This window comes from Zeugodacus cucurbitae, chromosome 4, assembly GCF_028554725.1.
Source record: "Zeugodacus cucurbitae isolate PBARC_wt_2022May chromosome 4, idZeuCucr1.2, whole genome shotgun sequence".
Taxonomy (NCBI): domain Eukaryota; kingdom Metazoa; phylum Arthropoda; class Insecta; order Diptera; family Tephritidae; genus Zeugodacus; species Zeugodacus cucurbitae.
This window is the reverse complement of record NC_071669.1, coordinates 70446811-70576412: the sequence shown is the minus strand read 5'-3', so window position 1 is coordinate 70576412 and position 129602 is coordinate 70446811. Positions and strand designations below refer to the sequence as shown.

The following is a 129602-nucleotide window of genomic DNA, read 5'->3' as shown; positions in this document are numbered from 1 at the left end:
AAAAAGTTGCCCAAAATTGGACTTTCCGAATGGACCACCTAAGACGCAGCCGCGGTCAACATTTAAATGAAATTATCTTCAAAAAGTAAATGTCATGAACCAATCTAACGTTTCAAATAAAGAACCGATGAGATTTTGCAAATTTTATGCGTTTTTTTTTTTTTAAAAGTTATCAAGCTCTTAAAAAATCACCCTTTATTTCATAAAGACCACTCTTGTAAATTAGCTCCTTCTTATCTCGAAATCGAGTTGTCGACTTATGGGGAAAATGGTACTGTATTAGTTTGATAAGCTGCTCAGCGACAACTTTGATTTACAGATTTAGAGCGCTTTATTGGCAGCGCTTTGCAGGGGATTACACATACATAGGAAATAAACGTTATAAATTCTTGTTTACGGGTATATAAATTGCTATCGGTAACTAAGCCCATACGCACTTAAAGGCAAATAACTTGAACTTTATATACTAAAGAGCATATTAAGAATAAGCAGAAGCATGAAAATGTTTCAAACATTTCAACATGTTTAAAGCATTTTCCAATTTAAATAAGGACCTTGCATCGATTTCGAAGCAATTTAATTGAATGCATTCGTCTACGAAAATCCGTAAATTGCAATTTCTGCCGACGCTCACAGCAGCACTTAAGCGCTATGAAAGAATTAGCAGTTTTGCTTTCCTGCCTCAGTATTTGTAGCATTGACCTCTCTATCGCTCTGCATGCCCTTTGCGTTTGGAAGTAGAAGAATGGTTGTGCACGATTGACCACACAGCTGTGGTGAGTACTCGTTCGACTTATTTACACTTTTTGAACGAGCATCACTTTATAGCCGGCTATGTGAGAATATTTTCGTGTTTATGTGTATAGATAACATCCCTGTAGGAAAAATGAGCACTGATTAAAGTTGTCACTTTTTCTTATGATTTCTGAATGAAAGCTAGAGTCAATGTGATTAAAATTTGTTTTTATGAAATGTTTTCATTGTTTTCATCATCATTCTGTTATAGCTGAAAAATAATCCTCTAGTAGATTATGTTTAAAGATTCATGTTTTGCAAGTTGCTGGTATTACGAATAGGTCCTACTGGTATGCAAATAAATGGATGTCAGCTTTCTTTAGAGTATGAAATCCAGCGTGTCTGCATGCGAGCAAAGAAAAACACAAGTGTGTAGAAATATGTTTGATATGCAAAATGCTGGTATTTTCAGGCAACTATTTTGCCAATACTTAACTTCATACATCTACATACAGGGATTTCAATGCATTCGACATCGTTTTAGGTAAAGTTATCGAGCGGTCGTAATGGGTCTGCCACAAAGTATGCTCTGCGAACGATAAATATGTAGCGTTTGCATGTATGTACTTTACTGAAATTCATTTGTCTATTGCTAGCTAAATTTGGCAGAGCAACTGGTCCACTGTCTCTTGCACACACCGAAATGGAATTGCGTTTCAAAGCTTCGTAAGATACACTAAATTCGAAAAATTATTGGAAAAACAGTTCATTTCTTCTATTTTCTATTTGCCATATCAATTGCAATACAGTTGCGTTTCAATGCGGTTTCTGAGATGAATTACGGTAATGTAGCAAGCTCAAGCAGTTTACATTTGCACTTGATTTAATTTCGATTGAAACGTTGCCAACCAATTAGCTGTTATATGTACATACGTTTTAAGATAATAGAAAATTCCATAAACAGAGTGGAAACAGATCCAATTAAAGTTTGGTAGCCTTTAAAATTTCCAAGACTATTAAGGTATCAAAAATGGTTTAGTGTTGTAATTACAATAAAATGAAATACCAAATTTCGCTTTGCGCAAGTTTGTTGAAAATATTGCATATATCACACTTTAATGACTGTATTTTTCAAGAATTAATGCAGTCGAGAAGTTTCTAAATGCAGTATTTCTACAGCTAGGCATTTTTCTTATAAGTTTCCCACAAATGTTTTATAACAAGAACAGAAAATTCATGTGAATTCTGTTTATGGCTATGTAGCAGAAACAGAATTTAGTGGGTTTTCTGTTTCTGTTTTATTTTGGTTTATTTCTGTTAAATAACAAGTGCTGAGATTTAAACATTATTGTATATATATTTTTTCTAGCGGAATTTTTGTATTGAAAATAAAGTACTCGAAGCATTAACTGCAGTTTTCTGTAGCGAAAAATTTTTCTATTATATATACATAAAACAGAAAGTGATTGCATATTGTGAAGCTTTATAGCTACGTAAACGGAGTAATTTTGAAGTAGTTAGAAAATAACAAAATATTTTAAATATTACTATTTTTGACTACAAACTTCACACCTCAACTCTTTTTATTAACTTCAGTTTGCACGTAATTTGTTACTGAGTGATAAATAGACATGGCGTATACGCAACATTTTAAAGCATGTGTATTTAATTCTCATGTGTAATGCTTTGTTACATAAACTTTAAAAAGCCGACTCTATGCCACTGTAACGTCCTTGCATTTCATACAATAATTAATACGGTTTTAATATAAGAACGTTAGGGTAAACTGTATGGAAATAAAAATGAAACATATTATATCATATTGTTTTACAAATTATTTAATAAATTGCTTCAAATTAATTATTGCAGTTAAATGTCTCTTCCAATTTCTCTTTTTAACTACAGAGACTTCACTCTCAAATCGCCCCACCCTAATGTGCTTTGTGCATGCTTAATTAGGTTACATCAATCCATTCGTTGTACGCGTCGTCTGTGACAACGATCATTACCGAACTGTCATTTAATCGCGGTTTAATTAAACCGCTATGAACGATTTTATTTTTATCGCCTCATGGAATCGCTTTTAGCAGGACTCATAGGTCCACGTGCGTCCAATAACAATGTTGTAAATCATGCGTGAAGCCATAAACGCACAACTCCATGATTTATCCATGTGCGCCAGTGTACATGTGAGTGTATGTGTATATAAATGGAAAGGTCATAAGCTCGCAGTGTATTGGTTAATTATTATTTTAATGCGTTTGGTAATGATTATAATGTTGTCCGTATTTAAGTGTTACATTTTTTTTTTTTTTTTTCAATATTTCCTTATTTATTGAATCTGCTTGTTTTTAAGCCTAACAACAAGTTATAAAATCTTAAATCTATTTAAAAGCTAGACAAGCTCAACCAAGTGATTGAGCTGTATTGGTGAAACGTTGCTCTTTAGTACGCAGGCATATCCCTTCTTTTTAGGCGTGTTTGATCGCAGGAATGTACTAAAGCATTAGCCAGTGGGTTTGGGTGATCTCGGAGTTTAGATATATATTTCAATCTGCTGTCCTCTACTTCTTTCTTTACCATAGGGATACCAAGATCTTTATGGATATTTTCATTGCGCATGTACCATGGTGAGCACGTGATTGATCTAAGCATTTTCGATTGGAACCTTTGTATTATATCAATATTAGTTGCACAGGTCGTACCCCACAGTTGAATGCCATACATCCAAATCGGCTTTATAACCGCATTGTATAAAAGCACTTTGTTGTCTAAGCTAAGTTTAGAGTTTTTATTTAAAAGCCAATTTAAATTTGCAGCTCTTATCTTCATGCACGTTATTTTACTAGATATATGTTTTCTCCACGTAAGCCTTCTATCTAGGTGAATACCAAGATAGGTAACTTCATTCGCTTGGGGCACCAAAATATTGATCATTTTTACTGCCGGACACATTTTTGGTCTTAGAGAAAATGTAACGTGCTTGCACTTTTGTTCATTCACATTTATACGCCAGTTTGCTAGCCATTCTTCGACAGAACTTAAGTGGTTCGCCAATATTCTTGATGCTATAATGGGGCATTTGTTACGACTCACTAAAGCTGTGTCATCCGCAAAAGTTGATGTCAAAACATTATTAGCAGTTGGAAGATCAGCTGTATATATGATGAATAGAGTTGGGCCTAAAACACTGCCCTGTGGTACTCCAGCCCTTATTGAACGTTCATTAGATATAAAATCACCTACTTTTACAGCAAATTTTCTATTTTTTAAATAGGACTCCAAGGTTTTATGCAATTGGAAAGGTAAAATTTTTTTAATCTTATACAAAAGTCCTTCATGCCACACTTTATCAAACGCCTGAGCCACATCTAGAAATATAGCAGATCAGTACTCTCTATGTTCGAATGCCTTCCTAATTTCGTTAGTTATTCTATTTACTTGCTCTACAGTGCCATGTTGTGCACGAAAACCGAATTGGTGCGTTGGTATTACCCTATTTTCATGAAGGAAAGGAGACATCTTTGATAGTAACACTTTTTCAAATATTTTAGAAAGACAGGGTAGAAGACTGATTGGTCTGTATGAAGACGGCTGTGTCAGGTCTTTTCCCGGTTTATCTATCATGATTATCTGCGACTTTTTCCATGAAATAGGATAGTATCCGAAACTAAAAATTGCATTAAAGAGCAAGGAGAGCACTGTTGAAGCAATATTTGGTAACTCAATTAGCATTTTTGGAGTAATATTATCGTGGCCTGACGATTTTTTTGGATTAAGCTCTTTTATGATACTAACAATTTCAGTAGTTGAAGTCTTAATAGACCCAAGTGATTCGTTTGTGGTATTGTGGATGATTGGCAACTTAAAATTGTTCTTTGGGCAATTTGATTGAAATACCTTTTCTAGGTGATTTGCAAAACAACAACAAAATTATTTAATAAATTGCTTCAAATTAATTATTGCAGTTAAATGTCTCTTCCAATTTCTCTTTTTAACTACAGAGACTTCACTCTCAAATCGCCCCACCCTAATGTGCTTTGTGCATGCTTAATTAGGTTACATCAATCCATTCGTTGTACGCGTCGTCTGTGACAACGATCATTACCGAACTGTCATTTAATCGCGGTTTAATTAAACCGCTATGAACGATTTTATTTTTATCGCCTCATGGAATCGCTTTTAGCAGGACTCATAGGTCTACGTGCGTCCAATAACAATGTTGTAAATCATGCGTGAAGCCATAAACGCACAACTCCATGATTTATCCATGTGCGCCAGTGTACATGTGAGTGTATGTGTATATAAATGGAAAGGTCATAAGCTCGCAGTGTATTGGTTAATTATTATTTTAATGCGTTTGGTAATGATTATAATGTTGTCCGTATTTAAGTGTTACATATCACTGTCAATCAGTGAAGTTTAACTGTTAAAATGAAATGCTGCATTCATTGAATGTGTGCCATGTTGCATGGAATTATTTAAGATAATTTTGTATTAATAAAAAAAACTATATCCTCCCGAAATTAAATTATGTAATAGGAGCTTTGTTTGTTTTCTAATGTCATATACAGTATATGGTATCATTTATGCCTTTAAAATTTCATCAGATATCTAACTCCAAATTCGTAAGACTGGAAGTGGCATTCCAGTTTGTAGTTTAATTGAACAGACGTATGCTTGATTACGATAGATTTTGGGGTTAATTATTTCTTACTTAATATAATGGCATACGAAAAATGTGTTCGTTTAGTGAGTGGCGAATCGAACAAATAACTGGTATAAACCAAAGAGTCTGGCGTAATAAATGAGACACAAAATAGCATGAATTTGTACCAATTAATGATCGATTTACTCGATAACTCTGTAGCCGCTTTCGTATTTCAATTTTCTGACAGGAGCGCAGGCCTTCAGTATAACGAGCAAAGAGATGGCCGAAGATAGGAATACCTATGGAAAGAAGAAATAGGAACGAAAATAGAAAAAAGTCTCATGCAGTAATAGAAATAGAGAGAGAATTCAGAGCTCGTTTCATGAATAGCATTATAGCACTCAGTAGTCTGGCGCTATTTTAAAATTCGAATACCTTCAAGAAGGATTCGATGGCAATGACTACTAATATCGAGAGCTGCAACAGCAATGCCGCAACTACGCAAAGCCAACTGCTGCCATTACAGAACAAATGTGGCATCATTGACTGCCACTGTGTGTATAGATGTATCACTGTAATTGAATTCACGTACATAACCGAGAGCCAAAACACAAAAGTAACGGCAACCAGTGCCGTCGATTGCGTAAAGCAAATAATGAAGCCACATTGCAATGTCAACTGGCGTGTAAAAGCCACTCGCAATTCCGGTAATTTCAGTACGCAACGATTGGCGAAACGCGTTGACGTGGCGACGCTCGTAAAAACCGTTAGACAACGGCAATAAACAGTGTTTGCGTGCCATCAAATTATTTGCTCACGCTTACTGCTGTTTGTGCCCACTGTGCCAAATGTTTGTTGGACGCTTTAGCAGAGCACGCGGCGCCTGGCGACGCAGCGTGGACACTGAGGGTGTCAAATGAGCAAATGTCATGGCAGAGCGGATTTCCTGCGAAAAAGCGTATGAATGCCAGAATGAAAATTGAAATCAGCGCGAACGCATGAGGTGGATGGTGGTGGAGCGTATCAGTGGCAGCTGTTTAGTTGACATTAATGATGGACATAAATATGCCTTGGTCAGGTAAATTGCACTTAACGGTTGTTTATGTTATTTATGTTGATTTCCTTTTTTGTATGCGGCCAATAAATTTAATGGCATGCAAATTGTTGTTTACAAAACATAAAAATTACCAATAATTGTAATCGAATTAGCCATAATGTAAATGTTGAATGTGAAATTGTGATGGTACGACTGTTTACTTGATACTTTGGGTGGTCACGATATTTGAGTTGCGACAAGGAGTGCAGAAGAAGAACTGTCAAAGGGACCGTTATGAATATAGCCTTAGAGCATTACTCTACAGGAATTCATGATGCGTGGGTATTTATAGCCTCAGCTGTAAAATCTCAAGGTTCTAATTGACGATGCACAGATATAGCAGACCATCGCAAATCAATGGCACTATTCAAGGATTAATCAGAAATCTCTGAATGTTTACTACCACAGGCAAGTCATCAAGTGGACTGTACGTTCAACAGTCGGCCTGCATTTTCTACTCTATCTTCATAATAGTGTTCATGCGACTCTTCGCTTAGATGTTCGCAGAAATGTTTCACCTCCAATGTGAGAGGCTGAAAATTCGCCAAATGATTCTTTATGGTCTTATCGCCAAAACGCTATGAGGCGGAAGTGCCAGCCACACGGGCGACGTGCTTTTACAGCCGCAATTTCATGCTTGCATGTCTATACAGGGTGCCATCAGTGCGCAGTTGTTGAATTCAGTGTCCGTTCATTGGCACATAAATTTACGTTTGCAGCGAATACAGCTCACCAACGCATACATATATGTACATATACATATACGAGTATATGTCGCCATAAAAACCGCATGTTCTGTCGCACTTTCGTCGGTTTCCGTTTGCTGTTGCATGTCCGCCACGCTGTTTGCCGGCTTCCGTCAATGTAGGGCTTTATGCGCGCCGCACATTCGCACTCGCACTGTCGCTGATGGCTGATTTAATGTCTGCAACATTAATGTCTGTGCGTGTGATTTAAGCGCAAATAAAGTTGTGTGTGTGTCTGTGTGCGCAGACGCTTAAAATCGAAATGGCAGATAAATACCAACCAGCGTGTATCTCTGACAGCAGCAAATAAATGCCGCTACAAATTATATGGCACCCTTGATATTTAGTGGCCCTATAATTGTGGCACTTGTCAAGCGGAAAATGACCCCAAAAAACCTGGTTATTATTATTTATATAATACTCTTCATTTTTATGATATTTCAACACTCGTTATGCGGCCATCATTCATTCATTCATCGCTGAAGCACCCAATATTGGACGTTTCACTTGGTATACACCTTTCTAATGTTGCAGGCCATGAATATTCTTAATGACTAATTTTTATTAGAGTGCCGAAATTTGTGCACATTTTTTTATATGTATATTTCTGATTTGCTTTTAATTTAACTGTTTGCTTTATTTTCTTGCCTTCAGAAGGATATGGTCAGATTGGAGCTTAAGGTTAAGCAGAGTTCTTGGTTATATAAAAATATTTTTTTTTGGTACTTCGTTTTGTTTTTGGTTCTAATTTTAAACATTTTATATTGGGTATGGCTCTCGACATAAGTATGTTCAAAAAATAACGGGAATTTTCAAATCTCAAAAATTTCAGCTGTATTCATTGCATACCTCATCTGTAGCAGCCGCTAAGGTTATACGTGTTTTATGAGCTTGTCGATTTTCATTTCTTAAAAGTTCACACTTCGTTGACTGTTCGTGAATCATCGTTGTGAACAATTTTTACTTAAAATTCGATTTGATTCGATAGTCACATTTATGCACCCGAGATTAGAGATCGTGTGAGTAGGTAACCACTAGCATAACTTCGGTGACTGTACTACCATCGGCCAAATAAAATACACGACGATAAAAAGACCGACGTGTTTATCTTCGGATTTATGGGCGAGAAATGCTGCTAATAGTTTTGACGATAATTTGAAGGTTATGTGTTAATATTTTTACTAACAAATAATGTTTGACTAATACCAAATGTATAACTAGACGCAATTAAACAGTTTTATTTTATCAAAGTTGATTTTTAATCACACAAGATAAGAGGTACAATTTGGTCTCAATATTGCCATGACATTAAGCATTTACAGTTATCGAAATGTTTGAAGAAAACAAAAACAAACTTCATTGAGAAACTACTTATGATTATTATTTACTCTACTTGTACTTCCCTTACAAAGTAAATTTCAAGTACAACAATTTATCAGCTAATTTACTACAATGGTGCCAATCAGCACAATTATCGCACTGGCCATCTGTACTAACGCTGCGGTATCAGGCTGCACGTGCTTTCAGGGCTAGCATACTATTTTTGCGAGTGCGAGTTGTGTTCCTGATAGTGCGCAATCAAGCGTTGCGCCTCGCGCCAACCGCTCTCCACCGCGCCATGAGCCGTCGAGTAGAAATGTGGATGCGTCGCCTCGCCGGCGAATTGCAACAATGGCTTGCCGTCTCGTTCATCGAGGATTGGCGTTGCCATATCCGAACTGCTCGTCCGCAACTCGTCAGTATATACGGAACGGAAGGAGTAACTACCACGGAAATTAGGATTAGTGTACCAGCGTGTGCGCAAAAATCTCACCGGGGTGGGCACTTCGAATGTGAGAAATTTGTTGAAAAGCCACAGCAAAGCGTCGAGCACCTCAGCTTCGGCTAGAGTTTCCATGTGTCGTGCATGTGGACCCAGTATCCAACCTTGTAGTAAGCGGGGCTGATTGGAAACGGTTTGAAAGTTAAAAACACTCTCCAGCCAATAGTTCCCACTGTTGCGTAACTCCGCCAAATCCTCTTCCTGCCAAAGAAATGAGAAACCGGCCCAATTAAGCGGTGCGAATGGTTGCTTGAATTCGAGGAAAAATTTATCAACGGTACCCAGACTGAGGCCGTCAATAGCGCGACACTTGGCCAGCGGCAGCGTTGGAGTGAATAATTTCTGATGTATATCTTTGAGTACACCTAGCGAAACGGTGCAGATGACGTGATCCGCTAGAATGAGTTCACCATTCCAAAGGCGTAAGCGTATATCACCTTTCGATGACTGCCAGTCAATATGTTCGACGCGCGCATTGTACTTTATGTGTTCGTTAAGTAGTCCCAAGTCGGAAGGGTCGTCTTGATTCGCCTTCATTAGTAAACGCAAAAAACTGCCGAAACCTTTACCTTTCCAATATAGATGTAGATCGCCTTCACAATCCAGATACTCATGTTGACCCTTACCGGATACCTCGAACAGGTTATCGGCACCGTCCATTGAACTGAGCTTCTTTTTGCCATTCTCAAAGAACTCACGCGCTAGTACTCTATCGATATCTGGCAGCGCCTCCAGTTTGCGCCAAAATGCATCGGTGATGTAGGCGCCCAATGAACCCTCATAATCTTTCAAGCCATCCTGATGTGTTGGTTCTAAGTTTAAGATAATTGACCTAAGCTTCTCGACAACTGCATCGTCAACCACTTCCTTATTGGAGCGTATGCACTTAAAACCACCTTCGATTTCTTCTGAAGGGCGCAGCATATCTAAACCGCGCGTCAGCTCGTAGATTGCATTACCCTGCTCGCCGTGACACCACTGTGCGCCCAAGTCGATGACATTGTCTGCAAAGGGTATGGTGTGTATGCGTCCACCAAAACGATTTTCCGCCTCAAGTAACAAGACATTTTCGAAGCCAGACTCCAAGAGACGTGTTGCTGCGGCTACACCAGCTGCGCCAGCACCGATAATCACAACACGTTTTGATTTCATATCGTTCACCTTGGCTTGCTCAACGATTGTTAACGCTTTTGTAGCTGCTGGCCGATTTTCTTGCGTTGATCGCACGTTGTAGGTATCGAGCTACACCGACGTTTTATCAATTCAGCAACTGCTGAGCAACTAACTTTGGGTGGCGCTGTTTAAACATTGAAATAGTCACCTTAACGGTTGTTCTGCTAATTTTGTTTTGATAATGAATACGGAACCGCCAATTTAACACTTGATACTCATAGTCTGAGAAATTGTGAGAGCATTATAAATATTTAGGCTGCCGTAAGAGCATTCAGCAGACCTTGAGCGCGTATAAATACAAATATTATTGATAAGCAATAATTGACATTACTCAGATTAAATTTGTATTAATATTTGAGTGCTGGAGACTTTTAAATGAATTGAAAATAATTTAAAATATATATAAGTACTAAATGCTAACTTTAAAAAAGTATTTAAGTTAAACATTAAACTAAACTAACATAATTTTTTTTTATTTGAAACTGTTGTGGCAACCCTATCTAAAACTCTAAAGTTAATTTTTAATAATATCTGATTTTAATAAAAAATTAGCAACCCTAGTTCCAGTGTTATACAAAAATTTAACGATATATTTACCGTTACTGTTACTTACTTGATTAATTATTATTTTTTATAGTTTTTTATAAATCGATTTTTAATTTAACAAAAAGAATATTGGAGAAAAATGGTAACCCTATTTAAATATTAATTATTTAACGTGTTTTTAATACAGTAAGACTTGATTAAGCTCGTGGAACGTGACAAAATGTGTTTTGGAGCTCCAGCTAAACCAAGCGCCTCTTGAGAAGTCATTATAGGGTAATACTCTGGTATAGCACGTACTTATTGTGTATAGCGGTATATTTTGATTAGCCCATTTGCTTGCAAAGTATTCTATATAGCTTTATAATAAGCGAGCATTAAACATTTTAAAACAAAGAAAGCACATTTTCATATTTCTGAGTTGTTCGAGGTTATGTCAACTTGAGTTATTCAACTTTAAGCCAGAACTTAAATTTTGATTAAAGAAACAGTAAAAGCAGGAAACAAAAATATTTGAAATTTTTCTTACATGTTTGAGGTTATATTAACCCCAACCAACTCACCCCACATACCACTAGTTGATTAAAAGTCATTTGACAATTTGCTGATTTTCTTGCCAAACAATGACATATAACCCTGCCAAAGCAGTGCAAGCGAACGAATGACTGATCGAATATTAATATCAACGAGCGCGTACGCAGTGATGGATCATTGCAAGAATCGTAGAACAATGGGCGAGAGCAGACGTTCGAGCAACTACTTCCATAATCACTTAGTGCATTGGCTGTCATTCATGTCACAATCATTCACTCAATAAACCCACTTTCCGGCTGTCACTCAGCGCGACATATATCCTTTCAGTCAGATATACCGTTACTATTCGGTCAGTGGTCAAACGAGGGTCAAATAAGAATACATATCTACAAATACTCGAATTTTTACTGAATCAACAATTCCAAGGATTTTATTTACCCACTCAATGCCAAGAGTCAGCATGTGAAGGCATGAAAACACACACACACACACATCAACACACTCAAATATGAATGTCATAAGTGAGTAGTGAAATGATTTACCGACAAAAATGATTAGATACCGGCAGATAGCCAGACAGAGCTGAGTTGACACAAAGGATGTAGAACGTTAAGGCTGTCCGAGTGAGTAATCACAAGGCAAAGACACAGAAGATGGCAAATGATTGACAAGCGTAGCAACGACAGAATGTTTGTTGATGGCCCGACAGAATACTTGAGGAGGGCAGTTGGACGTGGCAAGAACAAAGCCATGCGGTTGTTTGTTAATAATTCATGAGTTTTGACAAGAAATTATCACAGACATTGGCCGAAGCAGGCGGTCAACGCACTGTGGGTATTCAAGTGTATACTTAAACGGAGCAAAATAAATACGAACAAGAGTGCAGGAAAAGCACGAAATATGAGAAGGATGTTAGCAGAGAAAAGAAAATAAATAATAGTAACTGTTATTATTCAAAAGCATGTAATTGAAGGGAAAATGAATGGTAGCAAATTCAATTTGGATGAGGAGATTGGTGGATTATATTCTTTTTTGTGGAATATTATTATGTTTTGAGGAGTATGTCGAAATAAATACAGAAATACTTATAAAGAAAATATTTGGCTTTGCTAATAGTAATGTGATCCTTTCAGATTTTGTATATTTTTGTTGAAAATGAATTCGGAAGTTAAGATATACGTTTTGACAAATTAGAGATTATATTTTTATATCGATCAATTATATTGCTAAATAATAAGAATATTTAAGAAATCCACCATTCCGAGCTGCAGAAGAATTGTCACTCAGTTGTTCTAGTAAAATTTTTGAAAAAAGCTATTTGTAATTACTTCTGAATGCCCAGAGTCCTGAAGAACGGTTTTTATAGATGAGGAGCGATTGTTTCTACTGAAAAACAAATTGAGTTAGATTCTTCTTTTAAACACCTCATTCAAGGGTTGGGATTGCCAGCAAAGAAGTTGAATATTTTTTACAGTTCTCTCTATGTATTATAAGTTTAGATTACTAACCGAGTGACTGAGCGTACAGAGAATACTTGAAGCTCTCATATCGCTTTACCGCCGCTTTCTTAATGAAAATAATAGTATACTGATACGCTGAAACCAGGGTTGCTTTTCATTTGATTTCATAGAGGTGAATTAAGTTTGCTCTGAAAGAAATATACATATATATTTCAGGAAATCAAAACTTTATTGTTGGGGTGGATAGTCTTTACATTGGTAATAGTACTGGTTAATAAAATTTATATTTTCTTAGAAAGTACTAACATCAGCTACATTCAGAGAAATTATTACTTACTATAGAACTCTCGCCTTGTTCGTTACTTACAGGACGTACATTTGCCGGAAGGAAATCCAGATGTGAGTCCAGCATATGCATTTTTAAAGAAACATGACATTAAAGGTTAATTTATTAAGTCTTTGTAATTTTCCGATTAATGGTTTCCTAGATTCACGTTAATGTTCACAAAAAATTTCCAGGCGAGTATTCCTGATCATTTAGTGATTTTTCAACGATCTTATCTTTTATTAGTTGACGTATTTGAGGACCTAAATTTTAATTATATCATAAAAATTACAATTACCAAAAGGACAGTTCTTGGCCGGCTAAAATTCGGGTCCATTCCGGTACCGCAGAAACTGCTGTCATGAGAATTTTATATACATTGTATTTAAAGGAATATAGTATTTGCCGTGAGATTCTGGAAATAAGGTTACGTGTTTATTTATGATAATAAATACTTACCTTGTCCCATAACGGTTTAATGAAAAATATATTTACATTTTTTGTTTGTTTAAAATATATAGTTTCGCCTTTTATTGAATTGCAGAATATTTGTTTTTAACATATCGAAATTATAGAACAAGTGAATAATGGTGAAAAAGTCAATTGCATATGTGTGCTACACAAATATGCTTCATCAAATCAAAGTTGTTGAGCGAACTAAGGCGTTGCGCTAAAATAAAAATTGAGTTTTGAAATGGAAAAACTCATGATTAATGCTTATATGTATGCATTTGATAATTGTTTTGCGGATGCCAAGCATCCTATTAGTACACACAGATACACAGATATAGAATATGTATATGTAGATATGTAGTAGTTTAGATTTCATTCGGTATAAGTAACGCCGCCACACATAAACACATACAGATGTATGAATACTCGTATATCGTCGTTTTTTTTTTTGTTTTTTTTTTTTGAAAATCAACATTTTTTTTGTTTCTTTCTTATTTGCTTTCTCAGCGAGCTTAGACCTCACGCAGCTGCTCCACAAGTTGACCTATTGCATGCATGTAAGTAAGTATACATATACATTGCCAGTACATATACAATATATAAATACATATAATGCTTACACATACATACAAATATATAATTAACGTTTATACATTTCATACATATTGAATAGCAATTGCTTTGTTGCTCTTGTAATGCATATACAATTTTCGTTTAGACAATTTAGATCATTTTACGCTCAAATTGCAGGCCAACAGCTCACGGCTGTTTGTAAGAGAAAATTCAAATTGTTTTTGGTTTTTGTTTTAGCTTTTACTAATTGATGTGTGTTTACCGATTTTAATTAAATATTATTTTTTTTCAATCTTTTCTCTTACGACTACACTTTTTTTTACAGTTAGCTTAAAGGTATCTATGCTCTTTCAACTACATAATTTTGCTTTGTTTTAATTTTCATTAATTTTGGCGTTATTTTAAATTTGCTGCTTTTAGATTCATTTTGTTTAATTTACTCTTATGTAATTAGTATAATGTTGTTAGTGTTTCAATTGTTTATGTATAGGCTTGCTCGCAAAAATATTTACTTTCTTCTTTTAGTTGTTTTTGTGCAGTTGATTATGTTCTTTATTTATTTATTTATTTTTTTGTTTAATTATTTTAGTTCTTTTTTGCACTTAAACTTAATTCTACTTATTTCTTCTTAAAATTTATTTTCTATTTTTTGTTTTCAATTAATTTGTATACACTTTCGCTTAATTTAAGTATGTTATTATATAAATTTTCGAGTTATCACGTACACTTATGTGTAACAAAATACAATTATTTGCGTATTGGTAGTCAATCAGTTTGTTTTTATGCGCATCCATTTGATATTGACTTTCATTTTTATTATCTGAATGTTTTATTTCAAAAATACCGTTCTTCGTTCATGAAAATAATTATGAAAACAAATTGGAATGTTAGACGATTACTCTCAGCAACATGTTGCGAGAGCACAACTAGTTATACAATAAGGTTTTGATATAAGTATTATGCCTCACATATATAACCTGGAATATTTTTAAATCCGCCGAGTACTCCACTTAATAACTAAACTTAATGATACTGATGGTTTGACGAATATTTTAAAATGCATATAGTTAAATGAAAGCAACCCTGTCTATAGAGACATATTATTTCATGGATCATTTATTATTAGTGTTGATATGGAAAAATATAATTCAGCCGACCATATGGATGATTTAGATAACAGCGACTTCGTCAAGTAGCACGATTTTTGAATCATCAAACTGAGTTTTGAATAATCAAACTGCATACTTACCATATAGATATGTAGGCATCTGCCTTTGTTTCAGGATATGTTTCATAGATGAACTAAAATACAATTATTTACAACTTTATGAAATACTCAATACATAGAGACAAGTATTAACTGATAAATATTTGTTAATTAAATTTATTTAATCCATCCCTTAATAGACACTCAGTATTCACTCAGTTCTTTGCACAATTTTATTTGATATAGTTCTCATTCGTAGCATACATTTTTCGAAGCAAACATAGCATTACGTTTTTACACAATTCTTAACGGCATCATTCATTGTGTTCTCTGACATAATTGTAATATAAAGTGTGGCACTCGCGAACCAGACCCCGCACCAAACACCCGCCGGCTTAGCTCAGAACAAAGGTGACATAAGTGAAGTGAAGTTGAAGCCAATCCTATACAGTCATTACCAATGTCAAATATTGAAGCTGTCGAGAATGTGTGTTTAGATTCTAAAAGAAAACCTCTTAATTTCTATTGTCTGAGAGTAATATTGAGCTATCAAATTTTATATTGGTACTCGTTTCGGAATTCGAGGTTCGTGGAATTTTACTAAAAGACTGTTGCGGTAGAATTTTGGTTCATGAGCTCTTTCGTTAATGGTCTATCAATGTTCTGTAGAACTTTTATCTTTATAGAAATTGTTATTTGGAATTTATAGAAGTATTGTGTACAAGTCCTTCAGATACTTCTAAAGTGACTTGGAAATATGGAAATGAAGACCTCATTATTATTCTTTTTATTGGATGGTTTGAAGGATGAGGTTAGATAAGGTTATTGTCTGTCGACGCATCTAGGCCTTTATGAGGTCCATTGTGAAAATGTGCATGAACATTAAGTAAAAAGTTCTCAAAATTTAAGTAAAAGTAGATCAGTGGATAGCTGCATCTGGGAGCTTCTTGGTTTCTGTGTAACGGAAACTCGATTTTGATTACCAAATTTTATTTAAGTGCTCTGCTACATCATTTGGTATAATAATTGAGTTTGAAGATGGGCTTCACTGGATTGTTTGATTCTCAGACCTAAACAATACCAAATAAAGCAATTCATCGAAAGCCGCAAGCCTTACAGAATCAAATCTTTACAGTAACATTGAACATGTTGCTACCAAACAGCGTCCAGTACCACCACTAAAGGACTAACTTCATAAACCATTAAAAATTTAAAGCAGAAAATTTGGTGACAACAAACAGATGTAAACTTACACCTGAACACAAGGCTTGTTTACCGCCTCCTCTTTTGGTATTTTCATCAATTTATTTGTTTTGGTGTTCGGCTGTCTGTCCGTTGTAGCGACAACTTTTACACGATAGCTTGTTTGTTTTCAGTTTTTTTCGCCACTTTCCTTTGCGAAGTTGTTTGTTATTATGGTTGTTGTTATTGTTGTTTTTCCAACGCTACACCAAACAAAAATTGCCGGATATTTTTTGTGCGGCGCTGGAAATTAAAAATTTATTTGCTTTGTGATATGCAAAAATTGCAACTGTTATTTGCCGGTCCCCTTTTGACTGTTCCATCCGCCGGTGCGTCACCGTAGCACAGTCTGTCTGTCTGTCGGTATTCACTTCAAGTTACGCTTCATACTGCCAATGCACTAACTACTAACACTGAGTTGATGTATCGCACGGTTGTTCGGCTGGTGCGTGTTGGTGTTGTTGGTGTTGTTGGTGCTGTTGTTGTCATTGCCCCTTCGTCCTTTACGCGCTTCTCGTCGATTTTCATTCCTGTCACTCACACATACACACACTCTCACATATTTCATTGCTTATCTGTTGTTGTTTCATTCATTTGCCTTTGTTCTCTCCAATTTTTTGCGTCGCTCGCGTAATTTTGTTGCTTTTCCACCGGTTTATCAGTTTGTCGCGCTGCAATTTATTTATGAAGTGCCCACTTGTGTGCCCATTGCAAACACACCGCCAGCCACGTCTCTCCCCGCCGCTATTGTCCCGCCGTGGCTGCGTCGCTTTGCTCCCTGGTTGGTCTTGGTCTTTTTCCTCTTGCCTCGTCCCTTGCGTGGCGGCCAACGTTGACGATGCATTTGTGGTGTGCGTCTGCGTTGTTATGTGCTGCGTTGGCGTAGCGCGTGCAACACCGGTTGTAGTTGCTGCTGTTGTTCGCTCAGCTGTTCAAGCCGAAGCTGATGTTGCAGCTGTGGCCGTGGGTGCGTCTGCTGTGCTTGGCGCTCTTCCTGCTGCTGGTGGTGTAGATGGTGATGATGGTGTTGATGGTGATGGTGATGATGTTGCCGCTGATGCGGTTGGTGGTGATGATGTGTGTAATGTGTTGGCCAATGCGCGTCCGGTTCTGTTGGCCTGGCAGCCAGCCGCTGCTCCTGCTGATAATGCAAATTTTTCTCAAACTTCCACTGCAGCAGTTGTTGATCTTCTTGCTGTTGCTCCTGCTCCTCCTCAAGTGTGTTTTGTTGCTCTGCTCCGCGCTCATTTGGCTTTTCGATGTCCTCACGCTGTGTAACGGCACTATTATCGTCGCCTTCATTGGCGTCCCAGTTGTAAATACCAAAACCAGCAACTGCTTTACTTTTATTCGCTCCAGCAGCACTTGTTACAAGCCTGATATTGTTATTGTTGTTGTTGTTATTAAGTTCACTGTTCGCACGCTTGCTGTCAATTGTGTCCGTATTGCCACCATCCTCAGCCTCGTGTTCGCGGTAGTTGCTATGTCTATTGTAGTTGTTGTTAATGTCATCATTGCTGTTGTTGTTGTTGCTGTTCGGCTGACTCCTCTGGTCGCTTTTTTCCACTGGATTGTTGCGGTGTGGCGGCAACATGGCCGGATATGGTATAATGTCTGGTTGCAGTTCACTCGACGACAATAAATGCTCTTGCTGTGCTGATTCTTCCTCTTCCTGCTGCTGCTGTTGCTGTTGTTGTTGTTGTACATAGCGATTATCACTGTCATTGTCCGCAGCAATGTTTTGCTCATCGTTGCTGTTTGCCATGTTGCCCATGTTATTGCCACTGTCAGTGCCACCACTTATGCCCGCATTGTTATTCTTGTTGTTTGTGTTTTTGTTGTTGCTATTGTTATTGTTGTTGTTGTACGCATAACCATTGTTATTGCGTGCCGTTTCACTGATAATATTTGTCGCCACATTTTTATTATTTTTGCGGTCACTAAGAGTGCCACTTGTGCGCCAGCTATTAACGGTATTTCTGCTATTGTTGATGCCGTTGTTGCTATTGTTGTAGTTGTTGTTGCTGGCTTGTTGTGTGCTTTTGTGGCTATTGCTGGTGCTATTGTCACTTGTGCCATTATGCATTGTTGTCGTGTATTTTTGCAGGTTGTTGCAATTTTCCTATTTCCAACCGATTTGTGGCAACAATGCGGCGTTACAGTGTAGAAGAAAAGAACAGAGAGAGAATAGGCAGTTAAAATTGTGTTTGCCATTGTGTTAAATTTTCTATCGTATAATCGAAAAAAAGGAAAATAACATTTTTATAGCTTCAATCGTCTAAATCGGCAAAATAATTTTCATCAACAAATATCCACATATCTAAATAAAATATATATGTATCTATATGTATTGCTATATATTTATATTTAAGTACGTATTTGAGTTTGTATTAATGTGTACGTGTTCAATTTAGCTTGTGTTGTCATTTATATTAATCATAAAAATTGATTGGCTATAAAATTTGAGTCTCCGCGCAATAGATAGCAGTTCCAAGAAGCTAATATAATCTTCTTACTTTGCTGAAAGCATTCGATTTGTTCGTGTGTGCTAAATTGGTAAAGGATTTGAAATTTTATTGCTTTTGAAAACAGTGCGGTGCTAACAAGATTTGTAAATAATGTTGATGATCGCAAGTTTTGATTGTTAATCTCATTTTGTATGGTTATATGCCGCTGATACTGAGAAGTGTCTGTATTAAGCTGAAAAGGCCATGAAAATATATATTTTTATATTTTAATATAAAAACTGGTGTATTATTTAAAATTATATGTATGTTCGAGGTCTTGCAAAAATCTCAAATAACTGAGAGAAATTGACAGGGAAATTAAAATAATCGCGAAACGATTCAAAATAACGGTTCAATTATTGACATCGGTTGCTCATTGGTCTGTGAATGAACTATGTAGTTTTAAGATTGTCCGAGCAATAATTTTGAAAATATTATTTACAAAATATTCGAGATCTCTAAATATAATAAGTGGAAACGTTGGATCTAGTGAGGGTCTCGTCGAAACTTAAGAGGCACACCTAGTGTAATGGCCTAAAAAAAGGTGATTTTTGGAATTTTTATTAAAAAAATACTTTATCAATTATTTCAAAATTTTAAGAATATATTCATACATGTTTCAAAAATATACAGTGAAATTTTTGAAGAAAAAAATTAAATATTTTTTAAGTTATAGTCGATATCCAACGGCGCGAAAAAAGGCCTTTCGGCCTTCTCCGTGGATGAAATCTAAAAATATAAAATTCTCCTTAAACTAGATAATATTGTCTGTACAATGACCTACGATAAAAAATCATAAAATAATAGTCGAATTTTACCCAAAATTTTGGTCGTTTTTGGCCTGCCAAAATTCGATTTTTTGATCAGATCTCAGATTTGAAATTTTAATATTTAATTTTTAAAGGTGTAATCTACCGAAATATGAAAAAAAATATTAAATAATAAATGAAATTTCACACTAGGTGTGCCCCTTAATGAATTCTGTTCATATATGTAAGTAGTCTCATTACGCAATATGTACTTTTTCGTGTCTTTGGTTAATGCCTATGATTATGTTTCGACCAGTATAGAAATATTTCACGAATGCAAGGTGGCTTTATGTGAGCTAGAAAAAAATATAAAATTTGTTACCAAAAATGTACACATGGTTCATCAGACTATTTATTATTAACACCTCTGCAATGCTTATAATTTCCGATTAAATTTCCTTCAACCTTAGCAAACAGTTATGGCCAGCATCCGTAAATAGTCCTACATAACATGAAAATAATATTATTACAAACAGACACATTCAGTTGTGGTAATAGTTTAATGTCCACTATGAAAGGTTTTGTCATATCTTAACAGGAGAATATGCCAGGAATATTTAGTTTAGATTTCCTGAGCGTTCCATACTTTGAAACGATAAACTTGCAGATATACCTTTCTTACTGGTGACTTTTAAATTAAATTATTCACCAAAGGTGTTCTGACATAATATTTATATACCATAGACCCAAAACATTTGACATTATCAATCAATCAATACGAGGAAAATTATGGAAATGATCTTAATAATCTCTATAGTAATAAATTTACCAGCAGCTTGGTAAAGTTAACCAAATCTTTAAATTAAATTTTAATAGTATAAAAGACATTTTCATTAAGACTATTTCTACGTAAACATGTTGCTAATGATGCGCATATTAAATCGATTATATCACCAAGGCTAAATTGAACTTGCGTGTATTTGCAAAACAAACATCAACTGAATTAGAATTGAGAGCTCAATCTGTTGTCATACGTAATAGTAATCGGAAATGATCCCCAAAATTAATATTAATTACTTCCGTGCTATCTGCATATTGATGGCATTCCAACTAATATACATCATATGCATGTTTGTGAGTGTTTTTGGTGTGCATAAATTCAATCAAAATGCAGATTCACACATTTGCATACACACTTGTTTACGCCGTTGTGAGTAGTGTACTCACATACAACTCTCCACACTTTGTAATCTTGTTAATTTAGTTATCTTTGGTGTGATTAGCAGGCGAATTATGCAGCTCATAAATCTGTGGGATTTTGCAAATTAGCAACATTTTGTAATTTGCAACAGATAAACCAATGAATGGCAGCAAATTTACAATTTCCTCTTACACACTTGGCTTGTGCATGCCACTCACATAAGTAACTGTATTAAATTTGAATTTGTGGTGTGGTACTTGTGTTTGCAAGTGGCATGAGAGTGGTGATATTGCCATAAACTCATATGCAATTACAAATGGATTTTCAATTTAATCTTACTGAGTTTATCTCTTCATTGTTTGAAATTAGCATAAGATATTTCAACTGAACTTAGAATTAGTTGTGAATTGGTATAGAAAAAGCTTCGGAAGAAATACTGATCTGCCTGAGTGAGCAATATACTTAACTCTTTCCTAATCATTTCCCAAGTGGTTGGGATATTCATCATCAAACCGGGCTTCAACTAGTTCGCAACTAGTTAACAACTTTTTGACCTTCAGTTCTAATTTTTTTATGGGAAATCATAAATAGTAAAGTATTAGTCCAAAAATGTTTTGCCACTAGTTCCAAACTAGTCTGATGATAATTCCAAACTATTGTGGAACTAGTAATGCAACCAGTTGTAATATTTTTTTAAAGATTTTAGCACTTCTATACATTGATCTAGTTCAATAAATTGAATATCGTTTAATAAAATGAAAGTACAATTCATAAAATTCTTAGTTCATGAGACTCAAGCTTCGCACAATTTCTTACTTGGTTAAACATCTGAGTATTTATTTATTAAATACGTTGGGTTTTGCAATTGATTTCACTTTAATATGAACATCTCAACACAATGATGTGGTTAATTTTGAGCTGCAACCAAATGTAAATAACTGGTTCATAGCAATTATTTGCAATTGTCTTACTGAGTTTGCACATTTGAAGAGATTTTAAGCTGAAAATTGTGTTTGAAATAAATTCCTGTAGTATTGCAATGACACATACAACGGAATTTTGAATTGAAATTGATTACCAATTTGATGTTGCCTGCTTTTAGGCGTTTATCAAATAACATGAACTAAAATAGAAATCTTTCATTTAATAATAGAAGTTTATTCTTTGCATAAATGTAATATTTCGATAATAAATCAATGTATTGTTAATAGTAGAAATGTCGCTTAGATTATGTACGTATTTTCGGATTGGTCGAGTGAAGTTGCTTCAGTTAGCATTCCGTTAGAACATCGACAGAACATTCAACAGATTTTTGAGAAGCTCAAAGCGCTTCATCGATATATTTATAAGGGTCTATTAATTCACACTAATGTGTTTTATCTATACAAGTAGGATTTTTACCTCAGGTTATACTTTCCAATGCCAGCGAGTATTGCTATAATTGCTCACCGAAGCAAATATATCATTTGCTTCACTTTATGTAAGAAATGTATGTTTGTCAGCACTTTTCAATTTACTGATGACTTTTCTTTCTGCTTCTACAAATATTTGTTCATGCATTTACAAACAGATATTCAACAAATTTTCTTAACTTTTTGCTGCTTCTGCATTGCTATTGCTTCCAGAGTATAAATGTACTGAATGATTGTATGTATATTTGTAATAACATCCTTGAGTGTGGCCTCATATCCTCTTTTATTCAAGCATTGTAACGGAAATTGTTTTCACTTGTCATTTTAATCGCATTTACTTGACCTTCCTCTTATGTCGTCCTCCTGTTCTCCTTCAAAATACCTTCATTCATATGCGTCCATTCAAACGAACTTTCAACATTTCCATACAATACAACCTTGAATTGCTCGAAACAATGCGAAATTGTATTGCTTTTGCCGATTTGTATTTGAATTGATGAGAATTTCATTTTATTTGCTTTTGCCTTTCTAATAAGTATGGCATGGAAAACGATTTTTTACCGTTTTTTTGTTTGTTCTTGTTTTTCATGCATTTTTTTGGTTTCCTTCTTTATCTCATTTTAATTTTATTGCTGCTGCTAAGATTGAATTTTCGTCAATGCAACAATCCTTTGTACTCGCACACGGTCTTAACGGTACTGCCTAACTCTCGTCTGTACGCAGGAAGACCCTTAAGGAGCAGGAAGCAAAAATGTGTTCAGCGGCTTGAGAAAGTGATTTTTATGAGTTTCGTATAAACCACTGTTGCCACCTGTCATATGCCACCGCTGACTTGTTTAAAGCATACATAATATATTTGAACGTGGACTCATTGACATATAAGCCTATTAATTTGCAATTTCTAGTGGGTATGTGGGGTCATTTTATTTATGTTCGCAATTTTGTATTCAAGTTTTATTGATCTTGTAGCAATTTGTTTTATGTGTCTTCTCTGTGTTCTTTTTGCCGTTTTTGTATTCATGTATTTATTAAAACTTAGCAGTAAGGTCCTAACGGTATTTTTTTGTTGTTGTTTTTGCTCGATTTAATGGCCTAAGACACGCATTTTTTTTGCACCTGCTTTCATAATTTTGCTAAAAAAAAACAGCAATTTTTTTATGTTTTTTTTCAGAATTTTATTGTGCAATAAATAAGGCTTTAGTAGTATCCTTGTATTGTATTTTTAGCGGACATTTGGTGTAATGTTATTTTTTAATGATGAAAATGAATATTAATGTGAAATTTGACCAACTTAATTGCTTTGAGATTACGCACATGCCATGATAATAACATATTTTTAGGCGCTTGCACTATTTTTCATGGGTGTTATGGAAGTGCTGCCTTTATACCTGAGTCAGATAGAGGAGCCTTTTTCATGTGTTTTTCGACCAAGATTGGGTTAGCTGTGTTGTCTGAAGGCTACTGATAACATTTTGAATACATCATGTACTAATGAAATAACGGTGGAAACTCCTAGGGAGCGAAAAACTCATGAATGAACTCCTTCTCATAAAAATTTTTCAACTATACGAAGGGACTTAAACCATACTCAAAAAAGCGAACTATACAAACTACACTGAACTGTAGGCTTTCCAGAGGCTTTGGTTTCGAGGTAACGTACACCAAAGTACTTTTTAAATAATTTTTGCTCGTAGGCCTATATGAATTACCAAAAAAAAATATTCTATTTCTAGCCGAAAGCTTCTAACCAACTTCAATTAAATATCATATTTTCTACTCACATATTTGCCGCACTCGCACTTCAGAATCCATTCAACAGCTATGAATTTATTCTCGATTTGTATTTGATGTGATTGCAGGAATTCCTGATCGATTGGCTCCAGCGACACAGTGTCCCATAGCTGCAGTGGCGCCTGTGCTTCCGGCTGTTGCTGTTGTTGTTCGGCAACGCTGATGGGGTCGTCGGCGTTCAATGGACACAGCAGTTCGACCTGTGAAAGCAAATAAAGTAAAAGTGAAAATGTCTCCCTTTTTTCTCTTGTTTTAGTTTTTATTAAAAGTTTGTTGGCAATTTTTTTTTTCAAACGAAAGTTTTTCACTTTGTGCGCCACTAATGGGTAAAGGCAAATGCAAATACATTACGTAATGGATTGATTGCTAAAGTTTTACAGCCAATGGAAGTTGTTTTCTGTATTTTTAGTTGAAATCATAGACTGAATTGAAGGAAATTATTTTTACAACTATTTAATTTCAAAAGTTTCGTTAGACAGTTTGTTGGCGCTTTTTGTAAAATTCCCATCTCAAGCTATTAAATAAATCTTCGTAAAAATAAATTACTTTGAAGTACGTATATGTAACTGTGCTCATATGAGTGCCAGAGTGCAATTTCATTGAGCACTTAAGTTTACTATTAGTTGGTTGAGAACCCCTGTTCCATTATAAATATAATTAAGTATATTAACTTTTAGTTGCTCTTTCATACCTGTATGGTTGTTGAGACCGATGGTCGACAACACTTGCCCGAATGCTGATGACATAGTCCGCAAAGCTTCGGCCGATAGAGCTTTCTGGAAATGCAAGCGCCCAAACGTATGCGTGCCGGTCCAAGGCGTTGTAAGCTGCGGCACTCATGGCCTTTCTGTGAATAAAAGTTTATAAGTTAATTAATTAGTATTCTTAAAAATGAAATACTTTAAAAGCTTAATAAGCTAAAGGCCATAAAGCATTGAGATAAGCTTTCATAGATTTGGAAATTATCAAGTTTTTAATATCAATTAAGTGAAAGTGTTTTCATCGAATTCTTGGAGGAATTTTTCTTAATACCTTTTCTAGGACTTAAATTTCAAGAAAATGAAATCTGTGGAGTATATTCAAAGCCACTTAGTTTTTTTCTGTACTAAAGGTAATTTAAAGCTATTGTTAAAGCATAAAGTAATGAATTTGTCAACTAAAACAATGAAAATTTCTGAAAGCTAAAAAGAAAAAACGAAAGAAACCAGGAAATGCAAGACGACAACAGACAAGATGCGTCAGCTTAAACCACTTTGCTTTTCGCAGAAGGATAAACTTAATTCCAACAGTGTGGAAATATAAAACTTTCATCAAAGCTTTAAGCACACAGATACACATATATTTGTGTTCAAACGCCTTAGTAAATATATATCTATGAGGTTCTAAGTGTGTTGGTAATAAAGTGGAAAGATTTTGAGATTTTTAAGCTGTTGGTGAGATGTAAGTAGAACAATGACAAGCTGGTGTGCACAGCGCTATGCTCTGCCGGGGATTGTGGCGGAAGCGGATGTGCTCGTAAATATGGGAGTACACACATACATATGTAAATATGTGTGTCGGTGCTATTTGTCTCTTTTTGGTTAAGTTGAAGAAATTCAATTGTCTGCTTTGGCTCGTTAGTTTGCGGTTTCCTTTGTTACACTCATTATTGTTGTTGTTGTTTGTTTGGATTAGCAACTTTGGTTAAAAAAATAAAGAAAATAAAGCATGGGGGAGAATTGAATGTGCAGTAAAAGTTTAAAACACTGCTGGCTAGCAAAATAAAGTTTAGTTAAAAGCAACAACAAAAAAATTTAAAAAAATATATATATTTTTTTAATTTTATGGTTAAAAAAAATCCTTCATTCAACATTTTTTTTAATGTAATAAATGACGCACATTTACGTACAACACTATTTAAAAGCAATCTAATCAACGAGAGACTTCCAGTTCATTGTTTCTTAACTTACGCGTATTCGATGCTCCTCATGCGCCGCCAGCAATGTGGCATGGTAATTTGTTATAACCTTAATATCCTTAGGCTCACTTACAACTAAATTGTTTGCCACATTATGGCTAATTAGTTGTTTTTGTTTTTGTTGCTGTTGCCGTTGATGCTCTGCATGCGCAGGCTTTTGTGGCTGCTGTTGTTGTTGCTGCTGTGCCTCCTGTGGCGTTAGTAAATAGTTTTTGTTGTTGTTGCTATTGTTATTGTCGTGATCACATTTGCGATTTTCACACAATCGCAAGCTGCTCAATTGTCGGCAGCCAGCGTTCGTGCTTGTGAAGCGCGTCGAAATGCCAAGGCCACAGGGCTGTGAGCACGGCGTCCACGGGCTGGTCGAGGCGTTGTGGCAGGTGGCGTAGACTGCAATGAAATATGCAAACACCATGAGAAAAGAAACAACAAAATGAGTCTTTAAGTACAATGTAATTAAATTTAATTTAGTCATTAAGCGGCCGCGTTGGAAGACCGTCATTGTTTACCTAGCTTTGACTAGCTTTTTGCCACATAGAAGTTGTTGAATACTAGATCTATGCGTAGGGTTGAACTCGTCGCTTTTAAAGTGAGATTTTAATACAACTGCGCAGAAGTTGAGTTGAGGCACTCACTGTAGAACTAGCATTAAACTGATTTTGTTAGAATGAATATTGGACAATTATTTATTCCAATATCGAATAGATATATAATACAATTTTATAGAATATCGACTTAGTCTTTAGATGATAATGAAGACAATTTTCTGATTAAAAAGTAACATCCTTGAAAAGTTCCCGGTTAACTACTGATGAGATCGAATCTCTTTAGCAGTACTACTCTTTCAAAACTAACCAAGGTTACAAAATACTCTTTGGGCTGAAAAAAGAACACTTCTCTATGCTCTTAAAAGCTTTCAACTTTAGTATAGTCATTTTAGAATTTATGCATTTCAATTTTCCATTGCCGTTCGAGCAGTAGAGCATGAAGTATCCAAAATCCTTGATATTTATCATACTCTATAGCTTTGTGTTCAATAACCGAGCGCAGCCTAAATTCCTTATCAAAATAAATCTTCAGCCTAACCATTACAGAGCTACAGAGCCCACTGGTCAAATTTAGGTCGCTTTTAGAAAGCATAAAAATAAAGCAACCTATGAAGCAATGAAAAATATATTATTGACCATGCACTTCGCATTCATATTTCACTCTTATGCCTTTAATAATTTCTATTTTCTTGCGTTTCCTTACTGTCGCTATCACAAGGCAATGTTTCATTGCTTTATCTTTGCATGAGTAATTACGTCTACTTTATCATTGCCTCGGCCGTTCGAGACACCCGCTCACCCCCACACATGCGCTCCGTCCACGTGAGCCGCTTTGTCTTGCCGAAAATTGCTTGCATGTGCCTCGTGCTCATAAATATTTCTTGTTAATTCGCCTTAAAAATCATTAAGTTTCACAGCCGCAGGCATTGCCACAGCTTCTTCTTCGGCCTGTTGGTCAACATGCCGCCCAGTCGACTGTGGTCGGCCAGTAGCTTGCCTTGGGCTGTCTGCCGCGTCTCTGGCGCTCACAATGGGTAATGCCTTGGCGTTTACTTAGCCAATAGTCATGGACAAATGCATATTACCAGTCTGTAGACAAGCTTGAGTACATTCTTATGGTTGTCCCTCTGGTTTCTTTTATTTGTACAAGTGCTGTTGCCTGTGCCGAAAAGCCGGAGCACGACGCAAAGGCACGTGCTTCTTGGGATGTAATCAGCACTTATGCAAGTAAATATGATTTATACTGAGAGAAATTGTTTTATATGTATTACGAAAATTGATTACTGCGGATTGAGAGAAGGGGTTCTATAATAATTGGTGTGATATTATAATGTCTTTCATGATAGTAATGATATCCTCCTACTTTTATGAGTGAAATGCATTTGGATTCCTAAGGATAACTCAAGAAGGTCTTATCCGATGTCTATGATCTACAATTTCTTGAACTCATTTCGGGTCCGAATAGCGATTAAACGCCGGGTGAATTATGATTTATAATAATAAACTATGTATTTTATAAATAAAACTCAAGTAAATTTTTTTACAGTGTCTGTCCATCCATAACCACTGCCATCACACAACGCATGTAGCACTTACCATCAGCTGTGGGATTCTCACACAGCCACATTTTACAGCAATGCCCCGGCACCTCCACCAGACGCGGCGATCTGCAGGAAATCGTGTCCTCCGGCGCTGGCAATTGCTCCTTCGGACAGAGCGATGAGCAGGCATGCCGTCCATTCTGCAATAGTGGAAAATAACAACGGAAGCTCTTAAGGTCTACAGACGAATGAAAGCAATTGTAGGATGTAAAAACAAAGAGAAATAATAATAATAAGGAAACACAATAATTATCTCACGCAGGCAGTAATGAGAAAATAGTGAAATGCTGAAAAAGCAAAATGGAAAATGGAAAAAAGTGCAAAAAATCAAGGTTACAAGTGCGAGTGCGAGTGCGAGTGCGAGTAATGCATGTAACAAGGGAAAGGCAAACAAATAAATTCTCTTTGCGCTGAAACAAAGAAATTTCGCAATGGCCGCGCACACAAAGAGTGTGTATGTGTTTGTGTGTGTCATATTTTTTGTGTAATGCAGAAAAATGGCGAATAAGAACGTGTATAATGTGTAAGTAGAGAAATTTACAAAAAAAAATAAATAAATTCTGCATTGCCTACGGGGGGTTAAAGACTCCATGGAATTAAGGGGAAAGCGCGTTGGCCGCCACAGACGCAAATTAACAGACAATGCAAATAATGTGAGTGAAAATAAATAATGAAATGCGTAAAAGCGGGTAAACATGCGGTGACTACAATGTGGTGTGAGCGTGGTTTTGTATTTATTGCGTAAGAAATTATTTCATAAATAATTTAAGCAAGGGACACTAATGATTATTTAAGATACACTATTCAATCCAATAAGTATATAGTAGTTGTGAAAATTATAATATTTTTTATCCAAAGTAGTTAGTAAAGGTTATGTTGAAAATCACTTAAACTACGTTAACTGACCTCTTTTGGGTCAAAACCCATACCTCAGGAGCTGCCTGACCGATTTCCATGAAATTCGATAAATAACAAAACAATATGGAATTCCATCTGATTCGTTAAACTTACATTATCTAAATAAAAAACCTACAATTGAATGATGGAACAATTCATTTAAAAATTGCCGAAATCGGATTACAATTTTTCAGGGCCCCAGATATCGAACATGAAGATCTCAGTGCCAATTAATAATTTTTTACCGGAAATACCGGTGAATCTCTCAGATATTTTAAAGAAATTCAGAGGCAATTTTTATTTTAGTAGTGGACCACTGCGCGAAATCGAACCCGTGCTCACATATACTTAATATTAGGGGTTTCAAATATCCGTTGGGCTATATGCCGCATATATCGGTTAATATGTGAACAATTTTAGTAAAACTAAGTGAGTTGGATATAATGTAGCCTGGTCGAGAAATCGCAGGGAGTCTCAGGAAGTTCGTATCGCTTCGTACTGGGTTCTAAACTTAAATCTACCTAGCGAAAAGATTATGTATAAATATTGAAGTATTACCCCGTGGAATTTATTTTATAAAAATCATTGTCCCTTCATGTTTTTCAACGTTTTGGGTAGACCAATAAAGTACAGATCCACGACCAGACTTCAAGTGATGCTTATTAATTTTCACAGAAAAACAGTATTGCGTACATACTATTATCAGAAATGATAAACGAAATTGGCTCATTAAAAGATTTAGATTAAATACCACTTTGCATGCTAATATTAATAAATAACAGTTATTAATTTGATGCCAAAATTTATTTATTTATAACATGCCACAAAACTATTTGCATCCACCGGCTTGTAATCAGCTTAACAATAGTCAAGGGTTTTAATAGCTTTTCAGCATACCTTAATTAAACATTTCCAATTATTCTGGACATCTCCGATTTTAATTACATTTTTCTAATATTACTGCCTTAAGTTTGGCCCATACATAAGAGCACAAGTGATGAATGGCATTGGTCAGCCTGAAGTGGCTAATCGAAATTTGCGACCAGTTGGCAGAATATAATTCCGAGTTAATTGAAAATGTGTGTTCACCGTCGGCAGCAAGAGCCTCTGGCCACATAATGGTCACTGGGTATCGGCCCCAGCCATGCCGAGAGTGCTGACAGTGAACTGCAAATGCTAAATGACAGGCCGTCTAATGTGTGGCAATGCCAAGAAATAAAATCATCAGTGCAACTACATAGCCACACAGGCGAATGGGGCTTCAAATATTTATTCAAATAAGCGGCTACACAATTGTGCTTCTTATTTGTTAAATGCAGTTATTTCGTTACAACGTCGCACGTGTTGCAATATCACTTGACAATATAGAAACGTGTTGCCTGCTCAAATTGCCACTCAAAGGCATATGCACACACAAGCAACAAGGACATACAGTACAGTACAGTATACCGTTAGGTTGGTATTTTTTCATTACCCTGATAGAATTTAACCATTTCTCAATTGAATACATTTTTATTTGCCATGTACCGTTGTACAGCTGTAATACCTGCTTGCGGATTTTTTTGTATACACTCAACCGGTGTCTCGAACACCTCATCTCATCATGCCAGGTAAATCCTATTGCCACATAAATTCAATTTACTCTAATACGCTTTGGCATTTGTTGCATTGACGATGTGGCGCATAAACAACACAACATACAAGTTCACATAAATATATAGACTTCTCTATACACTACGATGTACTTAGGACAAATGTATGGCGAATGAGTTGTATTTTTCATTGCAGAGCATTCCTTCCAGGACATGCTTACAATGGTAGCAAATATTTTCAAAATTTTTTTTTGTAATGTTTAGTGCCTCGTTAGAACTCTAATCATAAGCAGGGAGAGAACTCTTAGAGAATATAAGAACATATTAACTTAAAATTTGTATAAAGTCAGAGAGTATATCTTTAGGCTGTAATGGATGACCTAGAGAGCGGGTGTTCTATAGGCAGTTAATATAAAAGGTAGTGTCAGAGACACATCCGAAAACTCAAAAAATGGGAAAAAAGGAATGTGAAAGCGATAAAGTCCAAAGTTTCGAAATATAAATAAAACTGGTGTTCTGATTTTAAGAGGCAGTTAACATCAAAAAAAGCACATTCCTATTAGGTTTACAACTTTGCCGTTTTTTTGTAAAAACGGTTACAAATGACAATGAGTATAAAAACGGTTACAAATGACAATGAGCCTCAGCCGCACTTTTCTTGGAATTAAAAAAGAGAAGCAAAATTTCCCGCAAATGTCGAGAATTCGGCTCAAAAAGTGACATTTTCAGTTGAGAATAAGTTTGGGATGCAAACAGATCTCTACAAATATTTTGTTGGGTTAATGTTGACACAAATGTTCAAGATCGATATAAAACGATTTAATCGATTTAATCGACCAGTGCTTGATCATAGATACATCTATTGGATATAAAAATAATTCATTCTCTAAGAATACGTGAATTTTTCCTATAGGATCACTACAACAAACTTATACAAAATAAAAACGACATATCTATTTATAGACGAAAATTATAGAGAAAAAATCAGTGAAAGAATAATCAAAAAAGCAAAATAGAAAAAAGTACATATGTATATGGAAAGAAGTGTGCAAAATAGTGCGATTGAAATAATAAAAGTGCCAACAATAATATTGAATGAAGGGGAGAGAGCAAAGCGACTTTGGTGGGTGCGAGAGTATGACACAAATTGACAAATATATAAATATGCACAAATCCCTGTCTAAGCATGTGTAGGTGCGGCCAAAGCTGGCACGTTCAGCAACACTTTGCTGCACACAACAACAACAACTCTCACACTACAGAGCGCTTAACCTGCTTACCCTCTCACCACACTCACTCACTACGCTTATTTTTTCTTGTTTTTTGTCAACTTACCTCACAGACACATTGTGTTTTACAATCCAATTTAAATGTCTGTCCATGCGCATATGTTTTATTGCCAACTGTACAGTTAGCTGCACCAGTGTTGCAACATGCATACACAGGATAGCCACAAGTCGGGTCGCCGGTTGATTGTTGCCAGCACAAAAATGGTGTTGATATGTTGATGACGTTGATGCGATTGCGTTGCGGACGGCACAGTTCGGTTCCATGCCGAGTTGTTGAGTAGAAAAATGCAAAAAAGAGGGGAAGAAGAGGAGATAAAATTGAGGAAATTTATAACACCAAATGAAGATATATGCAATTGAAAATATTGTTTTTGTTTTTGTTGGGTGTGTACTCTGCTCGATTTACAACTTTACTATGTTTGCCAGTGTTGCCAGTGTGTTTGTTAACATAAGCCAGCTGAGGAATCGGCAAAACAACATAAATAGCTGTTGGACACCAATGTTACTGTTTTGTTGTATTGTTGTTGCATTGTTGCTAAACTCAAATGAAATGAAATGAATTGAAATTGTATTGCTGTTGTTGTTGCATTGTTTCTTTATTTATCCATTTATATGTATGTAAGTGAGTAAGTTGGCTGTGCATGGCTTGGAGCCGCACAAGTGGTGCTGCATTATTTATCACATTGACTTGCCAAGGGAGTCGTATCCGGAGTTTGTATTAGTTTTAGAGCTCAAATGATTTTTGTTGTAGAAAGAAAAAAACGGAGTTGTAGCGGGAATTAGTTGTATTTAGGTTGGTAGATATGTGTGTTTGTAAATAAATATTTCGCTATTTATTTGTTGTATTCGGTACACAAGAGATTGCGGTAGTACAAAAGCTTTGTTTTGCAACATTTTTTATTTGCAGTTTAACTATATTATTTAATTTATTTAATTTAAAATATAAAGCTATTAGAAATGTGGATTTCTTTTCTAATTTAAACTTTGCAATTAATTTTTATTTTATAGCGTGGCAATCTTATCTAAAGAATTTTATAATAAACAAATTATACTGCGAACTCGTTGTCAATATTCAATATTTCATGATTTCAGATTTTATACTTAAGCCCTAATAGAGTAAACTCGCTTTAAAAGTCATGTTGATATATGACAATCTTGGTTCAAAGCGTTCGGTTTTGATGAGAGTGGGGCATATCTATTGCTCTGTATATTAAAAATGTTTAAATTATTTTATATTCCTATTTTTTCATGTAAAAAGTGTACAATAAATTATATATTTTTTTCAATTAAAATTTTCTTAATATGTGGCAACTCTATTATAATTTTGTAATTTGTTGTTAACAAGTAAAAGTGTTCCAAATATATTATTAGGTCTACAACTTTGCTTCCGCCGTTTTTCTATATAAGTCTCTAGGGTCAAGCACTGGTCGATTAAATCGTTTTATATCGATCCTGGACATTTGTGTCATTATTAACCCAACAAAATTTTGTAGAGATCTGTTTGCATCCCAAACTTTTTCTCAACTGAAAATGTCACTTTTTGAGCCGAATTCTCGACATTTGCGGGAATGTCTCTAGGGTCAAGCACTGGTCGATTAAATCGTTTTATATCGATCTTGGACATTTGTGTCAACATTAACCCAACAAAATTTTGTAGAGATCTGTTTGCATCCCAAACTTATTCTCAACTGAAAATGCCACTTTTTGAGCCGAATTCTTGACATTTGCGGGAAATTTTGCTTTTCTTTTGCTCATCGAATGCTTTCGGATACGTACGGTGAGGCTGTCCTAAGTTAAAAAAACCTCATATTTACAAAAAAAACGGCGGAAGCAAAGTTGTAGATCTATATAAATGAGTATTTCCGACGAGTATTTTTGAAACTTAAAATTGTTTAGGTGGCAACTCTATTAAAATATTTCATTTAAATATTTATGTAGATTTTTGTTTCGTTGGGAATGTGAGTATCACAAACTTATTCACACTTAATTACATTTTTTTGGTAAGGTGGCAACTCTATTATATATTTGTATTTTTTATAAAATAGTTATTAAGCACACAGACCGTTGAATGAAACCACTCTAGTACTTTGCAGTCTTCTAAATCCTCTCTGCTCGTTATTTAGCCTAACTGCTGTTTGAAAGCCGTTATTGCTTGCTGCAACCCTTTTCTGTAAACATTCATCTTATTTATTTATTTACTCGCAGCTAAATCTATTTAGACTCATAGGATTAAATGCGAATGCAACAGCAAGCAAATTGTATTTAACGATAATCTGTTTGAAAGTTTTTGCGCTTTTCCAACAAAAGCGCTTAACTGCGCTTCGATGGATGCACACACACACACATGTGCGCCTTTAAGTTAGACGCCTGCTTACTTTGCGCTGCATTCACCCTTTCTGGCTTTTGTGCAAATGTTGCAGTTTTTCAACTTTCTGCTTTTAGCTAAAGTTAAATGCGCGTTTAATTAAGCACAAGTGTAAGTTGCACTAAATACTTTTTAAGCACCTGTGTGCACTTGATGTACAGTTTTGTGTGACGCTGTCAACTTTTTTTTTAATAGACGGGAAAAGTTTGACTTTTTTTTAATTACAAATTGAGTAGATTTACATTTGCTACGCCCAGAGCTTGTGAGCCTTAAATGCTGTACTTTTGTTTATATTCGAAGGCGGTCCTCTTTGAGATACATAAAAAGTGAGTAACTTCTTGAATAGCATGATGGAAAAGGTGAATGATGAAAAATGTTCAACGCCTGTCATTTTAAAGATTGATGTATTTTGAAAAAGATAAACACTAATTGTTTATGAAAATGTATAATTAATAAAAGCTGCATTCCAAAAATTAAAAAAATCAATTTTTTTCGATCGTAACATTAGTCACCAGTCTCGTCTGCGCCATGCTAAAAACTCTACATTTGTCATGGTCATGCATATGTATTTGCACGTAGAATCAATAATTTGCCATTTTATCGTTATGTTTGGCGAAATTGAATAGCTGAAAATCTCATTACACTAATGCCCATAAATTTGGTTTGCCATTTCAGCAGTCGACAGGGCGTATGCGTAACTAATGTGCAGCATGAAATATTTGTCTGCGGGCATGTGTGTCTGTGTGTAAGCACTCACATTGCGCAATCTGCAATATGCTCGCATGCGCTTGTCATTGCCGGTCAAAGCGACATTTGCCGACACCTTCGCCTGCACACCATCATTCCGCACGCTTCGTATATTTGCACGGAGATATTTATGCGAGTGAGTGTGTGTGTATGTGTGTGTGAACGTGTGCAATGGCATGGCTTAATGCTTACTTCAACAAATGTGCAATTTTCCAAATGCATGCCAAAGGTCTTTTCTAACCAATTACTTTCACCTTTCTTATTTTTGTCGGTTTTGTTTTATTTTGTGCTTTCTTTCAGCCATTTTGCCGTGCTTTCACAGACACACGCGGCATACATATTCACATTCGACTCTGTGTGTATATGCTTGGCAATATGTCAAGGTAAGATATTAAAGGGTGATTTTTTAAGAGCTTGATAACTTTTTTTAAAAAAAAAACGCAGATTATTAGATTGGTTCATGACATTTACTTTTTGAAGATAATTTCATTTAAATGTTGACCGCGGCTGCGTCTTAGGTGGTCCATTCGGAAAGTCCAATTTTGGGCAACTTTTTCGAGCATTTCGGCCGGAATAGCCCGAATTTCTTCGGAAATGTTGTCTTCCAAAGCTGGAATAGTTGCTGGCTTATTTCTGTAGACTTTAGACTTGACGTAGCCCCACAAAAAATAGTCTAAAGGCGTTAAATCGCATGATCTTGGTGGCCAACTTACGGGTCCATTTCTTGAGATGAATTGTTCTCCGAAGTTTTCCCTCAAAATGGCCATAGAATCGCGAGCTGTGTGGCATGTAGCGCCATCTTGTTGAAACCACATGTCAACCAAGTTCAGTTCTTCCATTTTTGGCAACAAAAAGTTTGTTAGCATCGAACGATAGCGATCGCCATTCACCGTAACGTTGCGTCCAACAGCATCTTTGAAAAAATACGGTCCAATGATTCCACCAGCGTACAAACCACACCAAACAGTGCATTTTTCGGGATGCATGGGCAGTTCTTGAACGGCTTCTGGTTGCTCTTCACCCCAAATGCGGCAATTTTGCTTATTTACGTAGCCATTCAACCAGAAATGAGCCTCATCGCTGAACAAAATTTGTCGATAAACACATTTCGAACCGAACACTGATTTTGGTAATAAAATTCAATGATTTGCAAGCGTTGCTCGTTAGTAAGTCTATTCATGATGAAATGTCAAAGCATACTGAGCAACTTTCTCTTTGACACCATGTCTGAAATCCCACGTGATCTGTCAAATACTAATGCATGAAAATCCTAACCTCAAAAAAATCACCCGTTATTACTTAAAAGAAATCTATATGCATTTGCTTTTAAGTAAAAATAGTTTTGCTATTTCAGATTGTACTTAGTGCTTAGGAGCTTTTACTTGAGCGTGAGTGGAATGTGATGAATGCCATTTGAAGAGGATCTATATTAAATACTAGAGGTTGGCAGAACAGCTTTCAGTAGAAAAAAACTGTAGAGAAATTCCAAAATTTTGACCTTAATATCAAAAATCGGAATATTCAAGAATATTGTATTTTTAAAGAAAATTAATAAATATAATTTAAAAAAAAAATTATAGACAAAAACGCAAAATGTTTCCAAATCGTTCCTGATGAAAGCGCAGTAATAAATAAAAATAAATATTTATTTTAAAATGTAAAAAATATATATATATATATTTATTCTAAAGATTCAAATCTCCACTTTACTCCCACTATTATTACTAAATATAACCCTCACTGCGTGCATCAACTATTTGTTTTTATATGCCCAAAGTGCAAACACTATAGTTTTAAGTATTAAGCAGAAAACCCTTTTAACTTTACACCAAGCGAAGCCATTATCCTTTTTAGCTTGTTTCTCATCTTTTTGCTGCGACTCACACATCAGCCTGCAGACACGCCATGCATTACCCTCTTACCCACAACTCTCTCTCACACGCAAGCAGACGAACATATATGTGCTTCTCACGAGTTACTCATACTCTTGGCTTCGCTCAGCCATTACTTTATTGGCATTTCATATTTTTTTCTCAACAATTTTCCTCTTTCTTCATACCACTTATGCCGTGCATGCAGTTACACATATTGTAGGTTTTTGAGTTGATTTTTTTGTGTTTTTGCCTTCGCTTTTTGTCTAAGCTCCGGCTGACTACTTGTTCTGGCTAGTTGACTTACTGCCTGCTTGGCTGGCTGCCACTTACACTATTACACAAATAGACTTCCGTTGACATTGACATGTCATGCCCATCATGAGTGGTGAGTACATTGAGGTAACTTGTGAACGAAAAAGAAAAACAAAAAAAAAAAAACTTATAAAAAAGAAAGAATATAGTCAGCCACTCGTGCCTCGCATGGTTGGGTCATGATATGCTGCCACATATATCCGGTGTAAAAAGCAGGCTTTTAAAGGTATTTTAGTTGTGTGTGTGTGTGTGTTTGTATGTGAGTATAAATATATACAGAGTGTCTTTAAAGCGTCTGTATATTAGTAAATGCCTCCGTACTTATATTATAAATATTTTGTTTAAAGTCTTGGCAGTACTTATTGGCACTCAAAAACACTTTGAAATATGCAATGCTTTCAAAAATAAACACCGTTAGGTTTTTATGTATATTGGGCATGAGTGCTTTTAAGTCACCTAATGGCTGAACACTCTTAGTGGCTTATATATTTAATTGTAGATACACTGCGTATGTGTAACATTGAAAAAAAAAATTATTGGTTTTACTCATTTTGGTACGAGTGAGGTTTAAAAAACTAATTTGTTAAAAAAAAAATTCAAATTGCTTAGAAATTTTAAATTGAGTTTTCGCAAAGAAAAAAATTGCAAAATAATAATGTATTGACTCAAATCAGAGCTACAATAATAGTTCTAACTCCTACACTTTAGTTTTCTTTCCAAATTTCAACTTTACAAATTTATTAAAATTATACATTCCCCTAAAGTAAAGATATATTTCTAAAATATAGCACAAATTTACTCAAGATATTCCCACCAACTTTAACTACTGCCTTCCTGTTGGAGCACGAAAGTTTTACGCCTCAAAGGTATTCATGCATGGCTTCTTAGAAAGTCACACACACATATATATGTATATGATCATGTCTATGTGCCTGCATGTGTGCTTAGCTCATGTGCTCGCATGCTTGCATTCGTTGCATTGCTCCTTCGGCGCTGCTCCATTGTACCAATGCGCCGCAGTTTCAATTGTTCTTTTGAACTTTTCCATTACAACGCTTCGTAGCTGCTTCTACGGTCACGTGCGCTTGGACACTAAAGAGTGCACTTTACAATTTGACTTTTAACTTAGACAATTTATGAAAGTTGTTATTAATATTATTTAGAATTTTGTGGTTTACGGTACTCATATGAAGATGAAGATGACATTTGTGGGTGACCAAAAGTTATTCGTTCACATATTTTATTTTATGTTAAGAGTTGTCGAAGTACGTGTGGAAAGAAGAAGCGCAGAAGAAAATGTAAATACCTTCTATATTGGGGAAACTTTAAATATTGGTAGCAGACTTCTTTAGTGGTGAGTGGTATTTATTTGTGACTAATGAAGAGCTAAGCTTTTCTAGTTCTTCTTTTAATTTATACTTTTTATCTAGTATTGTAAAGGTCCACACTTTTTCCAATATATGAACAAAAAATTGTAATTTCAAAAACTATAAAAAATGTTGCCTACATTTAGGGTCGGTGTAAATCTGACATAAATCATAGTATTTGAGAAATTGATTAGATCTAATGATGTTTTGGCGCAATGCGTACAGTATCTTGGAAGGCGTATAGACAGAAGTTTTCGTCGTGACTATATCCTTGACTATATTTTTCAGAAAATATGGTTAAATGCTGATCTTTTTGGCATTCTGGACTAAAATTCCCAATAGTTAATTCATTAACTTCACATATATTATATTCTTCTCGTTAATTTATACAACATTGCTCATTCTATTCGAAAAGAGTCCATGTTGACGCTTGGTTCAAACTATTTGCCTTGCATTTGTGCGGATCGAAAATCACTGCAGTTGTTTTGTACACATTTGTAAGCTATTACAGCAAATTAAAATCCCTAAAACATTTGCTCTTCCATATAAATAAGCGTATTTGTATGAAATTTGTTACCATCACAAACATACAATGCTGCCACTTCGAATTCACTTCTTGCTTACCCTCCAAGTACGGTAGAGTAAACATTTGACCCTTTCAGTTTTGTTGTTGCAATAAAATATTCAGCAAATAAATTATGTATTTTCATTACTCTTCACTCTGCTACATCAGCTAAAAGTAGCACGAACTCAGCAACAACTTGCAGAGACCTGCCTGCGTGTCGTGTCTAGGATGCACGTAGTATTTCACTTCGTAGTTTATGCGTGAGTGCTGGAGATGTGGATGGTACAAGAATTATGTTCTGTTTTGCTTAGCTAATTCGCACATTTCCATTGCGACTTTTCCTTTTAATTTATGCATTTTGCATTGGCTTATCTCAACTGCTGCTGGCAGAGTGCTATCAAACCGAACTTAGTGGACCCAAATCAAAATTTTGTTGAAATGTAAATATTTATAACTGTTTTCACTATTCAAGTCAAATTTTAAATCACTTCACTGCTATCAGCTTGCGTAAATATTGCTAAAGTCGTAAGGAGGGAAACTCGAGGAAGAGATTAGGTTTGTATATATAGTATATGCATAAGGGTCTTTTATGTTTACATATTGTATATTTGTACATATGTTTTGTTATGTAAGCACAAAATAATTTTAATATTTTTCAACCGCATTGGGTAATACTGCAGTGCTTTGCATTTTCCACACTCAATTCGATTACTTGACCTTTACAATTTCTTGCATAAGAGCACAGACGGACACACGGACTAACAAATATTATCCAATAGCTTCGCCATATATTTCTCGACTGTCAAGAGCTTTATTAATATTATTATTTTCTTTATATGCAAAACGTCAAGTTGCTGTCTGCTCCTTCAACTCTCTCTTTCTCCACTTCTTCCAGTTGTTGAACCCTGGCGCACTAGAGCTCTTGAAATCAATTTATTTATGAAAATTTCATTGGAAGATAATATTATTCTTTCACTTTTGCTATTTTCAAAGCATACACTTGACTCTTCTTGATCTGTCTCTCTCTCTTACTGCGCTGCTTAACGACATCAGTTCTTATTGCCTGCGGACAACTCGTGGTCAGTAGATGACTGATTAATCTGTCTGCCTGTCTTTCTATACATTCATGTGTTTGTATATGTTGTTCGTGCAAAGCGATTACAATCATAATCCTGGTCTCAAATGTCAACACACTCGCGAAGTCAAGTTGATTACATATTTGATTGGCATTGATTTCATGGATATTGAATAAGATTTGAATGATGCACAGTGTATTAAACGAAAATGCTTGATGATACATAGATGGATTACTGGTGATTTTTGAAGTGATTTGTGCTGTATTTATGTATTTCCTTTTGCTTAACTAATTGAGTTGGACGGCAGCATGATTTATTACTCGTCTTCTATATAGTATATTCAATTACATTAGGGTGGCCTCAAAATTTGAGATTTCATAAGATTTAACGTCGGATCGAAATCACATTTACATTTTATGTCCAAATAAAGTTGGCTTAGTTTATAATTTTGATAGTGCTTGTAATTCTCTCAAAATGGTATCAAACTTTATTTCTGTTATTTTTGGTTCGTGATGTTTCCAATTTTGGGAGATAGACTAGAGTTGTTCACCAAAATGCCATAGATCCATCTGAGTTCATATTTGAACTAAAAATCATCTTGAAAGGTAACATTGAAGTTGGGAGAATTTAATCATATGAAATAAAGCATGCGGTTGATAAATTCATCCAATAGATGGTGCTAAATTTTATATATGTCTCTTGACCCTGGATGTAAAGTCTACTGACTGAACACTGACAATTATAATGGCAAGTGTTTCCACTAAATGGAGAAAAATACTATCATTGGGAACCTGAGTAACTTTCAACTCTTATCGTCAAACGATTGTCAAAATGTGTTCGACTGGATTCCATTTGGATCGAAATAGGTTGTCAAAAATTGTATTAAGAAATGAATTTGATATGTTTGACAACGATTGTCTTTCAATTTGATGCAGTGAAACTGAGACATAATAGACCTATTGGGATTTCGATGGTTCCGTCTTTTATAAATAAATCACTTAATATTAATTTGTTATGAGGATTAATTCTTAGTGAGATACTAGTAAGAGGTTAATAAGAGCTAGAGTAGATCTTTGTGTTAGGAATTTTTTTCATCTTATTAATTTCTTAAACCAGCATGACAAAAGTTGATGCATATTTGCATCACCAAACCGAATATAGGAGTAATCAAGTAGAGTAGCAAAGTGAAGGAAGTTGTAAGAAGAAAATGAACAATCACAAAAGTCATACGCAAAATTTCTTAAAAAGAAAAAAGAAATGAAAAGATGCTGACAAGCTTAGGCAAGAGCAAAGCTAGATGTGAAGAAGAAATGAAGAAAAAATATTTTAGTATGTGCTTATGTAAGACTCTGCATATGCAAATAACGGTAATGCTGTCTAGTCATGCGTTTAACAAGTCGGAAGTTAACAAGATAAATATTCACGGCAGTGAAGTAGCGCAGGAAAAATAAATTTTATTTTACAATTTTGAAAATCTTCATTCAAAAAGTATTCTTTTTACTAAAGTGAAATATTTTAAACTTTTTTTCATTGAATCTACCTTCATAAAACAGTTTTCAAATTTTTACAAACCAAAAAATGTATCTTCCCTTTACTCTTATATTGCGAAAGTGCTGCTTTTCCAATGCCGAGACATTCCCGCAGGGCTACTGCGAGTTTGTGGCACATTCCACGCCAAAACAAATATTCGAAATTATAACTGACATTAAAGTAGCAATATGCCTGATTTCTGCGGCAATAAAAGAAGTTTGTTGCAACCGCGGATGCAACTTATATGATCGTTATTATTATATAAATTCGCTGACGAACGAGAAGCCGTAACAATTTTTATTTGTTATAATAAAACGTGATTTATGCGAATTTTTCTTACTCATAAATGTCATAAATATTTATACGAGCATTGTTGGCGTGTATAATAAACTGCAGCTAGCCCGTCAACTATTATTATTTACATCACTGAATTCCTCATATTCGATTTTTGGAGCTTTGAAAAGTTATAGTCTGATTTCGACAATTTTTTCACAAGAGATTCCACAGATCATACACAGTATTTGTGTAAAGTTTTATTCTGCTATCTTCATTGGTTCCTTATGTCTTATTGGTTATATGTATAAAGTGAAGGAAAAATTAATTATTATAAAGTGAAGGAAAAATTAATAATTAATTAAATCGTGGTTGTGAACCGATTTCCACACGTGTCATCAGGATGTCATGCAAATATTATATACCGAATCATCATTGAAATCGGTCGAGTAATTCCAGAGATATGGTGTTTGACCCATAAGAGGGCGATTCTTCTGTAAAATTTTTCGTTTCTGACGTTCTTCGTTAGTGAGTTAACCCACTTTTAGTAATTTTCAACCTAACCTTTGTATGGGAGGTGGGCGTGGTTATTATCCAATTTCAACTATTTTCATGGTGGGTGGTGGGGTACGTAAGAGAACCGACTGCAGGAAGTTTGGTAACTTTATTTATGGATTAGTTATGTTAGTTAGTTAGTTAACCCTATATCTAACTCGTTTAGCTTTATGACTTACAAGCAACCGTTATGTGAACGAAACTATAATACTCTCTTAGCAACTTTTGTTGCGAGTGTATAAAAAACGGGACTATTCGCTTACCTAAAAAGACACATATGGAAAAAGCCAATAATTAATAGTATTTCGGTATAGTTAGAATTGAATTAATTTTAGCTTGGGCCCCACTAGGCGTATGAGTAACATTTGAACTAGTCATATGGATAGCTTTGTCAATTTACCACGTGTGTTATATTAAAAAAAAAGTAACCTTTTAACAGTAAACTAAGCAAATGTAAAATGCAACTAAGCTCATAACTACTCATTACACAGCTAGGCACACATACACAAATTTTAGGAAATGTGTCTGAAATTCAGCACAAAAATATTCGTTTTCATTATTTCCTAACTCACATACCTCCGTTTGTTTATTTGTATGTTTTGGCGCGTACTAAGTTTACGTAACTAAAATTGGGAAACTTTTTCCCCAAACATCAAATGCAACTAAGCAAGTTGAATTGCATTTACTTTGCCTTAAAATATTTGAATTTATTTATATGATATTCGAGCGACTGAGGCGAGCAACGACGCTCCCCTTCCTGCTAGCTGTTGCTCAGCGCGCGGGTACGCTCTCAATTCAGGTCAAGGCTCATGACTAAATATCTAACTGAAAGCACTACTGATTGTTGTTTATATATATAACAAGGCAATGCTGTCGATGGCTCACCGTTATATTTAGTTTCAATGTTTTGCATCACCTTCCCAAAAACGTAAAAAAAATGAAAAAATTCTGCCGAAAACTTTCCATGTGCAACAAGGCGAAATATTCGACTGCGGAATATGAATATGCCGAAGAGTGAAGTGAATTACATTGGCATTGAAAGGCATTACTCGGGCTGTCGAAATTCCAATGCGCTGGTGTTGAGTTGTTTTTAGTAAATCAATAATATGTCTGTTGGAATGGCGGAAGTGAGAAATATTGCGAAGGCTAGAGCTGAGTAGAGCTTATCAAAAAATCATGAATATTATTGATATTTTAGAAAGGTGGATATTAGCAGCCAAATATATTGATTAAGTGACTAAGAGTATTTCTTACGATTTAAAAAAATATTTATATTTTTTTCTTATATTTAAAGAGTAATTGATGTAATGTGAACTAATTTAACTTTGAATGATGAAGTTAAATTATTAAACCTTACCCCATCTTTTTTTAAATACTGTGTTGTTATTGGGATCATTAAATATGCAAATATAACTAAAAGGTTTACAATACATATATATTGTGTTTGTAACTTACCAGGATTGTGTTGCCTCAAAAGCTGCGTTGAAAATGCCCAAAAGCCGTATGAAAGCAGCGTAGAAAAAATAAAAAAAGAAAGCTAAATTAGTACATTTATTTTTATAAAAACTGACTCTGCATTTTATTAGGTCATAATAAACATTGCTCACACACACACATTCATTACTCAGTTCAGCGCTCCCTTCATATATATATTTTTTTAATAAACTCACTTTTTTTCAAAACAAATTCCATGCGGAATTCGCTTGCTAACTCACCTTTGTTGCCTTAAATTCCAAACTTAAATTCGCCTCAACATGCGCTGTTGTGAGACCGTTAAACAACACACCCAACAGCGGCAGCAATATCAGCATTTTCCTAAAAAATTAAGCAGAAAAAAAGGAAATTCCAGTGAAAAAATTGTAGCCATTATAAGTATATACATACATACATGTAAATATTTGTGTGTGTTTGCGCATAAAATAAAATGCAGCAATAAAAAAACAACAATATATATGTATATATATATATATAATATGCAGTTGTCAGCTGGCGTGTGTGTGTGTGGCAGGCAAGCAGGTAAATCATTTAGTTGCCGTTCGCCTCTCATTGTGTCAGTGTTGGGCAAAAAGGGTCAAGCCCAAGCTTTGTGTGACGCTCGTAAAATGTAATTTTTTGTGCTAATGTCATGTTGGTCGGTTGCTCGGGTGTGAAAAAGTAAAACACATTTTTTTCAATGACTTTTTCTGCTGCACTCCATTTTATTTATGCTGTGCATGAAGTAAATTTGTGTATTAAATTAAGGCAATTTCAGTCTCTGCCCTGAAGTGTATATGTGTGTGTGACATTTTCAGGCTGTTGTTGGAAAAAATACTTCATTGTGTTGCCCATCTATGTGTGTGTGTAATATTAGTTATGAGAGCGCAGAGTGTTTATTATCAGTAGATATTTAAAGGAGCCCGTCTATAACTTTTTTTGTTTTTGGGGTAAATTTGGGTCAGTTTCGCGGACTTAATCTTTCCAGAAACCCAAAAATATTTAGGGAGTATGCTCATGAGAGCAGGCATCTTTCATAACGTCTATAATATCAACTACTTCCAGCATTTAATGTCGATTTCTTCAAAGAGGAGTAAATAATTAATAGTATTATTACCAATTAAGAGAAAAATGGTTGGACAGAGAAACTATCTAAGTTCCTGTCCATTTTTCTAATCCGGAATAAGAAATCAAGAGCTTTCAAATATTATGATTTGTAAACCATAATAGAATTGGAAAATATTGAGGCCTTATATGGTTCAGTAAGAATAATATATTCAACAGTTCTTGGAAACATTTTCATTGTGAAAGAATGCTAGTTTCAGAGTCAGTCTTTGTTAGACATTTTGTAGTTATATTACTGTGAGTCTAAAAAAGAGTCTTCTGTTTAGAGTGGCGGTAACATGGGAGAGCTGTTTTTATACCCTGAACAGGGTATATTAAGTTTGTCACGAAGTTTGTAACACCCAGAAGGAAGCGTCGGAGGCCCTATAAAGTATATATATAAATAATCAGTATGTTGAACTGAGTCGATTTAGCCATGTCCGTCAGTCTGTATATATATGAATAACTGACGGACTAGTTTTTAAGATATCGTTTTGAAATTTTGCAGATGTTATTTTCTCTTCAAGAAGCTGCTCATTTGTCTGAACTGCCGATATCGGACCACTATATCATATCGCTGCCATACAAACTGAACGATCGAAATCAAGGGCTTGTATGGAAACCTTCCGCATTTTACTACATATCTTCACGAAATTTGGTGTGAGTTATTGCTCATAGAAATAATTTAATCTCCGAAAAAATTGTTCAGATCGGTTCACTATAGCATATAGCTGCCATACAAACTGAACGATCGGAATCAAGGGCTTGTATGGAAAATTTTCGCATTTGATGTGGTATCTTCACAAATTTGACATGGCTTACCGCTTAAGGTAATAATATAATCTCCGAAGTAATTGTTCAGATCGCTTAACTATATAACCTTAATGTTTCTAGCAAACAACCCGGCTGGCTTGAATTTGAGCTCATGTAACTCCCTAACGGTTACATCAATCTATAAATATAAATTCTATTAAGGACTAACCCCTTTCTTAAGCTAAAAATAATATATTTATTAAAAGGAACAAAAGAAAACAAACACTAAAAGCCAGCATTGCAAACAAATTAAGATTTTAAATGCAAACAAGCGCCCAACCCAAGCGCCATAAGAATAAATGAGCAAACAAAAAATAAAAAATAAAAAAAATAATAACAATAATAACGCTTATTATGATATTCTTTGACAGCTGCAACAAAAGCACTAAAACGCTTGAGCGCTTTTCAGCCGCTGCCATAAAAATGTGCGGCCCTTTCTCTGTGCGGCCTTTGTGCGCACTTTTTGACCGCTTTTTGTCATACTGACATGGCCTTTCAGATGGCCTTTATTAAAGGGTTTTCGGCTGCCTTTTTGCCATCGCCATTCGCTGGGGCGCTGAAACATTTATTGGCCTTTACAATGTTGCAAGTTGGCATGTTGTTGTCCGTTGTGAAATGCGCAAGTAAAGGGAAATGAGAGAAAATTTCAATAGCGGAAACAAGAAACGCAAGCGCGCGTGAAAAACGAAAAAAAAACATTAAAAGCAGAAAAGCAAAAAATCAAAAAAATGCGCAGTCTCTTCGCTCCTCAGCTGCGTTGCTTTAAGTAATTCTTTGAATTTTCATAAAAATATGCGCTGTGGTTTGCGCATCAATACTCGACCGCAGTGCAGCACATTTGCTGCCGACGACGATCGTTTTTTAAGTATGAAAATTGCACGCTCCATGAAATCCATAAACACACGCTTCATCCGCATCCACAGCGCATTATTGTTGTAATTGCATGCAGATATTCTCATTGTGCGCAAAAAAACGGCGCTTTTAAGGAATTTAATATGCAACTTTTATTTAATTGTCTCGGGGAAAAGCGCTGCAAAAATAAAAATGAAAAAAAAATGAAAATAAATTTTTATTGAACGTAAATTAATTGTACCGTTATTGTGGTGGTATGGCGTGCTATGTGCGAAGGAAAGCTGGCATGTCACTCTGGTTGTTAATTGAATATGAGCACAGCCAGTAATTACATTTGCGTTGTGAACGTATTGGCCAGCACGCCGATTGAGTGCTTTCATATAGAGTATATGAATGTGGCACTATATATACGGAAATATTTTTCGTCTGCTCAATAATAAAATAATAATATTTTTTAGTCGATCAGCTGTTGTGCGTAAAAGAGTTGTTGAAAGCAACGGTTGAATGACGTGGAGCATGTTGTGTGTAAATGCCATGCTATGCTCAGCTGCCACGTTACTCATACGCCCTGTTGTGCACTTTGACGGTTGTAGTTGTAGCCTTTTGTGGCACTTTGAAATTTTTCGGCGTATATTTTTACTTCAACGTCATATACAATTTTATTTTTATGAAATTAATTGCTTTTTTAATATACAATTCTTTGAAGCTTTTAATAAAGCTTTTTGGCATAGCAGAAATGTTGAGGCATTTCTTTGGTTTGACATTTTATCGCAAGAAAACAAAATTAAGTGGATTTGATTCTATGAGATTGTTGAATTTGATAATTTTCAACTTCAAGACTATAGTTTGAATTTGAGTTCTAACTGATGCAGAGCTTTAAGCTTGAAGGAAATCTGACGAATCTAACGAATGACTTCTTAATCATCATATATATATATATAAACCCAAACGATTACCCACCTCCCGCCCAACCGACGCGTGGGGCGCAATCCGCAAACGAGCGGAATTTGCCGAGTCATGAAAGGCAAGAGTTTTTAAGCGTCGAGGTCTCTAACTGCTCAGCTACAGAAAGAAAAATTTCAACAGCTAAGATTTAAAATTTACAAAAACAAAAGTTTAAAAAATGTTTGATGTTACTTATTAAGCGAAGACAAAATAGTTTTTTTAATGCTAAAGATCGAATCAGACAGGTCAAATGTGCTGGAATGAGAATTAAAATCATAACATATTTGACGGAATGGTTCGTTTAACTCAAAATTTGTTCTCGAAGATTTTAAAAGTAATGGTCTAAACTGCCTAGATGAACGAAATGGGACATTAAACTTGATATCAGACAAAAGAAAAGAGCTACAAACAGAACCATTCAGAAGTTTTACTAGAAATATTATACCTAGCATTTCCCTACGACTAGTGAGTGTAGGTAGATTTATAAGTTTTAAACGACTAGTGTACGGAGGAAGATTCAATCTTGAATCCCAGTGTAAGTGACCTAAAGCAAAAAGTAAAAATTGTTTTTGAACGGACTCTAACTTATCAGAATGGGTATTGTAGCTAGGATTCCATACCACAGAACCATACTCCAATATAGGTCTTACCAATGTTGTAAAAAGAGTTTTAGTAATATACGGACCACTAAATTCTTTAGACCAACGTTTAACAAAGCTAAGAACACCTTTAGCTTTTAAAACAATTGAATTTACATGAGAATTAAAATTTAGTTTAGGGTCCATAGTAACTCCTAAATCAACAAAGCTAGATACTTGCTCTAAACTGAAGTTATTTATTACGTAGGGAGAAGGATCAACAGATCAATTGGTTAGGAGAAGTGTATACCAAACCATAAAATATGAATGAAAGTACTTTTGGCTAGTGTATTAAGATAATTTTGGTTATTTTTAAGACTACTTAAGCCTTATATTTTTCTCCATCTTCAAAGCATTTATGAAAATTTCATCGCATAGAGTCCAAAAGCTCCCTTCATACATAATACTCCCTTCAACACATGCTTTTCACTTCTGCATTCATTTAAATACCGCTGAGAGCATACTTCATCGACACGCACATTCATAATTAAGTAAAAAATTACGAGTCACAGCGCATATGTACAGTTGTCAATAAATAATTACGCACAGTTAACAAAGTATTTAAAAAATAATTACATGAAATGAACGAGACCAACAAGCAGTCAACACACAACACACACACACGAAAACAAACGTTAACTGCTGCTGATAACTGTTAAATTACAACTCCACCTGCAGCAGTGCAATAATGTCGTCGTCATGTGAAAATGAGTTTAACGAAAGAAAAAATGCGACGTAATTGTCAGTATGTTGACGCAAATTACCGCAATTACTGCGCTCATAATAAATGCGAAGAGTGAATCGCGTGCAATTGTGGGGCTTTTGCCTTTTCAATGACATTTTATAAGGATCATAAATATAGGCGGACGCTAACTGTTTGGCGCACAGTCAATCGTATGACTTTATGTGATGATGATGATGGGTTTGTACCTAATATATATATCTACTATATTTACTTCAAGTGTTTGTGGGTGGGTGATTTTTCATTATTTCATCATTTTGAGAAGGGTTTGATATTTATGATAGCGATATTTGGTGTGGAAGAAATTTTTTTTAATATGGGCAGAAAAAATTCAAACATTTATTTTAAAAAATTTTGAAATTAAAGTTTTTCTGTCTTTGTTTTTACGTTTTATACCCTGAACAGTGTACATTAAATTTGTCACGAAGTTTGTAAAACCCAGAAAGAAGCGTCGGAGGCCCTATAAAGTATATATATAAATGATCAGTATGTTGAACTGAGTCGATTTAGCCATGTCCGTCGGTCTGTATATATATGAATAACTGACGGACTAGTTTTTAAGATATCGTTTCGAAATTTCGCAGATGTTATTTTCTCTTCAAGAAGCTGCTCATTTGTCGGAACTACCGATATCGGACCACTATATCATATAGCTGTCATACAAACTGAACGATCGGAATCAAGGGCACGTATGGAAAACTTCCGTATTTTATTACATATCTTCACGAAATTTGGTGTGAGTTATTGCTCATAGAAATAATTTAATCTCCGTAAAAATTGTTCAGATCGGTTCACTATACCATATAGCTGCCATACAAACTGAACGATCGGAATCAAATGCTTGTTTTTACTTACTTTTTCTTACGTTTTTAGATTTGCTTAGACACATAGTTACTAAAAGAAATGCACCTGTGAAGGGTATATTAGATTCGGTACAGCCGAAATTTACGTTTTTTCTTGTTTTTACTATTTTTAGTTATTAATCAATTATCAACAAGTTTGCCCCTAAATGTAGGCAACATTTTCTATTTAACTCCATTTTTTTTCAAAATTTATCCGCAAATCCGCGATGTCGAGCAACTTTATCTGCTATATATACTCATAACCCAGTTAACTTCAACTTTCGTTACTTTTCAAGCTCTATATTCCACAAATTGCTATTTGCTTTGTACTTTTTCAAACAGTATTGGTAAGATAATATGGTTTTTTTTGTACTAAGTCGCATATATTTTGGCAATCAAAGAGCTATCATATCAAACACATTCACCAAATTTGGTATTTTGCCAAACAGGAAGTGCAAATGCATTTCCTTTAAACATACCCAGGTCTTTAACATTATAAAAAAACTTTTTTTCATTCTCCCAAATCACCACTAATTGCAGTTTAAAAAACTATAAACGTTTTAAGGTAAACAAATTCACTTTGTTTGTGTATTCACTGAGCCTGTTTTTGCTGTCAGCACAATTCATTTCCTTCAACAATTGTTCGCTCGCTTTGTTGGGTGCACCATTGCGGATGAGTGTTTTTTAATCAACTTGCCAACGGAGCGTGCGGCACAGCTGCGCCAGTCAAGTTAATTGTTATCCACTACTACTATCATCGTTATGACTGTATGCTTTGCACTTCCTTTTCAGTTTTTTTTTCGTTTTTTTTTTTTTTGTTTTAACATGAAAAAATGTAGTAATTTTTATATGAGTTTGCTCTGCTTTGCTATTGCTGTTGTTGCTCTTATTGTTTAACCGCTATTATGTTTGTGTTGGTGTGACTGCTTACGAACTATAATTACAGCTCAGTGCAGTGTTGTAGTTGTAATTGTCTGTCATTGCATTGCTTCACGGAGTGACTACAGTGGCAACATCAACATCAATATTAACGCTTTTCATGCCTCGCTAAGCGCTTTAGTGTATAGTCGTATCAGACAAGAAGAATAAATATCTTTATAGATTTGTGTGCAGTTGTGCTGCTAAGATAGACTTTGTTTCTTGGTGTTTGCTGCGCTATTTAAAGCAAATGGCTTAGCTGCGCTCAAAATATACTTATACTCATACACACAAACATATACATCGAAAGTCTATTTGTAAACAAGCATCAACTATTCAAGTTGTTTTCCTCCTTTCTTCCATCTTCACTTTGCTCACTTGCCTCTTGCCTCCTACTCATGCTGAGCGCTTTGTGGCTGTTGTCGTAATGAGTCGCCACTAGTTATAGGCCGCTATCAGTATTTCTCTTGACTTGTGCGCCCTCTTCCGCCGCTGCGCTGCTTTAATAATGTACTTTTTATATGCATTTCGGTTTTTTGTTTTTGTTTCTATTTTTTGCTTCTAGTTTCATTGACTAATGGCTTGGCGACCAATGACAGCTGCTGTGGCCGCGAGCATTTCGTTAGCGCACAGCCGCTTCCGGCACCGAAGAGATGGAGTGAAAAAATATAATCACGCGCGACATGCAGATATTTGTCTAAGGGCTATGAAAAGACAGCTTGTCCGACATGAAAATAGGAGGCGTTGAGGGGCCGCAACGTAATGAAAAGCTTTACAACATTAAATCTAACATTAATGCCGTCGGCCATCTGCGCTTCTGACTGACAGTCTTTAGCGTATATTCACTCGTTTTCAATGTCTGTCTCTGTCTTGGTGACTCATTAAAATTAATGATTTTACGATTTCGTGCGCGCTAAAAATTAATGCCATACAAATGTACATATTCCCAACTAAATATGTGAGGACTTGTTTGGAAGTGCCCAGTTAACAAACCCGAGAGGTGTTTTGAGTTTAAAGTATGGAGAAAATCTGTGAAAAATTTTCAAAATATGGTTTGACTCTTAAGACTCACTTTAAGTAATATCGCAAATAGTGGTAGCGTCCGTTCACGATATCAGACTTTAGACCTCGACTTTTGTGATATAATTTTGAGAAGATTACCGTTTTCCATTTATTCTTTATAAATAGAAAATACTTTCCGTCCACCCTGTTAATTCGTAGAGGGTTCATTGAACGATACTGTAGATCAAACACACTCAAACTCAGTCTTTTTAGATATATTTCTTTATCGTCTAATACAACAAATATATAGTGAATGATTACTCGTAAGTGTTGCCTACATTTAGGAGGAATATTGAAAAAAAATTATCTGTATGATTTTACTTGTGTTTCTTCTAAGTTGTTCAAGTATACCTTCTAGAAAAGTAAGCCTATAATATGAACAGCTTAAAGAAGGGTTCTCTTTTTTTATAATTCATCGTTTACTGGGTACAGTCAATTATACACATTCCTACATGCACATCATTACCCCTACTTCAACGTCCTTCCATTCAGCAGCATTTTATGCAGAAATCCACACATGCTCACATAATAAAATTTGCATTGCCTGCTGTTGTTATTGTTGCACTTTTCCACACTGTGAGCGCAAATAATCGAAAGATCATTAAAATACAAATTCCGAGTAGATAATTGCATGCATTTGTCTGTACTTTTATTTGCATAAATCTGTTTGATGCTTGATTTGCTGAAATCTAGTTATTATGTATTAGTAAGCGCGCGTCTCTACTTTCAATAACAGATAAATTGCTTCAACAGTGTATTAATTACTTTTATTTGCTTTGCTCGTCATATTATATTCGCCTCAAGTATCTATTTTGAGTAGTTGTTGAATTGCATAAGTTATCACAAACAGCAATTGGCATATTATTATGTACACTTAAAGTATTTGTATGTGTATTCGGCTAGGCATCCTTTAAGGCACTCAATGTTAAAGCTTTGAACACTTGCTGCACTCTCCTTAATTACTTTTTGATTACAAATTCACATAAATTCACAAACGCATGCAATTTATGTGTGATTACATTATACACGTACTGGGTATTGCTTCATATTGATGTGTTTACTGATATGCATTTGGTTGCTTGTTCACCATTGTTTGCATATTTATTTGACTTGCCACATGTAAACAATTTAATTCATATAAAGGACTTCAGCTGCAGTCAATTCGTAATTATACAAATATTTCATATGTATACAAACATAAATAGGGAATATATTTATTCACTTTTAAAGGTTCAAAACGAAAATGACCTTTGTTGCATTTTATTTGGAGATTTATATGTATACTAATCGAATTTATTAATTGACATTACACAAATGGAACTATTACTCTACTTGAATCACATATAAAATGATCTACAAATACCTGTAGCAAACTCTAATGTACATTGAAACATCATAGCTGGCTTGACCTGTAGTGGTTGTTTTATTTCTGTCGCACTTCCACCACTGAGCATCTATAAATGCTTTAAAGAGCCGTTATCTTCTACGTACAACTGGTGAATAAATTTTAGAATGGATTCAATAGATTTTCTCTTTGAAAATCTTCTTTTTTCTTTTTTCTTTTTCTGTAATCCAGATGCTATTTCCATTCGAAAAATCAACCGAAACTACCAACATCTATACTGAGGTCCTGACGACTACAATAAGAATTAGAATAAAAAGTAAGGAAGAACAAGAACAAAAACCGGTAAGTGGTGTTTTTTTAGTCATGTGCTTTTCAAGAAGAAATAAAACGCATATAATTTACTGCTATGGCAGAGAATTTAGTAATTTTGTATCACCTGAAAAAATTAATCCATATTGGTAGATAACTTTTGAGCGTTGGCTACATTTAGGCGGGGAAATAAAAATGTTATATTACCATATATATAGTGTTACGTTTATAGAGTTATTTATTCAATTTTTTTTATTAAGATAATGGTTTGCCGGCAATTTTGGGCAAGTGAGCAGTCGAATTTTCGACCACAACAATTGAGGCCGTATGTAAATGTTATTTCTACGAAAATCTGTTCATTATGAAATGGCAAACCAAATGGAGTATAAAACAAGCAACAGCTGTAAAATAGACCAATTAAATAAATTACAAACCTACTGATAGTATTTTTTAGATAGTAAAATAATAAACTTTCAAAAATTCAATATCCGATGAAGCAAGAGTCCTATATAAATACTTGTATTCACACAGGAAACAACTCTTTCTCCGCAGACTAATCGGCTTCACTACACACAGGGAAAACACCCAGAGAAAATAAATAAATAAATGGCATTTCAATAAACCTCATCACTTGAGAAGACCACTTTAAAGTTTAGTAGACACATACCCACACACATACATATACGTTATGTAAGTGAAACTCTGCGCTGAGCTTTTTCGATATTTGCGCTTTACCCTAATGCCAATATATTTGTTGGTTCGCCATTTGACTTGGACTTTTTCTACGATTTATTTATTTATATTTGAATACTCAAATATTTCGAGTATGTTGAGCATGCATAGAAATAAAAGCAAAAAGAGAGTCTTAGCAATAAATCGCCAACACAAATGGCACTCATGAGCGACCCGAAGAGCTAACTGTAATCATAGCCGCCGTTATGTAGAAGGATAACAAGGATTTGTATTTTTTGCGATTTACATCCCGGTTGTGGTTCACAATTTGTTTACATATCGTTCTGCTTGTGTGTGTGTTCGCCTTACCTTAAATTTATTTTCTTCCCATTTTTATTTCACTTCATATTTGACCCTCACTCGCTACCCCTGCCTACAAAATCACTAAGCGTAAACCCATATTAAATAGAAATTGAAATGTATTTTATGCTTATTTTGGCTTCAAATGGCGAACTGTGTACAGAGCTTTTTGCTTTTGCTTTTTTATTATCTGCTTTTGTGCTATGCTCTGCGTGCGCTTGCTTGCCAATTTCGGTTGCGGTGCTCTGTCTTTGATAGAATTTTTTGCAAATTTCACAATTTTTTTCGTAATTTTTTCCACTCGCTCTCATGGCTTTTAAGTCATGAGTAGCTACCATAAAGCATAGTCCCGTTATGCCAATATTGATATATGTACTATGTATGCTTGTGTGCTGGCGCGACATGCATGGATGAAAGCGCTTATGTGAGTGTGTGCCCCTTGAGCGCCTTAAAGTATGCTATTCTTTTTACTCGAATTCTGAATTTTGTGAAATTTTTAGAGGTTTTGATGAGTGAAATGCTGAAGTGAATCATGTTTATGATACATAAATAAATATAATTTTATAAACATAAGCTAAATACAAGAAAAATCTTATGATTTAAAGTATATTCAGGGTTTTATAGAATTATTTATATAAATAATAAAATAATAATTTTGTTTGATTAAATGTATTATTTTATGCTTAAACATTTAATTTTAATATATTGAATTTAATTTACAAATTTATTTCTCTCAATTTCACATTACCTTCTTATAGTACATGTAAGCTTCGGAGATATCTACCCAAGACTTGTCTCGCCGCCATGCGAGACCTCCTGTGGTTTGAATAACTTTTTGTCTTGGCTCTTTCACCGCCTTTACTCAAATACTTTTACACAAAAAGCACAAAAAATCACGCATTGGAACGAAATAAGCACTAGTGAAATACTCACACATATACATAGATCTGTAGACACGCGTGAAAAATCAAAGTATTCACAGCGGATGCACGAAATTTATGTTCGACTTTAAGTGGCTTACGGGAAGCTAGCGTAGCAGCACATGGTAAAATAAAAATAAAATAAAATTAAAGGCATTTCACATACGATTGCTAGAAATATATACTCGTACAAGTGTACAAGTTCATGGCTTTGACTCATGCAAGTGCCTGGTGGCCAATTTTTTTTATTACCTATATGTACATACATATGTACGTATTAAAATGTTGTAGAAACCTTCGCAGCCATATTTACCATTGTCATTTATAAGTAAACAAAGTATAAATATTTGTCAGGCCTTATACATGGCTTTAGTGTCACGAATATGCCTGGCGGTTGACAGGTGTTCCCGCAGGATTGATATCATATACATAGGAGTATATAAAGTGCGATGTTTTAAATAAATACCCTTAGGTTTATGTAGTATTAGTACCAACACAGAAATATTTCTTTAACCATCATGACAAAAAATTCAATAGGAATCTAAATAATATTAGCAAAAACTGGTGGCTTACAGCAAGAACAATTTCCTGCGTATATAAAAGAACTAAACAGTATTTCTGTAATTTGTTTCATATAAGCTCACGGATAAAGCCATTTTCAGCTCTTTTCAACTTTAGAGTAATTACTTTTATACAGTGTATAAAAGAACTTCTTATAGAAACTAAACCACTCTGCGGCATTTCCTATAGCTAATCAATTCAAAATATTTTATATGCGGAACTTCCGAGAAAAATGTGAACGATTTCCAAAGAGAATAAGGGAAACATCGAATGCCAGAGTGCGGAACTTTAACCCGTTAAACCTAACCTACTGTCAAACCAAGACTCTGCCGCTTTGCTGTATGCAAATATAAATATATTTCTTATTGTAATTATAAAATAAACTTAAAACTAATCACTGACTAACCTTTATTTTGAAAGGTAAACATTATTAAATTCCAACTTTACTACCACCTTCAGAATTAAATGAAGGGACTAAAAACCACAAAAATTCGTCTAAATTTTTCAGCAACCGCAAAATAATCACATCATTAGTGAACTTCGCATTTTCAGAAAATATGCTCAAACATCATAAACACCTTCGTTGCTGCAGATGATTAATCATTTGCAAGAATATATTAAAATTTGACAGAAGTCAGCGCAATTTATCATCATCAGTTGAAGATATTTTTAGTGAAACCGAAGTCAAAAATGCGAAAAGAGCGAAAAGATTAAAAACTGCAAAAAGAGAAATATAAAAAATATTGAACAAGTAAAGAATGGCTAAGTTCGGCTGCAACCGAACATTTTATACTCTCGAAATTTATAGTTTCATTAAGATTTTGATCCATATATTCGTCCAATAGAATAATGAAAACCATAATTTATAGTATATGAGGGCTGAGGTAATTCCTCAACCGATTTCACTCATTTTCACCACCAACATATATAAATATAGTCCGATTTCGACAATTTTCCACAAGTGAAGCCACATAGGATATAGTATTAAAAATCTTATATTATTATGACTGTCCAATTATACTTTTGACATGCATTTTTCTGATTTGGTTTTATTTTTTAATTTTAAAAATTTGTTCGAATAAAAGATCTTAAGTATTATAAATTAATATGAAGGTATTTAAATAATCTACAATTATTTTTTTTTCTTTTTCCCACTAAATAAAAAATATCAGAACATGAATAATCTTATACCTAGTGTCCAATTATATGTTTGAGCCACTGTATATAACCCTATATCTAACTCGTTTAGTTTTATGACTTACAAACAACCGTTAATGATAATATCAGAACAGGAAATGACAAAACCGGTTGCGGAATCGGATATGGGACAACCCGAACCGGTTATGGGGTAACCGTAGCCGGAAATTATGATACCGGACCGGATATACTGTTACCGGGTATGGGGAAACCGGAGATTATATTACCGGATCGGGTATGGGACACCTACAACCGGATATGAGGTGTCCGGATATACGATAACCGGAACCGGAAATTATGTTACCGCAACCCGATATAAAACAACCGGATATGAGGTGACCGGGTAACCGAAACCGGAAGTTTTTTTTACCTGATCCCGGATATGATGTTACCAGTACCGGTTATGGGGGCAACCCGAACCGGATATGAGGTGGTCTGACTTGCGGCATCCGGAACGGGATATGGGGTAACGGAACTCAAATGAGTCAACTGGAACCAGATATGAGGTAACCGATAGAACCAGATATACGATTTCGCTAACTTTCCATCCGTGTCATCAGGGTGTCTGCAATTTAATATGTACTGAATTTCATTGAAATCGGTAGAGTGGACGACATAATACGCCCACTTTCCATTTTTTTATTTTGGCGTTTGGGTTTATTATCCGATTATATCAATTTTATTCGTGCGTAATGGCGACCGCACGGGAAACGATTGCAGAAAGTTTGGTTTATATAGCTGTATTGGTTTCCGAGATATTCATAAAAAACCTAATTAGGAGCGGGCCCCGCCCAATTTTTATCATTTTGATGCATGTATAACACTATATCCAACTTGTTTAGTTTTATGACTTACAAACAACCGTTGTGTGAACAAAATTGTAATACTCTCTTAGCAACTTTTGTTGCGAGAGCTTAAAAAAATGAATATATATTTTAAGGAGCAGAACCACAAGCAACCGGAAAAGGTTTGCGCACAATTCTTGCGGTTCACTTTTTCGAGCGCACGCAGAATTTGGGTCAGCCGAGGCATTTTGAAGCCATATACACACAAGCATGTTTACAGTTATGCTTTTGCACTTTTTGAACTTTACAAACCGGATACTTTGTCGTAAGTAAAACATAAACAAATATTTAACCTTTTAATCTATTAATCTGCGACTTGCCCTCGAGTGGCCAAATATTTTTTCGGGTTAAGAATTTTTGGTCAAATGAGGGTGTAAGTGTTTGTGTGAAGATTTTGTGATTTTTTATTTGATTTTTGACTGGCAGGCTCTTATTGCTGCTCTAATTAAGCGGATGAAATGATGCTGCTGTTGCGAAAAAAATATATTGCATACTTGAGGGCGCTGTACCACTTTGTTGTTGATTAAGCACGGAATTAGAGCACAAATGTGATTATGCCGTTAATTTTAAATGAATCAAACTTCATTAAAACATTCGACAGCCTTATGCTAAGTGCCAATTATTATAGAGATTTGAGTAATTTAATTTTTTTTTATATTTGTTTTTTTGTTATATTTAGTAATTATTTTTTTTTGCTTTCGAATTCCCTTAAGTGTAGTGTATTTGAATTTTCGCAAATTGCAATCAATTTCAATTATCTAACTGTTAAATGTGCGACACTTACTGTGCTGCTGTACTTTTCGTTTGCCGTTGTTGTTGTACTTTCACTACTATTACCTTTCGCTGTTTTGCTGCTGTTATTGCCTTCAACTTTTTGGGCTTTATTGGCGTCCAATAATTGACCTACATTGTAGGCTGTGGACCGCCAAACGAATTCGTTGAAAAATTTTAATTGTTGGTTTGTTTTTTTTTTGTTTTTGTTAGGTCCTACCTTTCTGTTCGATTTTTAAACTGTTGCGAACTTTTCTTTGTGTATTGGCAGCTCTTTTGGCAAATGCCATGACAACGAAACAATAACGGCTTTTCAACTTTCTGCGCCAATTAAAGCCACTGTGTCAGGCAGGTGGCAGAGCTGACTCCATTTTATGTGTGTGCAGGTGTTTAATTGGATACATAACGGGAAATATATTTATTATATTATAAAAAAAAAACAAGAATTCCCGATATTTTTTGAACGCAAACATTTTTGGTACCCGCTGGTGGAAGCCGAGGAAGAGGGAAGGACCAGGTGGGGAAGGACCTGTCTTCACTTGGTATTACCAATTGGCGCCAAACTGCCAAAAGGAGAGATGCGTGGCGCACTGTTGTGGACTCGGCTAAAACCGTGTAAGCCGTTTCTATGCCAGTCAAGAAGAAGAAGAAACGTTTTTGGACTCCTCAAACTCGATTTTTGGGATGGCCTTAGCTCTTTCAGCGATTTATTGTAGCTTGTAAAATGTCGGCCCTTTAATGTTCTCTTTATTTTTGGAAATAAGAAAAAGGCCTGGTAAATATGGGGGCTGGAACACATATCGTTACAATATTGTTTTTGACGAAGAATTCCGAACAAGCAACAAAAAAGGCCTTTTGGAGTAGTCCCATTATTTTTTTAACACAACTCATCTGTAACCAAACAGAGAGTCAAGTTAACAACCAATCAATATATAATGCCGCCTCATATTCTTTTCCCCTTGTACATGGACACTTTCATGTACTAAATTGGCCTCCGATGGATTCTCAAGGTGCACTAACAAGCGGACAGACATGCAAAATAACAAGCGCGTCAAAAGGACAACCGTCAAGGTGCTTTGTACCGTCTGGTGGGAGCCAATATGTGTTCAAGGCAGTCTGTTAACGCGAAATGGCGTGTGCTTTAAATGGTATATCTATAAGTGTATGGGAGTGTGTGTTGGTACGCGCCACGCGGTCGAAAGGCCGACAATTAAACGTGAAGGGTCGCGTGTGTAAAAGGCGATGGCTTCGCCGAACCCGCTATTATCGTACCAGCATTATTCGGCCCATTGGCGCCCAAACGCGACAGCACAATACAAATAAGAAGATATGCGATAAAAAATGACAAAGAAAAAATACGTAATTACAATGTTTTTTCATTCTTTTATGCCATGTTTTCGCTGTTTATCTTCTCAAGTACTACTTTTGTAGACACCCTTGGTGTGAATGTTTGTTTTGTCCTTTTCGGTTGACACTTACGGTTGCCCTTTTGCTGAGCGCTTAATTAATGTTTTTTGTTTCTTTATTTTTTTATTTTTGTAAAGTGCGAACGTGCAAAGTATTTGAAAAGCCGGCTGCCTTAAGTGTTTATTGGCAAATTAACGAAATTTTAAAATGTTAATATTTTGTTAGGACGCGCAATGAATTTAAAATTGTTGAATGCCAAAAAATAAATATAATTTTTAGAGAGATTTCATATTTCATTTTTCGTGCATATTCTTAGCGGAACTTTTAAGCTTTAAATAAACAGTTGAGCATTTTTTTACGGATGTTTTGATGCTGACAATAAGCTCATTTTTATCTCTGATATTTTTGACCTTGTAGCATGTGTCCTGTAGTTGGAGTTATGAATCTGTTTAAGAATATTTTTAGAAAAATGTCTTACTTTGTTGCGAATTGAACAACGGTGAAAAAGGTAAACGAAATCATAACAAGTTATTTCAGATTAGTTTGCGGCTTTAAGTATTCATTTCTCGTATAGTAATTCCAATCTCTAAGTCTCGATAACCAGAGATTATCTAAAGGATTAACACTTTATTTATTAATCTTTACCCACTCATGCATACCTATTTCTATTTGTCGACACAAGCGGAGCATGCTCATTTGGGCATACGAAATGCGATTTCCAATCAAAATGGCGCTCACTTTAATCAATTGCCTTTGTGTAATTTTTCTCTCAACGATTACTCTTCCCCCTCTCCAATCATTCCTTCGTTCTTTCGTTCGTTCATCAATGCATTGCACTGCATTTCGCATATAAAATCGACCTCAATGTGCCACTTGACTTTGTCAGCTTTGTCAATTCAGGCGCCACTTCAAATGCTTAAGAGCCGTTCAAACAAATCCAACCATTCATCCACCCACTAACCACACTCAATCAGCAGTCAGCATACTCGCACAGCACCAACAGCAGCAACAACAAGCAAATGCAATAACTTTTCATATGCGAGTATGTAGGGACGCGTATTAGCTTTGAGTAGCACTTCTTCCGCATTCCGATCAAAGCGAAGCAATAAAACTGCTATCGATTCGATGAGGTATGCGCATGTGTATGTGTGTGTCTGAATGCGAAAGTATGTGTTGTTGGCTGCCACTTCATTTTCTTTCTAATGAAAAGCCAAGCATTTGACATACATGCTTGTAGCGACGAGTGCTTATTCATACGCCATCGTCGCCGCGCAACTCTTCAAACTCTTCTCACACACACATGACAGCATGACACAACATATATGGACATGTACATACATTCAGTAAGCACTTGAAAGTCCACGTTCAATTTGCCTTCGAGTGGTTTTTGTAATAGCAGCGAAAGCCTTTTAATATGAATTAGCGTGCGCCGGAATGTGTTGATTGAGTTCAAAGTGTATTGGCAGACATGTTTATGTGTGTGTGTGTGTGTATGGCATGCGCTGTGCCTTGATCACTTGTAAGCGTTTAATTTACTCAAATATGCACACCTTAGCCTTTAATAAACTGAATGGAAATATTTTGCTGAACACAATTTTTCATTTCATTCTTCGCGCTCGTTTTTCACAAAGGCATACACACTTGCGAGTGCGACTACATTGTAAGGGGTTAAGTGAGTGTTGACATCGATGGCATATGAATAACCTCATCATGAGGCAAGTTAGATTGTGTTGAGGCGAAAATAAATGTGAGTTGTTGAAGTTGGAGTAGGCGCTGTGTTGTTGGGAAGAGCTTTTGCCTTTACTTATACGGCAAGTCAATGCTCCTTCGCTCAGAAAGTGAAAAGAAAGTAAGTGATTGTAAGGGAGTTGAAACTTCGAAACGCTCAATCATCATTTGTCTGTTGTTGGCATCAATACGTTGACAAAAGTTTCGCCACACACATCATACGCTTGCGAGATGTGCGTGTGTGTATTGGTAGTACCGTGGGTACACAATCCAGCATATGCACATGCAAATACATGTGAATGCACACTCTGCCTGCCTTTCGCAACAATTTCGAAAAGTTCTTGTAATGACTGCAGTTACAAAGTCGAAAGCAGTTTCCTGTGTAAAGCTCTATCTGCTATTTGGTGTGTTGCGTATGGGTTATGCTATGAAAAACGAAGTGAATAAATTGAAAATTTGGTACAAAGCGTACAGCAACTCTGGTTCAATATATTTGAAATCAGTCTCTACTTAGGTGAAATATAAGAATTGAATAATTACGGAGTTCTTTCAAATGTTTCAAAAGCTCATCAACATTTTATAAAAAAAAAACAATGTTCCAATATTACTTATATTTATTTTATAACAAGAAAAAACGTTAACTTCGGCTGTACAGAAGCTAATATACACTTCACAGGTGCATTTCTTTTAGTAATTTCAATTAATTCCATACAAGCCCTTGATTCCGATCGTTGAGTTTGTATGGCAGCTATATGCTATAGTGAACCGATCTGAACAATTTTTTCGGAGATTAAATTATTTCTATGAGCAATAACTCACACCAAATTTCGTGAAGATATGTAGTAAAATGCGGAAGTTTTCCATACAAGCTCTTGATTCCGATCGTTCAGTTTGTATGGCAGCGATATGATATAGTGGTCCGATATCGGCAGTTCAGACAAATGAGCAGCTTCTTGAAGAGAAAATAACATCTGCAAAATTTCAAAACGATATCTTAAAAACTGAAGGACTAGTTCGTATATATACAGACAGACAGACAGACGGACATGGCTAAATCGACTCAGTTCAACATACTGATCATTCATATATATACTTTATAGGGCTTCCGACGCTTTCTTCTGGGTGTTACAAACTTCGTGACTAACTTAATAACCCTGTTCAGGGTATAAAAACACCCAGGATTGACATGAAATACCCCATCTGTTTCTGACAACATTTTGTCCATTTTTGCATAGGCTTTTCTAAGCAAACATGCACATATGAAAATTCCTGTGCTACCATTTTATTTAGGTCACTCAGCACACAGATGAAGCATAGCGAACAAATAGGGATAAGCAATTGTAAAACTTCGAAAAATCCAAAAAAAAATTTTGCAACTGAAAAAGGCTGATAATGAAAGAGCTTAAAGGAGATTACGAGATTGATATTTGAGTTGTGTTCCACTATATTATGATGACTAACGTTTATCTTTCATGGCGTAGTCAGTTTAAATATTTCACTTGCAGCTTTAATATAGTTTATTCACCTTTAGGATGAATATTAGAAACTCTCCAGAAGAAATTATTTAAGAAACAGAAATATTGTTAACAAAAAATTCTGAAAACTGTGATTGAAGTTCATATGAAACCTGACGGATTGCGGGCAAAGATCAGCCAATATTAAGAACTCCTCAAGCGCCATTATGAACGGACAGGCTTAAGATATTTTGCTCAAACTGACTGATGTCTCTCATTAACCTGCACACACACACACAATCCACTGCATTGATCAATCGCCTCCTGCTGCCATCTGGTAGTTTTCTCCATAAAACTTCCATTACAGACGATTTTATCGATTTGCCACCACCACCTCAACACCCGGCCGCGGCACCGCCTGCATGTGTGTGTGCTTGTGCGTGTGACCGCCATCTTAACCAGTCAATCGCCTGCTACACCGGAGGCAGACGTGTCGCGCCTTCGTTATTGCGTTTGAATAATTGATTGATTGTCAATTTATTTGCGCTGGTGTATGTCTGTGTGTGAGTGTGCGTAATGCGTGTTGTTTTGTGTCATTGCATGCGTGTTTGTGTGTGTGTAGAATATAATGCATGTGAATTATTCACTGCCACATGTAGTACTTGAGGCAAGCGATTTCACTTGACGAATGTGTTTGCGTGATAGGCAGCCAGGGAGCGCAAAAGCGCCTATGCCCACTCACACACACATACACACAAATACTTTTATACGCGCGTTCCGCTATGCAGACCGAGACTTTCGAGTCGAAGTTATGAATACGCAATCATAAAATATTATTTTTTACTGAAATTATTGGCACATACAAACCCTCAACTATATGTCCCTATGTTTGTGTATGCTTTGATATATATTTATATATACATACGTAGTTGCCAATATACATATTTATCTGACTGCCAACACAACAAGCTGCTCCATTCACCGCATCACTACAAGTTGTTGTTGCTTGTGTATTTGCTTCTGTGTACTTTTATCGCGTCGCAGAAAATGATTTGTGAATGAAGTATGGAATTCGATTACTCAGTGCGAATCGGTGAATGCCACCATAAATGCAAAAGAAATATAACGGCATCAATTTGAATGCCGAAACAGCGCAGCGTTTTTGGTATTTGCTTTTTATTACACATAAATATTTTTGTTGTTTTTGCTTTTTGCTTGACTCGTGAAATTATTACGGCTTTAGGTTTTAAATCTCTGCATTACCTATTTGCGCTTTTTCCACGAGTGCATTCCCCAGCAAGGATTAGCAAAAACAATTTTAATTAATTTGATCAAAGGCCATTTTTTCGGACTTTATAGCAAGGTCGCTGCGGAATGCATATTCTTTTTTAGAGCCCATGGAATTTTATGCTGGTTTCGTGATAATTGATAAATGTTTTACGCTGCAAATATTGAATGGGGGTTTATTCGTCCATTAGTTAATTGGAAATGTAGACAATGAGAGTATTTATTTGGATTTAAAATTTAATAGAAAATGTTGTCAATTGAAATTGCATTTAGTTCAAGTAATAATTTTGGTTTTTTTATTTAATGAATTAAACAATTTTGCATATCTCTTTAAACACTTATCACAAGAAAGGTTAAAGCTAGAGAGTGGTGTTGATTTTGAAATAAAAGTAATAAATTGTAATTAATTTTAGATATATTAAATTAAAAACCATATATAGTGTAGTAAAAGGGCTTTTTTCATATGTTACAGTTAAGTAAGTCAACTAATAGTGCTGATTTCTTTACTTTTCTTATGCCCCCTCGAGTTGTAATGAAATATTATGGTTTATTGATTCGTGGTTGTGTCTTGCTTTAAATGCTAATAACTCTTTCACCTAGCTGCGTCACCTAGCTGCGTGAAAATATTTTAAGTGCTTAATTTCGCTTTGCCTCTTGGTGACATTTAGTTTATTTCTCAATAGTGTAATCAGTATTTCCTCGATTGTACACATTTCGTATAAACTTGTATATTTAAAGGTTTTACTTGTGAAATTCTTGGTTTGGTTTGGTTGGCACTATTGGATCGAATTCACACTAAGCACCATACTTGGTATAAATATTTTGTAGAAGATCATAATTTAACCCTTTCATGCCCAATGTCGCCTATAGGCAACATTGTACCTACCAGCTTCCAATTCTTGCTATTTAAATATTTTTGACCAGCGAGTTTTTCAATAATGTAGATCTATGTATTGTGTATGCTTACTGTTACATTTTCTGATATGAGCTGTGCATGTGTTCATTGAGTAGGCGTTCTGCGCAGAGTGGAATTGGAAAAACTCGTTACGCGAAAAATGTTATACAAAAGTAGTTATACAAAAAGTGTTCAGAAACATAAAAATAACTGTTTTTTAAACAATGTGAACTATATAATTAGATTAGAGAGCTGTTTACAAAAAAAATTTCATGAAAAAAATGTTTAGTTTATTTATAATAATTTAATTTGTGCTTATAAACAACATCCTGTAACTAATGAACCAGAATACATAGGACTTTGAAGTTTTTATCTTTCATATTTGAGTAAAAACTGATATATATATGTTCTATAATGTCCTGTTAGCTCCGCCCATTTTAATTCGGGCATGAGAAGGTTAAATTTACAAACGCGGATTAGACTGAAAAGTGTAAGGTTCGAGTTAAGGAAGTTTGAGTTATGGAAGGAATTATGTATGAAATTTGGCTTCTAAATGCTGTTGCCAATGCAAGAATTTGGGTTATGGAGACCTTCGAGTTCCAAAATTTCGATTTATGGAAGTTCAACTGTAACTGTATTATATTTATTTGCTTGCTAAATACTGACTAGATTTTATTTTTGTTTGTATGAGGAAGACGCTAATAATTGGTAGACGGTTGCCATAAAGAAAACTAATATTTGTCGTTGGTCGAGCAGGGCTTTATATCACTCTGTTTCACAAAATGAAATCGTACATTTCCATTATAGCCAATAGATTTTATTTAAATGAAAGAACGAGTGAAAAGATTGCTCATTTTTTATTATCTGTTTAAGTTCTTAGAAATTGGGTTGATTTAGTAAAATAGTTGAACATGGAGCAGTTTTGGGGAATATCTCAATTCTCCAGCTGCCTAATATAGAGTAATTTTTTCACTTAAAAAAACGTTTTTCTTTCATTTTCGTATTTTTTATTATAAAATTTAACAAATAAATTTATATTAACACATTCCGGTATATATCTCTATATGTGTATATTAAAACCAAATTTATCAAGTTTTTTGAAAATATTTTGTCCAAATAGTATATAAAGCAGAAGAAAAATATGTAAGCTCTGTTTCACGTAACTGTCTAGATTTTTTTTTTAATTTTTGTAACGGCATAAAATAAGTATTCCAATTATTTGTAGATACTTTGTAAAACAAAGATGTATTTTACAATTTTTGCAAAAAATATTAAAAAAGGCACTCAAGTAACAATAAAAAAAAACTAAAACCAGTTGAATATGCCACTTTTTATATAAAAGCAGTAAGAATTTTCCCCCACCTGGCGATAACGCACGATATACGCCATATTTGTGCGTACAGCCGCAGGGTGCGCCACGACGTATGAGTGACATCGAAATGCGGCGTGTTTGTGGTAGCATCGCTGGGAGTAAAGTAAAAGTGTCAACGCGGCGAAATGAAATTGCCAACCATATGGCAAAATGGTTTATATCAAACGGCAAAACTAAGCTAACAGCAACGAAATGGTAAGCGCGAATTTGAAAGCAATTCAAAAAGGACACTTGCTAGATATGTATGTTCATTTGTATTTCTATACAACAAACAAATAGAATCCGTCACAAAAAATACAAAAACAATGGTGTGCTAAATGCTTGGTCAAAGGACGAAAGGATAAGCGAAACTCAATTACAAAATATCACAGCATCACAAATAAATAAATTAGTCAGATAGAAATCAGCAAAAATAGTGCTTGTGTGGAAATTACGAGGTGGCTGCACAGCGACAGCAAATATATTTTTATTCCACACTTCGCTGGCATGTGAGTGTCTTGCTTTTATTTTGTCAAATAGCAGCATTGCGCTCAACCGTAGCAAAGCAAATAGAAATACCGTAACGAAAATGTTTACCAACAGATGTTACAGCGGAGATAGCGAGAAGAAAGCAAAAAAGATTGAGCCATAAACACACATGACTACACGCCTGGACACACACGCACACACACTCACACTTAAACACACACAAAAAATTCCATGTGGATAAAAGCCGTGGCATGTTGTGGCTATGTTTAAAAATAGAATGCGAATGACTGAATCGGAATGATGTAAGTAAACAAGCAAACAAGCGCGACCATAAAAATAAACACAAAGGCAACAACAACAACACTAAATGCACAGACGAAAGAGTCAACAAAAAATTTTTTGTAAGCATTTGCATTTGGATGAGTGCGCGCGTGTGTGTGTGTGAATTTAAGGGTACATTAGAGGGGCGCACGAGAGGCGCAGCGACAGCAAAAAACACGGACAGTAACGCCCAAAGTCAGCTGGACTCATGCAAGCGTGAGTTGCAATTTTTTCTGTACCCCTGCCAATCTAATGGCCCGCAGCCAGCAAATAGTCGCAGTAAAATGCACTGCGATGCAGAAAAGCGTGAAACAAGCGCGCGCGCGCATAACAAACGAAAAAAATGTTTATGAAAACGCGGTTTTTTCATCAGAACAGCTGCCAGTCGGTCGGCAGTCGGCATGCAGATGTGGTTTTGTGTGCGCCTACAATGATTTAGCGTCTAGAAATGTGCATAGATAGCGGGTTTAAGGGTTAAATTATAGCAAATATGGTCAAGGTAGCGCACAACCATTCGGTGTTTGTATCTTTTATTTTTACTGAGTTTGGTGTACAATTTTTCGGAGGGCGAGCTTATGAAGCTTAAAGTAAATTAGATTTTGTAGTTGGCGTTTTTTTATTGCGAAAAAAGTAGGTGAAATATTTTCATTCAAAGGTATCCCAAGTAAGTTTTTATGTATAAGGTATTTTATTCGTTCTTCTATTAATTGTTTTAACGGTATTCATATAAATTTTGGAATAATGATGTCCTATAAGAAACACGAAAGCATTTATAGTGTTATTTTTATTTCCTTTCAAATATAGATTTTTCAAGTTTTTGATCCATCACTATAAACCAGAATACTTTAAAATTTTTAGGAACATTTTAAAAGAGTTCCAAGGAATGTCAAAGGCATTAAGCTTATTATGATCTCCAATGAAACACAATGGATCTCTTTTTCTAAACTCGTAGGATGGGAAGCTGGTCGATTTTGTCGATTCTTTTAATATTTGGCTGTTGGATATATTTGCCAGATACTTAATATTAATTAATTAATATTTTAAAGCATTGATGTTTTCAATATAACGAATAGAAAGGTCTCTGCAAATTGTTTCTTGGTATTCTTGGTAAAAATCTCTGGCAATATTTTGCAATAATTTAAGCCAGACAAAGTTAATCCAGACAAGTGAAGTTATTTTGCTCAGTGTATGCTAGATGCGATGTGGAGTTTTATATCTGAGAATACATTTGAAACAGAGCTATCGAATTACGATAATATAGATAATATATAAAGAGCATGTCAAAATTTTCAGGAGAAATAGCTTGTTTTCCTCAACACGACTTAAGTTACTTATGTATTCAATGTTCATGGGTTCAAAAATTCAATTTTCTGTTTTTGGCTTAATAATTTACAAGTCGATCCGAATAATAGTTTCGGAGATACAGCTTTTGGAAGGTGTGCGCTCCAAGTCAGGTATTATTCTTACTCGAAACTTTAAACGCGTTTTTCTCGGAACCGAGTTTTCAAAGGCGGTTGTCAAATGTTCTCGAAAACTACACAACCCATCTTGACGAAATTTTGCACAGGTGTTCGAGATACAATTTACTCCTGTTTGGACGAAGGATTCTTTATTTTTTCAATTAGAACTATTAAAAAAACAAAATGTCAAGCAATATTGACCGAATTTTTATTTTTTTTTTGGAAAAATGTCTGCCAAAATTAAAAATATTTACTTTTTTATCTTTCCTTCGTTCCTTGGTCTTAACTAAAACACTTATTTTTGTTGTTTTTTCGGTTTATATGATCCTGGAGGAGTTTTAATTTTATTATTTTGAAAATTTCAGAAATTATCGTATCTATAAGTCAGAAAAAAGTTTGAATTAAATAAATAACATGTAACCCCTTAAGATCTGACCGTAAATGCATTTTCATTGAACATTTTTTCAATAAATGGTTTAGTTTTTTTTTAATTTCATTATGTTATTCATAAGAATAATGGTAGTAACGATCGTGTGTTGTAAACTCTTTTGGTATTGAATAAATTTTGTGAAAATTATTATTATTAAATTAGTTTGTAATCGCTATACTTTTTAAAGGCTTTGGGAAAAACAAGTTTTTTTTATAATTTTGTAGTGTCATTGTTGTAATTTTTTTAGTTCACTTCTTTCAAACGCTTTACTTATTATTTAAAGTAATAATGCAATTTATTTTAATTAAATGAGGGAATTATCATACGCTATATTTTCATAAAATCGCTTTGAATTAATTATTACATTTTTTTTTTAACTCAAATGTTTTATTCATGCTTACTTAAATTCAATATTTTTTTAATGAAATAGTTCCATATAGCGGTATTTTTCGCACAAGCGTTCTAGTACTTAAGTAAGTATTTATACAATCCAGTTAGCATGAAATATAATTAAATTAATATTTTTTTCTGTTTTTTTTTTTTTTGTAACTTACGTTGTAGTTTTTCCGTTTGCCGGTGTCCTCGTGATGAAGTTTGCATGGGAATAGTCAACTGAACACTCAGCGCTGAAAGCGAAAAGAGAGAGTAAATTGTTTATTATATGTATGAATATGAGAGTGAAAAAATCACGATAATTTATGATTGAAATGAAATAGTTTCTATACAACAGATATAATACAAATATTTCTGAGCATTTAAATTTATGCAACAGTATGCTTATTCTTCTTCTAAGCCCACTAATGAGTTTCCATACAACATTTAATAGCACAACATGAACGAGTATAATAAAATTCATTTCAGAAAGTTGTAATCTCATTCATTACCTTTGCATTGTGACAGCGAGAGGATGTGGCAGCGCTGTATTTATGTTGCTGCAACTGTATGTGTGTGCTTGTGTGTGTGAACAAAATGATATATGAGTGTTTCTTTTCAAAGTGCTGAGGGTGGAAATGTTATCTCGATGCTGGTAAGGTAACACATTTGCATACAATTTTAAACCTTTTGTTGAGATAAATTAATGTGTGTGTGTATGTGTGTGTGCGGGTAATTGTGCACTGAATATAGTATTCGCATGTATTAGCAAAATGGGATTAAGGCAAATTAACTCGATGCCTTGCTTAGTTGGCTGAAATTGAATGGAGTGCCCTAATTTCGGTATGAGCGCATTTTGCACAGAAACTTTCAACAAATTTACATATTTTTATAGCAGTTAAGCAAGTTGAATTGTCGGCTACAGTACAGCTGTTTATCGCATTAACATGCAGGTATTATTATTGTTGGAGATACATTTTTAATCGCTTTCGTATGCAAATGAAGTCTTCAACTGTAAAATGTCTGCATAAATTTTATTAATTTAATTGGAGTTGAGCAAATTATTTTACTAGCATATTGGAGAGGTAAATATTACACAGGAATTGAGCAGCTGAGCACTACATGGATTTAGGAATCGTAGGTTTCTTGGAATATTTATAAGATAGGTTTTAGAGAATGTTTATAAGCTATCATAACGAGTGAACGAGTCGTATCAACTCTTTTGGACAATATATGGTTCATAGAAAGATTCATATAAAAATATTGGAAATAAATATATTTTTGATTTTAATCGACAATTTTATATTATTGCTATCTCCTTTAAAGCAATTCTACTTCGTTAAAATATTTAAACCACAAATAAAGTGCCACAAAAGTTGCATAGAACAATTTCTGCAAATTTCAATTGCATTTTGAGAATTCTAAGAATTGGTGAAAGTGCTCTTTGGAATATTAAATGCAATATAAAATGTACAAAATCGAAATGAACAAAATTTATTGGAAAGCAAACTAAAAGAGCTGTCAATTTCTGCAACTGCAACATGCGGCAAATTAATGTTTCTTCGAGTGTTTAGTAAATAACAACGATAGAGAAAACACGCAAAAATACAAACGCTCTGAATAGCTGCAATTGAAAGCAGTTTGGCGCACGTTTAAGTTGTTGCATACAAACAGGCGCATGCACTTGTGTTTGCGAGAAAACAAAAGCAAAGCATTGTTTAGTGGTAGTAGTGATGTTTTAAGCATTGCAAACATAGAAATAAACTTATGTGTACATGTGTATTTATGTATGTATGCCAGCGCGCTTCGTGCATGCGGATTTAACATGCTGCACAAACAAATGCCGTTAGCTATTGTTGCAACATACCGGCGTCTAACTGAGCAATTCTCATTCAATTGAGCGCTGCAGTATACATTTTGTTTTCCATTTATTTATTTATTTATTTAGTATTGTTCAGTGAGTAATATTTTTGTAATTGAAAAATAAACAAAATGAAAATAAAAATTAAAATTGTCATGTTCAGAGTTGTAAGTCGGTAGATTAGCTCATGCTTATGCGCATTTGGTATATATATGAAGTTAATTATTTACTGTAAGTACTCAATTTAAGCGCGGAAGTGTAGTTTCAATGAAAGTACATTAATAATATCCTCTGAGATCATTTAAGCGGCACACCTAGTGTAATGGCCTAAAAAAAGGTGATTTTTGGGAATTTTTATTAAAAAAAATACTTTATCAATTATTTCAAAATTTTAAGAATATATTCATACATATTTCAAGAATATACAGTGAAATTTTTGAAGAAAAAAATTAAATATTTTTTAAGTTATAGTCGATTTCCAATGGCGCGAAAAAAAGGCTCTTCACTGCTGCAGTGATTCCGGCCTTCTCCGTGGATGAAATCTAAAAAAACAATTCTCCTTAAACTAGATAATATTGTCTGTACAATGACCTACGATAAAAAAAATCAAAAATTGACAATATGGCGGCGCTTAAAAAAAAAAAATAGTAGAACTTTGCCCAAAATTTTGGTTGTTTTTGGTCTGCCAAAATTCGATTTTTTGATCAGATCAAAAATCGATAGTTCATTGTACGGAGAACTATATATAGACTATGTAAAAAAAATTCGATAGTGATCGGATCATTTGTTTTTGAGTAATCACTGCAGCAAATTCGGAAAATGCTGTTTCGAGAAAAACGCGTTTAAAGATAAAATGATCGTTTTCGCTGTTACCGAGGGCTGCTCTTTAAATTGCTATAACTAAAAAACTATTTGAGATATCGATTTGAAATTTTAATATGTTATTTTTAAAGGTGCAATCTACCGAAATATGAAACAAAAAAATGATTTTTTGAAATTTCACACTAGGTGTGCCCTTAAATAGTCTAATTTTCATATTTCAATTAAGGTTTTGAAATGAAAAATTTAAAAAATTCTGAATTTTTTCAACAAAAATAAAATAAAAATAAAAAATGGAATATTTCTTATGCATTGTCAGCTAAGAAAATTAATAAAATATTAATTTTTAATTAAAATTTATCTTCACAGCTTTTCAAGTATCTTCAAATATATTTCCCCTAACTAGCTTAGTTTTGCTTACCAAAATGCAGAGATTCCTCAAGCAGACAACAGACAACAACTAACATACACGCTTGCCCCGAACACTACAAGGATATTCACTTAGCTCGTCTGCTGCCACTGCCACATTGTAAGGTCATGGCGTAGAACAGCGTTTAACCCGCGTTAATTTTATTTAATTTCATTCGACATGCCATTGCTTTCCTGCTACGCAACGCATGTACATAAATTACCTATGCAACAAGCCATCCACACACACCCTCATACATAAATAAGCAGTTGCAGCGTGTTCGCTTTCGTTTTAAATTATTTACCTTAATCGATTTTGCTTGTCTTGTCGTTGGCGTTGGCGTTGGCGTTGGCGCTGGTGTTAAAATATCATCCCAAGCGCATTGGTTGCTTCACTTTTTGTTGTTGCTGTTTTGTACTCTCCGAACTCTCAAATAAAATAAAGTAAAGAAAAACAGTTAACTGCTGCTGTTACATAATTGCATTGCTGCCGTGCTACGTGTCAGTGCGCCGGAAAGTATGCATTAATTACTTCTGCTCCAATAATTATCAATGTCTATGCCACTCGCTGCATCCCGTTAGCACACACCCACAGCTACACTTTCACCTTTTCGAGCGACCTTCATTGGTGAGCGCCAACTTAAATTTCACTCTTACTACCAGGGCAACTGTCTGACTAATAAGTGATGGACGGTGAATGCAGCTGAGGTGGCAATTCACCTCCACTTTCTGTTGTGCGCAACTTTAGTTAAACATTCGATTTTGCCACATCCACACACCCTCACTCTTTCACCCATTCCACCTGCCATTGTTTGCATTCACTTTTGCCCTTTTTCCGTTGCGCTCAATTGATTAAAAAAGCCAACTCATGAGCATCAATCGACGTGCTGTGGACACCACCTAGGTTTTGCCATAGATTTCTGCTGACATTGTTGCAAGTCTTTGCTCACTTTGCTGAGTCACCCATAATGCGATAATATATATGTGAATATTTTCTATTGTTTGCCTTGTGAACCTACATTTACCTATACATCTAGTAATGTGCATAGACCTTGATAGACCCCCTAAATAACTGCTCTGACTACATTAAGCTGATTGATTGGAAAATTTGTGTGCCAGTTTATGTGTTGTTGTTGTGCTTGGAGTTTGTCATATTGGTCATTATGCGGTCCATGTGGCAAGCTATGGCCTGTGTTTAATATTAAATGCACTAGCAAAGTGTTGTGGCAAGCGATTTGTTTGTGTTTGCTGAGGGTGAATAAAATAATTCCATTGAAATATGGTCGAGTGTGAAAATCATAAATATTTAAACGCGTTATAAATTAACATTGTGTTTGGGCAAAGCAAACAACTAATAGTGTAAATATGTTTAAGTTGTGGTAGAATATGTATTTATATAAATTTACTCGTATCGTTGTTTCAAAGCGATTTATACGGAATTCTGCAAAAGTTTACCAATTTGTTTAACAAATAAATGAAACTCGAAGCATTTAATAGCTTCCTTAAATATATATATCTTTACATTATTATTTAACAGTTAATGAGATCTCAAAACACCTGCGATACAATTTTTGGTTCTCCTATACTTCTTTGCCATTGCTTAGACTGAAAGAGACACCTTGAGTACATCCGATATGGAGCCAGAGCATTAGAAAGGCATTGTAAATGAAAAAACCTCAGCATACGCTGGATATATTTGAGTGATGTTTATAGAAAAATTCGAAATTCCATTTGTTCAGTTAAAAAGCCGCAACAGTTCTCACTCTATGAATTTGAACTGATGATATTAAGTGGCTGGCTATAAATCATGACAGTAACTTCTTCATTTAGTATATCTCTCATTGACTAGCCAGCAATCAACTATGATCACTTGAGTATTTGTTGAAATATATACATGAAACATCGTCTATACATCACAACGTATAAGAAGAACTAAGCCTATAACTACAAAAAATTGTATTTGCATAGCCTTTGCAATGCCCTCTAATTGATAATCACCCAAAAAAATTTCATTCAGTCACAAAACTCCAATTCCACAATAAGAAGGAACGAAATTCTCTCTATCTCTCTTTATTCTCTCTATTCTTTGCTCTATTAAGTTATCATGAAAATACAAAGGTATGTCAAGCAAATATAACCATTGTATTTAACTTTAGGATGAATGAAAGTAAAATCAAGCCACCACCCATCTCCCAGATACGGGCTATATTTGAAACAAGGAAAATTGAAATACAGTGGAACTTCTCTAACTCGAATCACCATAATCCACCAAAAAACTTCGAGTTATAGAAATTTTCATTAAAACATAAACTATTCAAAAACAGCTGTAAAATATAGATTTACCCACAGTTTTAGTTATTCACTTCGCAAAAAGTTTTATTTAAATATAATACATTAAATCATGTATTCTGTAATATCTTGTAGTCTGTATCTCATGCCTTTGTTACACGATTTATGAAATCTATAAGTGTAATATCATATTTTTTGTTTGCCTCCATACGAATACAGGGATTCCCTTAAAATTGTTCTTTGATTGTAAAATTTAAATTTATGCCCTGGTCAAAAAGTTCGATTTATGGAAGGAAATTTGGACGAAATTTGACTTCTATTCTCCATAAGAGTTCGAGTTATGGAGAACTTCGAGTTATAGAAGTTTGAGTTATGGAAGCAAATTTGTATGAAATTTGATTTCTAAACGCTATTGCCAATTCAAAAGGGCGAGTTATTTTGATCTTCTACTTATAGAAGTTCGATTTATGGATTTCTCTTACTCAAGTCCTTTGAGCCAAATCGAATCGGTTTTGGTTTCTCTTGATATAGTTTTAAAATGGATGAAATCGGACTATAGCCTCGTCCCCTTCCAATAAAACACCATTTGGAATGATCTCAGAATATGTATAATGTTCAGGCATCGACAAAGATATTGAGATCAAGTTTAATACTTATATCGATTCAGATAGGTCAGGTGTTTCAAGTATTGAAATCGGTTTAAATTTTACTCCAGACCTCTGGTATAAAGCAAAATTGTTTTTCTCACCACGGTTGATTTTTTATCAGAAATGTTGTATACTAGTATTATAGTCTAAAAACTGAAAATAGCAAAAAACTATTGATATAAATCAGTTTATCTTGGTGTCTTCAAAAAAAAAAAAAAATTATATATTCCACAGAAATAATGAAAAGGAAATAACACGGTGTGAAATATGTAACAGCTTCATTAACAACAACTTTTTTGGAGGCAAAATATTTCAATCAAATTTTTTTGGCGTCGCTGACTATTATATATAATATTATAGTTTTATTGTCTCAATTAAGTGTAGCTGTGTGCGTGCAAATAATATTCACAATTCATCGTTCCCTCTGAGCAATGCTGTTGTTGTTGCCTCATCACAGCATTTATTATATTCATTATGATGGCCGCAAGGTGTTTTTTCGACTGTTGATTGTTTTCGCACACACACACACTTCAGCCACCTTCAGCAAAGTGTGTGTGGCATGTTTGCACGTACGAAAGCAAGCAGGCATATATTGTATGTGTAAGCATCTTTTTGTTTGTGTGTGCGCCAATGCGGCTGCGTGATTTTTTCTATTAGACAGCACTCATACGCCGTGTTGAACAGCGCGGCCCAACGAAATGTGTACGATGTGTAAACAAGCACATCGAAAAAAATAGAACAAAAAGCAGAAAGTGGAAGTGGTGAGGGAAATGGAATGCGGAAGTGGCGGTCACCATCGCCCTCAGAAAAAAAGTGGAAGTTTGTTGTGAAGAACGTGCTTGGCAAGTGATTCCACCGCGGCGCCGACATGTGTTACATGAATTTAATGAGCGGACATCTATAAGGAAATGCAGGAGGGCGGAGTAAGTGTAGGCGAGTGGTACGTGCGCTGAAAGTATGATGCGGTAGGCATCATAGCAGAAATGTGACTTCTTTGGTAAAAAAGCCGCAGCGTCTAAATTGCGGAAATGAGCAACAACAATGCAGACGATCATAGCAAGTTTGGACTGCTGCTGGCGCTGTTTTGGGCGCAATACTACTTATATTCAACGCGCTTGCTGCTCTTTGAATTCATAATTGGATAATGTTATGTCAAAATTTAATGCATTTGGTGCGGCGCAGCATTGCCAGTGGTACTGAGGTATTTTGTGCGCGCTTAAAGTGAGTAGATGAAAATTGTTCTTCTTATGTACACGAGTAAATTTTCTACATTTAAATTTTGATATATTTATTATGTATAAGTGATATTACTGTAAAAATTTCCTTTTCTTAAAGTTGAAGTCGAAATCCAAAACATTTTATACTTTAAATAATATGTATATTAACAAAAGAAGACAAATGTAATCAACTGTCTGGTATGGGTATCACCGTTACGCAATAAATCAAGTTCACATTGAAAAGCAAAACACCGAAATTTGTATTACGAAAAGTTCACCATAAAAGCGTACGTGTGTGGGTTGGCCTGTCCACAAATGCGCTGCCCACAAATACGTGTCCTTTCACGGTCTGCTTTCTTCCAGCATATTTCGCATGGGTCTCTACGCATTTATTTAAATTTAAATTGGCTTAAATACGCAACAAAGCACAAAGTAGATGACACGTCTACAGCTAAAGACCCCTCACAGCACTGGCTACACGAGTCCATTCGTGGATTTAAATTTTATCCAAATTCCGCCCACTTAACACTATTAAGCAGATTTACCTGCTTTAGCAGCTTTTCCACACGCCGCACACATTTTTTTCTTTAAGTTTATATATTTTTTACATTTCTATTTTTTTGTTGTTTATCATCATTCGCATCCGCTTTGACAGCTGTGATGTTGAGCAGCGCGCATTATGTATGCCTGCTTTCACTTTTTTATCTCATGATATAATTTTCATACATTTCAGTTTACTTGCCTGCGTCATTAATGTTGGTAGTGTTGTTGTTATTGTTGCCATTTCGTGTTATGTTCCGCCTTTTCATTTTTATGACTTTGTTACTTTTTCGCATTTTTTCGGCGATTTTTTGTCGTTTTTTTGGCCGTCTTTTTGGCGCAGCAGCCGTAATTGTTTGCCGTTTTGTGCGCGTAAACATTTTTGATGATTTATATTCGTGTCCTTAAATATTTATGCAGGTCCATTTACACTTTTAAATGACTATAAATATTTAATTGGCTCCAGTTTTAATGGCACAATTTTTCGCATGGCGCAGCGCTTGTTTCACATGCGCGCTTTTTTGCGATTCAATTGGAATTTAGTTTAGTATTATATGTGAGTGTTTCTAAAAGCTTCAAATATCTCATATTTTTCCGTGAATATTTTGTTTTGAAATATTGCAAATATTTTTGAAGGTTACTTGCATAAATTTACTGAACAAATGGAGGATTATATAGGTAAATCGTATTACTAGGTGACTCCAAAAAAGATGAGTTGAAGGTCTGAGATTTGACCAAGATCTCTGGTTGCAGGAATATATAGGTCAGATGAACTTGTCAAGATTAAAAGAAAAACGCATAAAGTGCGATAGACAAATAACCATGTAAGTGTAGAAGAATAAAGTCAAGTTTAAGTTGCCTTGGAATTTTGGGGAATATAGCAGGAGATGTCTGTGAACCATAGAGGATGTGATCTCATGCAAAAAATTAAAATTTTCATCACCTCAGCAAATCTGGAATAACCACTAGAACTCCACATTAAATCTCTAAAGGGATCCTTTGACAATACTAGCTAAGTTCAGGAATAACTATGAACCTTAGCAACTAGTATTAAAAATAGAAAACAAATCTAAGGATAAAGCAAAAAATAGTGATTCTCGGGATGCCTGGGTTTTGAAGAGCCCAACAACGGTCACCACTCTAAGCCAGAAACCAAATATAGCATATCAAGCAAACACATATAAATATCATTGTTATACTGCTTTGTATTCGTAATTACAACATACAATAGTAATTAATAGCGCATTTATAAATAAATATACACTCAAACTTATATAGAACTGATTTGGATTATTGCTTTTCTAAAAATACCACAAAAGCTGCTTAATTAATATTGACTTATATTGCGCATGAGATCCATCTCGATTTCAAAGCTACACACGCAACAACAACAAATTTCTATAAATACTGTTATAATTTCGCACGCCAAACCGTCAATGAGTGTTTGGTGTTGCCACAGCGATTGATTAAGTAATCAGCAATGAAGTACCGTCTGCGAGTCTTCCAGTGAATAATTGTGCGATTTTAATTAAGCAAACTTCGTGATTTGCTTTCAGCCCTTCAGCGATTACGAGCATTAACCTCGTTTATATATATATATTATATATGAGTGAATGAATGGCGAACATGCGTAAATGGCGCTCTCATTCACGTTCACGTAATGTAATGCGTGGCGGGGCGCCTAAAAGTAGATAAGTGGCATTAGAGTGCACTTGAATGAGAAAATGCTGCTGCAAAGTATTAATGATTCACGCTTTGGCCATTAATGTGTTGTTAACAACATTTCGAGCTTTTGTTTTTTTCATTATTTTTTCATTCATTGCCTTTGGCAACAAACTTGCCGGAAGTTTGTGCCGCGAAAACAGCGCACACTTACTTAGGCATGCTCGTGAAGGTAATCAATAAAATTAATGACATATTAAAGTGTAACGGGACTTAAAGCAGAAGAAAGTGGAGAATAAATTACCAAAATAAAAATAAAATTCGGAAATAAAGTGAGAAGTAAAAGTGAAGGGCGTATAAGGCGCAGAAGAAGAAAAAATGCGCCTATAACTATGCATTGAGGGGCGCACAAACACAAATAAAAGCTGAAATATGTTATGCTTGTGTATGTAGTCTCTCGAGTATTTGCTTGGAATCAACGACAACAACGAGCGCCTCAATTCAAGTTTACCTATTTGCCTAGCTGTGGGCGTCCATAGTCCATGGTTGGCAGTCAGCTGTGTTGGTGGCGACGGCGACTTGGGAATTCGACGACGTCTCACATTTTTATTAATTAAGCAAATTGACCCAGTAAACATCAACAAAACTGCCACAGCAATAATAACAGTAACAACAACAACAATAAAGTAAACAATAACAAAAAAAAGCATAGAAGTAATCATCATAAATAACATTAAAATCGGCTACGTCATTATCAAGCCAGCAGCAAGAACAATGTGACTGTGAGTATTAGTGTTGACGTGTGTGTGTAGTGTTTGAATGGGCGCAAATGAAAGCGAACGCAAGCAACTTGACTGCCAAGTAACTTAGAAACTAATTTCATGTTTTGTTGTTGCTGCTGCTCAGTTTGCTGCCTTTTCTGGCAGCGTTTAACATACAAATAATAGGCTGTTTGTTATTGCTGTTGTTGGCGCTATTGTGCCGCTATTTTATGCTCATGTAAACCAACTCAGCCGGTGATTATTACTTTCCTTTTATCGACTACAGCGAGAAGCTATTAGCGTGCTGTGCGCTCGGAAATCGTGGCTATGTTGCGGATGAGTATGTTTAATGATGGTTGGTGCATTAGGGTAACACGTTTTGAGTTAAAATACTTTTTAGAAAAAAAATGTATGCAAGAAATACTTCAAAAAGTATAATGAATTCTTTTCTTAATATTGCAATTTCAAAATCTACGATGGAAGCAATCTATAAGGAAAACTACAAAAAATCGTAGTATACATTTAGGAGCGTATGAATTATAGCGTCTCACAAGTTCATAAAAAGTATCTACGAAATGTTACATAATAACATTTTTTTTTATAAAAAACGGCTACTATTCTAATATTTTTGGAATGAAAGTGAAATTAGGCGTATCGCCTGAGGGGTGTTACTAGAATATAACTTTCTTTCTAACTGGGTTAAAATACGTAAGTAGACTTGCCAATTCCACTTACTGAATATGCTGTGCCAAAAAGTGAGCTTTAAGCTGTGAAACTCGTTGTTTATGCTCATTTAATATACCACGGATGCCACAATGAAAGGAAAAGTCATATCGTGGCAGAAGGAAAGTCATGTTATATACATATATGTATGCCTGTGGAATTTAGTCTATAAGTAAAATGAACAAGTACTTATAGTTACAAATATGTGTCTATATATTTAAGCATATTCAAGTCTTCGCAGGCAGCTTTAAATGGCGCATATATTGTCTATGGTGGATGAACTTGCATCTTCAGTTTATTTAGTCTAATGAACTTGAAAAGAAAATGAAGTTAGAGGAGCACAACTATGAAATTACCTAACGAAAGCAAGTGTACTCATATAAATATACTAACATTAATGTAAGCATGTAGCTCAAACATGATTAGCATTACCAGCGTAGAAACATTTAAAGTGTGAGCGAAATTTAACTTAGATTATTGCGCCTTAGCACGTCATTGTCTGAGTTCTTCAACTGCTTAGCAGTCATTATTTTAATTTTTAATTCTAATTTCTAAAGCCTGCATTACACACATACATACTTGCGCTAATCTGTGTGTAGATTAACATTTTCGGCGAAAAACAAAGTGAGTTCAGTTAAGCAGAAAGATAAGTTCGTCGAGTAGCTGCAGCTGCTTAAGCACACATGAATTGTTCGATATTATTTCAAGTGGGTATACTCGTACATATGTAGGTATGTTGGTGGATGACTGATAAATTGTTGCCGTGTTTGGAGTGTTTCGTGGAACTTTTTAGCAACTTATTTGCTTCAAGGCACTTCAAAATCAAAATTTGCTATGCTAAGTCAGTTTAAAGTGATGAGGTACGGTATATTCGTTGGAATTTAGAGATATCACGGATGAAAATGGAAGCATTTTTTAAGATTTCAGAGAATTTATTGCAGAAGAATAATATAAAGTAATGAGTGCTTTAATGAGAGTAGCTTTTAAGTGGATCCTTTTGGCAAATTGAAATGATTTCTTGGAAGAAAATATTTATATTTAGTGATAATTCTGCAACAGCTTATCAATAGCTCTGCCTTGTGGGGTGCTTAGTTCCTTCGGTGCTCCTTAAATTTGATGTACATCGATTAAAAATACATTTGGTAACAGAGAGCTGGAAAATCGTTTTGTAAAATAAATTTTCGTAAGCATCATACTTGAATATGTTTTGCCAGTAATTGATGAAGTAAACATTTTTCAACTAAATGTGATTACTTTTTTTCCTTGCAAACCGCTTTCGAACATGACAGCAAAACCATCAAATAAGAAAGAGCAACAACCTTGAGTCTCAAAAGAAAAGAAAATATATATATATAAGTATGTATTCAAATCGCTACAATGACATGCAATACAGCAATTTCACAATTGACAAAGTGATCAATATTTGTCGAACAAGTGCCTACAAGTTGTTATGTGCCTTTGCCACTCCGCAGAGAACTTTTTCAAACAGCTTTACATATTTACATATCTACTTATAAACTTGTTAATCAATAAGTAATTCCCTACTCACACCCACAAAACCGACGCCATGCGGCTTCGTGCGGCTTTCGTTTGTCATTAGCACTACAAAGCAAGCGTAACAACAACAACCAGAAGTAGAACTTACAATGCTGACAATAACAAGCAAACTGCCAACTAATTTTTCCCAAAATTTTTCTTCTATTTCACTTTACTTTATTTATTTCCACTTTCTAGTTGTTGTTGTTGTACAAGTTGTCCTTTTATTCCACTTTAGTGGCCATGCAATCTGCCATGAAATGTTCAAAAATTACTTGAAAAGTTTTAGGCTTCAGCAGAAAGTGGCGCCAGTGAAGCAGCGAATGAGAGCCCACAAGCACACACTCATCCATTCTCATACATATATAAATGGTACAAGTGTCGCAGTTAGAAGTTTGCTTCCATCATTATCATTACCATTACAAGCGGCAACAACAACTACATCAGCTGGAGCCGTCGATGTGACAGCGTCGTGCACAGTGAAAATGAATGAATTGATTTTATGGTGATTTCATAAATACTCGCTCGCAAGTGTGCCTGTGAGTGTGGGTGTGTAGTAAGTAAGCACCTATAGGTAGAGAGTGTGGCCACTTGCTGTGTTAAATGTGCCACATAAATGCGCCAGTGCTTGCCGCAGCGCCAATGTGCGGTGAGCTTGCTCTTAGTGTATGTGTGTGTTTATGGTTGTGCTTCGAATGAAAAGCGAAAGTTTTCCCTCGACGTCAAGTCAACAGCAGCGAGTCAACCGCAAAGTGATGATGTCAAAGTTCTAGTTACGCCAGCGTCAGCGGTGTGTATACAAATAATTTTGTAAGTGTGCTGGATGGTGGTTAGATCGTTAGATTGCTGTATCTATGAGTGCGCTTGTTTCTATGAGTGTGTGTGTGTGTTCGCATTGAGCGACGCTGATTTTCAAAGGCTCACACCAACTTTAGCTAATATTTGCAAATAAATAATGGGCAGTTCAAAGAGAATTTAAATTGGCCATCAACATGCCGTGCTGTAATAACAACAACAAAGACAGTAAAAATCACAGCATGTGACTTGTTCTACACCGAGTTGGTGTCACTATATTTTAAGTTGGATTTAAAGTGATTTCGCTGCGAGGTATGTAGTTAACTAAGTTGTTAATTTAAATTTGAATTTCAAAGTGTCGCGTGAATTTTTGGCTATTTTCATTCACGCCATATTGAGTTTTATGATTTAAATTTATTTCATTTAAACTACAATTAATTTATGTTATATAATTCTAACACAATTTTCGAGTTTCGAATTTAAATTATACCAAGCTCTTAGCAGAACGAATACTTTGAGTTTTTTGCCAATATCAAGTTTTTTCACGCCAAATTTTAAGTTTTTCCATAAAGTATTTCGGAAGTTAGATTAATATGTATATCTTTAAAAAGCAGCCAAACTATCGTTAACGTTATATAAGGGTGAATATTAAATGTATAGAATGTTCTATAGGGATAGCTGTCAATGTAACTGTCAAAGTAAGCTGTTATACTTGACAGTCATGACATCAACCGTGGGAGAGTGCTAAGTTTGGGGGTAACCGAATATTTTATACGCTCGCAATTTAATTTTTTACGATAAACTCATAATTTGACCCATATTTTCGGAATAAAGTCCACTAGAAAAAAGAAAACAATTGTATATAGTATTTGGGTGTTGTGGTAATTCATGGATCGATTTCTCTCATTCTCAACATATTTATATATTTTATATTAGGTATATGGGATTTAGGGTAAATAATGATCCGATTTTATCTATTGGCATTGATGTGGTTAAGTTTGATATCTAAGGTCTTGAAAAGTTAATGAACCATTTTTAAATGAGCGATGCCAAACCTCCAAAGTTTTGTGTTCCTGATGTTATATTAGTGAGTTAACGTAGTTTTAGTAGTTTCCAACATAACCTTTGTATGGGGCGTGGGCTTGGCTAATATTCGAATTCACCCATTTTCATGATATATAATAGATGCTTAAGTCATTTACTTAAGAAAGTTTTGATGATACATGTAACTTTCGTAGTTTACGAGATATGTCCAAAAATTAGTAGGGGCTCCCATTTTTCCAAAAATATCTCTCTCCAGTGTGATTCTTCCTACTAAACTTACTTCTATAATATTTATAACTTAGTTGCCGCACGTAATAGCTTTTCGGCCAATTTTTTGCCATTTTTTGGGCGTGACAATAGTCCGATTCCACAACATACCAACCCTTTTATGGTACCAAGAGTATGTGTATCAAGTTTCATTAAGATTTTTTAAGTTTCACTTAAGTTGTAGGACGTACATTCGGATTTTAACTCGTCTCATGTATGATGCATGTGTTGCGAGAGCGAATAAATTCCGAAAACATTGTTTGGGTTCCATTGAAAAAGGTACTACATAGTGCGGCTTATCATAATGTCGATAAGAGGAAGAACTTTAGCTTTACTAGAAGAAACCTTGACTTTTCAAACTTTCTAAGACCTCATTTATCAAGAAATAGACGCTACAATTTATAACCAACAAGTTTTAAGCAAAATGTTTTAACCTTCCATACAAGTATTTATGCTCGAAGCAACAAATATTTCGCTCAGTAAATAAAATTTAGAGCGTCTGCTAAATAAAAAGAAGCTATTGCCTCAAATTACCATTAAAGTTCTAACCATTACCACTCACCAGTCGTTATTTCTGCAATTCCAAACATTTTTCGCATTCAGTGCGGCAACCGCAGCTAATCTGGAATGCGAAGCGAAAGCGTCGAACGAACAGACACCAGCGAACTACATGACCAACAACCAACAACGCGAAGTTTATCAGCAGCAACAACTAAATTGGCTACAACTTTGCTGAGCATAAACTGGCACCCACGTGCACTCAAACACACACACACACATATACGTGTGTACAGATGGGAGTCGTACAGATTCAACATTGGTGCAAAAGTCAGCACATATTTCGTAGTGGTGAATTGTTCAAAACTTCTGCGGTGAATCACAATGAAATGAGACTTTATGCGCAGTCAGTTCCCGTTGTTGTACTAGTGCACAAATACGCTGGTGAATGCAACAACAACAGTGAAAACTTTTAGACAATACTTTTCGGTGAGTGGGTAGCACGCATCTGTCCTCCAAACACATACACACACATACATAGAAATATATATATACATAAAATATTGTCTAACTCCACTCGCAAACTCTAAAAAAATATTATTATCCACACATAAATTGAATATATTTATGTGTGTGTGTGTGTGTTGCAAATAAAAAATGCGCCCGAAACAAATCAGTCAGAAATGCGGTTTGCACACACAGCGGGGAATTCGGGGCAGCCGGTAATTGAATTGTGAAATTATTTATACGCACATTTTCGCCAATTTCCTGTGGGAAGTCGTAAGCAAAACAAAAAAAAAAAACAAAAAGAATCATGCAGAAGTTATGCGCTAAGTTGCAAGTTATTTTCTGTTAATTTCTCGCATTTTTCTTCGCCGCTCTTTACAGACATGCATTTTTCATGATCGTGTGAAGGCCATTTTGGCGAGGGCTTTGGCAGCGCCGCCAGCGGTTTGTTTACAAGCTTGCAAATTGAAATTCCGATTTATGAAAAATTAATGTGGAAAAGCGAGAAGAAGATTGATAAGCGAGTTTTCGATTTTTTTTTGTTTTTTTTTTTGATAGAAGACAAGCTGAGATATGTTTGCAACTCAGTGCTAAAAGAGCCAAGATTTATTCACGACTGATTGAAGTGGCGTTGGTGTAAAAACAAGTTGTAAAAAATGCTTTTGAGGTTTTGTTTGGAAATGCTTTTGCATATAGCAACTGAAATGATTATGATTTTTTAATGTTTCATGAAGAATTTTTAACTTTCAGAAAAATGTGAATATTTAATAAAAGGTGTGCTTTTTTAAAGAAATAAAACGTATGTGCTTTAATGTTATGGCCAGGAATTTATCAATCTCTTTATCATCAGAGAAAAAAATGAATCCATACTTCTTGATACCTCATCAGCGTTGCCTACATTTAGGATATCAGCATTTTTAATAGTGTTAGTTTTAAAAGAGTTGTTTATTCAAATTAATTATAAAGATAAGGTTTCGCCATTATGTTTAAAAAAGATTTTCGGGCAAGGGACCGCCTGCTCAAATACATTTACAACCGAGAGGCCCAATTTTCGACCTCTAAAATTAAGTTAAACCAGAAACTAACAAAAACTAGGTAATTAGAAGGCCTTATTGTCTTATAATAATTTTCCTTCTTCTTTCGCCCAACTGTTCGTTTATAAAAATATTTTTCAAGTATAGGGTGTTCATATAGATATGTTCTTTGGAAAGCATTCGCTCTATGTGGAAAATTTATTTGATTATTTGATTGAATGATGCGAGATACTTCAAGCTTAAAGGAATCACAACAAACTGCCGTTGAGTGCTAACAAATCGAGCGACACCCTACAGGAATCCACAAAAGTCACTGTTTGTCCAGGTTCTTTATACTTTTTTTATAATTTCTGAATTTGTTCACTTACGCAATGCATTAAGCCGAACAATCCTATAGTAGTAGTAGTTTGTAGATTTTGTAGAGTGATTAATACCAAAAAATAACCTTGAGCCTTGACCACCTAGGAACTTTTTGCATGGAGTATCTCAAATTAGTGACCAATATTGAAGGCAGCTAATAGAACCAGTTGGAAACCATCATTTGTCGCTTTATAGCTAAAATAAAGTCGAATATATTGGAAAAAGTGATGGGTTTGTTTTCATAATATACAGTGGAATTTCCATAACTCGAACTTCTATAACTCGAAAATCTCCATAACTCGAACACTTGAATTGGCAATAGCGTTTAGAAGCCAAGTTTCATACAAATTTCCTTCCCTAACTCGAATTTCTATAACTCGAAATTTACCATAACTCTTTAAGTGGCAATAGAAGTCAAATTTCCTACTAATCTATTTAATTCCATAAATCGAACTTTTCGACCAGGGCATAATACAAAATTTAAAATTTTACTATCGATGCACAATGTTAAAAGAGTCCCTCTAAATCGTATGGAGGAGAACAATAAATGATATTACTCTAATAGATTTCATAAATCATGTAACAAAGGCATGGAATACAGACGTCAAGAGCCAAAAAATAGCAAAATGCAACAAACAAAATTACAGCAAACACCTTTTAACGTATGTCCATACAAATTTTTGCGAAGTAAATAAATAAAACAGTGCATAAATCTATATTTTATAGCTTTTTGGAAAATTGTATGTTTTAATGAAAATTCTATAACTCGAAGTCTCTCTAACTCGAAGTATTTTTGTGGATTAGGGTGATTCGAGTTAGATAAGTTCCACTGTATAACTTTTATGTCTCTAAAAGAACGCCCAGTAATTTTTAAGTATGCAACAATGGAATATTACGATCGAAAGGAAGGAAATTATATAATATTACTAACATAGGTAAATCCATCATGGAACTTTCCAGGATTTTAAGATCATATACAGTTCATAAGTAATCACAGTTTAACAGGAATTAGTATGGACATAAAGGATTTCCGTGCCGCATTCGTGATAAATTAATGAAAGTAACGACAAATTAATCGTAATCAACAACAACAACAACTCTTCCTTAACAACTTTTGATTAATTATAGTACTTGAATTCAAACTTAATGTCATTTTCTCACCAGAGTCCTTCAAAAAGGACACACTTAAACTATTGCAATGAGATATTTCATTAGAAAATTACTTGCCTTGAAAAATGTGATGGAAATAGAATTAATTAGTCTAATATGTCAGTAATATAAATATTATACCATGTAAATATGTATATGACCAACTATGAAAGTGAAATAAATGGAGCACCTGCGGTACAATTTAACAAATGCCACTACTAGTGCAAGTGTGCGAATAATGTCAGCTGCCAGGTTAAAAAATGATTATATAAGCACACTTCTCATTCAGTACGAGAGCAAGTGTGTGTGCGAATTGCCGCAGCAGCTGTGCTTTCCGGCCGCAAAAACAAAAAAAAAAAAAAAAAAAAAAAAAACCCAAAAACAAACAAAGCCAACTACAAGTCAAACAACTGTAAGCTCTCAAAAGCATGTCAAATATGAGGCACATATAAATAATTTATGTGTGTGTCTATATGCACAAAAGGTTCACAGAAAATATTATTGTTTGTGTCTCGTTGACTGGCCGCCCAGCAAGGTTACAAAATCTGCGAGAAAACGAAAGCTTCGCACATTTCACCGTATGTTGCAGCTGGTTTTCGCCTGAAAGTCAACAAAACAAAAAACTGTCATGCGGCGCATACCTCAACCTGAATGCTGGAAGGTCACTGCTTACATACACAAATACATAATTTTTGAATGTATTTGTATAAGCAAAAGCTATTGTTACAGATAACTAACACTTAATTACCGGCGCTCAACCCACCTGCATCTGCCACACAAACACACACACATACATTTGCCACATGAGAGTGTATGTTGTCGCATCCCTTTCGTTATTATTGTTGTTGTAGTTGTGCTGCCACCACTCATAAATAAAATATAAATACAAACTAATTAAGTTGCTGCATGAGAGAGTACAAAGCGCTTGACACCGTGCTGTGGTTGCCAAAGTGGTGTGCGGTTGCGAGCCATAAAATTGCTTCACAAGTACACAAACACACACATGTGCATCCGCCAGTAACAGCAACCAGCCAACTGTAGCCGCTAAGCACCTCTAAGTGCCGTTGCAAGTGTGCCCATAGCGTGCTGCTGTTATGCTCTACAACAACAACAACAACAGCAAAAGCACTAAAACATTTTAACTATCTTCTCTATATAATAGGTGTATTTGTGGCTTTAGTGCCACTAGACGCTTAATTTTCTTTCATTTACAACTCAGCATCGTTGCAGCGCGCTGTAACAACTACCGTTCGCGTTAACGCAGTGCTCGTAAATATGTGCGCTTGGGTCCTAAAATAAATGCTTAATGTCTACCCTTGTCTTTTGCCTTTTAACCAGCTGTTCTACTGCCAGCGCGCTCTTCCTCTTTACCGCACTTTATCTTACTTACCGCTTTGCATTTGTTTTTATTTTTTCAAGCATACAACTTGCATTTTGGTTGTTGTGTTTGTTGTTGTAAGTGTTGCCATGTATTTACGTATTCATAAGTGTTTTTTGTCCAACGTCGTCGACTCTGCATTCCAAATTCGAGTGCCACTCGCCATTGTCATCGTCGCCACAGCGCACGGTCAGCTCTTCATTTGCAAAATGTCCTTTCACTGTTTTAATAACGGTATCGCGACTTGAGTGCAGCAAAAGTGTGCTTAAAAGCGTGCTTTTATGTACATAGTATATGAGTGTATGAGTGTATGAGTGTGTGTGTGTGTTGCCGTAAATGCGGTTAACTGTACACGGAAGTGCGCTAAGATTAAACGCAGCGTTTTTGGCAGAGCGAAAGACATGGACATTTTTCAGCAACGAAAATTAATGCAAACACTTCGCACCTTGAATACTTAATTGATTCGCACACAGCACAGATACACAGATACAGCTGCAGCGCCACTTACGCATACTTATGTGGCAATTTCGTGCGGCATTAAGATGCGACAAAGCGCGAGAATGAAGTGCTGCTTTTATTTATTGTCGGTTGAGTGCCGGCATGTTAAGCGCATGCATAAGAATTAGCTTTATCACATGACTGCAATTTGTTAAATTTTTTTTTTTTTAATTTTTAAACTGCAAGAAGTTGAGGTTGCATATACGCCATGGCGCACCGACTACATGTGGTGTGAATTTGAAGTGAAGCTACAGGAACAACTTTAACTAAAGCACTTTTAAGAACTTTTCCTTTATATTTAAGGTTCTTAAATCATTAACAAGCACACACATTCACATATTTGAATATTGCTCCACACATACATTCACATACATACATACATATAAAAATAAAATAAATGCGACTTTCCCCAAAACATTTCGATTTGTCATCAAATCAAATTATACGGCATGTCATTCAAATAAAATGAAGAAATAAAAGTAAAACAAAATTGAAGAAGTAGAAATGCACAGCAGGCTTAGCAACAAGCGAAGACGATAAATAAATAAATTATATTTGAGCTCAAAAATAAGAGCAATAAGAGGAAACACATAAGTATACTGGATGTATTGGAAGGTCTAAATGCGATTGAATTGTCAATGAAGCATAAAAGAAGAGACCGCAAAAATTTGTACGAATTAAGCAGTGGAAATAAGTTGGCAGAGGACAGCAACTTGTGTAAACAAATGAAAGTGAATTTAATGCCTAATGGAGACAGACATACACAACAAAATTATATATAAAAAAATTTGCAAATTTAAATGAACACATATGTGCGAAAAGATATGTGTAGAAAGCCTTAAAGGCAACATTTGCTAATTTTAATTCGATGTTAATGAACCAAACAGCGAAGACTACTTTAGCACTTTTGTAGCTGACGAATAATGGAAATGAATGAGAATGAGAAAGAAAGAGAAATGAATAAGAAAGTGTGTAATGTAAAGTTAGAAAATGAGCATATCACATAGATCGAGGCATCAGCGCTGAGGTATGAGGAATTTGAAGTGAAAATACAAAAGGTTGCGTATACGGCATGGTGCACCGATAGCTTGCGGTTCAAATTTGAAGCGACAGTAGCGTATTTCAATGTGTGCTTCCACACTGCTTTTGTGCGCGATAACACAATAAATAACAAAAACAACAAGCAAGCAGACAACAACAAGTATATTAGATGGTACAGCATTAAAGCAAAAAGACAGTTAATATGACTAACAGTCAACACCGCGCTACCGCAGGGTCACTAAATCCAACGTACATTGAGCATTTACCCAACCGCAACAACAACAACAACAAAGCGGATACACCGTATATCCCTGCTTTAATCGACACCGGCAAAAGGCAGCTGCTGAAACCTCCTGATATGCCGAAAATAAGTCACGCCAGCTTGTCAGCCTGGCTGCTGACGCATTTGACATATTTTCTTACATTTTATAGGCTCACAAAAATTAAATTAGCTTTCGCGCACACAACCACACATATATACCTTTTGTATGCGCCTAATTATATGCTATCGTATGCATATGGTTGGCGTTTTTATTGCCAGCAGCGCCGACACGTACACGCACAATTTGAGAGGCGTTGATATGTGGCTCGTGGCTTTGATGGCTTATGCAGTCAAACAAATACACCTATGTATATGCTGCCATGTGTGATTTGCGGCCTCGTCTAATATCCTCATGGCTTGCGGGCGCGCTTTCGCTTGATTTGGGCACCGCTGCGCGTCATGCCTTTGTGCGGCTGTGATTTTTTCCCTTAATTTGCCGTTTTTGTTCGTTTTCATTTTCGTTTTTCATAGTAATTGAGTTACATGTGCGCTACGGATACTAATTTTGTCGTCGCTTTTACGACTTTAATATAATTATAAAGCAGCTGAGTGTCATTAATTATATACAAATGTTCTAGAATGACAGCAATTCGTTTCGCTTTAGCTACTAAATTACATTCGTGCTTTCTATGGCGCTGTATAATAGCTAATTTACGAAGAATTCCGCTTAATTGCACTTAAAAATACATGTGTTCTTCGCGGAAAATAAATGTCATGAATATAAATTGTTTTTAAAATGTATCAGATTTCGAAATTTACTGAAATGAATGGAATTATACAAAAGTTATTAAAAACTTGAAATAATGTTGAAATGGTGATAATAACCAACGATAAAACTTCAGTCCTTCCTTGTTCTCCCTATCGATAATTTTCGAAATTTACAATAAATTAAAAAAAAATGTACTCTTAATATATATAGACTCCTTGCATATAAGCTTGACCGAAAATTTTTATGCACCATTAAATTAAGAGGAACATTTAGTTGCGATGCATATTTTGGTTTTAACTACTACTAATACTAACTACCTCAGTCAAATAATTATACGTGCATGAACTTTTTGCAAAAAAAATTAAAGATTACAAAATTGCAAAATATTTCTGAGTATGCAGGTTTGTTATTAATAATGTATACGATATAAAAAACAAAAAATTAACAAATTTCAAAATATTTTTTAAACTATAAAACAGGATTGAAGTTTAGGCTAATGGTAAATATTTATATGTGCATTTTACTATTTTTACCAGTAAAGCCTACACATTTGAGTTTAACTGAAAGAAATGTTTATTTTAATAGTCAGTAGAATTGTCCTTATATTTTAAAACTAAATTAAGCCGCTTAATCAGAGAATTAACTACTGACTGTAGAATAGTTATGTAAATATTAGCAAATTCTTGCTTTATGGCTAATTTAAGGTGACGTACTGTCTCAAACTGCTTTCCGTTTTAGAAAACAGGATCAGAGTGGTTCCCCCAGAGATCCTCAATAGGATTTAGGTTCGAACTCAATGCTGCACATTGTAATACCAGAATTTTCCGATCGTTAAAGATGTTCTTCGGGTGGATTAAAGCGTTATCCTTTCGATATGTCCACTTATATGCCATAAATATTGCCAGCTAATTTTATTAACTCGCTGTCCAAAAGATCTACATTGATATTAGCATTCATTTGAGTGAATATTAAACATGTAGATAGCTTTCCACAGCAGCAAAATGCAGCCCATGAAATCAAGGTACCGCTTCCAAAACATCGCTTGTAAAGGGTGATTTTTTAAGAGCTTGATAACTTTTTAAAAAAAAAAAACGCATAAAATTTGCAAAATCTCATCGGTTCTTTATTTGAAACGTTAGATTGGTTCATGACATTTACTTTTTGAAGATAATTTCATTTAAATGTTGACCGCGGCTGCGTCTTAGGTGGTCCATTCGGAAAGTCCAATTTTGGGCAACTTTTTCGAGCATTTCGGCCGGAATAGCCCGAATTTCTTCGGAAATGTTGTCTTCCAAAGCTGGAATAGTTGCTGGCTTATTTCTGTAGACTTTAGACTTGACGTAGCCCCACAAAAAATAGTCTAAAGGCGTTAAATCGCATGATCTTGGTGGCCAACTTATGGGTCCATTTCTTGAGATGAATTGTTCTCCGAAGTTTTCCCTCAAAATGGCCATAGAATCGCGAGCTGTGTGGCATGTAGCGCCATCTTGTTGAAACCACATGTCAACCAAGTTCAGTTCTTCCATTTTTGGCAACAAAAAGTTTGTTAGCATCGAACGATAGCGATCGCCATTCACCGTAACGTTGCGTCCAACAGCATCTTTGAAAAAATACGGTCCAATGATTCCACCAGCGTACAAACCACACCAAACAGTGCATTTTTCGGGATGCATGGGCAGTTCTTGAACGGCTTCTGGTTGCTCTTCACCCCAAATGCGGCAATTTTGCTTATTTACGTAGCCATTCAACCAGAAATGAGCCTCATCGCTGAACAAAATTTGTCGATAAAAAAGCGGATTTCACATTTCGAACCGAACACTGATTTTGGTAATAAAATTCAATGATTTGCAAGCGTTGCTCGTTAGTAAGTCTATTCATGATGAAATGTCAAAGCATACTGAGCATCTTTCTCTTTGACACCATGTCTGAAATCCCACGTGATCTGTCAAATACTAATGCATGAAAATCCTAACCTCAAAAAAATCACCCGTTAGTAGGACCGCCGTTCCTGGTGCGAATCTCTCCAATATTTCTTGCAATGACCTGGGCCGACCAAATTTAATTTTTTTTCGTCACTAAAGACTGTATTCCATCACTCATCGGCACAGAATTTGTATTTATTTGCAAGCCTCAAATTTATTGTGATTTTCTGTCTTAACTAGGTCCATATTTGGTCGCTGCTTATCAAGTCTGCAACTACTAGCCGTCGAATCATCCTTTCGCACCGCTCATCAATGTTGTTTTTCGTCCGCTGCGTCGCAGCCATAATTAGTGGGGTTTTTAAGAAATTTGGAGATACAGTTCCGATGTCGCTTTGGTCTAGAGCCATTTTGGAACCGCTTTTATGCATTCCTATGATTATTACTTGTTCCTCGGCTGATAAACTAGTACCACGAGGCATTTTAGGCTTAAAGTTAAATAAATGCAATCAAATTTTTAATAATTCATTAAGTTAATGCACCTACAATGATTTTGAAAACAAATTTTAGCAAAAAAGTTTTAGCTGCGACACTATCAGTAAGAAAGATCCGCTAAACTGATTTTGCACATATAAATATTTTCTATGCAATACCCAATTCACAAGCACCTTCTTAATGTAACTTTATAACGAACGAGAAAAGTATGAAACAATTTTCGTTGCATAGTAACGGTAACATATCAACCTTTTATTCCACATCCGAAATCCAAAAAATAACAGTGAATAAGAAATATAAACAAAAACCGAAATTCATATATAATCATTTAACTGGGGTATATCCTGAAACTAATAATAATTTAATTAAAAAATCCATTTCTCAAACTTCGAACCCAAATATTTCGATTTTGGAAGCTTATTTCGAAAATCGGAGAATACAATTTTTTTACTTATGACTCAATTTACAAAAATTTTTGGTTCAATACCCAAAAAAGTCGATTTTGTCGTATTCTACCAGGCACTTCTAGATACCTCATAAATCAATTATAATATTAAATATTTGACGAAATAAATTATTAAAGCGCATTTTTTGTAGTTACGGTATAACACAATTTTTTTTCTTTTCAAGGACATTATTGACATATACGAGTAAATTTCTATTGCTGAACTAAATTTAGGACAATTATTCTTCTCTAAGTATGGCTCCATATATTTTTAAAATCATTTAGAAGAAGCAAAAGCTTGTCTGATAACCTAATGAGTGAACTAGAGCGACTTATGAAGCTCAAAAATATTTAATATATTATTTTAACCCAACTCATATAGTTTTAAGAAGCTCTTACTTCGTCGAAACTACTCAAATTAATACCCGTGTCTTGTGATGAATTAAATTTCAACATTTACCAAAAATTTCACAAAATTATTATTCCCCGCACATGCGCACTCATTCATTCATTCCAAGAATTATTACGCATACGCCATGGCACATACACGCATACCAAATCGCTATTGTCGAAAATTTATGTGACAGGAAAAAGAAAACACACAAAAATACACAGCTAGCTGAGCAATGTATTTATTTCATATGACAACCAGCCAGCCAGCCACTTGTATCGTTAAGCAGATAAAAATGCTAAGCAACCAGTTGAATGCGTCCCACAATTGAAAATTGCCAATTCATCATGGCCGACCATAAATCGACATAAATAATAGATATGGCTGACACTGCCGACACACAAATGGCACACAAACGCACAACCAGCGGCAATTTACACGCACATAAAGTGAAAGCAACAAATTAAAAATTAGCCATTAAAGTGAAATACAAATACAATGGAGGACAGATACGAGCAAGCGAGCAGCGAACGAAAGGAAAAAAGACACCCGAAACGAACATAAAATTGATAAATGTATCGATAAGAATTAATGCCAAATATCAAAGCAGGCGGCCAGTGGAGTGTGGCGAGTGCAGAGTGTGGCAAACGGAAGCGGAAACAACGTATCACCAACACATTGGCTTGGCCCTTTTTGCATGGTAAGCCTTTAAACTGTTGTAAATATGCCAAAGTGAAAAGGAAGTGCAAAGAAAATCAAGATTTATGTGCGAAAGGCGGATTAAGCGACGCATTTACACGAGCCTCTGAAAGAGCAACACAAACACACACATATAGCCATTGGCACGGCATACTTATATGACTCAGAGCCCACATATATTCGTATATAAAAATATATGTGTTTGTGTGCCTGTGCGTGATGGCAAATGCGTTGACAGCAAAGTGTTGCCGGCGAAGCTTTAAGTAAAAGCCACTTTTATATGCGCAAATATGCCTGAACGACACACATATGCCCTTTGTACACTTGTAGGTGAGTGAGCGAGTGTGCTTTCTTACGAGTTTGTGGTTGTGGCTGTCGCTGTAGCACGCAATGGCATTCATTGTAAGTGAGGCAAGAACTTCCGAGTCATTAACCCGTTAATGTGTAAACGAGTGCAAGTGACGCGTTTGCGTAGCCACAAAATAACAGGAAAAGAATATACCACTTGTAGACGGCGTATGTGCTGCGAAGAAAAGTGTAAAATAAAAGAATTTAAGAAAAAACACTGTGCGACAAATGCATGGTTATTGTATTAAAAATATTTTGAAAATCGTATTTTCAAATTTTTTTTTACTCTTTTCTTTTCCGGAAAGATGTGTTCCTGTAATATGTTCTAATAAAGTTTAAGGCGCAAATTTTTTCAAAAATTCTTAAAATGACCGTATATCTTACATTTAGCGGTACTATTTTCCGATTTAATATATACCAGGGTGGTTACTCTATTCGAAAATCTGTTTAAATTAGATACTTTTAGAAAAATTTTTAAACACTAATGTGGTATTAGCATTCTCTAGCTTTAGCAAAATTAATAAAAATATTTTACTTCTTAAGGTGGCAACCCTATTCTTTCAAATTAGTATTACCTCTCGAGTTTTCTGAACTTCTTAATACTGGAACATATGTTTTTGTAAATTGCAGTTTTTTCGCAATTATATTATTTTAATAAATGGCAACCCTATTCTTGTATTTTAAAAATCTTATTCTTCAATTTTTTTTTACTTTTTACTTTTCCGGAAAGTTGGCAACTCTATTCTGTAATATGTTCCAATAAAGTTTAAGGCGTAAATTTTTTCAAAAATTCTTAAAATATTTAATAACCGTATGTCATACATTTAGCGGTACTATTTTCCGATTTAATATATACCAGGGTAGTTACTCTATTCGAAAATCTGTTTAAATTAGATACTTTTAGAAACATTTTAAAACAATAATGTAGTATTAGCATTCTGTAGCTTTAGCAAAATTAATAAAAATATTTTACTTCTTAAGGTGGCAACCCTGTTCTTTCAAATTAGTATTATCTCTCGAGCTTTCAGAACTTTTTAATACTGGGACATATGCTTATGTAAAATGCAGCTTTTTCGCAATTATATTATTTTAATAGATGGCAACCCTATTCTTAAATACGCTTAAATTACTGTTTTACCAAATAGTTTCCTAAAACATTTCTAAAAGGAATATTAAAGGCATTTGAAATACTTATATTTTTTTAGTAGATGGCAACCCTATTTTAAAATATTAATTAAAAATTTCCAAACTTTCAATTTTCATTTAAAATTGATATTATTTTATATTTTTCTTTATTTTTATTTTTATTATTTTACTTTTATTTATTTTTTTACAAACCGTGCTCCTACTAATGCCGCATAGTGTAACGGCGCTTAGTTACAGCAATAAATTGTGCGCACGAAAAGCCGGAGAAATGAGCGAGAAAACTATGCAAAGCAACAGTGTGTAAAAAAATTTTATGGGGCCATCAAACCGTATCAACTCAGACGCAAAAGCAGACGGCGCAAATGAAGATACACTTTCAGATATACATACATCCGAGTATATGATCTCCAAATATACGAGTATGAGTATGAAAGGAGTGTATTTGCAAACATATGCAAAATGATGCCAAGCTTTGGTGTGATAAAGACCGAATAATATATTTTGATGCGAGAAAAGTAATTTGCAAGCAAGCTCCTGCTTTACACTCTTCCAACAACAAACAACACATATGCGCGAGTATTTCTGCATTTTTATTATGTAACAACAATGCGCTGAATGTCCAAACTACTCGCTGCTTGTTGGGGCGTTGTGGAGCCACAGTTCATTGTACGACACTTCCGGTTGGCGCTGTCCACATATACTTAGTTGGGCGCGTGGGTGCAATAAACAGGAAATAAATGCTAGATGTGGCATAAAACTTTATATGTGCAACATAAAAGTCATAAAACTAGCATAGAGTTGAAACGTAAAGGTAGTCGCATTATTAAAGTGTAACAAGCATTAGCTAGCATATACGAGCATATCTGGATTCACCGGAAATTGAAGAAACGTGGTGGTGTATTAACGCGAATGAAATCAATGAAGAAAATAGTTAGAAATACAAAACGGAAGTGAGATGACAAAGTTATTTTAATGATAACCGTACATTGTCTTAGGCTTTTTGGATCATTAAAGTCTTTAAGTTACCTGGTTGATTTTAATGAAATCACTGATGTTGTTTTAGGTTAGTGAAACAAATTCGAGAAGAATAGTTAATGTATTAAATCAAGGTTTTAGTCCGAAAAACGTTAATAAAAAGGATTTTTTTAATATGTATTTATTATTAAGAACTATCTAACACTCTTATAATAAACATTGGTAGATAAAGGTAGTACCAATTTACATGGAGTTTAGAAGCATTTTAAGTGGATTTTGGAGGTATGCAGTTACCAGATTGATGATTGATATCTTACATTTCAATATGACTGCATACATTTTGGAGGCCTTAACCTGTGTTGAGCTTTTAAAAATTTGCTTTCAAAACGTATTGCTGTTGAGAGCACTTTTGAGTGACATCGGGTTTTCGTAAATTTTAAAGACAAATTGATGGCCAAGCTAAGTCAAATTAATTATGGCTGACCTTCCAAGATTGGGAACAAGAAAACTCTTGTAGTTGGATCTCACATATCGACACAGTGTCTGGAACTAACCATAAATATGCTTGAATATATTTTATTTATGTCCTTGATCTCCTAAAGGTGGAACAGTTAATTAGGAAGAGTTGAAGTCTTTTTCACAACATTTTCTACAACTAAAATTCTAAAATTTAACCATACCGTACTCTAAACGATAAGAGACTAAAAAAAGCAAGTTGAACATTACAGAGAGAGAAGAGCTCGTTAGTTCTTCTGCCATTTACTTGGGTTTTGTGTCTGTGAAAATGCTGGTAAGAATACAAAGGAGCTTCAACCTGATCCTTTGACGAATATGTCGTTACTTTTCAAAAATTCAAAGTCGCAGGCCAATATGGCAGACACTTTTTAAAAATAATTTTTAATTATAGAAAAGCAGCGCCAAATTCGTAATCAGCGACCTCGAAACCCCCCGAGTAGTGAGTATCCGAGGCGAATCCGATGAATTTCTCAGAATATAGTCCACCATATTGGATCCGCTATTTTGAAATATGAAAAACCGACACCGGATTGGTAGTCCGTGATCCCGAAAACCTCCAAATAGCGAGTTTCAAGCGAATTCGATGAATTTTTACAAAAGCTGATCCTGATCTGATTGGATTAAATGGATTCGGATTTTGCTAACCTAAAAGCATAATGTACACATTAGTAAGACGACCAGATTAGAACTAAAATTATTTTGTGGGGCTGTGTAATGAGTTTTAAATGCTATACTTTGTAAGTTCACTCTCTAGGTACCGAGATGATAAATATTCGAGTACTGAGTACTTTTTAGTACTGAGTCTTTCAAATGTATTTGAGTAATTTCCGTTTAAGAAGTATTTGTGTCCTTTTGAGTACTTGATGCTAGATTCAAAATATCAATGCTGGACGTTTTAGCTTGTGTTAACCCAGTCGCTGGTAGTACCTGATTTCTGTACTTAAAATGTTATTTTTAAATGCTATATTGAATACTTTAAGTCAGCAATAGGCACAGGTTTCCTTTACCAAGTACTTTAGTGTACTCACTAAAAATAGCTTACTCTTCAGCCTGTGAAACATTTAGTACTGAGTTGTCTTTTATCTTGATACTTCTAAACGCTGGTCTGAAATACAATTTCTATGGAATATATATGATTAATATATACTTCTTTCATTGTCCGAGACACAAGGCTACGATTATTTATTTTTTCTAAAAGACATTATTAAAGCAAACCATTTTCAAATACTTTATTCATGTCTTTTCTCAATAGGATCATGACTTGCTGTCATAAAGCGTTAATATTAGACAATATTCTGTACATCTTACATCATTTGACAATACAAACATTCTGAAAGTTTCAGAACTGAGGATTTTTTAACCATAAAAGTCGCACTTGTTATGCGCAACTGAACACACTCGCCTTCGAAAGCCTTCTCTAAGTCCTTGTCAAAGTTAGTTATGTGTTTGGAACGCCATTTAACTAAATAAACATCTATAATTTGAAATAATCCTTGGCACCATAATTTTACACTTGGCAAGAGCAAATATTAAATGCTTCCTCGAGCGCGAAATGCATACAAAGTAGGCAAACGCTGTTGTTTCTTTATTGATAATAGCTACATTTTCATAAGTTTACAAACACACACACACACACATGCGCCTAAGTGCAAATGTATATTATTGCAAAAGACAAATAAACTCACATCCGAATTTCTTTACGACACAGTTACTGTTATGCCTTTGGTTTGGCAACAAATATCCTACTCTACGTGCCTGTTTCGGACAGACACAAGACTACGCGTCACGCCCTCACAGCAGATTTCACATATGAAACAGAGTATAGATGTGTGTGTGTGTGTGTGCGTGTATCGTGCATTGTTTTTATTTGCAACACGCAACGGCTGTGGCTAACAACTACATAAATACAACACACGCACACATACATACATGTAAACATATAAGCAAGTTGCGTCGCAACCGCGTGCGTATAATGTCATGTATTTGGGTTTGTTAACAACAACAAAGGCTGGCGTTGTAGTCTAGAGCAATTGCCTCATAAATTTGCATATGAGTACACAAAGCGCACGCACACGCGAACAAGCTTACAGCTATGCGTTCAAATAGCCGCATCTGCATGTAAATAGGCAATCGCACGTTCATATGCCAGCGTGTGCGTGCGTGTGTTTGTTGGTGTTTGCGTAATGCGGTAATGTTGTCGACATCGACATTATCTTTAAATGGTAAACATGCCAACACAACCGATTCTTGTCAGCCAGTCAACGCTGACAGTCCGCGGCAGTTGGCGCTTGATACCGCACCGCCTCTGGCTTGAGGTTATTTATGCATATATTTATTTGTGTGTGTTGTATATTTGTTATGTAAATAACTTTAATATGTGTGGTTGCAGTGTAATCGGCAGTGTTTATCGATAAGCAATTTGCGAGATTCAACTTTAAAAGTAGTAAGGTGTATCTATTACACAAGGCTAAAGGAGTAAAACTTTAAGAAGAAACTTGCGAAAATGAATTTCGAAATCTTTTTTGAGCAACTCTGATAGTGAAGTTGCTTGTGTACTTACCTCGTTTTATCCTTCGTAGGTGAGGAGCTGGAAAGAGCAAAAAATATATTCATTTGATGATTATGTTTCAAGATATACATATGTAGATATCGATATAGATATAGATAGAGATAGAGATAGAGATAGAGATAGAGATAGAGATAGAGATAGAGATAGAGATAGAGATAGAGATAGAGATAGAGATAGAGATAGAGATAGAGATAGAGATAGAGATAGAGATAGAGATAGAGATAGAGATAGAGGCTTGCCCGTTTACAACTATACAAAAATATGGAAATTTATTTCACACAAACTATTCTTTTTATCAAGCCAATACACTACCAACGTTAGCTATGATTTTCTATGGGCTCAATGTATGCTCCAAATAGGCTTCATCGATTTTATTTAGAGAATCGCATAATATATGAAGTCGCTCGCTTACATCAACAGCACAATCATCATCATCATCATTATCATCATCGTCATATTCAAATTGCTATTCGTTCAACACTTCTTTATTTCTTTGAGCATTTTGATTTGAAAGGCTTTTTTGATTTGCCATAAAAAGCAATTGAGGCACTGTGTGAAAGGATAACGACGACGCCTGCGATGCGTTGCGAAGGATTGCTTACGCGCCATAAAAGCAAAATGCCAACAGATACTCTCTCACACACACACACTTACGCTTAAGCATATTTAGTATATGGAAGCACAAAGCCAGCTATTTTGTAGTCAAGTGAGCGTTCGGTTATTTGTTTGTCGATATTGTTAAAAGCTTGCGGTTGATTGTTTTGCATTTGAATGCCTTCGAACACTATATGCTTATATACATATTTGTATATGTATGTGTGTATGGGTATATTGTTAGTTGTGCACACTTTTATAAGTGGTTGTATTGTATTGATTTTTTTTTTGTTGTTCTTGTTTTTGCCTTTACTTAAGCCATTCGCTGCCACTTGGCAGTACGTGTTTGTGATATCAATGCTTTAGATATTATTTATTACACATGCACATGTGCACACAAGGCTACTGCCTCGCACGTCGGTGTGTTTATATGTGTGCTGCTTGCGTTACTGCGTCGGCTGTCGGCCGCTTTGGGACAGCCACGGCGTATGAGTTATTTTTAACTAATTTTGATTTATCGACAAACCAATTTGACAAGTTAAAATTAAAGGAATATACGCTTACATATTGAGGTTGGGTATATACTAATGCAACATTGCAATGTCGCTTAGTCAAAGCGATGAGGGCTGCACAGGTGTAACATTTGTGGTAATTCTGGTAAGAGGGGGCGGGGTTGTGAGACCATTTAATATTATAAATGTGTGGATTTACTTGCATAGATATAAACCTAAATGTAATTCTATAAAATTTAATTTTTCCAAAAATCTTCCATTCGTATTTTTTATATATTTCCATTCAACTTTAAATCAAGTGAGATTTTTTCTTTATATATTGACTTCTTTTCTTCATGATATAGATAGAATTTAGCGAGTCTTATATAATATAGATATATAGGCATGTAAAACCAACACACTGCTGTGTCTAATTCCAGCTTCGAATCCCCAGCGATTTGAGCAATTTAGCAGACAATTTCAGTAAAGCGTTGTTTACGAGTGCTGACGTTTATATAATACTAGCGTATACATACATATGTGCCACAGTGCAGATAATTTAGTGCCTCGCCGCAGATATTTGTATGTCGCTTCCCACGGCGTAACGATTTATTATCTGTTGTCTTTGCTATTGAACTGAGTATGGTGGGAGCTAGATTTGTATTGCTATTTGTATACATCAAATCTATACCTATCCGTATACACCAATAGAGCAACAAGAAAAGTATAAAAATTATATATAAACCTCGTTAGTATAAGCATTACTTTCATTGTTTGCGTTGCTTAATTTACTTTGTTTCAAGCTTGCTAGTAACGCGGTAACACCACAATTATTTTTATGTGTTCTTAAACATATTTTTTAACGCAACTTTTCATCATCTACATTTTTTTGAGGGAGCTAAGATGCATTAAGCATTTCAATTTGTATGCATGAATAGAGACAAATAAATGCTATTTTTTGGCGTAGAAAACTCAGATATTGCCTCTGTTTGATGTTTTGATATATACATACATATGTATCACATATGTACATGTAAAGCTGCCTAAAAATATTCCAAAAAATCAGCTAATAGCTTAATCAAACGCTTGAATGCATTCCGGCGCCTAAAAGCAGACTATGTGGCATACTAAAAGCCAGAATATGTAAAATATGAGTGTATGTGTGGAGGTGCTTTTATGTTTTCTTGCAAAAGTAGGCAATTGACTTTTTATTTTTCATTTTGCTTATCATTCAATATGTTTTGACACCAAAAATTCTGTAGAATTTCCGAATTCCTGCGCTCCATCCATCGTTCCATTTGTTGTCTGCAAACAGTGAATGGAATGTTGTTGTTTTTTTATGTCTGTGCAAAACTTCAAAGTTTATACAGCCTAGATAACGACGCGTGCATAGGCAAATAAAAAACTCGCTACTAGAATAAACATAGTAGACCATATGGCCTGTATATATATGCACAAAAAGGTAGAAACGGAGTTCACTAACCACAGAGATATTAATTTTTTGAGAAACATATTTTTAACAAAATAATTTCTATGTGATTTTTGCTCAAAAGTATTCAATATAAAAAATATGACGCCAGACTGCAACTATTTCAAGCTTTTCGCAATTGAATCTGTATCTCTAGATAGTATGCTGAAAAGTATGCAATAATTTAGAGAATATTTCTTGCTTCTACTAGTATACGAGAGAGTTCCTTGTGAATCTTCTCATATACCAATATTTTAACATGGAATTTTAGTTACTTTGACAGCCTAAAGGTAGGCAACTTATTTTTGAAAGACTTTTATTTTTGAAAGACGAAACTTGAAAACGGACATTGCTTTTTATATTGCAAGGAAACAATGAGGGAACTATCTAAAGTAAACTGTAATAAATCAACGCAAAAGCCAAAAATAATTAAATTTTTTATCTATATACTTCATAATAACATTTAAAAGGAATTCCATAAAGCAATTAATGCCAATATAGCTTAATAAAAATATATGCACACGTTTGAAATTTTTCATAAATAATTGAAATTCATCAATAAATATTTATATTTTCATTTTAATAACAAAATTTGCTTTTATTTCTTGTATTAATATTTTGATATTTTGCCACAAAAAGTCTCATGCGTTTTGCTATGAGGCAATTTCATGTGACATTTCCACAACTTTCAAACACACTAACAAAATATGAATTTACGCTATTTAAAGTTGCATGAAAATGTATGTTCGAACGCCTAAAAATATGCTATGCAGTTTTTAATTCACATACAATTACACTAAAGCATAAAAACCAAAACCAATTTAGTAGGAATTTCATAACAGCCAATTTGTTAACAAGCGGAAAATTACGGAAATAAAATATTGATGCAGCGAATAAAGCAATAAATTTATTAGTGAAATAGTGCAAATTGTTTATTGGCATTTTTAAAGTTATGCAATTGCGTAGTTTATTAAATTTGTGTTCATCAAAAAAATTCGTCTGACAATTGACAATGCGCTCGACGGATAGACTAAATGGCCATGCGCCCGAAATGCTGCTTTGTTTTTTGTTTCTACCATTTTCTACTTTTGCGCACACGCGCACTTATTTATTTATTATTTTCACAGCGACAAGGACACGGCTGTCAGTGCACGCCAATGCAAAAGTGGCAGTATTACGGCGACGCACACACACATTCATATATATAGCGAATACATGTCTGTGCGGCCGCCACATATATGTTGAATGAAAGTTTTTGCTCATGACACGAGTCCTTGCCGCGTGCTGTGCGTAAATTATTCAAAGCGAAATTGTTCTACCTTACATTCTTGTGAAAGGGAGTATATAAATTTCAAACGCGCGGTTGTGTGTGTGTGCGCGCTGTGACATTGTCAGAAGCAACAGCCCGCGCTGAGGCGAAACTGTCGCGTCGCACGTCTTTTGATAATACACAACACATGTGTGTGAGCGCTTGCTACTTCTTAGCAAAAGTGCCACAGCCGCATGCCGCCATGCAACTTTTCCACACAATAAACTTTGCCACGGCAGCAAAGCAGCGGCGGCGCAGCTTCAACTGTCAGCCCAAGGAGCCCGCTTCAATTGCATTCCCATACATGCACATTCACATCCGCCGCGGCACACACTACTTCATATGTGCACATTCTATTATTATTTCTTTCCTTTTCTTCTGCATTCTCTTCAGTGGCAACTTGGTCTTGGCGCGCTGATGATTTCGCCGGCGGCACAACGGAATTTGCACAACTAAAACTACTTACGACATCGCACTTTTATAACTTTTGTAATATTGTAGTAGTTGTTACAAGAAAAACAAATGCAACAAAAAAATGCAACTGTGCAAATATACATAAAAGTGGTTTAAAAGAGTGCCGGCGCAGCTGTCGCAAGGCAGCGCTTTGTTCCGCTATGTCTCCTTACTTGCGTGTGTTGGGTAAGTGTGTGCGCACTCAGCCAAGTTGAAAATGACTTCATAGAGCAAGGCAAGTTCACATTGCCAGCGGTGAAAGGCAAACACAAACACACGCGAGCTCACGTGCCAATGCACCGTTATTATGATATCATTTTAGCGGTGAATTGCATGCATAGAAATTGTAGACACTGTAGTCGTGTGCTGCGTGTTTAATAAAAAAATTAGAATTGTAAATGTAGATTTCATGGTTGAGAAAATTAAAAAAAGAATTGAAGTCGGAAGGGCTTTCTACTTACAAGAAGTGCTCTGGAAATGAGCTGTTTTGAAATTTAGTCATTCGCATGGTTGCCAGTTATTTAATACAGAATTTTGCTATCTAAAAAAATTCCGACACGTTTTATTTGATACCGAATATTTTTAACTTATTTCATTTTTTAGACTTTATTATTTTATTTCATTTCAAGTTTTCAATTAAGTGGCAACTCCTTGAAAAATTAAGTATCAAGAAATCTTTCCTAAAGCTATTTATTTATTATAAAGACATCAATACATATTAATAAACAAAAAAATTCCACTCTGTTGAAGCTATTGTAATAAAATCAAACAGCTGGCAACCCTATAGCTAGAAGTGTTTGACTGGAAAGTTTTCTGAATGTTTTTTATTATTTCATTATGTTATCAATATTTAATTTTCATTATTCTTATATAGAACTCACTAAAATTGAGCATACATTTAGGCATTTAATTAAATTTGTAAAGCATACCTTTAGGGTTGATGTAAATATTTGAATGAAGAGTAGATGGTAAATAATTAAATTAATGTTTTCAGATTTTCTGAGTAAATGATTTAAAATAACAGGACTCTATAATGAGAGTAACATCTCATAGGTATTCCTGTTAGAGCGGTTCCTTCAGTCCTTTAAAAACTTACTTGCCCATTATCAATATATTCATCATGCTTCAATTAAATTGTATGTGATTTGCGTAATTACAGTCCAAACAGACTTACATATCTAAGAGCGTAGCTTGTCTTAATCACAACCAAATATCGTAAACATCGCAGTATCGATGTGCATTGAAATGGCATTCCATTAGCGTGAGATTACTCGCATTAAACAGCTTAATTCGAAATCAGTCAATCTGCTTTGAAATCAACACCATGGCGTTGCTCTAATATGTAGCATGCCACACACACAAAACCACTTAGATGAGTACCTCGGTCAAAGAGATAGCCGAGTTAAGTGACAAATTTCGCAGCCAAAACGCTTGACTTTGCAACTAACCAGCCAAAGGCATTCAACTAATCACTGCAATTATAAGCAAGCACACTTAACGTACAACAACAACAATAGCAACAACTCAAAGTGCACTAATTTGGCTTACATTTGCGAATGTGCAGTGTTGCATTTACACCTCAGCTATGAGCAACAAATACTATGAAGAGTGGCAGTCCAATTGAAATGGTTGCACAGTTACTTAGGCATGGCCGAGTCACCAGCGTGTTAATTGATACCAGCGCAGATATTACACACGCACACACATAGAGAAAACGGCATATTTTAATTATAATTTCCGACTAAATGCTCCTGCAGGGCAAGCAACGACTGCCTGACTAATAACTATAAATGCAAGAATTATGACATTTTATGGCAGAGCAGACGATTGTGTATGTCTGGCTGCGTGTGAAGGTGAAGAAAGTAACAAGTTGGAAGGTGCATGTGACAGTTGCAACGAAGCAGAAGAGACTGTGTGACTTTGGAAACTAAATTCTCCCAACGCGCGCAACGGTGTCAACACCAATGCAAATGTCTCGGTTAATAAAACAACAACAATGAGAGCAGCATCATGATTGTCAACTTGGTAAATGTCACCTTTGGTTTGTCATTAAGTAACTGTATTTAGTTGCAGGCGCACAGATACAGACGTGATGACACAGCATAATAACTGTATATAAGAATGTGTCTAGCGGTACTTTCATATTCCAACAGTAAACTGCCTTGACAGGCAGGTGATCTCATACACAAGCACACACCAATATATGTCTGCTCTAATTATACATATACGACATACCACTGCAGCAGCATAGCTCTAGGCGCCTAAGCAAGGCATAGAAAGGACACACTAATTAGCGACATGTTTTCGCTAAGCAGCAGAAGAGCTGAGTAAATCTCCGCAACAGTGACAAAACAATAATAATGCTGACACTGAATAAAGCAACAATAATGTCAAGTCTGCATTGCATGCTCTACTACAAAACAAGTAGTTGGGAGACGTCCTCAGTGACTGCTTAAGACTGAGTGGCTGGCTGTATTGTTGATGTTGATGTTTTGAGCCGACCTTAGCCGAGAGTGAAGCTAGTCAGGTGATGTGACAACCAAGCAATGTCAACATCATTAGTGACACGGTGGGGCGTATAGAACATGTGGATTTTGTTTATGAGTAAATAAGAAATATCTACATAATTGCAAACGGAAAGGAACTTAACCAAATATGAACATGAGTGGGAATTTGAATTTCAAAATGAGCATTAATCATGAATCATGAATCATATAAATTTGAATATGAATATGAATATGAATATGAATATGAATATGAATGTGAATATGAATATGAATATGAATATGAATATGAATATGAATGTGAATACAAATGTGAATATGAAAATGAATATGAATGTGAATATGAATATGAATATGAATATGAATGTGAATATGAATATGAATATGAATATGAATGTGAATATGAATATGAATGTGAATATGAATATGAATATGAATATGAATATGAATGTGAATATGAATATGAATGTGAATATGAATATGAATATGAATATGAATATGAAATTAAATATGAATGTGAATATGAATATGAATATGAATATGAATATGAATATGAATATGAATATGAATATGTATATGAATATGAATATGAATATGTATATGAATATGAATATGAATATGTATATGAATATGAATATGAATATGAATATGAATATGAATATGAATATGAATATGAATATGAATATGAATATGAATATGAATATGAATATGAATATGAATATGAATATGAATATGAATATGAATATGAATATGAATGTGAATATGAATATGAATATGAATGTGAATGTGAATATGAATATGAATATGAATATGAATATGAATATGAATATGAATATGAATATGAATATGAATATGAATATGAATATGAATATGAATTTGAATATGAATATGGATATGAATATGAATATGAATATGAATATGAATATGAATTTGAATATGAATATGAATATGGATATGAATATGAATATGAATATGAATATGAATATGAGTGTGAATGTGAATATAAATATGAATATGAATATGAATATGAATATGAATATGAATATGAATATGAATATGAATATGAATATGAATATGAATATGAATGCGAATGTGAATATAAATATGAATATGAATATGAATATGAATATGAATGTGAATATGAATATGAATATGAAATATGAAAAATATGAATTTGAAGAGACTAAGTAACGAAAGCTACATATAACAGAGAAAAAGAAGCGTGATCTTAATCATCACTCTAAACCTGAAAAGTTCCACGTGAAAAAAGAAAAATGCAAAAGTGAGTACATTACTACTGAAACTATCTTACTACGACTACTCAGTTAGCTGCCACCATCAGGCACGGCACCCTGTCAGCACTTCCTACCCACTTACCTCTTCACTTATTACCCACATATATTTTCTCATAAAACTTTTTACCTTGACATTTCCACTTTATACATATTTAGTTGCAGTAATCGTCTTCGCTTTTGTAATTGTGTAGTGGCAGTTAGTTGCATGGAAATTACTATGCCACAGCTGCATTGTGCTGCAGCTCAGTGTCAGTCCGCAGAGAGAGACAAGCACGCCACAAAAGACACGGCAGTGAATAAACAAAAGGGCGACGTCGCGCATTTCAAATTCAGAGGAAAAATTTAATATTTGTTAAAATATTTATACAATTTCAACAAAAAAAGGTGAAATGAAAGAATGAGGGTAAAAGAGAGAAGAGTATAACGACATGAAGGCGTAATGCGAACACTGCAGTGCTGGTACCTTGGCTGTAGCGTATTCTTTTCCATATATGTATATGGACCACTACACGTATTTATTTGTATGCTTATAGTATAAATATTATTCTAAATATTTTATTTTATTATTTTTATTTTTTCTACTCTTTCATGTAATGTTTTTGTGCTCACTACATTTCCTTCGACCGTTGAATTGCAGGTGACGCACGAACTTTTGTTCGTCCATTTCTTAGTGTTTTGTTTGGTGCTGTCATAACTGTCGCCCTTTATTGCCATTGTTGCATCGGATTATTGTTTTGTATATTATTTTGTTTAGTAATTGTGGCAGTCATTTTCGTGACTCATTTTAAGGTGGCATGGCTTTCTGAATTTTTCAGTTGTCTAAGTTGTAATGGACAGCTGTTCTAAAGAACACCTCTCGCGCGGAGTAACAATACTTTTACTTCGCAGCTCTTCAAGCGAAATTTATGCAGCACCTGTCATATTCTTATTCACCATCTTTTCGAAATTCCGTTAAATTTCTATGAGCTTATTAACAGCTATTTAGTTCGAGAAAATTTGAGCAAAATAAATCCCACAAAGAGTTCGTTCTTGGAAATATGGAGTTTGAGTGAAAATTTTTCAGTAAATTTATATGTATTAAACCTCTCGAATCGGTCAGCGAATAAGTTTTGGGCTCTGGTGTACTGAGAAATAATTTTTAAAACCTCAATTGTTTTGAGATAGTACGATATTAGACTACTGTATGCTTTGAGTCTGCCATAGCTCGGTTACCAAAGATGTGAGAGCGCAAGAACTCTCACTTAATTACGAAAAGAGTATGACAATGCCCCCTAACTCTCTCAAAGTTTGAAAGTATTTTTGATAGATTCTGCTGATTTGAACTTTGAAACTGATCTTCTAATGAAATACCAGAGATGATAATTTGAGAGAATAAGTGCAATTTAAATGAAACATTTTTGCCTTCCTCTTTTACTATTATATACTAATGCATTCGTTTAGCAATGAAGTAGCGTGTGAAACCCATAAAAAAAAAGAAAACACATCGGAAGGGCAGCAGAAAACGAAAGAAAGATGACCAAATGAAAACCGAGAAATGAATGCACCGTAAGGGCAGATGCAGAGGAATTTCAACGAGCTTTGAATACTGAAGAGAAAATATAGTAGTATACACATGGAAAGGGATACTCGTGTTTTGAGAAAGAAAATTAAATGTATATGAGTTTGCAAAAACAACAAAGGATATTAGAAATACATATGATATATGCTTCACTCCGTAAAGTATGTAAAACTAGTTAGTGTTAATAATGTGCGTTTGCAAGAGGCAAGAAGCACACACACACACAAGCACACCTTTTCATTAACTTTATTGCGCTGAGTGTAAAAAGTAATTACACAAATATATGTTTTATTACTGTAAGAGTACATTTAAACATAGTTTACTGGCAACGCACACATACGTACATGTTTACATATCCCTCTACCCCTTCACATTATGCGCTGCTTATTTAACAACACAAACACCAAACAAACAAACGAAATGTTGATTTTTTCCTACCAATTAAAAGCGGCAACCACAGCTGTATGCTGATAAAGTTTCTCGAAAACCAAGCAGAACAAATTCAAACGCAAACAAAAAAAGCGAAAAAAAAACAACTTTCAACATGTGTTGCACGTAGCCACACGCGGAGGGGCGCTGCTCTCTGGTGTTCCGCCAACAAAATAGTTTTCGGGGAATTTGCTATTAGTTTAGCGGCAGTGGGGAGGGAATTAAACACACAAAAAATAGAAAAACGAGTGAAGTTTACAACAAACATCAAATTAAAAAGCAAAGCGAGCCAACTGTCGACTAAGCACAATTTGTCATGAACTTAAGCACAGAGAGAAAGCGCGCTCGTTGCTTTGCTTTGAGCATAGTGTGCACAGAATTGAAGTGGCGTCCAAGTGACAGGGGAGAACGGATAGTGTAGTGTAAGCTTTGATGTAAATAATTATTTTATAATTTATTTTTTTGGTTTTTGTGTTTTATTTCAGATTATTTTCCCACTAAGTTGTTGATCCCAGAGCTCACAGTTAATTAAGTCTTTGCTTTGAAAAATTATGATTTTACAACTGAACACTTTGGTGTGACGGAAATTAACGCCAGAGTTGAACACCTTTTGTTAAAAGATTACACCCTAATTTAAATAAGGTTGAGAGTGGATTTTAGCATTAAACTCCCACTGGGTGTTAAAGATCAGATTGTAGCTGCGGGGTCGATCGACAAATTAGTTACGAATAAGTTGTATACTGAAATAGTTCTTATGGCGAGACGTTTCATTGTAAAGAAACCTAAGACCATCCACTTGCAAGTCTTCATTTTTCAGCCTCCAAATTTCATAAATAAGTGTATTCAAAAAATAACGGTAAATTTTCGATTTTTGATTTTTATTCATCTACATTAATGCCCTCAAAATAGTTCATATTATGCATTTTGGCCAGCGTTACTTCCAATAGTAGATTAGATAGATAGATCAGATAGATTTCTGGGATAGCCTTTTGGCTATTTCAGCGATTTCTTCTATGTCTGTAAAACGATAAAGGCCCTTTAAGGTTCTCTTTATTTTTGGAAATAGGAAAAAGCCACACGGAGTCATGTCTGGCGATTATTGAAGCTGAAGCATCGTTACAGTTTGGACAATAATTAGCGAACAAGCAACGAAGTGTGAGCTTATAACTAACCATAAGCTACGGTCTAACCATAGCTATGGCCAAAATAAGCAATACAAAAAAATTTCACCATACTTCAGGAGCATGTACTCGTTTATCAACATATCAGAAAATAAATAAAGACATTTTTAACAATTGGACTCTTCAAAGTCACGTATATACATATATGGATATATAACACAAACGGAAGTTTCAACAGACATTGCTTCCATCGCTTAATTGACGTCTACGTTTCATCAAACACTCAGTGATTTTTTACACCCATATATGACAGATTTGCCTGTCAATCTCACGGCTGATATAAAAGAAGGCAAACAAACACAATATCATCAATCTGTTCGGGGTACTCAAGACCAAAGCGATAACTAAGCAGGTAGTCATTTTGTAAACTGTCTGAGGACTGAGAATAGACTTCAATGTGATTTTATTCAAAATGTATTCTCAATAGATACACTGTTTGCAGCTTAGGCATTTATCTTATAAATAAATTTGCAATATTCTCTCATTAAATCATTAGATTTCCTTTAAATTTATCTATTTTGTAATACAAAATATCCATGTTAGACCTTCTTTTCATTCGCTGAGGCACGCGTTAAATAAAATTCCCTGCCTCAAGCGCACATTTGAATTTCCAATGAAATCCACATTAAACTCACAAATCTATGTAGGTGTAATCTAAGCGCAATTATAGCACGAAATTCGTTCGCAGTGCAGAGCAGCAGTGGAAGAAAAACACGCCGGCGGCCAACAAAACTTTAACACATATGAGCAAACACACACACACATACATTTGCACAGTGGTGTTGGTACATGTGCTCGTGTGAGCAGTTTGAAAGCAGAAAAAAAACAACACAAAGCATTTAAATGTGCACAAAAAAATGTGAAACAATGCAATGAAAAGTAAAGCTGGCACTCCCGTGCACCACTCCAAAGCGCACAAAGCGTAAAATTTCTAGTAAAATAAAGTGCGCCCTTGAGCGAGAAATTTTCGTCAAACCGCAGGCAAACAAGTGTGGGAGCGATGGTTTAACATTTTGTCAACACACCAAAGAACACATTAGGTTAGGAGCGACAAAAAAAAAAAATGAAAGTACAAACAGTATATACATATATATGTACAAGTATTTATGTGTGTGCCTGTGTGTAAACCGGATGTATGCGGCAAGAAAGCGTTTGCTTTGGGGCATTGGAGAAGCTGACGCAATTTTATACATTTTCGTATGTTTATAAGTATTTCGACAACGCTACATACACACCGGGATAGCTTCGTCTCACATATTACGCAATTTGTTGCCACTATGCACATTTAGACACATTAACTTTATGGAAAAAAAGTCAAACAAGAGAATCCGGCAATTATTGCACACAAATTTGTGCATATACATATATATGTACATGTGGATATACATAAATTTGTATTTCCAAGAAGTATATATGTATATATCAAACATATTTCTTCAATATCTGTCTCCATATACATATATACTTATATATATGCTCTCACACACATCCACCACATTCATTTCATTCCCACAAAATCGTGCCTTTACCTCAATTAAAATGTAATTCATATGTTTATACCATGGCACCCAATTCTCCTGCATTTACGAAAACTGTGCTTTTGCTGCCGCATACGCAGTGGTGTACCGCAGTTCGTTTCATACTGCTCCGCAACTTTTTGGTTATATGAAGTACCGCAAATGGGGTCATACTCATTTTATTTATTTTCCTTTTTTTTGTACATTATTAATTTAATACTTGAACTCTTAGCGAAGTTATGTATTTTGTAGGTTAATTTATCAAAGCTTAACTTTTGGCGGATTAAATATCAAATTTACGTACTTCGAAATTATTTTCTTATTTTCTTTTTAATGAGTGCGTTGAAAATGTGAAAGAATTTCATTTTAATTTGCAATGGAAATTTAATATTTGCATTTAATGTTGAAAAATGTTAATTTACTAGAATTAGATGTCTTTGGCACAACAGTCGGAAAATTCAGCCTCCATGACGAAACATCGCCAAACGGCCTGAGGCTGATCGACTTCGCTGGGGCCCGAAATATGGTCGTCTGTAGTACCAGATTCCAGCATAAGAAAATACATCAAGCTACTTGGCTGTCTCCTGATCGAAACACGCGGAACCAAATCGATCACGTTGTGATAGACGGAAGACATGTCTCCTGTGTTTTAGACGTGCGTACGCTCCGAGGACCAAATATAGACTCGGACCATTATCTGGTCGCAGCGAAGATACGCACCCGCCTCTGTGCAGCAAAGAATGCCCGTCAACAAACACACGGAAGGTTCGACGTCGAAAAGCTGCAATCGCAACAGACAGCCACGAAATACTCTACTCGACTTGCACTCCTGCTCTCTGAGAGCACTCATCAGCATCTCGGTATAAGGGAACTGTGGAACGGCATCTCAAACTCACTGCGTACCGCTGCAGCCGAAACAATTGGTTTTCGGCAACGACAAAAAACAAGCTGGTACGATGAGGAGTGCCGTCTCGCAGCGGAGAGAAAACAGACTGCCTACCTCGCAACATTGCAAACGACCACAACACGTGCGGGATGGGATAGATACCGAGAGCTGAAGAGGGAAGCGAGACGCATTTGCAGACAAAAAAAGAAAGAGGCCGAAATGCGTGAGTACGAAGAGCTTGAGAAGCTGGCAGACAGAGGGAATGCTCGAAAATTTTATGAAAAAATGAAGCGACTTAACGAAGGTTTCAAGACCGGAGCATCCTCATGTAGAGACCAAGGTGGTAATCTGGTAACCGATGTCCAGGGCATACTGGGATTATGGAGGGAACACTTCTCCGACCTGCTGAATGGCAGTGAGAGTACAACACCAGGAGATGGCGAACCCGATCCCCCAATCGATGACGATGGAACAGATGTTCCATTACCCGACCATGAAGAAATTCGAATAGCAATTACCCGCTTGAAGAACAACAAAGCAGCGGGGGCCGATAGATTACCGGCAGAACTATTCAAATACGGCGGCGAAGAACTGATAAGGTGCATGCATCAGCTTCTTTGCAGAATATGGTCGGAAGAAAGCATGCCTGACGATTGGAATCTCAGTGTGCTCTGCCCAATCCATAAAAAGGGAGATCCCACAATCTGCGCCAATTACCGTGGGATCAGCCTCCTAAATATCGCATACAAGGTTCTATCGAGCGTATTGTGTGAAAGACTAAAGCCCACCGTCAACAAACTGATTGGACCTTATCAGTGTGGCTTTAGACCTGGAAAATCGACAACTGACCAGATATTCACCATGCGCCAAATCTTGGAAAAGACCCGAGAAAAGAGGATCGACACACACCACCTTTTTGTCGATTTTAAAGCTGCTTTCGACAGCACGAAAAGGAGCTGCCTTTACGCCGCGATGTCTGAATTTGGTATCCCCGCAAAACTAATACGGCTGTGTAAATTGACGTTGAGCAACACCAAAAGCTCCGTCATGATTGGGAAGGACCTCTCCGAGCCGTTCGATACCAAACGAGGTTTCAGACAAGGTGACTCACTATCGTGCGACTTCTTTAACCTGATGCTGGAAAAAATTATAAGAGCTGCAGAGCTAAACCGAGAAGGTACAATCTTCTACAAGAGTGTACAGCTCCTGGCGTACGCCGATGATATTGATATCATCGGAAGCAACAACCGCGCCGTTTGTTCTGCTTTTTCCCGCATGGATAAGGAGGCGAAGCGAATGGGTCTGGAGGTGAATGAGGACAAGACGAAATATCTCCTGTCATCAAACAAACAGTCGGCGCATTCGCGTCTCGGCTCCCACGTCGCTGTTGACAGTCATAACTTCGAGGTCGTAGATAATTTCGTATACCTGGGAACCAGCATCAACAACACGAACAATGTCAGCCTCGAAATCCAGCGCAGAATAACTCTTGCCAACAGGTGCTACTTTGGACTGAGTAGGCAATTGAACAGTAAAGTCCTCTCTCGACGAACCAAAATCAAGCTCTACAAGTCGCTTATCATTCCCGTCCTGCTTTACGGTGCAGAAGCTTGGACGATGTCAACATCAGATGAGACGACACTAGGAGTTTTCGAGAGGAAAATTTTGCGCAAGATTTATGGTCCTCAGAACATTGGCAACGGCGAATACCGCAGACGATGGAACGATGAGCTGTACGAGTTATACGACGACATTGACATAGTTCAGCGAATAAAAAGACAGCGGCTACGCTGGCTAGGTCATGTTGTCCGAATGGACGAAAACACTCCAGCCCTGAAAGTGTTCGATGCAGTACCCGCCGGAGGAAGCCGAGGAAGGGGAATGCCTCCACTCCGTTGGAGGGACCAGGTGGAGAGCGACCTGGTTACACTTGGGATCTCCAACTGGCGCCGAACTGCGAAGGAGAGAGACAGGTGGCGCACTATCGTCGATTCGGCTATAACCGGCTAAACGGTTGCAACGCCAATCACATACAGATGTTGGTACTTCAACACATGTAGTATGCTTTTAGGCGCTTGACTCAATTTACCAATAATAGTTGGTCTACATTTAGGAGTGAATAAATAATGAATATTTGAAGATAGAAAAAGACAAGTAAGGAAGGGCTAAGCTCGGGTGTAACCGAACATTTTATACTCTCGCAATTTATTTAACTTTATTTATATTATATAATACACAATTTGACCCACATATTCGTCATATATATTGTATAAAGTCCATTGAAAGTTGGAAACCCTAATATTAGGTTAGAAGCACCGAGGTCCTCATGTTCGATATATGGGGCCTTGAAAACCAATGGTCCGATTTTGGCGATTTTTAGAATGGGGCTGCCACACTGTAAACGTAGTATTTGTGCAAAGTTCTGCACCGATATCTCCATTAGTGCTTACTTTATATATTATAAAGTTAACGATTCAGATCGTCTTCAATGTTCTGGTATATAGAAAGTAGGCGTGGTTGTGAAGCGATTTGGCCTATTTTCACAACATATCATTGGGATGTAAGGAAGCTATTACATACCAAGTTTCATTGAAATCGGTCGAGTAGTTCTTGAGATATGGCTATTGACCCATAAGTGTACGGGGCAACGTCCACTTCTCCAAAAAAACTACATCCAAATATGCCCCTTCATAGTGCGACGCTTTCTACCAATAGAAATTTTATTTCCATAGCTTTATTTTTGGCTTAGTTATGGCGCTTTATGTGTTTTCGGTTTTCGCCATTTGGTGGGCGTGGCAAGGGTCCGATTTTGCCCATCTTCGAAAGCAACCTTCCAATGGTGCCAAGAAATAAGTGTGTCAATTTCATCAAGATATCTTAATTTTTACTTAAGTTACAGCTTGCATAGACGGTCGGACGGTCTCTGATACGTAACTCTGATCACTTTAATATATATAACCCTATATCTACCCGTTTAGTTTTGGGTGTTACAAATAACCGTTATGTGAACAAAACTCTCATAGCAACTTTGTTGCGAGAGTATAAAAAAAACGAAAATTCCCGTTATTTTTCGAACATACTAAGATACGCGATACTTCTGCTTGAATCAATTCTGTTGAAATTTTTTGGATTATTTAAATGGATGTCATTTAATGAATTGTTATTACTGAGTGCTTTAGTAAAATCTAGGGTAATCTTATTAAAAACTACTGGTTGGCTACTCCCTGTTGATAAAGAGTATTTCTATTTCTATTACTTATTGAACGTCAATGAAGCAAAGTGAAGATTATAAATATTAAATATTTAGATATAAAACTAATATTATTCTTAATAGAAAACCAAATCAAATGAGACAATAACTTTTAAAGCCGAAATCAATAAAAACTTAAACAATGGCTTTTATTACTTACATATGTATTTTCCAGCTGGTCTCTCTGTTGTGAAACAAAAAACTTTGACACTGATTACAGCTGAGCAACAATTGTGGAGTTTTTTGTTTTTATGTTTTTACACCTTTCGCACTGTTTGCTAAGCGCTTTTGTTCGCCACTGCAGATTTCACATTTTCATTTACAATAACTGTTGTTTCTGTTTTTTTTTTGTTATTCTCCCACCACTTTGTTGCTGTAATTCACAACTTTTCCGTAATGTCACAAACTATTCGATAATTACAACAACAACAGCAATGGCAAGCGGGTCGCGCGCAGTGAACATGAAAATTCGTTAAATACACACACACACACACGTGCATGCGCTTGTTGGCTGGTCTGTGTTAAGCCATTTTTAATTGCGCACAGCGTCCAACACAAAACAAAATAAGCGCGCGAAAAATGAAAATCCGCAGCCGGAACGTTTATTAACGGTTTATGTGCATGCTGTTGTGACTTTCAATTTTTATTATTTTTTCCCTTTCGAAAAATTAAAATTTTTTATTGTTTTTAATATGATTTTGTTTTTGTAGATTTTATTTGCGCACTTTTTATTGCGGAAAGCAAAACTTTTTATTATATTTCTTTCAGCTTTTCGGATTTTATTATTTTATTACCTTACTTTTGCATATATAATATATTTGTTTTTGTTTTTGTATTTTTTCATTATTTACGTGCCATTAAAATGTCGCTGCTCTCTGTCACTTTACTCAGCTGTTCTGGTGCTGCTCGCTGTCGAAGGATTAACACGTCTTGTAGGCGGTCGCGGCGTCGAAGCGTGTCTCCTGCAATGCTGACTTGTTATTGTTGTTATTGTTTGTGTGTGTTTTATGTCTGTGCATTTTTTGCTTTATTTTGTTTTCTTATTTACACACATACACCTCCAACAGTGCTTTGCTTTTGTTTTGTTTGTTGTGTTAAAAACTTTTTTATTTGTATTTTTAATGTAGTTGATTTTTTTACGAGCGCGTGTGTCCCCGCAACACTTTATTTGCGCCCGGTTTTAAAGTTTTATTTTGTTTATGCACTTTGTTTTCTGTTTTTTATTTTATTTTTATTCAGCACTTTGCTTCCGGTGCGTCGGGTTCATAAAAAGGCTTTTATGCAAATATTCAATTGCCGCGCGTTAATAGAATTAAATGCGGGAGGTGTGTTCATCTCCCGGGGGCATTAAAAACTTAACGCTTAAGTAGCGCGTTTTATTTTTATTGGAATTTTTAAGTTATTATAGTCCATAGTGGTTTTTAGCACTGGAAAAATATGAAGAATTTTATTTTATTTTTAAATGTTTAAGATTCTTTATAATTATCGCTTAAGACTCAGATATTCCCAGCACTCAAAAACAAATCAAAAGTATGTATGTAAAATTTTTCTCAAGATTTATCAAGAAATAATGGAATGGAATTCTTGAAATAAAATGAAAAAAATCAGTTTTAGATGAGTTTTATAATTGTCAATTTGATGATCATTCTCTTCTTAGCTCGATTACCGATTTTTTAGTTAATGGATTATCTAATTTAAGTTACTTGCAGTTATACCTACCATAGTACTAGTAGTAACGACAGAGAATCATATTTATTTAAATATTAATACATATTTAATTGCAGTGCTTTAAATAAAAGCCTTCCTCTACTATAATTTACTGTCCTTACTCTACAAAGCGTCGAATTCTAAGCATACTTTTAGGCTAATTATATTATTACTTCCATTTCATTCATAGTAGACATTTTTCTGAAATTCTTAAACGGTTCATTGCGGAATATGAAAGAGATAAAAAACATAAATTAATTTATAATTTATTATTTCAGTACAAACAGTTTATCCTACACACATTAGCGCACCTTAATCATTTCTGCTATGACCTGCCAAAGTAGCTAGAATTTAGCCTTGTGGGTCAAAATTTAATCTTTTAGATATTTAAAGATGTTTAGCTGTAATTCCTAAAAAGAAAAAAAATAAGAGTCTACCAAATAAAATTAAAGTAAGCATAAAATTTTGAATTACACAAAAAATTAAATTAGAATACATATATATCATCTTGCAGGGAGTCATTTTACTTTTGCTGAATTACTTATTTGTTGATTCACAGGGAATTTATTATATTTACTCTTACTCAATTGTCAAATCCAATTCAAGAATGTCAGGTATAAACAGAAAAAAATAGTTTCTACAGCGGTATGAGTTCGATCATTATAGAAGGGTAGACCTCAAGACCAGCACACATTAAAGAAAATAATTATTTTATTATTGAGAACATTTTGTTATTTTGATTTAGATCCCAGCCAGAATTAATTGAATAAGGAGCTGCACAGTGAATGAGTAACATAAGTGCAAACAAGATCAGAAAATTTTTTGACTTTGCACTTTGGGAGATATTTTAGAACATAGTTTTTCGTGGAATAAGTGGCAATATGCTAATGTTAAATTAATTGCCCAGAACATAGTAGGAATCATGCGCAAGATCGATGTACAAAATAAGCTCAAATCATCATGGGGTTTAAGCAGTTCATTTTGCAATAAATATTATTTTGAAATCAATTCTGTTCCAAAGTTAAAAAATATATATAAATTTTATTCTTGTAACCTTTTCTGCTTTATAAAAAAAGTCTAATTAATTCATAATTCTGGCAAAAGACTGTATAAAAGTGACATTATAACTTAACCATTTAAGAATGAAGAATTCGTGGTCACATACAAGGTGCAAAAGAAATTGGCTTTACATTTTTTGCCTAATTATTTTTAAATGGTACTTTAGTTAATACATTCTATGTGGTACTCTGCTGTAGAAATGCTGATTTACTGTAAGTTTTTGAATAACAAAAATAATGTTCTTCACTCATCTGACATTTCTGCATTTAAATGTCTCTAGCAACACCTTAAATGGAATTTCATAAATTAATTAACACAATGGAAGAATTATTATACACAAACACAATAGAAAATGCGCTTTCACCTACGCAGTCTAGCAAATAAGCGCACCACCTACATTTTAACACAAAAAAGAGCATACTTAATTTCATATTACTGCTCTAATTTGCATTTGCAGCCCACTTGTGTCCATTTAATGTGCAGGACCTCGTATGCTAATAGTCCTACGCAGCACACGCGCTGCTCAGTCTGCGTTGCCCACCTTGCCTTACACACACACACACACACATAAACACTGCATGGAGTAAGACCACATGTGGTGCTGACTGTGTGCGCTTGTCAAGTGGCTGGCGCTCGCATACACAAGCCTACGCGCGTAACAGCACTTGTGTGTATAATATTTCATACGCGAGTGTAGTAGCTTGGCTGTTGTATAGGCCAATTAACCTAATTCCTTACAAAAACGTTTTTATTACCAACTGCATTTTATGGTATCACTAAATATATGAGCAACATTTTTGCCTGATTTAAAAGTATTTAATACAATAATCGCGATTTAAGTTTTTTGTAAAAAATAATTAAATATATTTTTCACCTACAGTGAAGTGCGTAATTTTCTGATTTCTAGTTTTTTAAATTTATTTTTTTAATTTTATTATAATTTTTGATTTTTTAATTTATTTTTTCTCAACACACGCCACATGCTTGAAGCAGCTTGAAATGTTTACCACACTTTGCTTGCTTTGTATGTTTTACTCGCAAATTTCCCGTTACAACGTCTACAGCGCACGACGGTCGAAACAAAACTGAATTCGCATTTGTTTGCCGTGCCACAAACCTGTCACATGCCGTTGTGAAAGCGTTGTCATTTGCCGCCACTACAAGTTGTGGCAAGTCGTGCCATGCCGAGTCGTTGGTGTTTTCCAAATGCTGCGCATGCGTCAAGTTGCTTACAGATTTTTTGAATGAAAAGCTTTCCTTTCGTCGTTGTGCTTCACTGTAGTCCGAAATTGTTTCGGAGTTGTAGCGTTAATGGGTGAAGGCGCTCTTAATTTTTTGGTGTAAAGGACTCTCTTAGGAATCTTTGCATATTAAAAAATATGTTTATTTATAAAATTTTTTCGATATTATTTACTTTTTTAATTTACTAATTTTATATTATACTAAAAATTTAATAGAAAAGAAAAAGGTTATTTTTTCTGTCTGCTATGGTATTTCGCATACAATCATAATATATTTAGAATTGCTTAATGTTATAATACATAAAATAGTTTAAAACAAAATAAAAAGAGCGTTGCCACCTTGCAAAAATTTTAAAAACAAAAAATTAATTAGATTAAAATCCGCAAGAAAATTTTAAATAGTTTAAAAACACTAAAATAGAAGAAATTACTAAAAAGGGTTGCCACCTATTTAAAAAATTTAATTCAGCTCATTTATGAATTATTATACAATATGCTCCAGCTGTTTATATTTTTTTCAAATTAATTTAATAATAAAATAATTTCATACGCATATATTAAATCGTTTTTAGGAGTGTTGCCAACTATGAAAAAAGTCTAAAAATAATTTAATGAAATAAAATTAATATTGACATTAAATGAAAGGTCACTGAATTTGAGTTAGGTTTATTTTAATTCTTTAACGTTTTTGTTATGATTTTCTGCCCTAACCTTACTTAAATTCACTTTATAAGTTTTTCCGTTCTCACCAACACATAAGTACAATTTTTTTGTTTCTGCCCTTACAGTTCGACCATTTGATCCCTTCAATAATCCATTAAGCTCATTATAGCACTTTCTTTGTCATTTCCGTTTTACCAAATCAACAGCCACAATAGTCAAAACAACAACAACAGAGACGCAATGCCATACTCCACTGTCGTCCAAGCTGTCATTGCTGCGGTTGACGTTGTTTACGCGCGACATTCGTCACTTTGCCGTCTGCTTTGAGCCACTTTTTTCCTTAGATATTCGATCGTTTTAGTGACTTCTCGGTGTTGTTGATTTTTACCTCTTCGGTTGCCCGGGCTCTTGACACACATTAACACACACATAACACACTCTCATATAAGTGCATGAATACAAAGGTAGGCTCCCAGTTGTGCACTCCATCAGGTAATCCTTTTAATAAACTGACAATGTGTTGCTCATTTCATTTGTTATATTTATTTTTGTTGTGCCCTTCTACAATTCTCATGTGAAATCTGATAAAAAGAGATTGAAGTGAGCTAATGTTGGCAATAAAATCAAATTGAGTTGGTCATCCATTTACCAAATAAGTGCCACAGGAGTAGACAATATATGGGGTTAAGTATTTTATTTTGGAATCGTAAAAATAGATTTGTTGCTTCGAAGAATTCTAGCATATGCATGTATGTGTACATTTCGATTAATATGTACATAAGCATAATATTATTAAAAGGCAAGTTAGCGCCATGACAGTTGATTGATAAAGATATGGAAAATGTATTTTTGAGATAAGGTTAAAACATAAAAATAAAAAAAAACTCTTAAACAACATCTCCCCATTTTTTTTCTATGTTTAGAAATGTATTATATATGTATTATAATACTTAGCGATGCATGACAGTTGATTGATAAAGATATGGAAAATGTATTTTTGAGATAAGGTTAAAACATAAAAATAAAAAAAAACTCTTAAACAACATCTCCCCATTTTTTTTCTATGTTTAGAAATGTATTATATATGTATTATAATACTTAGCGATGCTTGTTCGATCTGCAACTCACATTTGTGTTGTGGATATTGACGTTGTGCGACGGAGAATTGATTTTACCGTCGATAGTCAACTACTTCTTGAGAAAGCTCTTCCGACTGATCTGGTACCTGAAATATAACTCTACAAATTCCATTTTAAACATTTTAACAATCCCCACGCAGTAATGTGGACAACCAAATATGCTCTTTGAGGCTAAATCACATTAGCACACTTCCACTTACCCTCAAAGAAATTCTACTAATGAGTGATTTCTACTCTCGCACAAACAAACCGGCAAAGCGCAACTCAATCATCCTTCACATTCAAAAAAATTGTTGAATGCGTCTACTATTGCAGAATCTAAGTATGGATAACCCATGCTTAATTAGAGTTGCATTTGATATTTTCTGAAGTGGCCGCTGCATTAAGAAAACGCACAAGGTATTTGCTTTGAGCTCAAAGGGTTTGCTACCATTGCGGTGTACGGTTATTAACGGTGCATTAATTAACGAATCCATCAATGCATTGGTTAGAAATGTTGCCCACACACATTAAAGCAAAAGTAAAGCAAAGAAAAAAGGACGAAATGCAGAAAGTTTTAATTTACCTTTGAACTGTGAAGAAAATAGCAAATTAATCTATAGGGGCGAGCCGTAACCTTAAAATTATATGATTTTTGTTGAAATTTAATATTTTATGGAAAAAAATAAAAATAGAAGAAATATATAAAATAATTAATTAATAATAAGCCATAAAAATAAAGTATAACTGGAGCGGAACAATCAACTACTGCGCAGAAACAATGGTATATTCAAAGACAATTTTTTTTAAATATTGCACAATAAAATAACATCACATAACGTTATTGTAATTGATAAAACTAGTTGGTCAAGCCAACGTTATAGATTCTTTAAATCATTTGCTTCTATTTATTTTCTGAACAAAAGTCTCATTTCGATAGCCAATTCGAAATATTCCAGAGAAATATTCCGCTCAACTTGGCAACAACTTTCCTTTGGTATCACAATAAATTGGAATCGAAATATGTATATATATAACTGTATATATGTATGTAGTCCAGAAAATTGCGCAAATGCCGGAAAGGCCAACTTCCGAGCTTTTTGGAGAATTGCAAAAAGTATTGAATATAATGTTCAAACAAGCGCATTCCATTTGGTATCCACACAAAGCAAAGGACAGCCCGACCGTTAGCCGCCTAATTGGCATGAGTTGCCGACCGTTTGTATGCCGGGTGATCGACGTGCAACTTAGTTGCTTTTAATCTCAACAAAATTGATATTTTAATTGGGTTTTCCGGCTTGAATATTTTAAATATTTCAACTGCGACGAACAGCGGCAGCCATTATATACATATATGTATATATGAATAGATATTTACAAAACTGGCACTCACATTGAGGACCCTTTAATTTTACAATTCAATTAGAAGGCCTTTTTACGCGCCAAATATTTAAGCGAATCTTTCTAGTTATTTGTTTGTCGATTAATTATGCAATTATGCATTTTTTATTAAAGTAATAAAAATAATTAATATATAACAAATCGTATTATTGTACGATATTTACCATAGTTAAAAGACGCCTAAAAATAAGTTCTGCTCCAAAAAGTATGCTTCAATTTGAGTAAGCGTACAGTTATGGTCGAACGCCTAAAAGTATTTTAATTGCATGCTTAAATTGCTAATGCTTGTGTTAACTTAAGAATATAATTAAAACAACAACACCAAAAAAACAACATGTTCTTAACTGTTCAATATCAAAATATCACTTTGGGGACCCATTTAGCTTTGATTATTAAATGTTCATGCCACGCTCGAGCGACTATCTGTTAACTGCTTAAGACATTTTAATTGCACGCACAACCTCACTCCCCGCCCGCTTTTTTGCCTAAATTCCATTTTATTACGCCGCATTTATTATTTTACCCAAACCGGTGTTCAATTTATTTATTAGTGTCCTGACAAACATTTCGGCCAGCAATTGACCCCACCGCCACCCGCATAAAGGTGTCATAATAAATATAAATGAAATCATTGCAGTGTGTTTGCGTAAGTTTGAATTACCTTTCAGTCTTTTATCTTCATTCACACAATTCCCTCGCCAGCTGGCCATAGTGACTGCGTTGGAATATGCTTTTTAGGTCTAGTCGGTTTGCCTCGACCACTTCGGTTGCTTATGTATGCACAAGTTGCATAAACTTCATTACAATACTACAATTTGCCACTACAAAGCCAAAGGTACTATGGTGTACACGCTCACCTTTCGTTAGGGACTTTGTAGTAAGTGCGTAGGATCTTCGCATTTCCCATTGGCCGCTGATGGTGATGATGGTGATAGCTCGTTTACTGATTGCGCAAAATAGCCTGTAAAATGTGCTGAGTCACTTAGGCATACAAATTGTGCGCCGCAGCCAACAGTTGTGTGCAGGTAAATAAGCCGAGGCCAACGGACGAACAGACCAGCAGCTCATCTTGGCCGCCCACATCAATTCCCATTTGACTAACCTTACTGGTTACTTACATTTCCAACTACGCGTGCGTTTGTATGCGGCATATTGAGGACCTTTGCGGTTCAGCAGGGTACAGTTGCCTATTGTTGTTATTGCGGCAGGTAAATGTCTCTTCGCTCTTCTACGTCAAGTTATGCTGGTTACGAAGTATAAAATTATTGATGCGAAATTTTGCGGCCTCATCATTGCTCCCATAGACATGCTGGTATTGCTCACCTTTTGCTTTTATCTAGAACTTTTTTGACTTATTGCCAAACTGCCGTCATATGGCAAGTTCATTCCTTTAAAATATGCCTATGAGCTCACATATGTGTAGATGACAAGCTAAGGATTATAAAAAAAGAAGCAGTCGGGTGTGCAAATTATTCTTCCGCGGCATAAAGCACGCTTAATGAACCTCAAATATTTACAAAATTCAAAAGCTGAGCTAACTTCATGTGTGGATATTTAATACATAAGCAAGCCCTAGCCCAGGACCAATGCAAATACCAATTCCAGTACCAATACAAATTAAAACCAATACTAATCCTGTAGCAATAGCTATACCGATACCAAAACCAATACAAAAGTCAATACCATTACCGATTCAAAAATACTAGCAACAATACCAATAAAAATACCATTACCAATCCCAATACCATTACCAATCCCAATACCAATACCAAGACTGACAGAAAACTTAACAAAACGCGGGATCTACTTCGGGATAAATTTCGTAAATCAAGCCTATCCAAGACTTGGATGAGATCAACGATTTTCGAACCTCAAGTGTTATACACATAAGTACATACGTATATACCCATATCAGTGATTTCACTACAAGATAAGCTTAAAGAATTCTACAGGTATTAACATATATACTTCTTACACTCATGTTTTGAAATACAAATAAACAAGAGTATTGGAAGCACCTTCGTTCTGTTTGCATTACTCTTTTTTCTGCCTCACACATTTTGTGTTGAAAGAGCGCTTTGGTCGCATCCCAGGTGTGCAATAAATTTATGCAAACTCTGTAGGCAAGTGACTCAGCTGTACCGTTATAGTTACAGGCACACAAACACTCACACTTCTGCAGATAAGTTGAGCTTTCGGTGAGTGCGTATGTGCCTGCAGACCATAAAAACCTTCGAAAACTGATTTCTCTAAACCGTTAAGTGCGTTTAACAGTATTTTCTGTCAGCCCATGACTTAAGTGACAATTTTATGTCCCCTTCAATACGAAGTAATTTCACTGAGTGGTGTGGGAATTAATAGAAGCTTACATATTATCTTCTTTTTAGAGTTAAGGTGTAAATCTTTCGCTTAAAACGCGTGTTTACCCATATAATCTCGCATTAAGACGCAACATAAAGTAAATTTTCGACTATTGTAATAAAGTTCTATAAAAACTACATAACTAAGAATCGCGCCGTAGAAGTTAGTGGCACAAATAAATTTTAGCCTGCGTCAACGCTTATAAATTGCTATTAACTTTTTAGCATAAATTCGAGTTTATTATTTCCGTTAGAGTGTGTACTCATATGTTAACGGGTATCACATGACCACACACGAGTTTGGTTTGCAGGCGAAGGGAATGGCAAGTAAGCCACAAACATACGTGATTTAATTTCAGACAGACACAAGCCAAACACAGACACATATTCACACTCGTGAAAGTGCCAACATATGAAGGAAAGAAAGTCTCACGCACCCAAAGACATGCATATATATATGAGTGTGTATGCGTTTAGACAGCAGTCTATGTCTTCGTATCACACTCAACGAACGCTGACGCACCGCAACAGCAAATAGACGAGCGCAAACACCTCTACACACACACACACGCACCTAAACTCAACTAAATGAATGCCCTTATAAGCATACATGCGCTTCTATATATCTATTTATGTATGAGTATATATGTGTATGTGTGTTGCATGCCACACATAAGTTATGCAGGCACTTACTAGGCAACAAATTTATATGCCAACAATTGTGAGTATCTTATGCTGGCATCTTATTATCCTACGGTTAGACTACCGTTAGTATACCGCTACGCAGCTCAACTATTTTTAAAGCTAACGCTGCTTCGTTTCCGTTAGAACACACTCCACGCTGCCGCTTGCTACCTGTTCTTTCTTCAGCAGCAGCTAGTGTGCCATTGCTTTTCGCATTTCAACCCAACAGTTGCCTTGCGGATTGGGTATATCGCTAGCACTGCTGGCTCTTGTTGTTGTTACATGTGTTTTTGTTGACTGGTTGTTTGGGTTATACGCTTGGTTGCTTCCGCATTCACTTGCTTGCTTGCTTGAGACCAGGTAAAACCGCGCTGTCATCACTAGATCCGATTATGTTGATTATGCAATAAATAAATTAAAGTGTGAGCATACGAAAAGCAATGCACAGCAACATATTAGAGTACGTCTGTGTGTGTGGACCTGTATCTCTGCGTAAGTGAAGTAGCTGAAAGTATAAATATAAATTTTGGTATGA

The 129602-nt window shown here is 35.1% G+C and overlaps 2 protein-coding genes across 3 annotated transcripts; both read right to left on the bottom strand.

Moving 5' to 3' along the window:
- Positions 1-8440: 8440 nt before the first annotated feature.
- Smox_0 (spermine oxidase) lies at positions 8441-10431 on the bottom strand. The gene has a single exon (XM_011185602.3). It carries the CDS (start codon positions 10200-10202, stop codon positions 8766-8768), a length of 1437 nt encoding a protein of 478 aa, XP_011183904.2. The 5' UTR covers positions 10203-10431; the 3' UTR covers positions 8441-8765.
- Positions 10432-13593: 3162 nt separating this feature from the next.
- Positions 13594-122819, bottom strand: LOC105213069 (transcription factor mef2A). Of its 2 annotated transcripts, none has more exons than XM_011185616.3 (12): positions 122479-122819; positions 118995-120261; positions 101891-101917; positions 70514-70585; positions 44484-44583; positions 44224-44245; positions 32151-32230; positions 28322-28466; positions 26170-26567; positions 24912-25067; positions 24211-24420; positions 13594-18682 (listed from the first exon to the last, which is right to left on the bottom strand). In XM_011185616.3, exons 5-12 carry the CDS (start codon positions 44577-44579, stop codon positions 17426-17428), a joined length of 2364 nt encoding a protein of 787 aa, XP_011183918.2. In that variant the 5' UTR covers positions 44580-44583; positions 70514-70585; positions 101891-101917; positions 118995-120261; positions 122479-122819; the 3' UTR covers positions 13594-17425. The 2 variants fall into 2 exon arrangements, with proteins under 2 accessions (XP_011183918.2, XP_028896156.2); XM_029040323.2 differs by having other exon boundaries at positions 122608-122819.
- Positions 122820-129602: the final 6783 nt, after the last annotated feature.

Bases quoted from the DNA above. Each gene is read 5' to 3' on its own strand.
- Smox_0 (XM_011185602.3), bottom strand. From the start codon at position 10,202: ATGAAATCAAAACGTGTTGTGATTATCGGTGCTGGCGCAGCTGGTGTA.
- LOC105213069 (XM_011185616.3), bottom strand. From the start codon at position 44,579: ATGCTGATATTGCTGCCGCTGTTGGGTGTGTTGTTTAACGGTCTCACA. The intron at 44,246-44,483 runs GTGAGTTAGCAA...TTTTCAACGCAG, and splicing joins TGGAATTTAAGGCAACAAAG to CTTTTGAGGCAACACAATCC. The intron at 25,068-26,169 runs GTAAGTTAAGAA...TTTTATTCACAG, and splicing joins ATGAGGAGCATCGAATACGC to AAAGGCCATGAGTGCCGCAG.